A 141,366-nucleotide genomic window follows, 5' to 3' on the forward strand; every position below is an offset into this window, starting at 1 on the left:
AATTCTCAAAATTTTACACCATCAATTGGGCATGAGACGCGTGGCTGCTCAACTCGTTCCAAGAGAGTTGAATTTCTTTCGAAAAATTCATCGGAAGAAGGTGGCTGAAGACATGCTTGAGAGCAAGTGTAGTCGGACCCAGAGTGTATCCAGCGCATCACAACAGGTGATGAGACGTGGGTAGATGAGTTTAACATGCAAACCAGTCAACAGGCGGCTGAATGGAGCTATCCACATGAGCTGAAACCAGAAAACCACGTCAAAGTCGGCCAAAAGTTAAAGTCATCCTACTCGTTTTCTTTGATTATGAAGTTGTGCACTCTGAACTCGTTGCAAATGGCTCTACGGTGAATAAAGAATACTGTTTGGAAGTTAAGCGACGTTTGAGAGAGAATGTGCGTCGGAAACGGCCAATTTGTGAAAAGAAAACTCGTGGAACCTGCACCATGACAACGCACCGTCTCCCAAGGCTCATATTGTGAACATTTTTTTAATCAAAAACTCGACAAATATCATCAGACACCCACCGTATTCACCGGATTTAGCCCCCTGCGACTTTTCCCTTTCCTAACAACTTAAATTGCCACTCCGCGGACGCCGCTTTGCGTCGATAGAGGTCATTAAGGAGAATTCGGTGAAGGAGCTGAAGAAGATCTCTTCAAACGCGTTTAAAAGGTGCTTTAATGACTGGACTAATCGTTGGCATACATATGTATATGTATTGCTTTGAGTGAAGCCTATTTTGAAGGCGACAAAATAAATTTTGATGATTAAACAATTACAATTACATTCAATGGATGTAATGGCTGTTCTTGAATGAGTTGCTCTTCAGTCCAAATACGGAAATTCTGCATATTGGCGTAGCCATTAATCTTTATGTAATATAGTGAGACTTCCTGGAACATTTGTAGGTATCTTAGGGGCATTCAACATCAGTCCAAGGATGCTATACTGAATAGCATAGAAGCACTAAGTATAGAACCCGCTATTCACATGTGGATCAAAAATCTATTAGGTTGCAGAAAAATAAGAGCAGAGTGGATGGAAATGAGGTTAATCAGAGTAGTGAACAGGGGTTCCCCTTAAGTTGGCGTGCTATCACCGCTCCAATGGCTACTAGTAGTTAATGGGATACTAAAGAAATTTGATGGGAAAGCCCCCAAGCTAATAACATAGGTGGATGGCATTGCCATAGTAGTAACGGGAAAATGAATGATAGAGAAACAGATTGCGCCCTCCCAACTCACCGTGTCGTAAGAGCCCATAAATAAACAAGAATAAGGAAGGGGGATTACTTGTTTGAGAAGAAGAATAGTAGACGAAAACAATGGAAACAACCAAACACAAGAAATTATACGCATACACATATACTTTCTTGCCACGGCATGGCAATGAACATAGCTCAATAAACCGGATGTATATATAGTCAATATCAGAGAGTCAATATAGACGTGAACTGAATAATTTTATTTATTTCAATTTTTTTGCAAACAATTGTTCCGATTTGCTTATTAATATTTATATTAATTTGAAATTCAATAATATCACTCTGCTTTTTTTCTGAATGCAACCATGCGCTAGCTAAATGCAGTGTTGATTTTTCATTCGAGACTCGTTTGACATCAGGGCGCGGAATATTTCTAACGATTCCCAAATTCGATTCTACCTATGTTGGTAAACACAATTTGTAATAAAGAGAATTCGGTCGGGAATAGGATAAATATATTGTTTATTTTATTAGTGTAATATAGGAGACGTTACATACATCGAGATACAAGTAAATTAAATATTAAAAAGAAATACTACAAAAATATAATACTGTCCGGTCGGCATCAAAATGCAGTTTCCAAGACGTACCTCGGAATTCCAGGAGGTTGCAGATACCGCAACTAAACGTACCTCACGGTTGGTAAGAAATAGTTTTTGTAGATCAGTTTCTGATCTTTGAAATATGATTTCCTTTAGGAGTACCCAATTGCGGCAAAGTCGTGTCGCACGCCCACCTTCGATAGATCGTCATACTGTGGGTATACCGAATTCGGTTAATCGCGGCAGTCGTACAACGCCTCAGAAGCAAGCACCATTTTTAACGACTGCGGATGCTCCAGGAACTGCAAACAAATACAGCTCAAGGTAATTATAGTTCATACTCTCGATTCTATTTGCATATACAAATTTACGTCCTTTTATATTATGTTACGTAGAGCGAGTCGCATAGCGCATACCTCTTCTCTGGAACGCTTGGCGAACTCGGCGCTTCGAGGCAGTCGCCCTACCCCGCAAAAAACACCAACGTCAATAACTAAACCAACAACTCGAGTGCTTTTTACAGCTGAAAAGCAACGCAACGCGCATAATGACAAAAAGTGGGTGCAAGAGAGGGCGCAACAGATTACAGAACATTTGTTCGAAACCGCCCATACCGGGTCGGTGCACGGTTTGTCAAGCGATTTCTTCGCTCGTAGTGGTTGTCTGCGTCAAATATCAACAAAACAATTTGTAGGTATAGTCAATCATTTCCTACAGTACATTTGGGGTACACGTTTCACAGTTGGCAGCAATTATATCGACGATATCGTTAACATACTGCAAAAACTTAAATATCCCTATCAAATAAACAAATCATGGCTAAAAACACCTAATACTTCACACTCATTTGGCTACGTAATCCAACTGTTAGACTTCCTAATGGATTTTGTGCCACCACAAAATGAAGAAGAAGCCTCTGATATGAAATTTGAGTTCGAAGATCCGCAGGAACTAAGTCAAAGCTCGCTTATGCACGAGTCGCCCGACGCCGATTTTACGGCGCTCATACTACAAAACTCGGAAGAGGGATTCATGCTCTGGGATAAACAGATGGACGATGAGCTGCATAATCTACAGGAGCAAACATGTGATGTACTAATATACAAACGATGTGGCCTACAAGGTATCTCTTCACTAGATGCCCAATTGCATGAACTCAAACTAGAATTGCAGGAAGAGCAGAAAAAACGGCCACATATACGCAAAGAAGATGAGGAACATTGCCTTCGTTTGGAAAAAGAGCTTAAAGATACCCAACAGCAGGTACTGGCGGCACGTGAAACTCTCGAAATAACTACTAAGAAAATTAGCGAAATGCAAGCTGAGGAACAGCGATACAAAGCTGAGTTTATGGAACTCCTAGAGAAAGTCAATCAAATGAAGGGTGCACTTGCTAAACAAACGTTGAGTGTGGCGCAGCGCGATGCATATATTGAAGAGCTAGAACAGCGGAAGTATACACTGCAACGCATGGAACGCACGTTACGTGATCTTGAGGGCCGCCAGCACCATCAACAGGTATTAGTGTCACGACACAAAAAACAATTGACCGATAAAATAGCCAAATATAACGATCATATACGTGGTATTAGCTGCACTAAGCTACAATGCGATGCGGCCGCCTTACAGCTACCGCTCAATCCACAACTGGATGATGTTAAGAAACGTATAAAAATGTTGGAAGAAACACGCGAACGCGCGCAAAAACGTATGCAACAGATTAAGCAGAAACAGCAAGAGCTGGAAAAACAGGGGCATGAACTAAATCATGAGATAACTTCAAGTCTAAGACCAAAATGTGCTGAGCTGGAAACAGCTCTAAAACTCGCCGAACGAAATAGCAGAGAATTCGCAAAATACAAACAAAAACAAAGTGCTGCTTTCGATGCTCAGCTGCAGGAACTCGATGACCGTCTGCAAAAGTTACAAGTTGAATGTAAGATCCTGCAAGATACAAAGCGTGAAAAGCAAATAGAATTGGTAGAATTGGAGAAGCAAAATGAAGAATTGATTGTACGCACTGAACATGAATACAAAGTGGCCGCCGATGGACGCGAGGCATTTCTCAATGACTATGAACAGACACTTGACCGATCAAATAAGGTATTAGTGGAGTTTGCTGAAGTGATTCAACAGCGCGAAATTGAGTTACAGCGAATCGCGGAAGAGGAGGGGAAAAAATAATTTTTTTTTATCTATTAATTTTAATGAAATTAAATTCAGTGTTTTATGTTTTTTTTTTAATATTAAATACACAAAAATTTATTGCAACATACACATAATCATCATATAATTTAATTGCTATATCTAAGTATAATATTTTCAATAACTTGTCCAAATACAATATTCTGCGTGTAAATGCTTGAATTCTTACTTTGCTGTGGTTATGTGAAGCTTTCTTTGGGTTTAGTGATAATGTGTCGACCATTGGCTATGAAAATGCGTATTTAATTAAATCATGGTATGTGTGCAAATTTCATTGCAATCAAGTATCTGAAATTGCATTTTGTTTACCTTAACGCATCCACTTTTGTTACATTCTTGAAGACACGACCTCGCGAACTCCTTCCGAAATATGGAAAGGAACCTTCAACGTGTTTTAGTTAAACCAAAATTTCCATACAAAGAATGAATAGTCAAGCACAATTGGTCACGTTGGAGGTCACGCAATGTTTTAGGTGAAATAAACAGTCCCGAATGTTTTCCGCTAGATGTCTTTATGGAGCCATATCTCACGGTGCATACATAAATGGCGATTTAAAGGTAACATTACGCCTGAAGAAAGTTCTTTGAGAATTTTGGTTTGACTGAATACATTCGATGTATTTTTTAATAAAAGTCCTGGAGGCAAACGGCGATTTAATAATGTTATTTCTAAGAACTTCCGACAAAAAGTTTAAAAAGGGTCATTTGACCAGTTATGGCAGGTTTAGTATTAAATATATTTTTTAGTAATTAATCGAAGATAAATATTTTTTGTTTTTATAAACAATTTAATGCCGAAATTTTGGTCAAAATCGATTTTTTTTTTTTTTTTTTTGAGAAAGCGCCAATTTGTCGAAAAAATTTTATTTTGCTTATTCCTTCGATTAATTCTAGATTTAACATTACTTTAACGAAATCTGTTTGGCTTTTTAATTTCAGAGGATCCAGTTCAGAGATGTAGTGGTCACCGCAAAACGTCTTTTTTGAGAGGAGTTCCCGGAGTTCAGCTGTAGCCCCTTCCAAATAAATATTTTTACTAATACTAAGCCTTAAAATACAATTAAAAGATAACATTATGTGAGTACAAATTCTGGAAAATTCTTTTTTTTTTCGGCCTTATAACTATATACAACCCCATAAAAACTCTGTTAAAAGTTCATGATATTCTATTCATTAGTTAGTGAGTTATTTCAAAACAGTGGATCAAAAAGATTTTTGTGTTTTAAAATTAAACTGATTCTTGATGGAAAAATACCGTTCAAGCAAAGCAATGGCTTGAAAAGTGTTATGGGGACTCCGCTCCATCAGAAACAAAAATAAAACGATGGTTTGCTGACTTCACACATGGTCGTAGAGACACCGATGATACATTATATGGCCTCTGGTGACGGTCAAGCATTGTTTGACAAGAACTTTATATGTGTGCGTGTCGGCTGATTGACGCTAATATCTAAAATTTTTGATTTTCATCATTCAAAAGCCGACAACAAGTATGTGTGACACGACGACACCCGACTGCACTAACACACACAAAGTTCAGTCAAGCATGCTGTATCGTCTCCAGAGGCCATTAGTCGACGTCCAAAAGAAAACATCAAAAAAATCGTTTTCAATGATCGAAAAGTGAAGTTGCGTGAGTCAGCTGACATCGTGCAAATATCAAAAGAAGGTGTTGGCTTTATATTGCATGAGCAATTGACTATGAGAAAGTTCTGTTCACAGTGAGAGCCGCGTTTGCTAACTGTTGACCAAAAACAAGAACGTGTTCATGACAGCAACCTCGTCCAAAGTGCCCCAAAGCACAACAATCGGCTGGAAAGGTTATGACCTCGGTATTTTGTGGTGTGCGCGGTGTAATATTTATCGACTATATTGAGAAGGGAAATACCATCAACAGTGAATATTACATGGCATTATTATAGCGTTTGAATTCCGAAATTGCAAACAAAAACGTCCGTATACGGCAAAAAAAAAAAAACTGGAGCATTTGAAGGCTCCCAGAAACCAAAAAAATGCTCGCCGATAAGAAATTTCGCTCTAATGAAGAAGTTATCGCTGAAATTGAGGCCTATTTTAAGGCAAAAGGTAAATCGTTCTACAAAAAGTGGTATTGAAATGTTAAAGCGACGCTGGAATAATTGACGTTGTTCTTGATGGAAATTACGTTGATGCATAAAGCTTATTTTGAACTCGAAAAAAAAAACTTGTTTTCTTTGTTAAGCAGGGAACTTTTCAGTCCAATTAATTTCCTCACCGAAATACAACGAAAAACCGTTGAGAACTTTTTACTTCACCTATCACTGGTTTAATGATAATATTACAGTCAGATACATATGTATATCTCCATGGTATATTTCGTAGTTTCGTAATTGCTTCACATCAACTTGCATATTAATTTAAACACTTGTGTATGCTTCTGGCGCCCATGGGTCCTCAAGTCTATCGAATGTAAACAAAGTTTCAGCATACAGCTTTAGGCTCTCCACTTTACTGTTTTCTTATTATTTTTATTTATATATTTTATGTAATTTTATATGTAACAAGTACATAAAAAACCTTTACGAGTTTCTTATATTTTTTACTTTTGTTTTTAATTATTGCCACACAGTTTCGCGCATAACCTTTACTATATCTTCATTTTTCTTTGAAAGGTCATTGTTTGTCAATCTAAGTTTAAATTTAAATTGCACTTGAAACAGCTACAAAACTTTTTTGATTATTAGTTTTATATTACTAGTGAAGGACGATTGAGAGCTTATTATCGATGAAAATGTGTTGAAAGATACGTTCAAATTTTAAATGAAGCCGATTTTGTTGCTAAATATGAAAAATATTTTATAATTAAATGCCAAAGCGCACAATTGCCACTGCTGAAAGTAATGAAAAGTTGTATACTTTTGGGCGCAATACTAGATGAAAGCCTTGAAGTTAGTTTTTTCTCTGCCAGATGAAGCACTATTTGCCTGATAAACGAAAACTAAGTAGCTAACCGATTTCTTTGATTCATCTGAGGTCAACTGATGACCGGCCTTTAGAGTTAATGCAATTTGCAATTAGACAGCGAGTTGATGTTTACAAAGTAATCCTACCAATTTCGATTAATTCGAAAAGTACTTTGGCCCAGACATGCACTTGGCTTCTACAACTATACGAATTATTAAATGATAATAATTGTAATAAAATAAGGAGATGGATAGAATAGTTCGCTTTGCAGTCATTAACTCATTAACCCAAAGAGAAGGGCTTACTTGGACATGAATATGTCCATTGCGATACATTAACGTATGTATACAAAATAATAAATTCATTTCATTAATGGTAACTAAGACTTTTCACAAAAACTATAACAAGTAAAAAAATTATATAATTTTTAACGGATTCATACAATAAATACTTCACCGTTGCCTCTGGGTGTCTCATTTGCAACATCTGTACCGCAAGTAGGCGTTGGCAACGGTGCAGCTTTGGGTTTATCTAATATGTCGGCTTCTCGTCCAATCTCGACAATCCCTTGTTGCAGTTGTTGTTGTTGTGCACTCATGTTGTCTGCATCATTTGCGTTGTCTTCAGCCATCGTCTTATTGTTCAACACAATCTCATCTTCATCTAATTCTTCGGCGCTGTCAATAGGTTTCTCACTGCCACTACTACTGGTATTGCTACCAATGTCGGTCGTTGTTTTCTTTTCACCCTCAATATGTATATTGACACGTTCTGGGTCATCTACATTTTTCTGGAATGTTACAGATATTTCTTGTTGCTGTTGTTGCTCCTGAAGTTGTGCTGTTGCTGTGCTAGCCTCTGCATCTCCACCCCCACCAACGGCTGGTGTGACCGCTTGTGTAGGCGCTGTGGTGATGGATGACCACCAGGTTGAGAACGTCCCTTTCGCCTGTGAGAGCGCAACGCCTGTGAATTGATAAGAATAGTTAAGTGAGGGTGGTTCCATGTGTAGAAGTCCACGCAAGTGGGGAAAGTTACTGATCGCCATTCACTTGGGAGTGGCCAGGACGATTCTTCTACATATGGTTCAAGCAGCTCACAACGTCCGGGATTAGCCCACGTATCCTCTGGTTAGCTTCCGAACACCCGTTCGGGAGTGAGCTAAAGTGAGAAGGCGAAGCATCCCAGCATAGCTGGTTGTGCGCTGGGTTTGGGACCCGCCACTTAAAAAGCCCCCCCAATGAAAACAGCAACAAAGCCTCGGATGAGAACTTCCAACACTGATGACGACCCCTGCAAACGAAATAAGGAATACGATTTGAGGGCATGCACCTGGAATGTCCGGTCCCTTAATGGGGAAGGTGCCTCTGCCCGGCTGGTTGATGTCCTCGTGAGAGTAAAGGCTGACATCACTGCCATCCAAGAGATGCGATGGACGGGGCAAGGTAAGAAAAACATAGGACCTTGCGACGTCTACTACAGCTGCCACGTAAAGGAGCGCAAATTCGGTGTCGGATTTGTTGTGGGAGAGAGACTTCGTCGCCAAGTACTGTCGTTCACTCCGGTGGACGAGCGTCTCGCAACAATCCGCATCAAAGCAAGATTTTTTAACATCTCGCTAATTTGCGCCCACGCCCCGACGGAAGAGAAGGACGATGCGACCAAGGATTCTTTCTATGAGCGCTTGGAACGTTCCTATGAGCGCTGCCCCCGCCACGACATAAAAATCGTGCTTGGCGACTTCAACGCCAGGGTGGGCAAGGAGGGAATTTTTGGTCCCACAGTCGGAAAATTCAGCCTGCACAACGAAACATCCGGTAACGGACAGAGGCTGATCGACTTCGCCGGGGCCCGAAACATGGTAGTCTGCAGCACCAGATTCCAGCATAAGAAGATTCACCAAGCTACCTGGCTGTCTCCAGATCGAAAAACGCGAAACCAGATCGATCATGTTGTGATAGATGGAAGACACGCTTCTAGTGTATTAGATGTACGTACGATCCGAGGACCCAACATCGACTCGGATCATTACCTTGTTGCAGCCAAACTGCGCACACGCCTCTGTGCAGCAAAAAACGTACATCTACCTACGCAAAGAATGTTCGACACCGAAAAGCTGCAATCACAACAGACAGCCAGAAGATTCGCCACTCGACTCTCACTCCTGCTCTCGGAGAGCACTGCCCAACACACCGGCATGCATGAGCAATGGAGCAACATTTCTCGTTCCCTACGTACCGCCGCCGAAGAAGAAATCGGATTCCGGCGAGCCCGAAAAAACAACTGGTACGACGAGGAATGTCATGCTGCCGCCGAAAGAAAAGATGCCGCCTATAGAGCCACACTGCGATCGGGCGCAACGCGAGCCATGTGGGATCGCTACAGAGAGCTAAAAAAGGAAGAGAGACGTATTATCCGACAGAAGAAACGAGAGGCCGAAATACGTGAGTGCGAGGAGCTTGAGATGCTGGCCAATAGGAACAACGCCCGAAAATTTTACCAGAAAGTTCGGCGGCTTACAGAAGGTTTTAAGACCGGGGCGTTGTCCTGTAAGAACAAAGACGGCGATCTGGTGACTGACGTACAGAGCAATCTTAAATTATGGAGGGAACACTTCTCGAACCTGTTAAACGGTGACAGCTGCGCATGTCATAGAGAATGTGAAGATCCCGATACCCCAATCGTTGACGACGGAATTGTCGTTCCGTTACCCGACCATGACGAGGTGAGAATAGCAATATCACGGCTAAAGAACAACAAAGCCGCGGGCGCCGACGGACTGCCGGCTGAGCTATTCAAACATGGCGGCGAGGAGCTGGTAAGGTGCATGCATCAGCTCCTATGCAGAATATGGTCGGATGAAAGCATGCCTGCCGATTGGAATTTAAGTGTGCTCTGCCCAATCCATAAGAAGGGCGATCCTGCAATTTGTGCCAATTACCGCGGGATTAGTCTTCTAAATATCGCCTATAAGGTTCTAGCGAGCGTATTGTGTGAAAGGCTGAAGCCCACCGTCAACCAACTGATTGGACCTTATCAGTGTGGCTTCAGACCTGGAAAGTCTACCATCGACCAAATATTCACAATACGCCAAATCTTGGAAAAGACCCATGAAAGGAGAATCGACACACACCATCTTTTCGTCGACTTCAAAGCTGCATTCGACAGTACGGAAAGGAGTTACCTGTATGCCGCTATGTCTGAATTTGGTATCCCCGCAAAACTAATACGGCTATGTAAGATGACGTTGCTCAACACCAGCAGCGCCGTCAGAATTGGGAAGGACCTCTCCGAGCCGTTTGATACCAAACGAGGTTTCAGACAGGGTGACTCGCTGTCGTGTGACTTCTTTAACCTGATGTTGGAGAGCATCGTACGAGCCGCAGAACTTAATCGCTCAGGCACAATATTTTATAAGAGCGTACAATTGCTGGCGTATGCCGATGATATTGACATCATCGGGCTTAACAACCGCGCTGTTAGTTCTGCCTTCTCCAAACTGGATAAAGAGGCAAAGCGAATGGGTTTGGTGGTGAACGAGGACAAAACGAAGTACCTCCTGTCTTCAAACAAACAGTCGGCGCACTCGCGTATCGGCACCCACGTCACTGTTGACAGTTATAATTTTGAGGTCGTAAAAGACTTCGTGTATTTAGGAACCAGCATTAACACCGATAACAATGTCAGCCTTGAAATCCAACGTAGAATCTCTCTTGCCAACAAGTGCTACTTTGGACTAAGTAGGCAATTGAGCAGTAAAGTCCTCTCTCGACGAACAAAATTAACACTCTACAAGACTCTCATCATGCCCGTCCTATCGTATGGCGCAGAAGCTTGGACGATGACAACATCCGATGAAGCGACGCTTGGAGTGTTCGAGAGAAAGATTCTGCGTAAGATTTTTGGACCTTTGCACGTTGGCAACGGCGAATATCGCAGACGATGGAACGATGAGCTGTATGAGCTTTACGACGACATAGGCATAGCGCAGCGAATAAAGATCCAGCGGCTTCGTTGGCTGGGTCATGTCGTCCGAATGGATACAAACGCTCCGGCTTTGAAAGTATTCGATGCGGTACCAGCTGGTGGTAGCAGAGGAAGAGGAAGGCCTCCTCTGCGTTGGAAAGATCAGGTGGAGAAGGACTTGGCTTCACTTGGTGTGTCCAATTGGCGCCGGTTAGCACGAGAAAGAAACGACTGGCGCGCTTTGTTAATCTCGGCCAAAATCGCGTAAGCGGTTATCGCGCCAATTAAGAAGAAGAAGTTAAGTGATGATGTGGAACAACACTAGCTCTAAGCCCTACTGAACTCACCAACTACTCGACTTGTTGTATTTACGGCCTGATTGATTTTTCGTCCACTTTCACTGTTTTGCATTGTTCTTAAAAAGAAGTGTTTAGATATAAAAATTGTGAAAAATTGATAATTTTTAAACATGCATACTGTGCAATTTTTAGCTTCATATCGGCTACAGAAAGTGTCCCAGCAAAGGGATGACCGGCGGGCAAGGCATCGAAAAATTCAGCATCAGGACGCACATCGTACCATTCCTGAAAACATTGCGTGCACTTAAATGCCTGCATAAACTGTGCATTGAAGTGTTCATTATCTTTGGCAATAACATCTGAAAAACAAAAATACCAAGCAAACTGGTAAACCGCATATGTAGATATATTCTGCAAATTAGTCATACAAACCATTAGCTACGGCAGTACGCAATAAGGCTAATATATAACCTTGGAATTGATCACGTATCCAATGCTCACTGCCCTCAGCATCTTCTTTAGGCGATTGCACATGTTTTAGTATGTAGTCCATAAATCGCAAATCCTCTGTACTCAACACCAGTTGACGTCGTAGATCTGCATCAAGTGTATCTATGTTAGCATTCTCCACATCGACGAGCACATCGGCGAGTTGGCGCTTTTGTTGAAACAAAACATTCGAAGTGCCTATGACATAGCTCAGTACAGACGGATCACCTAAAAGATCCATATATGGCAACGAGAGATATGGCAAGAATAGATTTCCGCTGGCGAAAATCGAAATAGGCGCACGATACTCATCTGGATTTATTGAAGCCAGAGTGCAGAGTGTGGCTGAAAAGAAAAAGAGAGACTAGATACAAACATATTCATATGTACCCGACCACTCTATAAGATTTATCGTTCCCAAGACAATCGGTTCTACGTAACCGGAACGACCCGGATTTATATCCAGCCAAGGACTGTCACCTCGGCAGCATTCCCCGTATATGTATGAGACATGTTTATGCTGTTACAACAACAACAATTTCCAATTCATAAACTGAATTAAACAAATGCAAACGCAAATATGATTTACATGATTTTCTGACAAAGCCTCTCTTAGAATTAACTACATCTGCAGTAATAGTTATATACCACTGGGCTTAAATGGCATTATTTGATGTCTGGCATAACCTATTTATTGAAATGCTCTGCTTCTATAAAGAACTTAGTCGTGACTAACTACCCATTTTCATTAACTTCCCGACCATTGTGATATGGAACTGTATGTTTTCTATACTAAACGTGCAATTCATGAATATTACAGCGGGTTTTCATAGATGCAAAAGTTTTATAAAATGCATACAAAAACATAAATACGAAGTTTTTACTCACATGCCAAAGTGTCTACACTCCCTTCGCGAGTTAGTGAATCGCTGCGCACAAAACGTTTACTTCCCACTTCACACGCACCCTCTAACGAGTCCAGACGGTTTAACTCTCGTGTGGACTGCGATGATGTATTAGTTGAGGCTGCTGTCGATGTGTCATCACTCGCCGCTTGGCTCGCTGCCGACATGGCAGACGATACCAAAGTGCAATCGTCTACTATGTCAGTGACAGCAGCATGACCGTCGCCGATACTATTATCGGCTTCTTCACAAGCACATTCATTTAGTGTAGTTGCTTCTTCTTGTTGTGCACTTTTCACCGTATCCATTAGTGGTTCCTCGCATCGCTTCAATTCAGCTGCTTCCTGTTGTATGGAATCTGTAAAGTCCGGCATGGGCGATAAAGGTCGCGATGTACGCACACATGCCACTTCCTGAAAGCCTTTTTCCAGCAGACGTGGTATTAGTGATGCGATGCCCAGCACTAACACGCACATTCCACGTACTGGTGAACCAAAGCACACAACACGTCGTTGCAAGAGGAACAATTTGAAAAGTATAAGCATTTTGTGACGCCAATGCAGCACGATCTCTCGCAACGATAGGCCCACGTGAAAATTACGTAGTGGTCGCTGGCTTTCATCGTCCAATAAACAGGCATTGAGCTGTTCATATGCCTTTATTAGTAGCTCAGTGCATGAGAAATCGCCTTTCTCGAAGAACGCGTCTGTGATCAAAGACAATTTCACCTCTATATAACCGTAAATGGGCAGACGTGCAAGGATCACTATTGATTTTTGCACAGTACTGCGTGTCATATCGGCGGTACGTATTTTCAATTTCTGTACATGTGGAAATAGTGATTTCTGTAGTGATCGCTAGCATATTTAAAACATTATTACCTCAATTGGTATTTGCCGGTAGCACGAAACGCCATACACGCTCTCCGTTGGTTCTGTTAGACTGGGTAAATTGAAGAAAACCGTATCATCGGCGAAGTTATGTGAGCCATCGGGCAGCGCCAAAGTGGGTAAATATTTCCATCCTGATGGGCACTCATTCTTGCCAGTTGTTCCTGGTATAAGTGGTGGATGAGAGAACTCAACCTATTAGATGAGTTATAAAAAAGACGTATTTCATATATATGTATACATATGTACATATATTCTAAGGAACAAGGTAAGCTATACATGCCTGGCAACCTAATTTATGATGAAATCCTACGACCACTATATGAAGTATTGGTGGTTTATTTTCTCCTGCAGAAGCTAAAGCCATTGCGTGCCTTGCCGCTTATTTGCTCTACTTTCTTTGTTAGTTTTTTCGGCCTTTGACGCCACAATTCAGCACAACACCACCGATGCCGCAAATTGTTTGCTTTCACAACTTAGGAATAAAACACATTACTGCTATTTTTACTTAGCCGTAATTTAATATAAATTGTATCACTTTGTTTATACGCTCGGCTCGGATTCAGTATTTTCTTGTCGCTATTATAATTTTGCTATAAAAGTTTTGCAGCAGTCTGACAAATGATTTTTCGCGAATTGTTTGTTGCAATGCCAACAGTAAACCAACAACTCTTTGTACAACTATTGTGAATATGCCGTTGTTTACCGAGGGCCATTGTGAATTCCAAGTGTTAAAAAGCACCGAGAAAAATGATGTCAGTTTATATTATTGTGCAAGTATGTGCAAAGGGTTAATTGTTAAGAATTGTATAGTAGTTCGTAACATATATTTAGGCGCAATAAGAAATTTGTAAGAATTTGTTTAATATAATATAGATACGTAGAAATACATTAGCAAATACAAATATTGGTCGAATTAAGTTTAGGGAAAAACAAAACTAACTCACTTTTCAATTATACTTTTCTTACCGTTTAATGCCGTTATCATTTCATGCTTACAGTCACTCACAGCTTATTTGATACAGATGCGATTTATTTGTAAGGTGTTCTATATCACAATATTTTGCGAAATTGGAAAAAGAGAATATGCCAATATTTTATTCCATTTGCGTATTTATTTCACTTCTCAAAATAAAATACAAAAAAGAGTCCACTCATATCATTGTTATACAACGCTTAATGATATAGTTAAAAAAGAGCATTTATTTATTTCTAATTTTTTTAAATTTTAAGATATTTAGTACTTTGTTGGGTATCCTTTATTATCAATTTCAACTTAAAGTCTACGTTTTGTGTATTCTGGACTAATTTTTGGCTCCACTCTACAAGTATCGCCTTTTTAAGATCAGACTTGTTATGTACAGGGGCTAACAGCTCATTTCATGCAGGCGAGCTACTAAAACTTCGAATGCTGTATTTTGAAAGCTAAAACTTTTTTGAAAAAATTTAAATATCAAATAAGTTATACGCGGGGGTACTTTTTCCCCCGGGCCCGGAGTTTTCAGAGGAGCCCGGACTCGAGAGTAATTCCAAGATATTTCCTGCTTGAAAAAATATAGTAAATAATACTTCTACCAGAGTTCCGTCATAGACTTTTTTTGGTGTCACCATATCGAATGTTATGATCACGATTACGAAGAATAAATATATAATAATATGGTGATACAAAAGTGTATATTAGTGAGCTCTTATTAAAATGGAACATTTTATGCTACTTATTTATAAGGTTATTAATAATTATAGTGATGATTAGATTAAATTTAGACAGTTGTATTTTAAATGAAGACCAATTTTGAAACGTAGTTATTCTTTAAAGCAATTTGTCCTTACGTTGATAAAGAATTAAATGTAGAGATAGCAATAATACTTTTTATAGACTAGAAATTTTTGATTTTTAACTGGGTATGTTATTATAAAAATAATTTTTTACATTCGTTTCCCCAGTCAATTTCACACTTTCATTTTATTTTTTTATGTTTCGGCAACCAATGCGTGGCCCCTTTCAAGAAAAGTTTGCTATGTGAAATAACGTTACATTCTGGTAATCTTGTCAATTATTTTGAGTTTAAAACATATACGTTCTGAACAAGTGAACACTTTTCGCATTTTAGATACTTCATAAAACAAGTTATTTTGAATATTTATGACAATCCAGTGTACATAAATATTCAACATGACTAGTTTCAGCTGCGTTTTTTATTTCAGATCTGCTGAAGAGTTTTCTAAAATTCATTTTAATCAATATTTCATAATTAATTCTATCACAAATTTTATCAATGAGTTTTTCAATGTTTAAATGTTATATCAGTATAACATAATACGTATTTTGATAAATAAAAAAAATTTGAAGGGGCCCGCATCTCAAGTTTCCCCCGGGGCCCGAATACTCTCTCCACGGCCCTGTGCCCACTTTCTGCTGAATTTCGTTTAGCACTTTTGGAGCCGAAAGCATTGGGTTTTCTTTTATTTCTCGAACAATTCAACGCTCATCACGTTCGTCAAAAATTTTATTAGGGGCACATTACTCATTATGTTAGGCAATCATTTAACTAAATATTTAATTAATAATTTTTTTTTAATTGCGACAATTTTTCATTCTGCAATAATTTAAATTTATAAACTGAAACTGCATGAAATAAGCCGTGAGCCACTGTATGATTTTTTTTAGTCTTTTAAACACGACAATAAAACGAGTGGATACTGTTTTGCACTTTATGATGAGTAATGAAATAAAAAAAAATATCTGCATAGACTGTTTTGCCATTTTCGCGAAATATTATCAAATATAGGACACTTTACAAAAAAATCGTATCTGTATTAAATAACGTGGGAGTGACTGTACGTATATTATATTTTGATATGCGTAATTTTTTACAGCAAAATACTTAGGATTACGGAATTTTTTTTTTACAAAACTTTTCTTACTGCTATCGTTATTATTATTGGTAAGAGCTCATTCCGCTCACTAATCTATCTATCTATGCTGTAATAAAACTTTAGCACCGTCATATCTGTAAACACACTGAATGTATTACTAACAAAACAAATATGAATTAAGTAGGTAATGTGAAAGAATACTTACATATAAAAGCCAACTTAATAATTTTGTTTTTTCTTCAATTTTCAACAAATTGGATTTTTTTTCCATTTTCTTAAAGTATAGTATCTTTAAAGTATTGTGTGAAAATTTGAAGTTAATCCGACAAATACTTTTCGAGTTATTAAACAATTAACAAACGGCGTTCGGGTGCTCCAGAATCGTTAGCAAAACTTTAAATGCGTTTTTCTCATAATAATTTTTTTTTGAGCTGATGATCACTGTAACTTAAAAATCGCTTGGTAGATTTTAATAAAAGGATTTTTTTTTTAAATTTCGATTTTTTAAACTATTAATTGTCGGTTTTTCTCTCGAAAAATTGAAAAATATTTCCTGCGGCAGCCATATTGTTAATTTTATTAACAATATTATTTATTAATAGAACTAATTCCTCTTGTCCGATTGATTTTAGATGAATCTCCAGGACTTGTGATGATCACCGCAAAGGACTTCTGGAGAAACGGGCTCCACACAAACAGCGATAAGTCAAGTCGATATACATATGATGTACCATGTAAATTATTGAAAATCATCATTTTTTCGGTCCTCTGCCTACCCCGAGCCCTTTACACGCGCATATTTCATGAGCGCATAAATCCAAATTTATATGACTTCTACTAAGAGATGAAGGTGTTTCTGAGCAGATTAAAGACTAGTTTTTATTTTGAAAATATCACTCTTCACGTGGCTTATATTCAAAATATATATTGACCAGGTGAAAACAAATGTTTTCTGAAAAAAGCTGCGCTTGAATCTAGATATTTTCAAAAATCGAATTTTAGAAGCATTTAAGTTTAAGTCAGACTATTTGTATGCAAGTAACTGACGTATAAAAATATGTAGGCATCTCCTCTGTTAAAAATCAGCTTGAGTCGGGTCGAGATATTTCGTAAAATTTGCTTACATACATACATAGAAGAAAAAGTTCTCGTACAAGGCCAAAAAAAAGAAGGAGGTACAGTATGGAGTTAAAAGCTTTTATCCAGCGCCACATACAAACAATCCTTACAAAAATAATGCTGTCACAACCCATGAACGAATTATATAACAACTACCAGCCCAAGAAAAATAACTATTATTGCAGCTGCAGGCCAATTATTGCAATAATTCGATTGTTAAAAGCGCTGTATGGCAAGTTGCGCCGTCTTGTTGCAACCAAATGTCGTCTATATTTAACTGTTTAATTTTTGGAAACATAAATTCGGTCAGCATGGCTCGATAGCGCTCGCCATTTGACGCTGCCGTAGCTTCTTCCTCATTTCGAAAGAAATTAGGAGCGATAATAACGCCTGTGCCCTATCAACTTCGCGAACAAATTAATTTTTCGTCAAAGCAAATTTCCATAATTTGGAAGCGTTGCTCTGGCATTAAACAATTCCTCACGGCTTGCCAAACCTTACTAAACAGAAATTTCAGCACAGTTTGCCATTCTCAGTTGTCAATCCATAGCTATCAATATCTATAGTTCTTATGCAGCTAAAACAAACACCCTATAGTAACTAGTTCTAGCCACTCTTTTCGGTGTAGAATGACACACCAAAACCGGTGTGTAATTTATATGGTATACCGTACAATATTTGGTCTACGCAATCAAAGTTGCGGGGATAAAAGTGGTCGTGGCAATTTTTTCAAATGATTTACAGTATGACAGAGAAGATACATACAGGTTTGGCCAAAACTTAAGCACCCTCTTTCTCAAAAGAATGAGATCAGAAATAAAAATTTGTTGTATTTTATATTCACTTTCATATTCAATTTTTTTATTTCAAAAGCTTAACATAAAAAGTTTATAGTAGTCAAAAATTCAATGGACAAAACTAAGCACCTTCTATATTAGTGAAAACAAATACGTTCCTATGCTAATATTTTGTAGAAAATCCCTACGTCTTTCAGGCATTAAAGATTTTAAGTTATCAATAACATCTTGCGATATGCCTTCCCTTACTCCTCTTACAGCTTCAAACAGTTCGCCCTTTGTGAGTGGTATTGGAATAGTATATAAAAATAGCAAGAAAAACACAGTTTTTAAGGACAAAATATACAGCGATTGGAAAAACGGTTTATCTCGACACAAAATTAGTGTAAAATATTCGATCAACAGATCAATCGTATTGCGGCTTATAAGGAAATATCAACAAACTGGCAATGTTATAACTATACATAGTGGAAAAAGACCACGAAAAACTTCTCGGCAGGACGACTCTTTGATAGAAAAATTATATAAATTACTAATTATATTTTTATTTTATTATTTATATGGTAAATTTTCCAATAACAGGTGTTATTTAAATATATAAAAGGCTATCAAGAGATGATTAACGATTTTTTATGGCCGGAAATGGATGGTATTGATCTGGAGAACTTTTATTTTGAACAAGACGGCGCTACGTGCCACACAAGCAACGAAACCATTGATCTTTTACGGGAAAAGTTTCCGGACCGTGTTATCTCTCGAAGAGGTGATCAGAAGTGGCCACCAAGATCTTGTGATTTAACAGCTTGTGACTTTTTTTTGGGAGAGAGAAGGTCTACGTGAACAGCCCAGGCTCGATTCAAGACCTCAAAGATGGAATTCGTGAGGCTATCGAGGACATAGGGTAGACAATTCGGTTATGCGAAAATTTCATGAAAAGGATATTGTCCTGTAAGCGTGGTCGTGGTGGTCATTTGCCTGATGTTACTTTCCACTATTAACGGCATAACTTCCTCTTTATAATGAAATAAACATCCGATCATTTATATTATATTAAAAAATAGCATTTTTCTTTGAATATCAAAATAACACCTCTTATTGGAAAACCCTTTACATGCGAGTATGTGTCGCCTGTATTGTGCCCAAAGATCACAGGAAATTTCATAAATATCAGTTGAGTGCTTTGGACGCATATAAAATATACACACACGCATACACATTCATTTTTATTTATAAGGAAAAAGAAGTATTTTGCATTTAAAATATATTTTTTTATTTCAATATCTATCATTAGGACAAATTATAACAGAGTTTTTTGTTTTTAATTTGTTGCATTCGTTCTTAGTAATTATCTTTCTAAAAATGTCTGCTCCTTTTCATAAATGAAATTTATTTTCATACATATGTATACCCCTGTGTCATACACACAATTTTCCTCTTTTAGCAATGAAAACTGGCAAAAATCTATTTTCCGTTATTTATTGTTTTATCGTAGTTTTCAACCCGTTTGCATGGTGGCACTTTCACTTTTGCTAAAATTTCTTTTCAAAATCTTGAGTTCAGTTTTGCTTGGCAATCAAGTATTTCTATTTTATTAATCACGTATGAATATATAGTATGTATGTATGTATGAAAGATAAGCAGTTTTACTTGTTTTTCACATCAAAAATAATTCATTTCTTTGCATTTATTTTTGCAATCTACAATATTTTTCAGTTGTTTTTGTAATTTTAGTTGATTTGATATTAATTTCTTGATTTCAGTTTGTTTTCAAAATTGAAATTGGAAATGTTAAAACACTCCTGTTACAATTGTGTTGAATGTTTCGTGTTGCTATTTTTTTATTTTTATTCTGTTTTTTTTCTAATTCTCATCTCATCACTTATTAGTTAACAGTACTTTTTTCTTTCTCTGCTGCATAATTTGTGTCAATTTAGTGCTAAGGGGGCGTCCATAAATTACGTGAGGTGTTTTTTTCAATTTTCTGACCCTCCCTCCCCCCTTGGTGAGATGTCGTAAGATTTTATTCAACCCCCTCCCCCATCCTCCAATCTCACGTGAGATTTTTCAAAATGTGGGTTTCTTATGTAAACGCGTTGGATTGTTATTGTAAAAAGAAAAAAAAATTGTGATAGATGCGAAGTAAATACCGCATGTACTGCAGCATATTTTCTCTAAATCATCACGTATACTTGGGCAATAGAGATCAATAGGCGTGCTGATGAAGGCATTCAGCGGTTGAATCGGTACGCGTATTAGAAATGGAGCAAATGATTTTCCGTCATGTTCTTTAAAGTCCGGAATTGTCAAACGTCAACCTGAGTGATAGGGCGTTCGGCTCATAGTGGCGCGAAAACAACCGACGGGCTACACTGTACCGCAAATTCAGATTAAATTGAGCTATTTGGTATAAAACAAATATGGTGGTTTGACAGTAGTAATGTATAACGTCGAAGTATGAATGAAATTATTTTCTTTCGAACGAATTAGTGAATAATCTTAATCATACTACGATTACGCTTGAGATTAAATCTTAAGCATGTACAATTTTTTTGTTTCAATCAGAAAAAAAATTGCGTGATATTTGCCGAGACCCCCCCTCTCTCCAACGTAAGATTAGATGAGATTTGACTCGACCCCCTCCCCCCCCCTTAAACATCTTACGTAATTTATGGACGCCCCCTAATCGGACATGTTCCGACATTTAAACGAAGTATTTCCATGTTGACGAATTCGAAAAAAATGGTATCTGGGACTTAAATAAGTGAAATTTTAGCAAAATTAATAAATATTTATTTATGTGTAAGTACATTATATTATTCCTAGCTACTGAAAAATATACAGGTTAGTGCAAAAAAGTGACCAGGGAGTATATACATTAGGGGATAAATTCGCTTACGAAAAATATGAAATTACCAAGGGTGAAAACACAACCTTTTCCTATTTAAAATTTTTATTTTATATATTTACCAATTACTGGTAACTGTATTTCAAAATAACGGTGGTCAGACAACTGGATATCTAACACCGAATTGCAACGACGATGCCATCAAAAACCAATTGCAATTGAAATAAGAGAACGTAAATGGAGATGGCTTGGCCATACCCTAGGGAAAAGTGGCCCTGAAATCAGCAGACAAGCGCTGGATTGGAACCCGCAAGGACAGCGCAGAAGAGACAGTCCTAGGGGCTCTTGGTGACGCTGCATCGAAGAGAAATACAAAGCCGTGGACAAAATAATGACCTGGCAGCAAATGAAAAATATATCCGGGAATCACACAAAATGGAAAAATTTTACTTTGTCGCTATGCTCCGCAACGGAGACGATAGAATGATGATGACGATGATGAACAGTATCGAACGCAGTGTATATAAAATAATATTTTGTTTGTTATGTTGTAAACTAAAATGTTGTTGTAAGTAAAATCGTTTTTTGTTTTTGTTTTTTTTGTTGGTTGTACAGGCAAGTAAATGGCAAAACCGAAAGACTCTATTACCAAGAAAGCCACGTAAATGTAAAAAATTCTGGGTCTTATCATTTTATTACAGATATATAGAAAATTTCATTAAACCAAATAATTTTAATTTGGCGATTCCAATGCGATTAGTTATCATAGAAGTGAAATAAATGGAGTTTTGAATGGAAAGTTTGAAAAGGAAAGAACGTTTGGCCAGAACTAAGGCTTGAAAATCTTTTTTAAGCCAGAAGCACCGGAAGCAGCATTCGGAATTTGTCATAAAGATTTGAATTTCACAGTAGATGACTCTAAGGCGTTTATCGGGAAAGTATTCTGGAGGTTGCTTTGCAGCCGTGGGCAGACAAACATTTCAGTGGCAGACCATGGACGTTTCATCAGGACTCGGCACCGTCTCACAAAGCTCGAGTGAACCAAAAATGGCTAAAAAACAACGTTCCGAACTTCATAAGGTCCACACAATGGTTCTCAAATTCACCAGATGCCAAACCGATGGATTATTCTCTTTGGGCCATTTTGGAGAGCAAGGTCCGAACTAAAAGATTCACAGTCTCGAGGCGCTGAAAAAAGCCGCGAGCGGGCCAAAATACCTGCAAGTCATATTTGGGCAGCTTGCGATTCATTTCTGGATCGTCTCAAGGTCATAGCCAAGGTAAAAGGTGGTCATATCGAGCAAAAGTAAATTGATTCTTAATTTTGTATTATTTTCACACATTTCCTACCTTGAATTGAATAAAAGTAATTTTTCAAACTAAATTTATGGCCTTTTTAATTGGTTACACTTCAAGTGCCGGACCCTGTACTCACTTTAATATGTTATACTTAATAATTAAAAATTTTTTTTTTCTAGGTAAAACATATATAAGGTAATGGCTATTGGGCATTTTGCGCTACCACTAAATTGTACTGCCACTAATTTTTTATTGGTAGTTAAAATAAGGGTTTCATTATCATTAAATCTTCAGTTTTTCAGTGATTTAACCATCCGCTTATTACATTAATCATTTAATGCACTATGCCCAACCCAGTGGCTGATATTACACTGGACTTTGAAAACCTTTAATTTATAATAATTTAAATGTTCTAGCATAGGTTTATGTAGTGGTAGTGCAAAAATCGTTGAAAAGTTAGTTGCTAGTCTCACCCATATCCGCATCAGGGAAGAGTTTGCAAGATACGGTACTGTTCAAAATGTCCAAAAACAGCGTTCCGGGAGGCCACGGTTATCCCAAATTGCCACGAGAAAAGAAAAACAAATGGAAACTTATCGCAAATCTTCATGAAAATCTGTTCATAAAGCAACACGTGAGGTAAGTATTTCAAAATGGGCAGAAATTCGAACATATGCGCTGACTAAGACTACAACTGTCTTCTTTAACACTAAACCTAGTCAGAAGTTCTTAGAAATAACATTATTAAATCGCCGTTTGCCTTCGCGACTTTTATTAAAAAATACATCGAATGTATTTTTCAAGATTTGCTCCTCTCTTGCTAATTTTTTTACCGAGAAATATGTGTGGCCTTATATATATTACAATACAACATTTTAAAGATGGGTAATTTGACACACTTTGGTAGGAATAGGAATACGTAAAGTATCGGTAGGTTTAGTGTTAATTTTCTCTTTTAATACGAATATGTAACCCTTCTAATTATATACTGTTTTTCGAATAACGTAAAGTGTGTCGGTTTTTTTGGAATACTCTGTATTAGTAAAACCTAAAACCATATTAATTTCGATATTTTTCCTTTTATTCTGTTTGAGATTCTTTTTCGCACTATACTGTATATATTTACATACATATGTATGCATGTTTTTTCATTCCTACCGTTTTCCCGGTCAATATTTTTCATTAGGATATCAATAGCAGTTTTTAATATTGAACTTTTTGATTTTATAAAATTAATTAATTTTTTAATTTGAGTTTCAAATTTTTGCCACTATGCTACATTTGATTTTCTTTAGAAAAAACATTCAATGTACAAATTTTAATTATTAAGAATTTATTTTACATCTATTTACTTTTAACTCCTGTGCCTTTTTTAGTTATTCATTATTACATAAAATTTTGCATGCACCATAACTGCATTTAATATTTGAACATTTACATCTTTCACTTGTTTACATTTTTCTTTCATTATTTTTATGAAATGTAATTCCATGTTGTTTTTTTAGTTTTGTATTTCGATTTAATAAGCTTTGTAATCTTATAAAGGTTACTCATTGAGTAAATTGTTTTACTTATTTGCAATCAAAAAAGTGGCTTTGTCCCCGAGTACTTGTCGCATCTCCTCGTCCTAATACAAAATATATACAGCTGCAGTCAAAATAATAACCCAGAGAAAAAGAAAAACAGCAAATAGAAGTAGTATTCCGTTGGTTTGTATGATTTTTTTATTTATATTTTTTGCATGTTAGTTAAATTATAAACCAACTTGTGAAGCATCTTTTTACATCTTCTCACTTTAATATAAGCCAATTCAAAAAATCTAAAATCTCAAAAATGAACCATCGAAAAAAATTATAATGCATGCATTAATTTGGGTTATTTTAAGCCGTATTAAGTCGTATTAAATTCGTATATTTTGCACTAAATGCACTAAATTGTATTTGCCCTCATCAATGTTTCTCATCATTAGTATTTGATTGGAGGATGCAGATGGACAAAACGGATGTTACCTGTCATGTCCGACCGACCTTCGCAGTTACTCCTGTCTCTAAGCAGAGGGAACTGTAGGAGGCTGGTTGGACTGATGACGGGCCACTTTCGTGTGGAGAGGAGGATGAGACTGCGGACCATTTTCTGTGTGTCTGCCCCGCCTTCGCTCGCATCAGGCTTGAGGTATTTGACACTGATGTGTTAAGAAGCGACCACGTTGGCTCCTTGGCACTACTAAGATTTCTTCAGACGTCGAGTAGATTTAAAGAAAATTAAAAAGGGAATCGTGTAGTAGAATGGATTTAATTGTGTCTGAGTCCTGTACTTGCTAGTCTGTCCCGACAAAAAAAATTTATTGGTACGCTGGTATTTGAAATTATTGGAGCTCAGTGTCTTGCATTGAGATCAAACATTACTCATTTCTGTTGAAATGACGTTCGAATTGCTAATGATTTATTTATTCAAAAATTCTAATTGCCACATCGCAAATTCTTTCTCGAATTGCACTTAAAATACTATTGCGCGACTTTTTCCATTTGCTTGTGGTCATGGCTCTGTTGGAAGGTCAAAAACAATAGCGCAGCCTATCTGAGCGTAGTTTCCTCGTAGACATGTTCATTTAAATCATTGTAAAATATCTTTCATAATTGTTAGCTTTAATAGTAAATTTTGTGTTGAATCGAAATTTTGCTGGTCTTACCAATTGCTCTGTTGGAATAGACGTGGTAAATTTACAATGAGTCTCCTATTGCGATTATTTTGACCGCAACTGTACCTACATACAGCTCGTGTCACTGAAAAACGTCCAGCTGGTTTTTGCAACGTTTACAATCTGGTTCATACTACAACAACAGTCTGTTAAGACAAATTTTCTTAAAAAAAACTTACAAAAACACGACGAAGTTTCTAAAATTGCGATCCGTCTGTTTTCGTAATTTCTTAACTTTTCTAGAAACTTATTAAAAATTGCGCCATATGAAACTACCACTAAAATTAAGTAATTAAGTGAGCTAAAAAAATTTTTTTAAGTGAAACCAAATTTTTAATTAAGTGAACCAAAGACCCGAAAAAATTCTATATGTTTGTGTGGGACTATGATTCATACTGCTAGGAATATATGTACAAGGTGACGCAAAATTAGTGAATTTTGTTTTTGAATAAGTTATTTACTAAATAAAACCAAAAATCATTTTGAGTGTCGGAAACTTGCTTTTGACCTTTACGCTCCATTGCTTCTCTGTTTGTACACCGCAACTGCGTAGTACACAAGTGTCAAATATGATTAACATACGACGCCACTTGCAAAAATTATAAATCTACCGATAGGGTGATTAATTTTGCGCCCTCTTGTATATATTATGGAAAATCAACAAAAAAGTAAGTATTGCTAACATTGCGAAAAGTAGCTGTACGATTTGCAGTGTTACCCACTGTACGTACACGCATTTAGTGGCACCAGCAGTGAAGGGGTCAGAACAAATGTATTTAAAATAATGGCATTTAGTGTTTATAAATAATTTGCCACATATTCCTGCACACACAACCTTTTTAACGCCTTGCCGTGCCATTTAGCTCGACGAAACTCCGGCCCAGGTGTCAACGCGTGGTAAACAGATTAGACTGATGCGCGAGAAAGGTCACAACACGAGCCGAAATGTAAATGCCTCCGATATAGACTCTTTGCACAATACTGCTGTTTTTACTCTAATATCTTTTGTACTTATTACTTATTTGAAATCGATTCATTACGTTACAATCTATTCTCGAGCCTGGTGCGTCATATTCATGTTTGGGCCAACATTTTCATCGCGAGTCAGACTCGTTAAAGCACGTCAAGGGGTTAATCTGTCTAGCACGCTGTGCATTTTTTAATTTAGCAAACATTAGCCTTATTTAAAAACCAATTTCCTGATTACACTTTCTTGAAATTTGTTATATAAACTCAGATGTGCGATTTTTAAAACCGCAATCGCTTGAGCTCCAACGCGGATTCTTTAAAGTAATAGATAGTGACTTAACGGTTATGCAAAATGTAAGTAAACTCCTTGTTTACTCCACGCAGCTTCGATATTGAATACTTTTAGCATCTTGCTGTTACATTCATTAACTATTGCATTCTGAATTGCTTTAAATTGTACTCTGTTGTAAGGACATTTCATTCATTAAACATTTCTTTGGTATTCAAAACCACTGTTAGGTAATCCGGAAAAAAACTAAAACACACTTTATCGTGATTATCGATCTCGTCTAAAGTGTTTACCTCTTAATTTTTCCCTTATTGGATTTTTTGCCTAAACATTTCACCATTTCGAACAAAATTCTTTTTTATATTGAGCAGATCAAACCATAGCCACTTACTGCAGTATTTTCGTGAAGTTGACCTTTGTTTTCATTTAATAATTTTTTTTTAAATTTAATTTGTACGAAAGTCAATTAATACTTTCATTTAGATTGAATAAAAAAATCCGCGCCTTTTTTTTTTTGAAACTTTTGAGCTTCTCCTCATCATTTAAAATCTCCTTATATTTAACTTTTCAGTATTTTTGTGTTTAAATTTTACATCTGCCTACCTATTTAAAAATGTATTTCCCACAAACTCTTTTTCATTCAATCCAAGACGTACCCAATCAACCAATAAAGCTTTACTAAAATTGTTTAAAAAATGTACTACTCGTACAATGGAACTAAAGCAAATGGAATTTCTAGTGCGACTATAACTAAATCTTAAGAAGATTCAACGTTTTTGTGAACGAGTTATGAGTCCGATCATATCTATACATATGTAAAAGGAAAACCTAATATATATATAAATTACCACTCAACACAAAAACAAATAACTAAATCCAATTCCACGCCAAGCAAGTTGATATTTACAACAATTAGTTTAAGAAGTATTAGCCGTTTAATGATATGAGGCAGGCAGAAGTCGTAGTTGAGAAAGAGGGAGTTCACAAACAATGACAACTCAAAGAAGATTCTAGGAGTGAGAGTCGATTTACAGATAGATACCATTATTTTTGGAATTTTTTAAGCAGAACTTTGGAGTCGTGGCATCGATGACCTCGTTTCTGCGAAAATAATGCTGGAAATGCGGAGTCATTTTTACCGACTTTTTGGGGATTAAGTTGGTTATATGAACGATAGTGTTGACCATTGGTTTTTGTAAGATGGGATATCATGTCAAACAGTCAATCTTTTTGGGCACTATATATTTGGTAATCGTGCAGGAATTCAGGGTCAAAAAGCATCAACAGCGAGTTTGAAAGTTGTTTTTAAAATCATGAAATCATTGAAGAATTTGTATGGAGTCATTGATAAAAAGAAAATAGTGATTTGAAATTGATCTACCTATAAACTATATAAAAACATATATTCATTCTACACCAGATATCTATCATATAAATCAGAGTTTCAAACTTTGTACAAGATTTGTAAAAACTCTACTTTTTTCATGAAAATTCTCAACTTTTTAATCAGAATTAAAAAAAAAACTCAGTACTCAGTTTTATATCCCATACAATTTTAGTTTGCAAGCGTAAATTTGAAGTGGCTCAAAACGTATTTTCTCTACATTGGAATTTTGGTGAAAATTTATGGGATTTTCGTAAACCTTGCACATGAAAAATATTAGAGTCATTGTCAAAAGATAAAGAAACTAACTATGTAAGCACAAGTGTATGTATGTACACACATTTCGCCGTTCAGAGCAGAACGAAAAAATTATTATTCCTGAACGAAAAAATAAAAATCGAAATTGACACTAGATTTACGAGCTGTTTGAATATACCTATTTCTACCAAGCCCAGTCAAAATTACTGGTCTTCAATATAAGTGAGTGCTTAGCGAACTTTCTGACCTTTATTTCCCTTTATAAGTGACAAAATAAGATGAATAATATTCCTTGCAATACATAAATAGATTTATGGATATTATCAATTAATAATGACAAAATAATAATAATACATTCCATAGGTATGCAAATTCGATGTTCCAAATATGCAGAAGGTTTTATTCGTTTCATTCATTTTGTCATTTTGAGAGCCTGGTGATAACTATGAAAAAGAAGTTGAGGCAAAGAGCCGCCGAATGTTCTGCTTCAGAATCATGGTTTCCCCACATTCATACATTTTCTCTCGAAAAAATGTTGCAGTACTATCAATTGTTGAGCTGCCCAATGCATTTTCATCACATAGAAACTTGCAACAGTCATTTTGACTGGTACTGGCATAAGTGTCAATAACAAAAAGTATATTTGTTACAAATATTTATAAAATAATATAATATAATATAATATAATATAATATAAAACAAATTCTTTAGTTACAGATACAAAAGACATGATATCATTACGGGAAAAAAATTTTTATGCAGCAAGAATTTTGACTGGTCAGGTAAATCTGGTGTTAATCATTATGCTCCAACAAGAAAACAAAAACAAAAATCGAAAGCTGAGTATTATTCTTGAATGGAAAAATAAAAATCGAATCATAATCAATCCTTGAACAAAAATATTACAATCAGGACGGAGTCATTGGTCACAAATGAAAAAATAAAAGTAATTTCAAATTTGGGGAATGCTGCTAAAGTGACAGTTTTTTCCCCGGATACAAATCCTGAGCATCCCGTTAACGTAGAACTGCCAGTCGTGGGAACGAGTAGTACGGAGAATACTAAGTAACACAATAAACAACATTTTTATGTTAACGAAGACTTGAAATTCAGTATGATATTTTTTATACTCCCATAGCGCAAATTATTCGATAGTCTAAACTGTTATCAACCCTTAACGGCCGAGAGCTTTTTTGTAATACTCGCCGCCCATAAGACGACGGAAAATTAGGTGAAGTTCTAAAACGTTTATGAGGATGAAAACTTAAATTAAATTATTTGGATATGAATTCAATATATTTACTTGTTTTATAATTTCATATGATCAACAAACCAGAGATGTACAAAGTTGCAATATTTGTTAAAGAAAACTACAGCGATGATAAATAAATGAAATGAAAACTGAATTATTTTCATGTCTCCGTAGCGGGGTCTTTCGGCCGCTAAGGGTTAACATAAAAAATTTATAAACGCCCGAAATTTAAAAAAAGTAAAGCAGCATCTAATTAATAAACCTTGTAATAAAGCACGCGAACACATCATTCACCACCGAAGAAACGAATTGGTCTCCAAAGGAATCTTATGTAAAGAGTGATCAGATTGGAGCTATTTTTACCAATAGGGTTCGTTTTTTAACAGATCACGCGTGAATACTGTCAAACTAAATACATAATTTTTTTCATGCCCGTATTTAAAAGGGCTTGCCTTGAAACAATAAAAAATAATAAAGATTTCCCAATCAATTTGAGTTTTCGTTGTTTTATTTTAATTTAAAATCCGACACCTCTAAATTGATCACCCTTTAATTTGCGCAAAGCCCCCCTTTCTCTTGTTCAATGCGACCTATAAATTACACGATTTGCCCGCATTTTCACAAATATGCATACATATATTGTACAATAAAACACATCTATTTAAAAAAGAGTTTTCCAATTTTCTTTTGACTCTGATTCATGCCGCTTTTCGGCACATCTTTTTTATTTAAATTAATTAAACTAAAGACAGTAATAACAAAGAGCTTTTGTAATGAATTATGGTGTAGTGATTTACATTTGTAAACGAAATTAAATTAAAAAATAAGCATATAAATTACTGTTGACTTCAAAATATAATATAATATATCTTGCAAGCAACAAATAGATTTAGGATCAGTTTTTCAGTGCATGTTTCAACCTGATTTGCAGTTAAACTAAGTTTTCAAGTTGAATCTTATCGGGTTGAGCTTAGTTATAAACTCGCCACAGTTAAATTAGCACGAAAAAATGGTCCTTACTATTTTACCACATAAGCGAGGAAAATCGGAGGACTAACTACTGCGATTCTGCCTCGTTTGCTGGTGATGATTTCGGTTTCGTCCTTTGCGTTGTTTTTTTTTTCTAACTTTTACTCTCTTTTCTCACAAATATATAAATACACATAAAAATAAATGTGCACTATTAAACAATTTAAGTATAATTTACAACTTTTATTTGATATTTAAGTTTCGAAATGTTTTCGTCATTTAGTTTTTGTTTTAACCTTAACTTCAGTTTTATTTTCTATTACTTAACTTCCAATATGTTTTCTCATTTCATAATTTTCTACGGAGCCAAGGTATCAAAAGCATTTGCTACTCCTTTCCACACTCCTCATCATCGTCTATAGTACAGTAGCATACAAACTTAGAAACAAATTCATTTTAAATTTAAAATTGTATTTAAAACATTTGATGCAAATTATTTTTGCTTTCACTTTGCATTCACTTAAGGTTTTTGCGAAAATCACCACGACCTTTTACATTTTGACAGCCGTTTGCAATTTCCACAAATTCCATTACACATCATTACACATGAAGTTGAATAGCATTTACACAACTAAAATGCATCTATTCTTATCTTATATCTCATCTAATTTTAAATAGAAAGATATATAAATTTAATTACAAAAAAGTATTTTCTCCTTTTCACTTTTCCATGCTTGCATTTTTTGTTTGTTTTTGTTTTGTTTTTTTTTCTTCAAAAAATTAGTTCAGTCGAAAAATTAGTGCAATGCTAATTCTTCGCCGAATCAGGTTAACAATTTGTGGGAGGTCTAGCGGGCACAAAAACAACGGTGGCGGCGGTGGCATTCACGGCAGTGGCAGCGGCAGCGGCAGCATTCACATTTGCAACTACAAGGCGACGCACAATAGTTGTTGTTGTTGCTGTTGCCGCTGTAGACGAAGTGGTTTCCAGATGCACCACTTGCATTTCACAATTATTGGCTGGATCAATTTCTTCAACTTTAACACTTTCCGATGCAGCATCCTCCTCGTAAAGGTTGCTATCATCGTCGTCAACATAAGTTAACCCATCAATTAGCGTGGAATTCTCAGTAGTAAGTCCTTCCGTTTCAACTATTGGATTGAGATTAATAATTCCTCTGGCAACAACAGTTTCAAAGTTATCAGTTCCTATGGTCGCAGCAACAGCCAAATTCGCTGCACTTACTGCCTCAATTTTGTCGACATTGCCGTCGTCGTTGTCTTCATAATCAGCCGAAGCCGCCACCTTCGCCTCAACCGCATGGTCGTCCTCGTCGTCCTCCTGCCTTTCTCAATCGATCTTCGTTTGACAATAGAGCTCTTTGAGTGACTTCAATTCTTCAATGAGCGCTTTATTTTGGTTCTCAAGCACCGCCACACGATTTTCCAGGCACTTTATGTATTCCTTCTTTTTACGCCGACACTCGCGCGCTGCCTCACGATTTTTCTGTAAACGTATCTCTCGCTTTCGCGTTTGATCTTCAGCTATGCCACTATTATCTGTATAAAGCAAGAACAAGAAAAAATGTTTAATTTACTTTAAAAATATTCAATAAAGATCGTGCAACGATCATTACAAAAACAAACGATTGTATATTATACGAATAATTGGAAACGTTCTTTACTAGTATTATATGGAATCCTATGAGGTATGTAAAATGTTGGCGCGTTGTCCGGCGGCAATTGTATTAGTGTGCCACTTGTACTGCCCACCGTGCCCGGTAACGTAGGTAATCCACCAGTATCTGACATTTGCAAAGTCGCTCCACCTTTATTGTTCGTTATCACATACGATCAGATCAGTTCGGTTCAGTTCAGTTTATTTCAGATAAATAATCATTTTCAGCACAATCAATAAATGTAGTGAAAATCAATTAATTATACCGATTTCATCATCGCCAGTAATTCGTTTTATTTCAAATCACATTTTCGCATTCGACATTTTTATTTGTGTGTGTTTGGCAATCAAAGTGTGTCGGGAATTGTTGAAAATTAGCAACATGTCGCATAGTCATGATTGCAGAATTTGATTGTACAGGGTTGGATATTGCATCGAGAGTTGAGAAGAGGCGAAGTTGAAGTGTTGGAGTAGGATTTTTTGAAAAGGCGAGAATAAGATCAATAACAAATTATTAACTTACTGACTGACATAAAAAAAAAGGATTCTAACACTTTTTGTGCAAACCTATATACACGAATTTATGAATTGTATGTATTGCACATTACATATGAAGATTTTTATTGTTTTAGGTACGTTTATGAGAGTATGCAGTATGTTTAAAAAAGCCTTAAATTTAATGTTAGTGCTTTCCTATGAATATAGGTTGTTTGTTTAGAATTGGTTGAATTGAACATTTCCATATTTAGTGAATGGTTACATTCGATGCGGTGATGACAGCAAATTTATCGATTTCAGCAATAGGCAATAAGTTGAATTCATAAAGAATTTACAGAGCGCAAAACACACACATGACAGACAAAGACAGAGACAAAAATAGAGATATTACGGGAGACAAGCGAAAGAGGGAGAGAGAGAGAGAGTAGTAGTATGATAGGCGTGGCGATTAGAGAGACGTACATACAAACATAAATTTACTCATATATGAAGAAACAAGGACAGACATTTTTAACGCTTTTCATTTTCATTATCATTGAAACAGAGTTTAATTACAAAGAGTAATAGACCAACATTGACAAAATATGAGCGCATATCTAACAGTAATTGTGCTTCTTAGAGAAGAGAGAGTGTGAGACGAGAGCTGTATTAGGCAAAATATAGAGATGCAACGTGACGTAAAATGGTACAATGAAAATAATGTTAAATTTTGTTGTTATCACAAAATGCCATTTTAGTGACTTATTCAAAAAAACAAAAACGATATAAAAAAATGTGTTACAAATAGGAAGTATGCAATGCGTTGGCTTTCCAATAATCAAGATATGCCGATACTGTTTAATGTTAAAAAGAAGCAAGTACATTTGAAAAATTTAACAGTGCAGCGTTGACTGCACGCTCTCTCTTCTCTCTGCTCGCTACGCCTAAATATGCATATTAGGGCACTCTCGCTAGTAGTTGTGTTTAAGACTGTGTAGTAGGGCGGGTCGATTTAAAAATCGCTCATTGCTCTGTGAAAATCGTATTCTAGGGATCAAAATAAGAAACTTTGTCGAAGGAACCATACCTCTAAAACGAATTCTGATGTCCCCCAATTTCAAAATATCACCATTTTTGGCCTTTACATGAAAAAATCAGCTAAATGGCTTTGTTTTATCTTTATCTTATTTATTTATAATAATATTTATTATTTATTTATAATAATATCTATTTTTTCTCTTAAGAAATTTATTTAGTCAGAAAATATGTAAATGAAAAAATTAATTTAAGTGAGTTATAGAAAAGAAACTAAAAAGTTCGACCCAAATTGGGGGACATCAGAATTCGTTTTAGAGGTGTGGTTCCTTCGGCAAAGTTTCTTATTTTGATCCCTGGAATATGATTTTCACAGAGCAATGGGCGATTTTTTTTCCTCCCCACAAATCGACCAGGCCTACTGTGTAGATATATTCTATTAGCGATTAACCCTTCTGCATCACCGCTCGAAATGGGTGATGTACTCAAATAATACCTTGCGTTGGCAAGACTTTTACTGTTTGTTCTAATGAAAAATAATGTTATAGGATTACCAAAATTATCTATTTCGCTCAAACTTTAACCAAAAAAAATTTACTGCGGATTATTCCGTTCTTGGTGATAAGAGAGAGATTTTGTTCGCGCGGACTCTTCGCTCTTGGTGATAAGAGAAGCTCCTCTCTCTTCGCGGATTATTACGAATGATGCAAAAGGGTTAAAATTAAATATTTAACAAAATGTATTTATTAAATTACTTAATGTTTGACGGTACTTTTATTTATTTAAAATGATTAAAAAAACACACTATTACAAAATAATTTGAAAAAGATTAACTAAAAAAAGTTTTTTGTTTCAACAGGACGGGCACAATGAGAAGCTTATAAAGCGTAATTTGTTCGGCGGCAGAGAATTGCTTCTCAATTGCTTACGTAGTATAAAATTACGATGTACAGAATGCAGAGGTGTGACCCACAGCAGCCCGTTAACCGGCTCTCAGCGATTTGGAAGCAATCAGCTGATTGGCTGATCTAAGCGCGGTTATGACAGCGATTTGTTTACGAAAGAACTGAGATTGTGGTGGTGATATACGAAAAAATCAACGCAGCCACTACTTATGTTACTTGATTGCCCTCGGAACAACGACTGATTGGACGAGTGTGTAATTACTTGTTAAAGAAGCGGGCAGAACTCACTGTCGAGTACCCGGTGACGTGACAGCAGAAATTATTCTTACAATTTTGCTGCGACAGTCAAACCTGGTTTACAGTATAAACTTATTTTTATTGTATAAATTTAGATTTAAAAATTAGTAAGTAAATAGCCAAAATTTGTCGATAGTAAAAATTGTACAGACTCGCACGCAATATTAAGAAGACTGATTCCACAACAATCGGCGCATATTGCAGCATAACGGTTTCCATAGATTATTCTGAGCTGGCAAATACAAAACTGCACATCTTTCATCGAGATCAAATGGATCCGAATGAAATCACGAGTGCTCCCGTTACAGATATACTGAAATTTGTCTGCAAGGCGAAAATTATTGAAAAAATGTGACTTTCAACCAGGCCAACAACATCCCTGGGCTGGGAACATCTAGATAAAATATACATAAACTGATGTAATACATTTAATCAAGGAGTTTTCCGCAATATACACCTCTGTGAATAACCCCACCCCCATGCCATCTAAATGTATAATTTATCAAGGAATAATAAAAAAATACATTTCATGGTAATAGTTCCGGTCAATAGGACTAGTATTAACTATTTACACACAGAGTAGAAAGACACAAAAGATCTTTGAGGTCGAAGTGTCGGCAATTAGGCACACTACAGATGCTAAATTGATATAAACGTATTCCCAACCGAATTTTTGAAAAAGTTTCCCAATCCTGGAGGCTTGATTGGCGTTTTTCAGTTGAACGACCCGGGCGAACACCCATTGGTGTTGTATGTTCATTATGTACCGCACCAGTCGACTCAAATTTATCAACCAAATTCTTAATAGCGAACTGAGAAGGAGAATTATGGAGTTTACGTAATGTAACTTTTACGAACGTACAATTTTCTTTGCGTATTTTATTATTTTTGAGCAAAATTGAATTCATTATATCAATTGCCAAAGCTTCTATTTACTGAGTACCCTATGATCAGAAAGTACCGGGAATGTTTAATTTAAACGAACCGCGTAGGTAGGACTGTAAGACACACATTTGTTTCTTTTTAGCGCCATGGGGTCATTAGTGTCTGACTGGCCGGCCGGAAATGTGGGCAAACTATTCTTGGATTTTGCATGATGATAACGCACCATCGCACCGAGCCCAAATTGTGCTGGATTATTTGATCAAACACGAAGTAAATACCATCGTGCAAGCATCCTATTCATCAGATATGGCCCTGTGCGACTTCTTTTTGTTTCCCAAGTTGAAGTTACCACTTCGTGGAAGGAAATTTCAGTCGATAGAGGAGATCAAAGCTAATGCAACGAAGGAGCTGAAAGCTATCCCTCCGTCGGTGTGCATGGAGGACTGGATTAAGCGTTGGCACATGTGTGTTTTGCTTCCCACGGGTCATATTTTGAAGGAGATAAAATAAATTTGCCTGAAATTTAATTCTGTTTTGTTTTATTTAAACGTTCCCGGTACTTTCAGGACATAGGGTATATGTCAAAAAATCGAATTCTAAAAGTGTCAATGATATTAGAAAAACAAGTTCTAATTGAAAAACCCTGTGTTTCAGTCTCAATGAAAATTGCTTTATAATCTGAAAAATGAGGCTCAAGCTCTTTTTTTTTGTTGGAAATTCTTGGTTCAATAACTGTAAGGGGCTCGTTTCCGTACTAAAGCATCCAAAATAACTTGCAAACTGTTATTAAGTTTCTTGGTAAAAATAAAAAATTGTATAGAGGTATACTCGTTCCCAGAGGTTGTGGGTTCGCATCCCACGTAAAGCACGGTCCTCGCAGTTTCCCAAATTAACCTACTTCCCTGTTTCTAAAAAAAAACAATCTCATTCCTCAACCCCAAAAACTTATCCTTTCCATCCTTACTCCCGCACAATAATCAGCGCATTATTTGCATTGTGGCTGCTAAAACAAGCAAAAAACAAAAGAAAACGACACAGTTACACATTGCATCAGTGGCGCCAGCAAGAGGAAGCGGGCAACCGCGGTAATAGCGCAGACACACTAAATTTAGCGAAGTCCTCAACCATATGTGCGATCCTTCTGCCACAAAAATGTGAAACACAAATGGCGCTCCAAACAGTAAGAGAGCGTTGTTCCTAAGCAACGACAGGTGGGCATTCCCACTATTTAGGACTGGTAGCGGCAGGCTAATCACCTACCCTGTCAGAAATCAAAATAGATTAACGAAACCAACGCAAAGAGTCTTGTCGAGACTTATGCTCCCGAGAGGAGTAAACAAGGAAAAAAACCCGTTCACATGCATTTATGCACCAACGATAATGATTGAAAGGAATCAGCTAATTATTATTGCGAACTCTCGTTTTCAACGTAAAATTGAAAGGAATCGCGAGATCAGTTGAAGGAATTTATAATAAAGGATAAATGACATTCATGATTTTTTTCACCAAAATGCATCGTCATAAATTCCAATAAAAAGTTTTTTTATCTATATTGGAAAAAGTTTTAAAAAAACGCACGTATCATCTATCGACTTCCATCGTTTGTCTGTGTTGTGTTTGTTTATAATAGTTTACGCGTCTGGTAAAAATTTCGTTTACGTGAAAGAGACTTTGCAAAGTCAGCAGCATTAGGATTAGACCGACAATAAATTCGTATGTTTTTTCTGTTGTGTTTGACTACAATGAGCTGTCTTCTCTTCAGTTGTATGTACAATGAAATCACAAACATACATACAAACAAATAAACAAGCGCTAAAAGAATTTTTAAAGATGACTGACCCACTCAAAGTGGGATGAAAAATGCATAGCCATGATAACAGCCTATGATGATATGGTTACTAATATTTACTGTAATGTGTAATTAATAAGAAATATAATATTTAAAAGATACAAAAATAAATATTTAAAAAGAAAATTTTACTGCATAAATAATGGTGTATGATGACCCAGTGAGGTTGAGCAATGCAAATGCTTATATGAATAAGATTGTGGTGATAAAATGATGACGAGATGACACTAAAATACATTAACGCACACACATACAAATGCACAAGTATTTGTGAGAATGTATGTTTGTTACACGAATGCGAACATGATGATTATGGAATATGTTTTACTTTTTGCGAATTCGTAGTGATGTTGGCGATTGTGATGATCGTGACGTACGGTACGAGCAAAAAGGTAGGCAGCGCTGGTGGATTTAGCGATGACTAGGATGATGATGATGCAAGTCACGCAGTATACAAAGATAGTAACTCACTTATATTGCAATACAATATACATATGTAATACAATAATACATACACACACAAATGAATTTTGTGTTAATTTTATAATCATTATTTCATTTATTTATTTTAAATGTAAAAAAAATAAAACTAATTTGACAAAGTGTATAAAAAAAATTGTATGTAGTATTTTAATCAGAATGCAGAGTATTTCAAGTTCGAGTTTCTTTTTTAAATTCAATTGAAGCACATATTTTGAATGGGGAGGAGACTCATTATTTGACCACATCCTACAATTTATGAATGATAATCTCGTTAAGTATCCATCTAACAATTTGAAGTTTATGCCCATTGTCAAGGTAACATTTTACACTATAAAATTTCTTTTGCTGTTTGTTCCATTCAGTTGTGAGTTGCATTTGTTCCATTCAGTTGGAAGTCAACAAAGGGAATATTCCGTACATTTTACAGTTTTTCTTTGATAAAGATGACAATGCAAGCCAGACTGCTGAAATTGTGCAATTACGTGCAATTTTGGTTTCGTCGATTCCGTTCAGGCATTTTTGATGTTAAAGAAAATATCGATAATGTCGATAAAATCACAGAAATAATCGAAGTTGAACGGCGTATTAGCAGTCGTAGCATCGCCCAGGAGCTAAAGATCGACCATAAAACAGTTTAAAACCATTTGCGCAAAAATTGTACGCAAAAATAATGGATTTCTTTTTCCTCAAACTAATATTTTTGATGACATTTGGACTTTATCTCGACTGTTTCGGGCTCAATGTTATGTTATTTATACAAATCACGTTCATCAAACAAAGCGGTTAAAATGGATAATTCTGGACGTCTGGTTGAAACCACATTCGTACATACATAATTGGCGCGTACACCCTTTCTGGGTGTTGGGCCGAGCTCCTCCTTCTATTTGTGACGTGCGTCTTGATGTTGTTCCACAAATGGAGAGGCCTACAGTTTCAAGCCGACTCCGGACGGCAGATATTTTTTATGAGCAGTTTTTTCATGGCAGAAATACACTCGGAGGTTTGCCATTGCCTGCCGAGGAGCGATAAAAAAGAAACTTGAATTTAAAGGGCCCTGCACTACATTTTCATACGTGAACAATTAAACGATTCATGCTAAAAAAAAATTTTTAATTTCATCATGTTTTCAATTTAATTATATAAGGTCAAATATTATCTATTACAATAACTAGTTCCCTAATACTTTTTTAGCTTAGTAAATCTCAGACTGTATAAAAATCTGGCGCTTAAGTCTTCGGCAGGTGTTAAGGTGTTAAGCTTCTGCTCTTATTTGTCTGTGCATTTTAATATACTCCTACAAACTATCCTGAATATGCAACCTAAAAGGCGTAACTTTACTAAATAGCTGGACAACAATACATTTAAGTAGATATGACAAATGTTAAGTGTTTAGGTTGTCCTTCCAGCATCATTCCCTATATATTTGTGAGAACTTACTACGACAACAACTAGTGGCACCCGCTTCCAAATTGGCGCTGCATAGTTTAGCTATCTTCTTAAATGTTGCCAGCAACTGTCAAAAGTTACCTCTAGTGACTTAGAGTTATTTACAGTAGGAAATGTTCAGTCATCGGATTTCAAATTCTTTGTTTATGTCGGGAGTAAGACACCCGCAGATTGATGTAGGGCTTCTTGCTGTTGTTGTTTTAACAGTAATAGAAGCCCCGTCAGTGTAGGGTATACCACCGGTCGTCTTCGTCTGGTTCATCTAAAGGTAGGCCCAGGAAACATGCTGTTTCGACGGGTTGGGTCCAGAGGGAGAGGGGTGTTAGATGAGTAGGTTTTAAAGGGCATGTGAAAAGGTGGTTGGTGTCGGGCGGGGTACCTTCACATGCCGGACATATGTTTTGTATATCGGGGTCAATTCTGGATAAGTAGGAGCTTAACCTGCTATAGGTGGTGGTTGGATTCCGATTACGGCATTCACAGAACGGGAGCTTAAGAAGGTGGTGACGGTCTCCCGGTGAATGTCGTTTATTGACTGTCTAAACACTGTCTGGTCCAGTAGATGTCAGTCAGTTTTCCGGGCTTCTTGCTATTTTTAATTGCTCAGTAAAACTGATTCGTAGAACATTCTCAAAGAATTTGAGCCTCTAGCTAATAATCAACGTCTTTCAAAGAAGCGTCACATCTAAATTAAAGGAAGCTTAAGAGTGTTAATCGATTCTATGTATATATATGAAAAGAGACGAATACATGTGTATCCGAACAAAAATTCACTTCAGTATCATTCTCTAAAAAAAAAACAAAAACAAAAAAAAAATGGGAATGTTTTGTGCTGTTACAATTGTGTCTTTTCTATCTCCATTTTTCAACAGTTGAAACCGAAAGATGTTTGAAATCCACATTTTATTACATCTAAAATGCAGCTGCAACATTTGTATTAGGAGCCTGTTTTGTGTTGTATTATGAGTAGTGACGAAAACCTAGATGTATAAAATTTAAAAAAATTGTGTGGCTAACTTTCAAATGCGCTGCCATAAATTTTTCTTTATCCTACCGCATTACAACATTTCTATTTAAAATATTTAATTGTTTTCCTTATAACTATTTATAATAAGCCAAATCCGAGTTTAAACCATTCTTTTGGCCCTTGAAGAAAAAGTTTTCCTAATTGTAGTCGCCTCTCGTCAGGCAATGACAAGCCTCCGAGTATGACTCTGCCACGAAAAGGTTTCTCATAAAAACCACATGCCATTCGGAGGCTACAGGAAACTCTAAGCTCTGCAATTTTAAGATATCAAAACGCACCGAAATTGGAGCAGAAGCCCCACCAAACATCAAGCGAAAGGATATACGCGCCATATTTATAAGTATATTTCTATCTGTACGTTAAAACTGGCATTTTACAATTAATAACTGGATTTTGGATGGATGAGTTATTCAAAATTTACATTGACATTTATGTATGCATGTATGTATTGCAATATAAGTGTTAATGTATATATATGCCAATCGTGCAGGACACAATGTAATTTTATGAATTTACAATAGAACATCAATGTAAAAAATTATGCAAATACAAATGTTTTCGTATATGGTAGTTTCCGTATGATGATTTCGACTGAAATCGTTAGTATGGCATAAACTTGTTGTGTATGAACAAAGAAGTAAGTTAACATAGAGTACAATATAATAAATATGCGCATATCTATGTATATATGGAGAAATAATTGTGACTTGTACATAAATACATATACATTAGGTCTATTTTTCGTTGTTTACCTGTTATATCAGGTCCACTAATTTCGGTGAAAATTTTATGATACGATGGTCTTCGTGTGAGCTCTATTCGTCGCTGCGGTGAATCGTCATCTGTGAGACTGTCCTCACTATTGGTATCGAGGTGTTGTGTAATTGGTTCGGGTTTGATCTTACATTGAAAATTTGGAGGGAGCTGAGTCAGTAATAAGGTTGATATTATTTTGTCATAAGAGTCACGCCAATTCGTAAATATATACAATACATTAAAACAGAAGGAACAGAAAAAGTAATAGAATTTTAAGTAGTTTTTTTTTTTGGTATTCAATAATTAGTTTCATTTCCACATATTACACTCACTTGTACACCACTGCCTGATGTTGTGTGTATGACCGTTGTACTTGGCGGTTTATTCACATATAGTACACCCTTGGGCCCTGTCGCCGCCGGCGATACCACAGGCATCGCATTTGTGGCGGCTGTTTGAATGACTGACGACTGATTGGCTGCCTGAATTACAGACTGCATTTGCTGATGGTATGACACAAGGCAATTTTATGGAAATATAACAGCTTTTTAATGAAAGAAATACGTAAATTTAATGTGAATATATTCAAGGTACCTGTAGATTGTGCACTGGCGCTAATGGATATTGTGCATTCGCAGTTGTGGTCAACACTGTGGCCACATTCGCTGTTGACGATGTTGCTACACTATTGCCGGCGGTTGAATTCGAGGAGTTGTTGCTTTGGTGTTGCGTTGAGCTAGTCGTCAAATTGTGACCTTCCTCAATGTTGCTCGAGTTGCCGTTCTCCTCACCGATGCTGTTCATTTTTTTAATTTTCAACAGCACCGTCACGTCTTGCGACAACTGCTTCAGCTTGACAATTTTTTTTTGTTATGAGGGCAACCCAAAAAGATGCGAAATTGTAGTATTGACGCTACTACGAAAAGCAAAACTATTAATGGTTGCGGCTGACTAATATCGTCCTTTGGTGTGGTTTTAATTTCTTTGATTTGGATGTTCCCAATGTTCTATGGTATACGAGCAGGTATTTAAGCAAGCTAATAAGACAGTGGTGATGATGATATTGTATCCTAGAGCTGAAATAAAAAAAGAAAATACTTAGAGTTTGGGAAAAACTCAAACGCTTCAAAAAAATCGCAAGCAACAAAGTGTAATATGAGCAGATTCTTCTACTCGACTGTCAATAACTTTGTTTCGATTTTTTTATGAAATTCAAAATTTATCTTAAGACTGTCCTACAAAATGGAGGAAGCCGCTGTTCTTTTTCTCATGTGCCTCTACAAACTAGAGGTGGAAAACTATCGATGGCACTATCGACACTATCGATGGTTGGGCGCTATCGAGCCACAATCGATAGCAGCAGACACTTGCGATAGTGGGCCATCCACTATCGATGGTGCCATCGATAGCAGGCATCTCACATCGCCAAAAAAAATTGTTCGCGCTTGTTCTGTATCAGCAATTTCCAAGAAGAAAAAATAGATAGATATGGAGCGCTTTTTAAAAATAGGTATGTTTAATATATTATACATAAGTATTTTGATTGACAATGTGTGGAATTTAAGGTAAACGTCGAGTGTCCCCCTCAACTATCAACAAGCAGGACTGCGAGTGCAATAGCACTGACTCTGAACCAGATAGACAGAGTATTACAAAAAAAAGTAAAATTTTCTATGTCTGGAAGTATTTCAAGAGGTCCGACGACAAAAAATTTGCAAAATATCTTGACTGCGGCAAAGAATACAAGACAAGCGGCAATACGTCAAACCTGCACGACCACTTGAAAAGGTTTCATTCTGGCTTGGAAATTAAAAAACCAGACTCTAGCACACGAGCTGTAGGTGCTGAAAGGAACGACACTGCGTCTACAAGCAGCAGTTGCAGATCGAGTATGAACTCTGTAGAGTCCTACTTCAAAAGAGCCGTCTTGTACGATTCGAATTCTAAGCGAAAGACGGACATTGACAAAGCCTTAACTGAGATGGTTGCCAAAGATGTGCAGCCCTACAATATTGTAGAAAATGAAGGGTTTGTACAATACACTCAGGTATTGGATCCTAGATACAAACTACCGAGCAAGACACACTTACGAGATGTGCTTATGTTAAATTATTTCAAGGAAACCTCTGCCAAGTTATCAGTAATACTTCAAAATGTTTCGGATATAGTTATTACATGTGACTTGTGGACATCAAGTGCCAATGCTAGTTTTTTGACTGTGACGGGTCATTTTGTTTATAATCACGAATTAAAAACAGCATCATTGGCTACGAAAAAACTGTTAAGCACAACTAATCACTGTTCGCAAAACATTGCAGATACATTGCGAGAAATATTTATTGATTGGAACATCCTCAATAAAACGGTATGCATTGTAACAGATAATGCCAGCTCCATGCTTAAAGCATGTGAAATATTGCAAATTAGCAATTTGCCATGCTTTGCGCACACTATTAATCTGGTGGTGCAAGAAGCTTTAAAAGTTGATGACGTAGTACTTCAAGATTTATTTACTAAGTGTAAATCAATTGTTCGCTTCTTTAAAAAAAAGCACTATAGCGAATGAAAAATTTAAATTAGCTCAAGAAGTCTCGGCGTATACTTTGTTGCAAGAAACACCCACTAGATGGAATAGTTTCTATTTCATGATTGAGCGTATTTTAGAAACGAACGATGCCATTGCCAAAGTCTTATTATCAACGACAATGGCTGTTTTGCAAATACCTTTGCATTCCCGCTACGTCCGTAGAATCCGAAAGAACTTTCAGCAAGGCGGGCCAAATTATTTCAGAGAGGCGAACCCGACTCAAAGAAAAAAATGTTAACATTATTTTATTTTTGAACCGTAACTTTTGGTTAAAATAAACTATAATTTTCTTATTAAAATAAATTTGTTTGTCGGGCTATACTATCGATGGCGCTATCGAAACTATCGATGGTTCAAAATTAACTATCGTCGAATATCGATGGCGCCCACTATCGATAGTTCTCCACCTCTACTACGACTGTGCTTGGGTCGAGATCAAAATACTTCTGCAGTTGTCTCACTTCATTGCGAAGTTAAGCAGATTAATCACATCAAATACAGGCAGGTTCTACCGTTGTATTCACGGGCAACCTTTTTTTACTTATAATTTTGTTAAGGCAAACAAATATAAATTCGTTTTTAAGCAGCATAAAAAAAGTATATGGCTATATTATACTAAAAATTGTAGTCTTCGTATTCGTGTTGTGGGGTGAACAATATGAATAATAATAAAACTATTTAAAGCTTAAAAATAAGAAAAACAGTATAGTTGCAATATTTTACTATATAAACGTAGGAATAAAATATGGACCTCAGCTTCTAATTTGAAGGGCTTTGAATAAAGCAGACACATTTGAACATTTTTATGAAAAAAAAATTATGAAATAAGTTAAAATTTTGTGACCTTAACAGAACGAGGAAGAGAGTTGAAAAATTTGCTCGACACATACATCTGTGCTTAAAGTAATAGGAACACTTTTTATCAGAATCTCAACCCATTCGGCTACGACTACATACGTTCTTCTTCTTCTTGATTTGCACGATAACCACTCACGCGATTTTGGCCGAGTTTAACAAAGCGCGCCAGTCGCACCAAGTGAAGCCAAGTTCTTATCCACCTGATCGTTCCAACGCAGAGCATGCCTTCCTCTTCCTTTGCTACCACCAGCTAGTGCCGCATCGAATACTTTCAAAGCCGGATTGTATTCCATTCGGCCGACATGACCCAGCCAACAAAACGGCCATATCTCCAACGTGCAAAGGTCCAAAAACCTTCTACAGAATCTTTTTTCAAACACTTCAAGCGTCGCTTCATCGGATGTTGTCATTGTCCACGCTTCTGCGCCATACGTTAGGACGGGTATGATGAGAGCCTTGTAGGGTGTTAGTTTTGTTCGTCGAGAGAGGACTTTACTACTCAGTTGCCTACTTAGTCCAAAGTAGCACTTGTTGGCAAGAGAGATTCTACGTTGGATTTCAAGGCTGACATTGTTATCGGTGTTAATGCTGGTTCCTAAATAAAAGAAGTCTTTTACAACATTTATTGGGCTGTACTATCTGGAACAGGAGTGAGATTCAAGTGGCGAATCTTCTGGTTGTCTGTTGTGATTGCAGCTTTTCGATATCGAACATTCCTTGCGTAGTTAGATATACGTTTTTTGCTGCACAGAGGCGTGGACGTAATTTGGCTGCAACAAGGTAATGATCCGAGTCGATGTTGGGTCCTCGAATGGTACGTACATCTAAAACACTAGAAACGTGTTTTCCATCTATCACAACATGATCGATTTGGTTTCGAGTTTTCCGATCAGGAGACAGCCACGTTGCTTGGTGTATTTTCTTATGCTGGAATCTGGTGCTGCAGACTACCATGTTTCGGGCTCCGGCGAAGTCAATCAGCCTCTGTCCGTTTCCGGATGTTTCGTTGTGCAGGCTGAATTTTCCGACTGTGAGAAAAAAAAATGCCCTCCTTGCCCGCCCTGGCATTGAAGTCGCCAAGCACGATTTTTATGTCGTGGCGTGGGCAGCGCTCATAGGAACGCTCATTGAAGGAATCTTTGGTTTGCATCGTCCTTCTCTTCCGTCGGGGCGTGGGCGCAAATCAGCGAGATGTTAAAAACGGGCTCGCAGTACTAACTAATTAAAATTAAGCATTTAGGGGCGCATAATATATCAATCTGGTAGCAGTGCATAAAAGCCTTAGCCTAACCCGTACAACCATTCTCATTACCAAAAACCGGATATCTACATATGTATGTACATGCATACATATCTATAAAAAATACGAAATAGAAAATTTAAATATTATACTCAACTTGTGCAATTATTTCATTCAATCACAAATGCTTTTCAAATTCACGCATACTTTCATACAGATTCATTTCCTTCACTTGATATAAGTACGTACTTTTTAAGTTCACTAAGAACACAGTCAGGCACTGCGAAACCAACTGGCCAAATAGTAGTCCCTACGTAGCACTTAGTCGTATTAAAGCAGCCCACAATGCAGTCACTTGATAAAGATAAACTCGCTAGCAATAATAACTAATAACTACAATATGAAAACACATATGTTCCTAAACACATACATATGTAAGTACACATATTGCACATATGGAAAGGGCAAAAAATGAAAACACCAAAATGGCCAGAGATAAACAGAAAAACGAAAACAAAACATAGTAGTTGCCTGTCGCTGCATTGGAACGGAGATACTTGAACAAACCACTATATGAGTCACAGCGCGCCATTCTTACCGATCATCAGGCAGTAAAACCAGCCACACCGTCGCAGTCACCAAATAACGAAAACAACGTCATAATGGGCAGATACGACGAGTGCGAGTCAGACCGTCAGTTGTGCGAACAGCTACAGAGGCAGAGTGATTTCGAATTCATAACGAATATTCGTACGCGTAAAGTGGGTATGTATATGTACATATGAATGTAAGTAGTGATTAGTGGCAACCAAGTTGCGACTGCGACGCCAATCACAGTAGCAGAACTGGAAGTTCATCGCATTTCACCGAACAACCGAAAAAATATTGCGCCAAGAGTAACGAATGCCAAAGTATGCTTGAATGAATGAATATATTTATGTGCATATATATGTATGCATGTATATATATATGTACGTAAAGAGCGCCAAACTGCAACACATCACAACTTAAATGAAAACAATTATAAATTACAATGAAGCGAAATAAATGCGGTGACGATGTGGAGGCAGTGTGCATATGTATGTATGTATTGGATAAGTTGGTCGCGAACCTGAGCTGGTGTAAGATGCAAGTGGTATGAATGATGCCGGCTCGAAATATATGCGAGCGTATGTACATATCTACATGCATACGTGGTATGTACAGTGGCTCACAAAAGTATTTTGCATAAGACGATTAAGTTCACCCTTGAAGTTTTGTATTTTTTTTAAATTTATTTGTTTATTATTTTATAAGTACAAATCTTAATGCTACATAAATAATGTATTAAAACTTTAAAAAAACCAAAAGCAAATACAGGGTGCCCCATATAGCGTTTGCTTTTTGAACCATCTGTTATTTTGAGAATGGTAACACAAATGACATGTCAAATATATTCATAATTGACTTAAAGGTTTGACATTTACGAAATGGGACGCTATACGCTTGAACAAAATTGGGAATATTGAAAACCTATTTCCAAAGTGGTGAGTCTTCTTCTTCTTTTCTGATTTTCACATCGGTGGCTACGTCAATAAGCCAAATTGTCGGATTTGGGGCTCAGAAAATCCACACGTTACTGTAGAGAAGCAAATGCATCCACAACGAGTCACTGTTTGGTGCGGTTTTTGGTCTGGCGGCATCATCGGGCCATTTTTTTTCGAAAATGAGCAAGGAGCCGCGGCTACAGTAAATGGCGAGCGTTACCGTGACTTGCTCAACGAGTTTTTGTTTCCAAAAATTGAAGAGGATGACATGGACGACATTTGGTTACAACAGGACGGTGCAACTTGTCACACTGCCAAAGTTCCACTCGAACTCGATATCAATTGGCCGCCTCGGAGCTGTGATTTAAGCCCGTTGGACTATTTTTTGTGGGGAGCCGTTAAGGACAAATGCTATGCGAACCATCCAGAGGTGATTAATGCTTTAAAACACGAAATCGAAGTTGCCATTCATGAAATTGGAGCTCAAACAATCGAAAATGTGCTTAAAAATTGGGTTGATCGAATGGCCTGCTGTAAAGCCAGTCGTGGCAGTCATTTGAACGATATTATTTTTCATTCATAAGTGACAATGTTCAATCTTCAAAATAAAAAAAAAAGTTTGAAAAAATATTGATTAGTTTTCTTTTTATAGCCGATTCAAAAAGCAAATTTTACATGGCCCAACCTGATGTATAAATATACTAGTTTCAATAATTCAATATTTGGTATGATAACCATTATTTTTGGAAACAGCTTCCAAGCGTCTTGGCATGAATTCTATCAACCTTCGACAAAATTAAGTTGGTATTTTTCCCCATTCCTCGAGCATAACAGATTTTAGGTCACCTTTTGACGAAATTTTGTGTTCCCGCACTCTGTCTTCGAGATAGGCCCAAAGATTTTCTATGGGGTTGATATCGGAACTTTGAGGAGGTGTTGGCAAATGTTTTGTGTTAAAAAGTATTCACATTTTAACATCTTGAGCTGTATGTTTAGGATAATTGTCGTGTTGAAACAAAAGCTCGTTGGTTGACATACCCATTTTTTTTGCACTGGAAAGTAAGAATGTCTTTGAGAATGGACAAATAAAGATGTTTATCCATCGTTCCATCTATAAAGACTAGTTTTCAAACTCCCTGAGCCGACATACAACCCCACACCATAACGGAACCGCCACCGTGCTTAACAGTGGATTTAATATTTTTGCAGCTCTTGATTTGGCTTCCGCCATACTGTACGACGTCCGTCCGGTTCAATAATATTGTATTTGCTTTCATCATTAAAGATAACGGTTTTCCAAAACTCAATTTTTTTTGTTTTATATGTGTTGGCGAATAAAAGCCGCTTTTCCTTATTAACTTTTGAAATGAGTGGCTTTTTCCGTGCTGCACGACCGTGAATATTATTATTTCTGAGTACTCTGCGCACTGTCTCATCGGATACTTGAATGTGAAGGGTTGTCTTTACCTTGTCATTGATTTTTGGGGCTGATAAATGTAGGTTTTCGCGATTTTCTTTTAATATTTTACGCTCTTCTCTCACTGTTAGCAACTTTGGGCGACCAACACGCGTTATACTTTCTAAACTATCGCGTTCTTTACAGCGTTTTATTACGTTTGCGATCGTTTGGCGACATCGACTAAATATATTACAAATATATTTCGTAGACTTGCCTTCGTTGTGAAGATATAAAATAATTTTTTTTTTCAGCTGTCGCTAATTCCTTACCAATGTTCAATAATAAAACTACGCATTTAAATTAATATGTTCGAATACTTAGTGCATACAAAATTTTAAAAATGTACATACAAGTAACTTTGCAAAATACTTCTGTGAGCCACTGTATGTGTGCATAAAACTTCTCGGATTAATTTCGAAGTTATTGATCAATGCATACATACATATAATACTTATGTGTACATGCTATCTTTGTTCGCCATCGCAACAGACACGTCATCAACACTGCGTTTATGTAGCACAAACATTCACAACTTCATAGAAATGAATGTCGATCACCACACAGACGAAAACAAAACAAGCAAAAATCATAACTGACGTGTTTAACCTTTTTAGGTGTGTGAATACGTAAAATGTGGTATTTTATTAAGAATGTTTATTTTTGATTAAAAAAAATGCCTAAACAAAATACATAAATCCAATAGTCGGCGGATGTCGTCATCAGCAGCAATCAGGATTGCTTATCACGTTTGCTCTTGGGACAGCTCACTTATGTACGTACACATATATTTATGTGCATACACATATGGTCATTAAAATAGTTCAACGTTCATACGGAAAATACGTTAAAGTTTCTCAAGTTTAAGATATTCAATTGTATGTGGTTTTTATTTCACTGATTAATAGAACAAATATAAATAATAATTCAAGGACCTTTAAAACTTAAACTAGTGGCAATAGTAACAAAAAGGAAATACTGATCATTAAAATAGCTACGAAATAGAAATAGATACGATACAAAAGAACTCAGCGATTTCACTAAAAAAGCTGTTTAAACGATTGAAGTTTAATCAATAACCGATGTGTCCACGACGATTGTCAATGCATTTTTTTTAACGATTTGGCATGATTGGCAGAATTGGTAATCCCACGGCAGATTTCAGAGGGAGTGAATACCATAGTTCTTTAATTTGTTGCCAAAAATCCTCTTAGTTTTGAATGTTTCCTTCCTGTTTCGCCTCTTTAAACCCTCTCCAAATATTTTCAATGGGGTTTAGGTCGGTTGACTGGCTTGGGCAACCCATAACTTTATTATTATTTCTTAAAAATCATATAGGTGCAATACTAACTAATATTGAGGAGTGTTTTGGGTTAATATCCTGCATAGAAAGCAACCCAAGAGGCATATTCTCCTCAGCAAATGGTAGCATCACTTCTTGTAAATAAATTTGTGCATTTTAATGGTTAATATGGTCAGTAGGTCGCACTCCATGATTCATACCAAGAAAAGCATCCTCAAATCATTATATTACCGCCAACATTTTTTTTTTTGTTAGTCGCGGTAAGAATTCTTGTCCTTTAGGACGTCTGAAATTTCGCCCAGCATCATTTCCAAATAAATTTATTTTTGTTTCATCGCTCCAAAGTATTTTATACCATTTTTTTATACGCTCTGGTCCACACCATAACTTACTTGTGCCCTTGAGCAAAATTTTCCACTTTCTTAAATTTGCTTGTTTCAACAGAACAACTTTACGAGCCATTCTTCCTGGTGATTCATGTTGTACAATCGTCGCCGCACAGTTCTCGATGATCTACTTTGCTGATTTCAGCTGCAATGGCATTTGATTACTCAAAAGGATGCCTCTTGGCGAGAGTCACGATTATATTATCAGTAGTGCAAGTCGATGTCTTTCTGCCACCACGTCGCTCTGTGGATTTTTTGCACTTAAGGGCTCGTACAACAAAATTTTTGTACCGCCCAAGTGACTCAACGATAAATTTGTACGATTTCTTTGGTTTTCGAAAATTGACAACAAGCCACCGTTGTTCCACTGTGGAATGCTGCGCACTACGCATCTTTGAAAGAAATTCCTATTAATTATTAAATGAACCATCGATGCGCGACTTATGTTAGATTCAATACCTTTCACTTAAGTTACACTGCGAGTTATCCGCACCTTTTTTAGTGGCCACGCAAAATTACACTTTATGAAAATAATCGAATCTGTAGGCCTTTTCTATTCGCCATTTCCCCGCTCGCTATGGCTATAGCTCATTACACGTATTCTCTTGCCAATGAATGTTCATTTCTATCAGTTACTTCATCTATTCGCTACTTGCTAAGTCTTGGCGAAAAGAAGAGGCCCTGTGCAACAAATAACGCAACTTAATGTAACGGGTCTTTTAAATACACAACAAAGCAATGATGTAAAAAAATGATATGTAAACAAAAAACGAAATTTCAATATTAGCTTTATAGTTTTTCCGAGCTGCACAAGGAAATCGTTAAATAAAGGCAGCGTACCTATTTCAATGGCCATATGTGTATGTTCATATGAGCTTACATAAATTTTCTATGTATTAATTAGAGGATTGAATGTATCAAAGGCACCTCGTGACTTTCTATAATTTTCAATACAATGCTTTTTTTTCTCGCATTTATTCTGCGGGTTGAATTCCCTATATTATGTGGCTTATCGAACGTCGAAATGAATGAACCTAAATTAATGTTCCTCACATACACACGTTGCTAAACGTCCTCACTTTTGTATAAAAGTACTTTTATTGTTTTATATTAACTAATTTTACAAAAAATACCTCTACGAAAAGGAGTTCTGCGCACAAACACTATCGCCTATGGAGAAGAAAACTCTGCTCGAAAGTAACGTAGATAATGTTGCCGCAATAAATTTTACTATATTAGAATTGTCTGAAGCGCGTCCACAACGGCCATTGTAACGTTTAAACGATTTTAAATTCATTTAAGTATTTGGAATATTCGAGTTTTGTAAAAATATAAAAAAAAATATAATTATTTACCAAAATTAAATTATACATCTATAAAATTGTGATTTTTGGCCATTTTTCCTATGGAGCCCCTAGGGGTTCATAGGTCGCCTTGGTGGCTGAGAGGTTGCATTGCATTTTTGGATTATTGAAGCTGTAAAATTTGCTTCTTATACTTTTCTAATATTGGCTAGATTTTTGTCGAGGAAAAACTTAAAGAAAAGAGGATGCCAGAATCAATTATTCTGCTTCGGCAGTATTATGAGCGTTGAACGGTATCAAGGGATACAGACACTAAGAGACTAAAATAATATAAATATTAGGTGAGCTCCATCAGACGATGAAAAAGGATTAGAAGAAAATGTGTTATATTTCTTATTTGATTATAATCACCAACAGAAGAAAGAATACTTACAACAAAAACAAAGCGGACTCACAGCTTGTTTCGTGTGCGAACTTTTACCGTTATTGGCGCCAATGTTTCGATTTTTCAAATGCTTCTCTAAATCTCTTATGGTGCGAGGCCACAAATAATTTTTTTACAAAAGTGGACAACAGATGCATATTGAGGAAAATCAAGGAAGAAACAACCATAAGCGCACCATCGTTGACAAAAGAAGTTCAGCTGATGTTGGGAAAGTCTTGTAATCTTAGAACTATTAAAATATTTCTCCCTAATGCTCATTTTCAAGGGATAATAGATCGAAAGAAAGTATTTCTTAGTGCGCAATATACGAGGTTTGTTCAAAAAATAAGGTGAATTTTCAAATTTCGCGGGCTACTACTATGACTCGAAGATATGTTTACGGTTTTAGCAATATAGCATTTTTAGTTTACTTGTAAGAGGCATATAGGTATATGTAAATAAGACAAGTTATTTGTGTGTTCCGCGATTTTCTGCTATCGACTCTTGGTTCTCTTGGACTTTTCCATTGGCACGATTGGGCTTTGGCCCGTTGGATATCACATTATGGTCTGATGTTGTATGTGATCAGCACTTTGCTTTCTTAGAGGAAAATATGGATAAAACTATTTATTTAAATTTAATAAAAAATAATTTATTGCAAAGGGCAAAACAACTACTACAAACACAAATCAAATATTGTATCATTGTGGCTTAAGCTGCAATTAGTGGTGCCGTAGCCATAACGCCATAGCCGTAACCATAACCATATTCGCATCATTACAGCATTTGTCGATTAGTCAACCCGAAACCATAAACTGCTAATTTGAAGTAGGATTAAGGGGTAGGGGTGGTCAGAACTTTCAAAAAATTGAATTTTTTTTTTAATTTTCTTAAATATAATATCTTTAAAATATTGTGTGAGAAGTTAAAGTGAATCCGATAAATACTTTTCGAGTTATTCAATAATTAACAAAGCGCGCTCGGGCTCGGGTAAAAATGTAAATGCGTTTTTCGGAAAACTATGTTTTTTGAACTAGTGATCACTGTAACTTGGTAGATTTCAATCAAATTTATACTGCTTTTGAAAAACATAAAAAACTTGTGCCTGATCGAAAGATCTTTTTTTCAAAAATTTCGATTTTTTTAAACAATCAATTTTCGGTTTTTTCTCGAAATTTTGAAAAATATTTCCTGAGTCCGCCATATTGTTAATTTTGAAAAGAAGTTTCGATTATGCACAAGATTATCCCTTAATAAAACTAATTTCTTTTGTCCGCTTGATTTTAGATGAATCTCCAAGGACTTGTGATGATCACCGCAAGAGACTTCTGGAGAAACGAGCTCCACCCAAACAGCGATAACTTTTACGATTATTATTATTATTATTTTTTTTTTTTAATTTTGCTAAAGACATCATTATCATTTTGTCATAAAAACAAGAATCCAAGAAAACAAGAATCCACTAAAGCTGGGCACAGACGCAAAACATATCCAAACAATCGGTTGAAATTTCAACTGATTGCGTGTGTGGCGGATTTGACATACCGATCAAAAATTCGCAAACATTTTTGTCAATTTGCAATCTACGCTACTACGGAACGGAAGCGTGGTGTGAGTTCATTTACATGGGGCTCTCATTAGTTTCATCGTGTCAGCTGACACGGGAATGCGTTTACGTTGTTGACTATGAGCACCAAAAGCGGTCCTACACCCAAATTGATTGCATTTTTTGGTTGGTTGGTTGGTTAGAGTGCTGATTCATCCAGAATCCAACTAGCACTTTCGCGCCATTTTGTTGCCACATCCTCATTACCAACTTTTTTAACAGTTATTTACAGCAAGACTATATCCAGTCTGTGCGGTTTAGGAACCTTATTAGGCTGTTGACGTCTAAGCCAGACAGTTGCTCGAGACTCTCGAACAGCGGTTTGCACAGGGCTAACATTCTGTCCTTCCATAGGGCAGGGCATTCACAGAGGAAATACCATACATTATAAACATTTATTTTCCGCGTTCCATGTTTACTCATCGACGATAAGCGTGAATCTAAAGTTGTCAACAAATCCACACGTGTGTGGCAAAATGAGTTTCAACCGATTGTTTGGATTTGTTTCCCTCTGTGCTCAGCTTAAGTCAATTAATTTTTCCTGGCTCATTTTTAATATTCAACTTTTTATCGCAATTATCAAAACATATGTAAAGTATGCACAGCTGCTTGCGGATACGGGGAAAAACCAAAATTCCATAGATACATACGGTTACGGTTATAGTAGAAACCTATAATTGTTTACAGTGATGCCCATATGTTTGATCAGAACAGCTAATTGATATGATTATGGTTAGGGCTAAGGTACGGCATCACTACTTGCAGCTTATTTTCGGAAAATACATCATGTGCGTAGCGTGATACCTCGTGTATTTACTTTTCAAATTTCCTCAAGTCGGCAGGCTTCTTGAATTCTTGATTCGCCTGAGCAACTATAACCGCCGCAGCTTAAGAAACATTGTAACACTGTTCATCTTTATCGCATATGCCCTCTCAACGCCCCACACTTATCGCCCTTATGCTGTTTTCTTTGTGACGTCATGAACGCCAACATTGAAAATGAGAATTCAGCCATATGTATAACAAATATGTTGCTTAAGGCAGTAGTCTGCTTTAGAAGCCGAAAAAAAGCGTTTTTTTAGCAATTTTTTTTGAAAGGGAAGGAAATGATTGCGGTAAACGGAATTTTAAGACGATAGTGTACTATATTTAAGGTTTAAAAAACAATATTTATTTTTAAAAAATATTGAAATTTTTTAAAGTTGTAAGTATTTTTCTGGAGCGCCTGGAGTCTGCACTTGTAAATCGGTGCCGGTGATGGAGGTCGTGCGATGCATCTGAAACAGTCGAACCAAATTTTTTTTTAATTTTTATAAGTTTCTTTTCTTTATGAACTAAAAAAATACCGAAGAAGTTATAAAATTCCAAATTTTTTCGAAGTTTGAAAAAAAAATTCACTTTTTTAAGAAAAAAAATTGACTTTAAGTTGCAAAACAAGTAGTTTAAATAATACTTTTGTCCAACTTTTTTAGTTCAAATAGAAGATAATTTAATACTGAAGCTAGATCACTTTGGTTTTTTTCGATCGGACATATATTCTTTTTGCTATCGCCGGCACCGTTTTCTAACACTTGTGAAAATGAAAACTCGAGAAAACGCGCTTTAAAGTCTGCCTGAGCATTCGCACCTGCTCGACGCTCGGCCACCAAAACTGCTCTAGCTTCGAAAATATGTCGAATTGGCCTCTGGAATTTTAAAGACATATTCTTGGATAGTTTTGGAAGAGATTTAAAACAAAACAAAAAAATCGATTTTTTGAAGCCTGTAAAGCAGACTACTGCCTTAAATGGTCGTGCACATAGCCAACGAACAACAAGTAATGAATTGATTGAAGTTGCTTTCCATTTTCTCCATATCTTACATATATACATATGTATGTACAGTTGCGGTCAGAATCTTAGTAGTGCTTATGGCTCATTATATTTAAGTGGCCACGTTTTTTTATCACAAGAATTTTTCGCCATCCACTGTAAAATCCGTTAGATTGAGAAGTCGGCTTTAAGTTATGCAATCACTTGTTAAACTTAACCTGTTGGTTTCGTTAATTTTGCATGAAATTTTAGTTGCAACGGCGTTTTAGTCAGTCAAAATCTTAGTAGTGTGTGAAAAATTAATATTATCGCGACTATCTTTGTGAAAATTAAAAAAGTTTATTTAAGGGGTTATACGCAGTTATGAAGCAAATAAAAGACGGGTTGTCAAGGATTTATCCTGAAGAAACTTCAGAATATTTTAATTTGAAAATTTTTGGCGGTTATAAAAGCATCCTTCAAGAACGTAACAAAATTTTTTTATTTATGAAAATGTTGATTATAAAGCGCGCTGCAGGCGATTTCTGGAACCTCCTTTAAAAAAGACGATTTACGGTGTACATCGTAACTCAGGATTGGATTATCTGAAATCAGAAAACCAAACAAATTTTGTTATTGTAATATATTAGATTATCTAGTAATTAATCGTTCGGCTAATCAAAATAGTGAATTTTCACAAAATGGCAGCTTTTAAAAGAAATGATTTCGATTTTTACGTTAAAATTTGGCCGTAAATTGATTATAAAATGGAAAATAAGTATCAGATTTACAAAAGGAACGATTAATTACTAGAAAATGTATCTTTAAAGATTGAGTTAAAACGGTTGACCGATCAAACAAGCCGTTTTCGAGATATCGTGTACCCCGACTTGAAAAATGCCGTTTTGAAAAAAAAACGTTTAAAGTTTCAATACCTACCTTAAAACGTGCCGAGGCATCTCTACATATTTAGGTATAACTCCGAAAGTATTGCTTAGATCTACTTCAAATTTCGTGCGTATACTTTTGAATATACATATGTACATTACAAAAATGCAATAAAAAAAATCGATTTTTTTGAAAGTCATAACTGCGTATAACCCCTTAAGGGGTAACACCACTGTAGAAATTTCAAACAATTGATTTTTTTTTTATAAGCTTAAAAAATTCATTGAACCTTTTAAAATACAGAACAAAAAGTTTTATACGTTACCGAAGTTTATTTTATAAATATTTTAAGCTTTTAACCAAGCGTTAGTGACTGCTACCTAACGATTTCTCCAAATTTCCAAACTTTAAACGCGTTTTTCTCAAAACACGTTTTCTGAAATTGGCACGCAGCATAACTCAAACAATTTTAAATATTTTTAATCAGGTTTTTCACTACGTCTGTTTAATAACCTTCTTAAGAGAAGAGCGTAGGGGATTTTCGATAGATTAATTTAAACGATTGTTATAATTATTTAAGTGCCGTTTTTTTAGTCCAAAATAGAGTATTTTCCTTCAAATGCCTGCTAATTCCACAAAAATAAATATTTTTTAAATCCCCTACGTGTTTCTCTAGCTATTCTTATCTAGATTAAGAAAAAAAAATTTCCTTGTTCCAGATTAAAATTTGCACCCTCTGTGCTGCGTGCCGCGGAGCTCCTTCAAGAGAAACCACATTACAAAAATGTCTCCAATGCCGCCATTTTGTAAAATTTTTCGATCAAACTTTGTAGTTTTGTATTTTAGTATATAAGTAATAACTTCCCAAATCAGAGTGATTGTTTTCCTTTTCTTTCTACACAAAAAAATTCTTTAAAAATCGTGTTTATTTTACGCGTGTAGAGTGGTGTTACCCCTTAATTGACATTCTGTAGCTAATGGCCAAATTTTTATTATTCCCCATTCAGTAATGTCCAGAAGGAAAAATTGTACACCCGAGAAACTCGCCCTCATAAAAAAATTGATTACTGATGGAAAAATTGATGTGGAAGTGCAAAATATCATTGGTTGCTCACCAACAATGGCACGTAATGCCATCAAGTACAAACCAAGTGGCAAAAAGCGAGGGAGGAAGCTAGCAATGTCGGCAAGAGAAGTTAAGTATATCGTGTACACATGTAAAAAGAGGATTCGATTCGCCAAAGAACATATAAATTGGCCTTCGACCAAATGGCGCAACATTTTATGATCGCATGAGTCGAAGATTGTCTCGTATCGTGGAAAGGGATCGCGCCAATATGTAAGACGACCACCTAACACCGAATACCAGCCAAAATATACAACAAAAACAATAAAGCGTGGTGGTTCTAGCATTATGGTCTGGGCATGCTTTTCTCGGCTAGGCGTGGGACCCATTCATTGGGTTAAGGAAGTGATGATTGGCGAAAAAAATAAAATTGTTTATAAAAGCGACTACCTGCACTTTTTTAACCCATTCCATTTTACGTATGTGCAATACTAAGATTTTGACCTTAACTGTATATGCAGCATTATACAATATTCTAGCACTGGTAGGGGCAACTGAAAGTTGTTTAGCAAAGTGGTGCAGCTCAATCTGTCTCTCATCGCCAGTCACTCCCTTCGATCGCAAAAAGTTGGTGCTGTATGTTTGCCTTTGTGCTCTTTTTGTGTATCCATACACGTGCTATCTGCCCTAATCTAAATTTTTTTTTGCATATATAAATGGATGTAGATATACATACATATGAATGTGCGCTAAGCATTTGGTAGCTTATCGCCTAAATTTTCGATGCCGCAGAGTAAAAGTTGGCGCTAAGAAACGATAAAAATCGCAGCAGTGACGTAATTTTCTATTTTGCGGTGATATTTACTGCCATAGGGATTGTGCGATGACATACCCTACCTGAAAACTTGAATACTTATTGTGACTGCAATTTTATTTGTTTATTTTTGGTAAATAACAGTTTAATTGCATGAAAAGCTTTCAAACTAATAATCTAATGACTAAATCATTATGTTTCAGTTCTAATAAAATTTACATGATAAATGTGGCATTTCTCAAATTGCTTCATTTTGTATGCCTTATTTATTAATTAAGGTAGCCAATCACGTTTTTGCTGTTACACTGTAATTACAAAGCAGTAATGATAATGAGGTGCACAGTGGAACAAAAAAAATTTGCTTACATGAAATGAAGAATATTTACTTAAACTTTCAATGGAGATTTACAATTGCTTTGAACTTGAACATATGTACATATGTATGTATGTACAAAATACTATAATGTTAGCAATTAGGTTTGCCTTGTGGTTAACCCATTAACCTTGTGGTATATGTCCATGTTTGGAAAAAATATCACTTGTTAGTTATATTAACTAGGTCTAATAGCAGGAAATGTAAATAAAAATTTAATGTTTCTAACAGTTTGGGCCCAGTTCAAGCCTAGTTTTAATTTTTCAGCTATTGCAAAAACATACCACGAATTTTCGGAAAGTGCTACTAGAATATAAAATAATATTTGATCAGAGATACACAGCCCAAGGCGCTGTCATTAATAGAGATTAATATATTCGCGTTGGCACTGGCTAATCAAAACACAAACAGAACCAAGCCGGATCTATTAACCCTTAACGGCCGAAAGGCCCCGCTACGGGGACATGAAAAGAATTCAGTTTTCATTTCATTTATTTATCATCGCTGTAGTTTTCTTTAACAAATATTGCAAATTTGTACATCCCTGATTTGTTGATCATATATCAAGAAAATATATTGAATTTATATCTACAATAAATAAATTAGTTTAAATGTTTAGTTTAATTTTCGTCCTTATAAACGATTTAGAATTTGACCTCATTTTCCATCGTCTTATGGGCGAGTATTATAAAAAAAGGTATCGGCCGTTTAGGGTTAAAGGTGGCATCGGTAAATCAGCTGATTAGTTTTTTTTTCTTTCGCGTTGTCAGCCCAGAATGAAATATAGCGAACTCATTCTTTGTTTTCTATTTTACCAATACTTTGCTTTGACAATCAAACGTACAAAACATTGTTGTTGGTCTAGTGCCACCACCTTTAATGAATGCGGCTTGGACACAACAGGAAAATGGGAAAACTGTCCAATATATTTAAATATCATTTAATCAAAAAGCGAGGTAGGGGTAAAAGGCATTGCCAACATTTACCAGGTCTTTGTAGAAAATATAATTAAAAACGTGTAAATAAAAAGTGAAGTTTAACCCATTAATGTATTTAGTGATAGAAAAGAGCAACATTATAAAAGTGTTTTTGTTAATAACTTTTGAACGATGAAAAGAGTAAATTCGGTCCTTCAGTTTATTAATACTGAAAACTATACGCATTGATTGTTATCCCCTCAAATTTTCTATGTGCCCCACATAGACCTTATTATTTTAGGGATGTCTGAATTTTGGTCATCGTGGTCATCATTCAACTTAACCGAATGAAAACAGGCGTGTTAGTGAATTGCGGTTTGGGCCCCAGACTAGTCATATGTTAAGTATATCAGGTTTTATTTTGGATAGGTGAGAATTTAAATTGCTGTAGATCCAAGGAGCAAATCGATTCCTTCGACGACAATATATCGATCTTTATTGGTCCTGCTATATAGAACTGGTACCCATATTGTGTCCCTTTAAATATTAACCATTAAGAAAGAAACAACCGGCAAATATCAGTAAATTTACAGATGAAACGCATTTCCATGTATGAAACGTATTTCCATCTCTATGTGCCGGGGCCTTAGAAGTCTAGGTAGGTAGATGAAATGGTTGAAGTGCGAGTCTAACACTCCTCAAGTAGCACGAAATCGCCATTTTGATGCCATTATGAGACCTGCAACAGGCAGATATCTACAGCCAGCCAGAGCTGTTAATTAATGGAGAAGATTGATGGGATTTAGGTTGGCGCACTGCCCCAGGCTGTCGAAGATAGGAGCACCTACTGACCTAACTCGTCTAGCTGCCAAACCCAGACGTTTACAGAGAAAGTGCTCAACCGTCTCCTTCTCTGAAAGGTCCCCACAGCTTCTGCAAAAGGAGTTAAATTGTAACCCTAGCTTTTCCGCGTGTGTGCCGATCGTTCAGTGGCCGGCAAACACAGCACAAGTTTGGAAATTGAATGGCGAGGAGTCCAAAGGACTTTCTGAGTCCTCCGTATATTGTACTGCACAAATAGCACATGAAGAAATGGAGCTTCATCTTTTCTGCGCTTTCTTGAGAGATAATTTGTGCAGTTCCCCTTTAACAACTGTCAGGAGGATGCCGATGACCGGGGTAGGAGGTCTCTGAGGCCAATTCAGTCCCCTTCCTGGCAAGCTCATCAGCAATTTCATTTCTCTCTATGTTCCTATGTTCTGGAACCCAGATTAGAGAAATGTTACCTGCACACCTAAGAGGTTTGATCTCCTTAGAAGTCTAAAAGTATTTAAAATTCTAAATAACTTAAGAACTGAAATGACACTTCTGGAACCTAATAAATCAAATGTATACTTATAAAATTGGATTATCAGATTTTGTTTTTAGCTTTGTGTGAATCTGTTAGCGATGTTCTACCAGAGAATGTTTATGAAATGTGAATTCATTGTTGAATTTTATTAGCAATCCTTCGTTCTACGTAAATATTAGAGTCATTCTGTGTATTTGGTGTGTAGATAATTGGTCATCGAATGTCAAGCTCCTTACGCGAAGTGGTCAAACACCAATTGAAATTGATATTCGCGAACGAAAATGGAAATGGGGTTGGTGACACAAACCGTAACCCTGATACTAACATCAGTAGAATGTCGTTGGACTGGAACCCGCAAGGCTCTCGTCGTAGAGAATGACCAAAAGGAACATGGAGGCAAAGCCTATTTAATGAATTCACAGCTGTTGACGATTCGCTCACGTGGCCACGGATAAAGTTAAAAGCTACAAATCGACTCCAATGGTACTTATTTGTTTTGGCACTTAACGCCCCCCGGCCGGCGCTCTAGCAAATAATAATAATAATGTAAATATAGTATTTATGTTATAAGTAAATAAACAAAAAACTATGAAGTGCGTTTATCTATGGGCATATATCAAGGCGAACGCTTTGTTGCGGAGGATTTTAACAACGTGTCCTTCAAATTTAAACACAAAGAACTTGCGAAGAAATATCTTTCAATGAAGGACAATCACATACTTTCATTTCCAGTCACTCTCCATCTCCATCCAGTTTTTACATAACTTCACGTTATTTAAATATAATACTTGTATATGTCCTTTGACAGCAAATTTGTACCTCAATTATAATCTAAGCATTTTTCCACAAACGGCTGACAGTCGTTGAAAAATTCTATTCTGGATTTTGGCACCTTTTACAAAGTACTCAGTATAACTAACCACTCCAGAAACTGTTTTCACTTCGTCATCAATTCCTGTTTTTTTACAACTTATCGGTTAGTCGCGCGAGCACTAACAAGCACCACACAAAACCATTATCCCAAAAAGTCTATGAGTTGTGTTTTAGGTAAGTTACACGAATGCTTCACTTAATACTCATACTTATCAAAAATTTTCATATTCGATAGATAAAATAATCATACTGACAACATTAGATAGAGCAAATAAATTTCGCTTGGAAAATATTGGCAACAGAAATTTTCAAACTACGTCGACAACTACGACGACAACGACCACGAAACGAAACTTCTGATGACATCACTAAAAAATTACAGTAATGTTGTTGTTGCTGGCGATGCGCCTGCTTTTTCTTGCTTTTGTTGCTGTTGTTGTAGTAATTACTCAGTGCTCACGAAATTGTAAACAAACTATGAATTCGTCTTTTAGCAACCATGGGCGAGAGCAACTACACTATATTCACAATATTCGTAAAGTCGCACTGACGCACTCACTCTACACGATCCATTGCGATTTGCCGAGAAATGACGTTATACAAAAGTATATTTCTACTTTTTGCTTTTCTTTCGTCAACTTTGCAGCAGTGATTACCTGAGATTTCACTCGAATTTTACGCGATAATAATATTTTGCGCCACTGCACTTTAGTTGGAACAGTCAAACATCATTTTCACAAACCGCAAATTCACTTTTCCACAATTATTTCACTTTAAATCTGCACATAAATTAGAAAAATTTACTCCGCCAATTTAAAACCGAACCGATTGTACTACACTCTTTTTTTTCCGTACTGTATACACTTCCTTCGTATGCGTTTTACGTAGCTATTGGTTTCATTCAAACGCATGCGAATACAGACGTTGAATTGAAAGGTAGAAAAGTCCTAAAAAGTTGGTTTAATTGATTTTTTACCACGTGGGGAAATTGAATAATATATTCAGGGTTGCATCTCGAAATTTTAACATCAATTAAAGATTTGAATTTCAGAATCGGTAATGATTTTAATGTACCGTTCGTCCTCCTGGTAGCAGAAATAGAATTTTATAAACGCTTTCTAATAGTAATTCACGTAAAATACAATATTACAGAGTAAAACTTTGTTTAAAAACTCATTAAATTAAGACCGATTTCTTGGCGCCAATTTAGCTGGTGCGAATTTTTAAACTAATTAATAACAATAATAATTTAATTAATGCTGTATACTGATAACACAAAGAAGTAGATAATACAAAGGTGGCGCCATCCGCAAATCACTACTCAGTTCTGCGAATTTCCAAAAAATCAGCTGTTTTAAATGATGTCAGCACAGAGAATAAACAAACTTCTATATGCAATTTGTTTATAAACAATATTTTGATTTTTAAACTAAACTAAATAATAAAAATTAAGTGAAATCACGTATAGTAATAAAACCTTCAAAAGTGGTTTCGCAGTAGTCGTTTATTTATCATACTTTCTGTGTTGACAAAACACAAGGTGAATCTATTAAAGGTGGTATTGGTAAATCAGCTATTTTTTTTCTCTCGCTGCGTCCATGTAGCTGTCAGCACAGAATAAAACAAGGTTTGGTTTTCTACTTCGCCAATACCTTTCCGTGACAATCAAACGTACAAAACATTGTTGTTGGTCTAGTGCGCCTTGACAACACATTAGACGCAAACATTTCGTTTTATACATTTTTAAGCCATTTCGGTTGCGGTAGTTTGTAAACATAATAAATTTGCTGGAAATTCCTTTATTTCATCTCTATATATATATAATTGGCGCGTACACCCTTTTTGGGTGTTTGGCCGAGCTCTTCGTCCTATTTGTGGTGTGGGTCCTGATGTTGTTTCACAAATGGAGGGACCTATAGTTTCAAGCCGACTACGAACGGCAGATATTTTTATGAGGAGCTTTTTCATGGTAGAAATACACTCGGAGGTTTGCCATTGCCTGCCGAGGGGCGACCGCTATTAGAAAAATGTTTTTTTTTTAAATTTTGGTGTTTCACCGAGATTCGAACCAACGTTCTCTCTGTTCCGAATGGTAATCACGCATCAACCCATTCGGCTACGGTGGCCGCCTTATTTCATCTAGTTTAATTTATTATACGTTTTGGGCATTTTTCTGGGCATTGAAAGGAAAATCTGGTCTGCATAAAAGGAATATCCGGTCGTGAATTGTATTCACAGAGAAGTTTATTGCAAATTTGGAGAATTGACATAATTGATCCATTGCCTTTCCATTCGAAAATGATGTAAAATGATGGCTGACAGAATGCGTTTTTGGAGAAGAAAACTTCTAGGCGAAATAAATAGAATTTCATAAATGTTTTGCACGGAAAAGAGTTTAAATAATTTTTCTTCATTTTAAAAAATAAATTTTTATGTAATCGAAATGTACATTGTCAAATATGTATATATTAAATATAAAGAAATATAGAGGAATTCGAAAAATTTCCACAAAAAGCGCAAGAAAATACTAATGGCCCACTGTGTCTGATATTTTTATAGATTTATGATAAAAAATCTGAACGAAATTGCAAAAATACGGCTAGCGCCGTTGATAAGTTGGTTCATCAAAAGCCGTAATAGCTGAGTATTTACAATAGTAAACTTTTTCTCATAGTTGCCACTTTTCTATGCGAAAGCAACAATGATTTAGCGATGATCAAGTGCCTTTATTTTTAGCCGCTTATCTAACAAGCGATATGCTTATGCCAGTGCTTCCAAGTAAATTTTTTTTTATTGCATCCTTTAATATTGCAACTGTGTTGAGACAATAAGTAATTGTTATTGAGGTATATGCAAAATTACTACAAATTTAGGCCCATTGCCCTACAATTTTGGTATAACAAATTCGCACAGTAGTAATTAATAGCAATAAATATATATCAAAGGGTGCACCATTTCGACTATTGGAATTACAAAATATAAATTAAGTACATTAAACAGTTTTCTATAAAAACAATATTTAAATATTGATTTATTGCGGTGGAACTTTGAGTTTCAGCCTTCGTTGATTTGGTTTCCTCATCAAGGAGTTTATGTGACATTAGTCGATTGTCGCACAAAGGCGTTGCATTTCACTTCTTCAACAGTGCCAATGTTTAAGTCAGGACGTACAAGGTGAAGTCCAAAATAAACAAGACTAGCGTCATAAAAATGTTTTTGATGGCGCCATCTTTTTAATGAGTTAGTGCCTTGGAAGTCACATCTTCCAGTGAAAGACATTCGGTTCAGAGGAAGCGAAGTTATTGCATCTAAAGTGTCAGTATGTTTGTGTCATCGATACAAAAATAAGTTTCGAACAAAGATGATCCGAAATCATCGTTGAAATTCATGGAATCGGAGTTGAATACCACCAAGACATCGAGTTATAGCATTTTAACTGGGGATCAAAAATTGCTCAGAATTCAACATTCGAAAGACCCCATTAAAGAGGCGAGAAAATGCGAGAACTTGCTTTACAACATTGTAACTGGTGATGAAACGTGAACCTGAAACTAAGCGTCAAAGTGCCGAATGGAAGGCCCCAGATGAGCCACCATCCAAAAAATCGCGTTTGGAGAAGTCAAAAATCAAGTCAGTGCTCATTTCGCGACTGCGCACGGCCCTGTAATTGGCGCGTACACCCTTTTTGGGCGTTTAGCCGAGCTACTTCTCCTATTTGTGGCGTGCATCTTGATGTTGTTCCACAAACGGACGGACCTACAATTTTAAGCCGACTCCGAACGGCAGATATTTTTTATGAGCAACTTTTTCATGGCAGAAATGCAGTTGGAGGTTTGCCATTGCCTGCCGAGGGACGACCGCTATTCGAAAAAAAAATTTTCTTCATTTTGGTGTTTCACCAAGATTCGAACCTACATTCTATCTGAATTCCGAATGGTAGTCACGCACCAACCTATACGGCTACCATGGCCGCCTGTTATGAGCCATTGTTTTTTTGGTTTCTCGAGTAGTTTATAAAAGGTGGCGCAAAATTAATCACCCTATCAGAAAATTTATAATTTTTGCAAATTAACGCTTTTCCAATAACGGGTGCTATTGGTGAATGGAATGCGCTATCGAGAGATGATTAACGATTTTTTATGGCCGGAATTGGATGGTATTGATCTGGACAACGTTTATTTTCAACAAGACGGCGCTACGTGCCACACAAGCAACGAAACCATTGATCTTTTACGGAAAAGTTTTCGGACCGTGTCATCTCTCGAAGAGATGATCACAATTGGCTCCCGATATCTCGTGATTGAACACCTTGTGTCTTTTTTCTTTGGAGCCACGTGAAAGAGAAGATCTATGCTAAGAAACTGAAAAAAACCCCGATTTTTAGAGTGCCAAATTCAAAACCGCGCCATTTTATCAATTTTTTTTATTCTAGTAGCGGGACATAGCTACAGTCATACTGATTAATAATTTTTTTTCGTTTTTATGTTTCAGATAAATAGAAGAGCCAAAATGGACAACACCGTCCAGGTCTAATTTTTCGAGGAGATAAAAATTGGTTTTTTCATTTTTGTTTGTAAAAGAAGTTAAATAAAAAGCCTGAAAAATTTAAATATCGTTTTTCAATTTTTTATTGTAAAAAAAATTCTGAAAATATCCTAAGTACCACCGGGGAGCATCGGGACCCCTTAACAATACATCTTTTTAGGAATTATGTTTTGTTTAGAAACAAAATCTTTTGATATTCGTGCAAGAACGACAATTACGTGTACAAATTTTTATTAGTAAACCCTGTTATTTGAAGATTGTTAAAATAAGGCGGTGCAAGAAGTAAAGGTAGCACAAAATTTAATCTTATATCGATTAATTAAATAAATATTATCACCTCCCAATCTGCCAGCCATACAGTCAGTAGTTGTGTAGTAACACCTACATACATACTTACTCGTGTATAGAGCATTAATCTTCCTCATTCCAGTTCTCCCACTTTCCCTTTTTAACAAAAATAGTTTGATGTAATAAATATCAACTGTAGTTTCTTATCAGCATAAACGATAGTGAACTTAGTTATCGCAATGACGATATTCATGCTTCGTTTTTTTCTCGCTTTGGTACCTTTTTAAATATTCGTAACACCAACTCATGTTGGTACTTATTCTTATGTTTCTAGCGTTGCTTGCTTTACTTTGGTGCAAACACTTTTGGCGCGCATTTATGGCTTGCTCATGTGTGCGAATGCACATACATACGTATGTATGTGTGTAAACAGATTCAGAAACAGCTGGTGAAGTATGTGTAGAGTTTTTATTGCAATTATTTTACGCAAACTCTTTAAATAGTTTCGATGATGTAGTCTATGAAATCTCATACATACAAACGAAATTTTATCTGTTTGTACGTATTTTGAAAGCTGCCAAACCAATCGTCGGATTGCAATGAAACTTAGTAAATTAAACATAATAAAATTAATCTAAAATAAGGGGTGGTGGTATCTCCTGTGAAAACCATTTTTTTTAATATTACATATTTCCGGAGTCATTCGTGCCTGAATACTGAAATTCGATACACGGGCATACAATATTAATATGTATCTTAACAGTTCAGCAAAGTGGGCGGCATTGGTAAAGGAGGCGTCCGCTCACACGTGTATCAGCTTCCAAGTCACTGTTGACAGCTATGATTTCGAGATAGAAGTCTCTTCGTTCATCTAGGAACCAGCATTAACACCGATAACAATGTCAGCCTGGAAATCCAACGTAGAATCTCTCTTGCCAACAAATGCTACTTTGGGCTAAATAGGCAATTGAGTAGTAAAATCCTCTCTCGACGAACAAAACTAACACTCCACAAAACTCTCATCATGCCCGTTCGGAAAGATGTGAAGGAAAACGATAGGACGAAAAGGAGAAGGGTGAATTGAGTCGTTGTGGACTATGAACGGAGACTAATTTGCGGCTGTGTTAGCCGTTTTATGCTCCTGATGAAGTTCATCTGTGATATCAAGACCTGATATGTCATCAGGGGCAGAAAAGAAGTGAGAACCAAGATACTTAAATCTTAGTCCTGCGAGAGCGGGGCAGCGAAGGAGCTGGTGCTGAGATGATTCCACCTCATCCTCCATACAGCTGACGCAGCACTCGAAGTAGTTCCGAGTCTCACGGTATATATGCCCCTCGGATATTGCCCCGTGAGGATCCCCACAAAATTTTATCGTCTTCAGAATATCCCTCGAACGCCTCTGATCCAAACGTGACCAGAAGCATTTCACGACCTTACACGTTCGTGTACTTGCCCAGCGTTCGCTGAGTTGGTACACAACCCATCCTTCAAGGAGTAGAGCGCAAGTTGTCGAGGGGATCCCGATTCTCCCCTTTTGCACACTACCTCACAGGTCTCTTGTCTGGCGAGCTCGTGGACTTCGCACTTTTCAGCCATGTCACTATGACCAGGTACCCAGATTATCCTTATGTCGAAGAATTCTGATGCAATCGAAAGTGAGACCAGGCATTCCCTGACCAGTTTCGAGTGTACCATAATAGAGCCTAGGGCGCTAATTGCCGCTTGGCTATCGGAGTAAAAATTTGCCTTCTTAACAGTTATTACGTAAGTAAACAGCCAGTCAGCTACTTCTTTGATTACGGCCCCCGTTCTTCTGTTGACTCAAGGAAAAAAAATTCTAAGCGTTCGTTAGTTCAAGAAGCCTCTGGGCAGACCCATATGAATCTACTAGCGAAATATGATGCCTTTAATTTCTACTTGCAACGGGTTTTTGTAGAAACACCAGACACTATTCAGGCAGCGTATATATATACATACATACATACATATGTACCTACTTAGAGTGTTCGTGTCCCAAACGCCACAGTTGACAGTTATAAATTCCAAGTTGTCTAGGACTTTGTTCATTTAGCACCCACGTTAGGCATAATATCAGTCTGCTTATCAAGCAAATAAGCTCTCTTTTTAATGTGCAGAGATATGTATGCCCATATGTGTGATGTCGAATAAAGATGGGTAACCATTAAAGTATGTGAAAGAGTTATTTTACGTAATTTGTCATTTTGTTAAATTTTTTTTTAGTTTTTGGACGGAATGCAACAGAGACTTATTACATACATATGTGTCTGTGTATGGTGGTACATAAAAATTGAAGCCATTTAACCTCTCTAGAAATCAACGAAATGTAAATCGTCATTTGTCGAATTGAGTCATCATGCGACTGATAGGCAACAGCTGCCGGCATACACAGACGGTTGAAATAATATTTGTAAGGCTAGTAAGTAAAACAAATACATATGTATATATGTATGTATGCCTGTACAGGGTGTTGGGTGGCTAAATTAAAAAAAAACAATCACTAACGATAAAAGTGCTGATTTATTTGTTTAAAAATAATTTCTTTTAAATTTTGACCGTTAATTGGGATACACTTTTGGAGGCTGGTCTCCGTACTCCGTGCCACTCACTGGAGAAGTGTTGTCGGGATGCCATTAACCTGAGAACGATATTTTATTTTAGTGTTTAGATGGTCGCTAGGTTTGTTTCATATCTTTGCTTTGAGGTACTCCAGCAGAAGAAAGTCCATAAGAGTAAGATCGGGCGACCTGGGCTTAACAGTTTGTTAGGGAAGGTAGGTAGGTACATAGGTAGGTGAAACGGCTGAAGCTGGCTCTCCCCAAGTAGCACCAAAGCGCCGTTTTGCTACCATTGTGAGCCCTCCAACAGGAAGATATCTACAGCCACCCAGAGTGGTTGATGTAATGGAGAAGATTGACGGCATTTAAGTTGGCGCACTACCCTAGGCTGTCGAAGAAAGGAGCACCCAGTGACCTAAATCGTCTAGCTGCCACACCCGAACATTTACAGAGAACGTGCTCAACAGTCTCCTTCTCTGAAAGGTCCCCACAAGTTCTGCAATGGGGGTTAAATGGTAACCCTAGCTTTTCCGCTTATGTGCTGATCGTCCAGTGACCGGTAAACACAGCTACGAGTTTGGAAATTTAATGGCGAGGAGTCCAAAGGACTTTCTGAGGCCTCCGTATATTGTAATGGGGCCAAAGGGCCGAAATAGCACATAAAGAAGTGGAGCTCCATCTTTTTTGCGCTTTCCTGAGAAATAATTTGTGTAGCTTCCCTTTAACAACTGTCAGGAGGATGCCGATGCCCGAGTAGGAGGTCTCTGAGGCCAATTCAGTCCCCTTCCTGGCAAAGTCATCAGCAATTTCATTTCCCTCTATGTTCCTATGTCCTGGAAGCCAGATTAGAGAAATGCCACCTGCACACCCAAGAGATTTGATCTCCTCCGTACAGGAGTTTACTAGTTTGGTTCTGCACCATGGCGTCGTTTAACATCGCTCGATCCCACGTTTCCTAAGCATTTTGCATGCCTGCAGGATTGCAAAGTCTTCTGCCTTAAAAACACTAGCAGTGTTCGGCAGTTTAAAGGTGTTAGATAAATTAAAGCTCTGACTCTCGATTCCATCTTAGAGCCGTCAGTGAAGACAGAGGTGCAAGCTTCGGCGCAGATTCTCTCCTCGATCCAATCCTGCCTATTTGCAAATATTGCCCTAACACGACCCTCAAACTCCAGTTTGCGGATCGAGAGATCTGTCCGAAGATCGGAGAAATACAGTATTAACTGCCCAAAAATGCTGCCATGTCCATGTTAGTGAAGAAATCATACAATATCGTCATGTATCACTGTATGCGACGTGTGTGTACTGAAGGATAATTAATAGCAGAAAATAATCGTTTAGCCTACGGCGATAAGACATACCATCCACAGAAATTACTTGCGCTCGACAATTTTCGCGATTGTTCGTGAGCTCGAGCACCTTAAAGTAAATAAAGTTTTTGTTTATCGCACCATTACTCGTTACAATAAATCTGGTAGCACCGCGAAAAGTTATGGAGGTGGTCATCAAAAGACTGCAACGTCACGTGAAATGGTTCAAAAAGTGGAAAAGCGACTTAAGCGAAATCCCCGACGAAATCAAATGGCGAAAGAAAATAAGAAAGAAAATACCTTACCGTAGCATTCATCGCATACTGAAAAATGATCTCAAAGTTAAACTTTCCAAGATCCAGAAAGCGGATGATCTCACGAAAGCGGTCAATTTCCGAACATCGTGTATTTTGACGAGAAAATTTTTCCCAAAACGATAGGGTTTATTTGACAAACCGTTTATACGAGAATTTGAGTCATCGATTGGCCACCAGGAGGTAGCACCCGCCAAAGGTAATGGCTTGGGCGGCTGTAACCGCAGATGGGCTCTTTCCAATTAATTTCATCGAGCCTGGCGTCAAGGGAAATGCGAAATATTTTCGGAAAAGTATTCTGGAGGTTGCTTTGAAGTCGTGGACAGACAAACATTTCGGTGGCAGACCAAGGACGTTTCAACCGGAATCGACACCGTCTCACAAAGCTCGAGTGAACCAGGAACGGCTAAAGAAAAACGTTCCGAACTTCATAACGTCCACAGAATGGCTCTCAAATTCACCAGACCCGAATACGATGGATTATTCTCTTTGGGCCATTTTGGAGAGCGAGGTCCGAACTAAAAGATTCACCAGTCTCGAGGCGCTGAAAAAAGACATTGCCCGCGAGTGGGCCAAAATACTTGCGAGTCACATTCTGGCAGCTTGCGGTTCGTTTCTGGACATTTTCAAGGCCACAGTCAAGGTAAAAGGTGATCATATCGAGCAAAAGTAAATTGATTCTTAATTTTGTATTATTTTTACACATTTTTTACTTCGAATTGAATAAAAGTAATTTTCCAAACTAAATATATGGCCTTTTTAATTGGTTACACTTCCAGTTCTGGACCTTGTATATTAATTTTTACTCGAGTTCTCGTACGTACGGACGAGTGGACGGACGGGCGCACGGGCATAGCGGAATCGAAGCTAAATCGATCCAAAATCAAGATTTTTTTAGCCATTTTCTTTTATTGTGGTCCACTTCGAATTCCTATCATCAGATTAAGCAATACTGAAGCGTCTGTGGGAATGCTCGTCGCAACACACTGGATTTGTAGAGAAACAAATCCTGGCTACTTCACCACCGCAATGGACCGGCTCACACAATTCATTTTGTATTCAACTATTTGACCACAAAAAACGTTTTAACCCTTTACCGCATATGAGCAAATTAAGTATTATGAAATAATTTAAACTATTTAATTCAATTACATATATATTTAGCAATAATAAGACGCAAAACTATTTTCTATGCTTTTATGACATTTCGAAATAACCTCACTTTTGCGCAAGTTGGTAAAAAAGCAGAATTGAAGTGCGAGAGATTTATTTTCAAAAAACGATGACAGAGTATAACGTAAGTACTTTTCGACAAAAATCAAATATTTGCATGGAGTCGATATACTCATCTTTCTCGACGGATACAAATTTTTCCGCTTTCCAAATGTTTTCTATACTTAACAACTTGTTTTTATATATATAAAAATTTTTCATTATTTTTCTTTTAATATGTCTATGTGTAAATAGTTAAAAATCAGTCACATCATGCATCAGTGGTCTGGATGAGTAGACTCCCTCTCGTGGGAGTCAGGAGGACCTTATCGAAACTACAACGCACTGTGGCCATCAGTTGCGTCGAAGCTTTTCCGACTATATACTTCAGTCCCGGCATTAGATTCTCTGATTAGTCTACGACCACTTGATGTTTTCATCCAAGGAGTGGCCTGGAAGGCCATGTGCAGGCTGAAACACAATGGGAATTGGTACGGCCCCTTTCCGGCATTCGACAACAGAGTCGGCATGGACTTCGATCCAACGATCCTCGCCATGCCACTTTACTCTATACCATCTATGATAAATGAGTCCAGAGTCGTGCTTGACAAGAGATACAGTGTGGTGTGGCCAGAGGCTCAACAGTGGTCAACCTCAGACAATGAGCACGGCAAACACTGTTTTCGCATTTTCACGGATGGCTCCAGGAACGAACACGGCTCCGACTCTGAGGTCTACGTGGAATACTGCGGGACACAACTGCACTTTGCTTTTGGAATACATGAGGTGTATATTGTTCAAGAAGCGATGAACTTTGTTGTGGAAAACAGATGGAGAGGCAGATCTATACTCGTACGTGTCTGCAGCGACAGCCAAGCTGCGCTCATGGCCTTTACAGCCCCCCAACCACTTCAAGGGTAGTCGAGTCCTGTAAATCCAATCTGAACTATGTCGGTAGACAAAATAGCCTGATTTTAACATGGGTCCCGGGACACGTGGGTATCGCGGATAACGAGATCTCTGACTCTTTAGCAAGAATGAGATCAACTTCCTTGGTCCGGAGCCCGTTCTGCCACTCCCTTCTGCAAAACTGATGTTACTTGTCATGTCCGACTGACTGTCGCAGTTCCTCCTGTCACTAGGAAGAGAGGACTGTAGGAGGCTAGTTGGGCTGATGGCGGCCACTTTCTATGAGCAAAGTTCCTGGAAAAGGTGGGCATCTCAGACAGTGTACTCTGCCGCCCAGCATGTGAAGAGGAGGATGAGACGGGGACCACTTGCTGTGCGTCTGTCCCGCCTCAGGCTTTATGTGTTTAGAAGCCACCACCTTGGCTCCTTGGCACCACAAAATTTACTCAGATTTCTTCGGAGGTCGAGTAGATTTAAAGAAAATTAAAAAGGGAATCCGAGTGCGGTACAATGGACTTAATTGTGTCTGAGTGCTGTACTTGCTAGTCTGTCCCGACAAAAAACAAAAAAAAACCAAAAAAACAAAGGGTTAAAAGCTCCGTTGTAACCACGCGAGTTTCTGTCTAGCGAAAAGCATTATGGGACAATTGAGATGATAAATGAGTTCAAGGTGATTGAAGGCGATTCGAAAATTCGCTAATAAAAGTTAAGATTTGATCTACTGTTGCAGGAGACTATTTTGAAGAGAATTAAATAAATATTATAAATTAAAAGTCGAACCGTTTTCGTTTTATTCGCGAATTCCGAGTACTTTTTGAACAGAAGGTGCATACATGCAAAAACCCAAAGAAATTCCGTCATCAAAATCCAATCAAAAACTCATCTAAACAACCGTCAACACGTGTTTTGTGCATAAAGCCCAAACCGTCGCTCTTGAGTAAATACAAAAATACGCAAAGCACACATCCAATGGTTTTAAAGCGACAAATGCAATAGCGTTTAGTTTAGTGGGTATACATTTCAGTAGTACCACCAGCGATGCGTTGAATTTTGAATGGGGGTGACAGCAATAAACCGCTGACTAAACGAACTTTGTATTTGCAAACATGTGAATGCACATGCGAACATACATATGCACCTACATGCAAAGATTGCAGCGCATTGTGTATAAAACGAAAGCTTACTTGCAAGTGCAACTGTAAGTGATTACGAAAGCAACGCAGAGACAGCAACAGCGGCTAAACTCGTAGCAGCAATGACATTTACAGTAACAGAGAGAAAGAGGAGCACCAGCAACGTGAATGAGATTAATACGTATGTTCATATGTACACAAATGTAAATACGCATATAAACACACACATTTGCATACTCGCACAAATGTCAATCACTTATAAGCACCGTGAAGAAATAAGGAAGAAATATTCAATGAAACGATGCAATGGTGCCTGCCCATTTCACGCAATTTGCACTTGAAACGCAAACAGCAATCATAGCACGACGATGGTATTGGCAAAAACAACCGAAGCAACAACAAATTCAACAAATTTTTTCGCTCCTCTTCGTAGGTGTGTATAAAAATAAATTATTCACAGAGGCACAAATGCCAAAAAAAAAAAAACTAATTAGTAGAAAAAGAAACGACACAATCAGCCATCGACCAGCCGACCAACTGACCAACTTAAGCGGACAGTAGGCCAAAGCAACAATTATAAGCAACAGCCCAAAGGACCGCTGGCAACAGACACGGACGACTTGTGTAAAAGCGATTAATTGAGGCTAAGCAATTGCAAAGTATTTCTGTATGAAAATAGTCGATATTTGAAAATCTTCTCTGAGATTACGTCAAGATTTCTTTCTATACATGATTGAATTGATGGTCTAGCAAAATTGCTGATTATTGCGGCTTAGCCCCTTCGTACATTCTACATGTCTGAGGAATCGCTTCCAATAGAGGCAGCAATACATAAGTATGTACATACATATGTGTACGCAAACAGAGACACACTGTGTGTCAGATTTGTTTTGTATTCTAACCTTTTTATATACTATACATATATATAAATAAATATGTATTAACGTTTTCGAATTACATATTTTTTATCAGGTCTAACTGGCTGCTGAATTGAACTGGCATGGAGTGGCGACTGTGTCAGCACTATCAGTAGTCATTCGTACGAGTATCCGTGTCCGTGCAAACATTCGCATAATTATTGCACACGTACGTGTATGTGTACGTTGACATATATACATACATACATAAACTTGTATATGCATACAAATGCGCGCACACTGTTCAAGTGTATGGTTATGTATCTCATAAGTAAACATTTTGTATTACTAGAAGCCCATTTTTCTGTTTATACCAACGAAATTTAATTGTTTGAGCCATATTTTTAAGGCAGCTTGATTTATTACGTTATTTCCGTTCTTCTGTTATTTTTTATTATTTTTTTTGTTTTCGTTTTGCCATTTTCAAAAGTTATTTCGGGAATTTTTAAACCGTTCATACATTTGTACATACTGTCACATACATACATACATACATAGAAATGTATGTATGCAAATAAATGTGCTGTGTGTTTTTATTTATATTTTTTGCACCAAAACTCACTCACACGAAATATGATTACCGCCTCTATCTCCGACACAGTCCCCGTCACCGTCACTGTAGCTGTTGGAACAGCCGTCCTCCACGTTTCAGTTTCACGTTCAAAGAGGCTGTATATTTGTGCAGCTACAATACAAAACCACCGCCGCGTACGTATTTCACACTCGTCACTCGTTCGTTCACTCATTCGCTCCGAATGCCTTACGTCGAAGACTGTGACTGACGAAAGCATTCAACAGCAACGCAGAGACGGCCAAGCAACGAAAGCGACTACGACAACGATTCACAGTGGGTAATTTGGCAAAAAATCGCATGTTTGTCGATATAGGCGTTGCCCCATAATGATAGAATACAAAAATTACGTCATCCTAGGTCCCTGATGTCAGCACAGAAAGCAAACAAACGAAAAGAAGAGGAAGAGGAAGAATTACCGAAAGCACGTGGAAAGTCGCCGTTGCCGAAAGGGTTGGTGCGTGACTACCATTCGGGAGTGTGTAGGTTCGAATATCCGTGCGTGAAACAGCAAAACGAAAAAGTTTTTTTAATAGTGGTCGCCCCTCGGCATGCAATGGCAAGCCTCCGGGTGTATTTCTATCATGAAAAAGCTACTCATAAAAAAAGCATTTGCCGATCGGAGTCGACTTAAAACTGCAGGTCCCTCCATTTGTGGAACAACATCAAGACGCACGCCACAAATGGGAGCAGTCGCTTGGACACATGGTGAAAAGATGTTTAGAGGTTAGTACCTAGCAGGCCGTTATTCGGCTCTGAGCGATTTTGACAGATATGCCGACATCATTCGTTTTGTGTTTCACAAAATTTAACTTTAACTTAGTGCTCCAAAGTTCCCTTCAATCATCTATCATCCTTGGCTCGGACAAACACCTAACAAAAGTGTACGCGCCAATTATTTATTTAATTTTAAGTGGAAAGAGGAATACATCGTGGTGGAAAGCAAAGAAAAATACTGTATTATTGTCATTCGCGGAACACACGGAACTTAATTTGTATTATTTCGTTCACTTTAAAAAGCAAAATATTCACTGATTGATTCACAAGCAAGTAATTTTGGATCTAAAGTTTTATTTTCTGTGCTGACTTTACTAAAATATCAAATTCGCCACAAACAAATTACGTATTTCTGATGGTTTTCTCATATGGAATATAATATTTATACAATATAATGGTGAAATAAACTAACACTCTACAAGACTCTCATCATGCCCGTCCTAACGTATGGCGCAGAAACTTGGACGATGACAACATCCGATGAAGCGACGGTTGGAGTGTTCGAGAGAAAGATTCTGCGTAAGATTTTTGGACCTTTGCACGTTGGCAACGGCGAATATCGCAGACGATGGAACGATGAGCTGTATGAGCTTTACGACGACATAGACATAGCGCAGCGAATAAAGATCCAGCGGCTTCGTTGGCTGGGTCATGTCGTCCGAATGGATACAAACGCTCCGGCTTTGAAAGTATTCGATGCGGTACCAGCTGGTGGTAGTAGAGGAAGAGGAAGGCCTCCTCTGCGTTGGAAAGATCAGGTGGAGAAGGACTTGGCTTCACTTGGTGTGTCCAATTGGCGCCGGTTAGCACGAGAAAGAAACGACTGGCGCGCTTTGTTAAACTCGGCCAAAATCGCGTAAGCGGTTATCGCGCCAATTAAGAAGAAGAATGGTGAAAGGTGAACGGAATTAACAACATAATAATTTCTTATCTGAAAATCCTTTAGAGAGGATAGTGCAAAGAAAGTCGTCACAGAATCTGTGCTGTAAAGGATTTGATAATTTTTCGTTTTATCCTGAACGCAATACGCAACGGTAGCACCAAGGAAAAATCAGGGTTGTTGGTTCCATATGCTCTCGTACTTACTTTCCGCTTTTCGCTCCCACCGGAACAGTTTGGCAGTAGTAACTAAATGAGAAAGAGTGTCACGTAGCAGTGGATATTGAGTCGCACTACCTATGTGCACTTTCTCCATAAAGACACACTGTGCAAAGTCGACAATGACGACAACAACACTAATGGTACAGAACGAACGCGCAAGAGGAAGCAACAAATATAAAAACAAAACAAATTTGGTTGGGAAAAGAATTTTTTTCGTTTTTTCTCGTATATTTTGTATATAAATAGATGAATACACATGTTTGTATAAGTGTGTGTATGTATGTACATATACATGCACTTGTATTTATATGTATTCATAGGTATGCACTTACATATGTATGTATTTTTCATATACAATATTTATTAAATACAAATATATATTATTTATTTATATATGTCCATACATACATCCTTTTTTTTAATCAATAAGTCGAGTACCGCCTTTAACGGCACGTGTACTGAACTAAAGTAAAATAACAATAAGCCAAAAATACAATAATAAAATTTAAAGTGTATCATAACAACAATCAACCAATAAAACCACAATGAGCAGAAACACCTGAATTCAGAGCTACCGATAAATATTCACACCAATTATTTTGTCACATTTTTGTATGCTCATACAAATATACATACATATGTATGTATGTATATTATATATTACTAGGCATCAACCATTTTCGTAAAAAACGCGCAATGACGACGTCGCCAACAACGACAAGAATTCACACATATGTACATATGTACATATACATATATATACATACATATATATGTATATCTACGTCGGCATTATCTAGCCACTAGTTAGGTGATCATGCCGTTACCCGTCCTTCTCCAAGCTCGCAATCATCACCCATATCACATACATTTCACATACACATGCATAAGCACTGAAGAAAAAACGCTATACGTATTGTCATACGACACAACATTCTCATTCGTTACAGTAACTCCATAGCAGCTGTTTTGTATTTATTTATTTATTAATTTTTTTCGTAAAAGGATGTTCTCAAGTGGTTTTCAAGAAGAGAGCAAAAGCTTTATTACGTACTACCTCATCCAAAAGTTATATACATATGTACATACAAACTCGTATGCATTAGCCGATTGTGTTCTCATGGTTTCGTAGAGATACGATACCTGTTGTATTGTTGTTTTTGTGGGATGTTGCTGGGTGCTTGCGTCTTCGAAATTGTCGCTGTCGCAATTGTTGACTTTGCAGTTAATCCCGTTGTTAGCTTTTGTTGTCACTATAATCAACCCGACAGACTAACTAACTGGTCGACACTGTCACCCTCGCTGAACTGGCATGGTTCGTTGCTGCATATAAACAACAGCTATGTACACACATACATACTATTTATGTACATATTTATACTCACTACATCACTCTTCTTTCGGCTTTGTGTGTGTATCGAACATATCGTGTCGTATTGGTAGAGAGTATTCGTCAGATACAAAAACAAATCGAAAACGACATTGAATTGTTAAAAAAAGTAAAAAATTAAATTTAATTTTATGGGAGACTAATTGGGAGCTTATAAATACCTACATACATATAATACATTCATACATATAATGTGCAAGAAACAAGCGTATCTGAGTAGGGCGAGGTAAAAGTTCGTGATTCCACAGTTTCAATCATTCCATACTACCGTTTCTCCCATCATTGCGGATGTGTGTTCAAATATGTAGGGTAAAATAATATGGGGCTGTTGGTTCAATAACTTGCAGCGCGAAAATTGGGTAGCTGGAAATTCAATATAACAACCTGGCATTACCACTTCTACACCGGTACCTTCAAGGTAGATTGTGAGATTAGGCAGGTATTTGCGCTGACCCCCTGGCGTTAAGAAGAACCTTCCATCTGACTGATTTTGCGATTGTTTTCCAGGCGAAACTATTTGCTATTGCCAAAGACTGTCTTTTTCTGGAGCGTGTAAATTAAACAATGCAGAACTCTTTAGAAAAGTGTCTGAGATAAGCTCTTGATAGACTTAATTTGTATTCATGGTCATGGAAGCTAACCAGGCCTCCGTCATTTTTAGCAATCGTCAAATATGTAGCGTAAAGTATCTAACTACAGAGCTTCCAAACTGTTACCACACTCTTATGGCCTGCATATAACCATTAGAGAATATCTTTTCTGAAATCGAAACCCAGGCCTGATGTTGCGGACCTCTTGGTCCCACAATGATTCCTGCAGCAGCTGCAAATGCAAGGATGATAGATTACCAAGTTTGGCCATCCGCAGCAAAATTCTGAGAGTAACTTCGGTTGCCACGACACCAGGTGCTCAGAAACAGAATTCGACCCGCTCATTTCACACATGAGCGAAGGCTGTGGTAATTTTTTTCGTATATCACCAACACAATCCCAGTTTCTTCGTAAACAAACCGCTATCATGACCACGCTTATGCCCAAGAATGATAGAAAGAAGATTGCGCCCATCAGAGAGTACGTGACGTCACGTTTTTCCAAGTTGTGCAGTATTACCAACCATTTACTCTTCGCAATTAATTTAATGCTTTTTTATACCGAAAATGCGAAAATTTTGAAGATCCGTGTTTTTTTTTTTTTTGTAATTTAAAGCTACCGAAACCTTAAGTCAAAGAAAACTGTATTATTATACAAAAGAAGGTTAAAAAAGGCCACTCTGAGAAGATTTTGGTGCTAATGAAAATTAGTTGGTTTCTTATAAAATTTGATATTTTGAAAGTGTGAATTTAATTTTTTGCTCCTTTTAAGGTTATGCAAGAATATTAAATGTCCCTCTCTCAACTCTTCTTAAGATTGAAAACCTTTTTACACATTTTAAAAGGCGTTTGAATTTACTGAATGCGGATTAAAACCATAGAGGTATAATCGTTTCTTCCCGTGATCAATCCTTAGTGGGACATAGGGCATCAAGAGGTGTATTCATTGTAAAAATAAGCCTCAAAATATCAGAAAATACTAAAGAAACCGTACTGACGTTTTTACAAAAAGAGTACCTTTTCTAGTTACATAACCTCAAATTTAGCAAATAAGTCGTTCTCTTAACAAAATAGTCTCGCTTAACAAAAAAAACTCATAAATTAAATTGTACATAAGCATAACACATTGATTTAAAAAAAAAACACATTCTAAAGACAATTTGTCACGCATACAAAGTTCTTTAAGTGATTCAATACAAATTTGGTGTTTTATTTTCTTTAAATGGGCATTTTAGTGCGTTTTTATATCCAAAGCTAGGCAACACTGCAGTAGCGAGAGAGAGATGTGACTGCCGAAAGCAGAAGAACACCAACAACACCTGCAATCGCGGGCAAAGCCACCAGATGTTAAAAAAATAGTAAAGCTAAGTAAAACTGAGTGAATTATTTAACTAATTATTCAAAAATGTATATTTTACAAAATTAAAAACATTACATTTATATTAGAACAGGTTAGAAAAATGTCATGAAGAAAGAACTAAAACTCCGAGACTAAATAACAAAAAAGCTAAATCAAGTTACGAAAATGGTAATCTGGCCATACTGGGGCTAAAATCACGTAACTCGTTGTCAAATTCGCTGAGATCAAAGTAACGGGACCACGATAGGCGCCATCTCATTATTCTTTCCATCATGGCTTATGTCAGCCAATCAGCTCTTTCCTTCAAAATCGCTGAGAGACTAATGGTCTGATGGCCGTATACGACACTGAGAATACCATTATCTCCAAAATGTGTTCAACTATAGCCTTCACTATGACTTCAAAGATGTACTTACTCTCTACCACCTCGGCGTTGTGTCTTATGGTGCTCACACTCACCAATATGACACTGCCAAAATTCTTGCGAGACATATATTTGTGCTTCCATGGTATGGTGTACTCGTATTAAATCTAATCTAATTAAAATCTTCAGTAAAATGTTGAGATTAAGCTGATGATAAGAAGAAATGAAGTAAAGTTAAAAATGTTGTATGTATGTATGTAAATATGTATACTCCTTCTAGCTAGTATATGAGTGATATATAATTCTTCTCACTGTAACTACCATGTATAATGTTAAGAAACAGTCTTTCGAAAATAATAAAAAATAAAATAAAAAAGCATCCAAATTAATGCGAGTCGAATTTATATAAAATATTGCGTTTAATAGGTCTGTTCATGAAGCAAATAATTTGTAACAATTGTAACCAAAAAGCTTGCAAAGTAGGGGAAAGTGAGAGAGCAAAATGACATTTCATTTTGAGGGAAAGTTGCAAGTTTTTACTGGATAATTTTTTACTTGTAAGAATTTGCAAGTGAGAAATACAGCAAATCGCAAACTAAAAATAAGCATAAATTCAAATTTGCGTACTGAGTCCAAGCTTTAAATTTAAATAAAAATTGTGATTAAAATTGGGAACGTATAAATATGTATATAAAGGGTGGTTAAGTTTCAAGGGCCGGTGTTGATTTTGAATAAATACAATTTTTTTAGAAAATTATTGTCATTTCTCTTTATTATGATAATATTGGTATGGCTCAAAAAAATATTGGCGAAATGACCGCCGCGGCCTCGGCGGCTCACCTCCAAAGACCACCAAATGCAAATAGTTCCTTATCTAAAGTGTGGTTAAGTTTCAAGGGCCGGTGGTGATTTTGAATAAAATACAATTTTTTAGGAAATTATTGTCATTTCTCTTTATTATGATAATATTGGTATGGCTCTATTACGTATGGATCAAAATATCGGTCAAATGGCTGCCGCAGTCTCAGCGGCACACCTCCATCCGATGGTCCGAATTTTCGATGACGCTGAGGCATAATTGAGGTGTTATGCCGTTAATGTGCCGAATTGTGTCATCCTTTAGCTCTTGAATTGTTGCTGGCTTATTGACGTACACCTTTTCTTTCAAATAACCCCAAAGAAAGAAGTCCAACGGTGTCGTTGACGTGTAGGTGTGGGTCACATTCAACATCGGTCCTTGAAATTTAACCACCCTTTATATAAATATGATATATTAATATATTTTAGTTGAAATTTAAATAATTTTTTTTTTTTTCAGATAAAATTTGAGGTATTGGCCCATGATATAGAGGTATGTACTTCTGAACCACTGCCTCCAGTCACCGTTCCTGCAGTTTCCGAAACACAAATCGAAAGCATTGAAGGTTTCTTTTGTGTTTTATGATTGTATTTCATGGTTATTAACTAATTTGACAATATATGCAAATACATAGATTCATGCATAGACGGAAGCGAGGAAAATATGAAGAAAACTGTGATTGCCACAGCAATACAATTGGAAATGGGATGTTCTTCTCTGACAGCGTTGATGAAGTGGAACAAATCCTTGTGGACAAAATAAAATCGTGTGATGCTTAGCACGTGATTTTGCATTTTATTTCCTTTATTTTTAATTTTTTTAATACGAGCTAGGTCAATTGAAAAAAAATGTAACTTTTTGTGACTTTTACCGCCAACAATTTAATCAACTGATCGTAAAACTTGCAAATTGTTACAGGTTTGGCGTTCGTGTTAATTTTTTGATATTTTTCTCTTTACAAGCAAATTCTCGGAAATGAAGTTACTGGCAAGTTGCTGGATAATTTTTACACTAACATATCCAATATTAATCTTAATATTTTGAGAATAAAGTGTTGTTAAAATACCAGATGATTTCAATTGTGGGTTGTCTTGATATTGACATTTCGTTTTGCTCAAATATTGAATTTCATTCGGTATTATACCACGAAATGAATTGCAACACTTCACACTCTCAAACGCATTTTCATAGTGAGTGCTGTGTTGTACGAGAAAAAACATATTTTCTAAGCGAGCCAGCTTATAGCTTCAAGAAACTAGAAGCGTTCACTTTTGTGAATAAAGAGCTAATATTTGGCACATATTGCCACTCCCTTATAGGTAATGTTTATAATATTCTACTTAAATTTGAATAATATTGTTTGAATTCTCAATGCCCACTCAACCGTTAAAGCGTGGTTTAATTAATATATTCAACAAGAATACTAGCTTTGCTATTTTCAATATATGCATTCACGCTTTGTCTCTCTGAGCTAACAGAGGGAGAAGCTTCGGATCTCCACCATTTCATCTGACATAGCAAATATTTCAATAAGACTAAGAAACTCGATTAATATAACGCATCCCGATTAGAGAGATTTGCCTCCTGCCGGTGATCATACCACCGGATGAGATTATGAGATTTTCTCACATAAGTTCTCTCAATCTAACCTTACCTTATAATGCCACAATCGTGTTTCACAACCAGCTACGATGCGATAGTATGAAAAAAATTCACGTCTGTAGCGAGTTTCTCTTTATGCTCGAAATCAGTAATGTTATTTTGTTTTTTCGATATTAAAGAACACGAAATCAAAGTGTTGCACTAAAAAGCTTTGCACTGCGTTATTTCGCTCTATTCCTTGAAGGGTTTTTCTTTCCCGCCAATTTGTATAGCAACAAATAAAAACAAAAATCAAATAATAGTTACGTAAAATCAACAGCTTAAGCTGTTTGCAAACGCGTGCACACCTCGAAGCTAACAACAAAGAAGTAACAAACAGAAGCCGGCACCTGTTATGACAGAGAAACAGGAGCTCCTAAGCAAAAATATAATTGTCGATATCTGAAAGTGAAAATCTAGCAGCTAAAGACTTATGTATGCATGCAATTATGCGAGTGTAAATTGTAAGTGAAATCCATAAAGTGATTTTTTACTTCATCCAACTACCATACATACTTCTTTCATTTATTTTTGTTGTTGTACGTAAGTGTTTTACGTAATCTCGTATACTTTGCTACTTCCTTTATAAGATTTATAGCCCCATGGCCTTTCAGAAAGTGACGCGGTCGGAGCCAAGTGTAGTATATGCATATACATATGTACGTATGTATTCATGTGTATGTATATAACTGGCGTATATATTCTTTGTTAGGTGGTTGGCCGAGTTTGTCCTTCAATTTTTGGTTTGTGTCTTGATGTTGGCCGCTTTTGTACCACCTCCGAGTGGCAAATAGTTGTTTGTAAGAACCATGTAACATGTTTCCATAGCAGAAATGCCTTCGCAGGTTTGCCATTGCCTGCCAAGAGGCGACCAGCATTAGAAAAACCTCTCCTATAATTTGAAATTTCCCCTCCATTAATTTAGTGCCTAACACTGACAATCGATATTTTCTGATTAACAGCTGAACTTACGTGAACAACGCGGCATTCCATTGAGGAGCTGATCACTCACTACTAACAACCTCAATCAATTGAGCAATCTTCTAACTTTCCGGCAGTGAGTTGAGAAAGAGGAATAGCCCGGAATTGCACCTCCGGTTTTTATACGTTCTTTGCCCGTAATAAAAAAGCATATGAAACTGAAGTAGAATATTATAAAGCCTTAGTGGTGGGTTCATGTTTAGTAAAAAAACATTTTTTTTCAAAGCATAAGTTATGTTATTAAAGAAACGGCGACCATCAATGTCAGTGCTCAAGCAAGTAAATTCTCATTTGAATGGCAAAAATCCACTAAAAATCCAACTGTGAACTAGAAACTGAAAAATAAGTTTCGGATCTTTTAGACTTTAGATTTTTTCTACAGGGTTCTTTTGTAATCCTATTCACAATACTATGCAAATTTTAATTTAAATTGACCTTTACGTCACTCGCATCTGATACATTTTAATAAATATGACCGAGTCCGAGTAATACCGAATAGGTAACATAAGAACGTACATGCGGAACGTACGTACAGTTACGGGCATATAATTATCGACGCCATATAAACACTCATTTCCAAATGACTTAATCCAGGTTAAGTTTTACAAATAATTAGTACCATATTAAAAAGAAAATCACTTATGGAAATTGTACTAAAGGGGTTTTTTTAAATGCGAGACGTATCTCTCTTGCCCACAGTGCTACTTTGGACTAAGCAAACAAAACAAAACTAACACTCTACAAGGCTAAAAAATTAAACTCTAAATACGTGGTCGAGCACTGGAAGTGTAATCAACTAAATGATAGTCCAGAGTATTGTTTACAAGCGCGCTGAAGCGTTTTACCGAGAGCAAACGCGAAAAAAGAAAATTAAAAGGTTGATTGCATTATATTTGGCTGGAAAATCACAACCAGCGATTGTTCGTGAGCTCGAACACCTTAAAGTAAATAAAGTTTTTGTTTATCGCACCATTACTTGCTACAATGATTCTGGTAGCACCGCGAAAAGTCATGGAGGTGGTCATCAAAAGGCTGCAACGTCACGTGAAATGGTTCAAAAAGTGAAGAAGCGACTTGAGCGAAATCCCCGACGAATTGTTAATCAACTGGCGAAAGAACTGAAAATATCTGACCGTAGCATCCGCCGCATACTGAAAAATAATCTCAAAGTCAACCTTTAAAAGCTCCAAAGGAGGACTTGAGAGAGCGAAGGAGTTGCTTCGCTTGGCCAAAGCGGTAAATTTCGGAACATTTTGTTTTCGACGAAAACATTTTTCAACTTGAGCAATTCGTAAACTCCCAAAAGGATAGGGTTTATTTGACCGACCGTTCATACAAGAATTTGAGTCAACGATTGGCCACCAGGAGGCAGCACCCGCCACAGGTACTGGTTTTGGCCGAAAAAAGCCATTGACCGCGAGTGGGCCAAAAGTCACATTCGGGCAGCTTGCGATTAGTTTCTGGACCGTCTCAAGGCCATAGTCAAGCAAAAGGTGGTCATATCTAGCTAAAGTAAAAAGTGATTCTGAATTTTGTTTTATTTTTACAATTTTTTTTTTTTTGAATTGAATAAAAGTAATTTTCCAGTGCCGGACCTTGTATGAGACTAACGGACATGCTATTGGCTTTATTTCAAAATTCCTTTAATGCCATAAATGTTGGCATAAATGGCCCGATTGAGGCACAATCTGCAAATACAATTCGCACCCGCTCTTTGGACAGCAAGTCTGAATTCTAAATGGCCCAATGTCGTTGGTTGCTTTTTTCGCACAGACTAGCGACGATGGAGATCGTTAAGGAGTCAAATAGCCTTCATTAAAGAAGATGAACTAATGCTTCAACATTTGGGAGAATCCTCTGCTTCCGGAACGAAATCGTAACTAAATAACTGCAGGAGCTGGTAGTTATGACACTTGTCTATAATATATTGGAAAAATATAATTTTCCGGATGAAACGAAAGCAAATCGGTTGACCGAGCTCCTCCTCCTATTTGTGGTGTGCGTCTTGATGTTGTTCCACAAATGGAGGGACCTACAGTTTCAAGCCGACTCCGAACGGCAGATATTTTTATGAGGACTTTTTTCATGGCAGAAATACACTCGGAGGTTTGCCATTGCCTACCGAGGGGCGACCGTTATTAGAAAAATGTTTTTCTTAATTTGGTGTTTCACCGAGATTCGAACCTACCTTCTCTCTGTGAATTCCGAATGGTAGTCACGCACCAACCCATTCGGCTACGGCGGCCGCCATCTATCGAGTTCGCGTCTGGTGAATTTGACAGCCATTGTGTGGATGTTATGAAGTTCGGAACGTTGTTTTTTAGCCATTCTTGGTTCACTCGAGCTTTGTGAGATGGTGCCGAGTCCTGTTGAAACGTCCATGGTCTGCCACCGAAATGGTTGTCTGCCAACGTCTTCAAAGCAACCTCCAGAATACTTTCCCGATAGTATTTCGCATTTATCTTGTCGCCAGGCTCGATGAAAACGATTGGAGAGCGCCCATCTGCGGTTACAGCGGCCCAAACCAAACCTGTGACGGGTGCTGTCTCCTGGTGGCCAATCGTTGACTCAAATTGTTGTATGAATGGTCGGCCAAGTAAATCCTATCGTTTTAGGAGTTTACGAATTGCTCGATTTGAAAAAAATTGTTCGTCACAAAACACAATGTTCGGAAATTGACCGTTTTGGCCAAGCGAAACAACTCCTTCGCTCTCTCAAGTCTGACTTGGTGCTGCTTTGGTGTGAGATCATGCGCCTTTTGGATCAGTTCTTTCGCCATTTGATTAACACTTCCTCGGGGATTTCGCTCAAGTCGCTTCGTCACTTTTTGAACCATTTCACGTGACGTTGCAGTCTTCTAATGACCACCTCCATGACGTTTCGCGATGCTACCAGTACCATTGTAAGGAGTAATGGTGCGATAAACAAAAACTTTATTTACTTTGAGGTGCTCGAGCTCTCGAACAATTGGTGGTTGTGATTTTCCAGCCAAATATAATGCAATCAACCTTTAACGTTTGAAATCCATTACTTTTTTTTTTGCAAAATGCTTCCGCGCGCTTGTAAACAATACTCTGGACCGTCATTCAGTCAACTAACAGACATCTGATGCCCGTGCATCAGTTGCGCGAGCGGTCTGAAGTTGGTTACATTTCGAGTGCCGGACCCTGTAGAAGAACTAAGCGTTGTATGACAGAGATGTTAAAGTACTCCCCACTAATTACTACTAAAAATTAAAGCATGAGCAACTAATTGTATGTTGGATTTAATTTACAATTACTAATACATCGTTTATAAACATAATGCCAGCTAAAATTAATAGTAAAACAAGTGTTTTAACCGATGTGTTCTAATTATTTGAAGGGCAGCTGTACATTTGCATGAATATTTTTATTTATTTTTGCTTGTTATGCTTCAACTTCAAGAGAACGTATTTCCCGCCTCTTCCACAACAAATACTCATTTCACTCGCTGCCTTCTCCCTTGTGACAATTGGCTCATGTTGCTGATACACGTGCGCGCGGCAATCAATCTTGTATCTACGCAACGGCAACAAATGCAGCTACATACCCCAGTTATGATACATGTATGTATGTGTATGTGTATGTATGTCTTTTAATACGTAACCATCGCACGCGTGCAGGCTGTCTACTTGCTGTATTCTTCATTATTACCTCGCTTCTTGGCATTTTCTGTTTGTTTTTTTGTGTTTTTATTTTGCGAAGCAGTCAGCCAGCCACCTTGCCACGCGACAACTTGTTGCGTTGCCGCTTCTGTTGCATTGATAGCACATGCAAACACTCGTCCATGGCACTATGTACATACACACACACGCAGATATGCAGTTGTGTATATGGAAATGTTGGTGACAGAATTGTGTCTCAGTTGAATTAATTTGAATTGAATTGCGTCAAATTGTTGCGGCGGGCTGCTCAGCGTGAGACTAAATTCATGATGATACGTCGGCAGAATTTCTCTTGTTGACGTCAGTTCAATAATTTATCCGTTCGTCTTTCAGTTGAATTCAATTTTGTTGTTTATTTTATGTAAATTGGCTTATATTGTAGAAAAAGTGCTGATATTCTCCAAACATATAAACATAAAATCTTGGCAGCAAACTTGTATTTAAATGGTTAAATCATGGCAAGTATTCTATTTTTTAGCATCGATATGTACACGCAAAAAATCGCCTAGTCTGGTGTCAAAGAAGTTGTTGAGCCAGTTTTTAAGGAGCTCTTTGTTATCGAGCGTAACGCCCTTCATGTGGTTTGACAGCGAATAGAAAAGATAGTCGGTGCAAGGTGCAGAGAATACGGCGGATGCTGAACGGCCTCCCATTCTAGCTCTTGGAGTGTGGCTTTGACGACTTGTGCAACATGGGGCCTGGCGTTGACGGGAAGGAGTATGGCTTGACCATGTCGATCAGGTCTTTTCAGTTGAATAGCCTCATTCACGCGGTGTAGTTGGGCTCTGTAGAGCTCCTCGTTGACTGTGGTATTCTTTTCGAGCATTACCCAGTGCACCATGCCCTCCCAGCCCCTCTAAACACATATCATGATCTTCTTTGGACGAAGATCCGACTTGATTCTCGGCTTTAGCGTATCTCCTGGAGCCACCCACTCCTTTCTTTGCCTCATATTGATGTATATGTAGGTACCATTTCCCATCTCCCGTGACGATTCGGTACAAAAAGCGCTGTTTGTGACCGCGTGTTGCTTGATGACGGGCGAGATGCTGAGAAGCTATTTGAAGGCGTCTTTCTTTGTTTTTTTTTTCGTTGAGCTCGTGAGACACCCAGGCTCCTAATTTTGCGGTAAATCTCATTGAATGAAGGTGATTGGGAATCGTTTTTTGATCGCAGCTCATTTTTTTCGCCAATTCAAGACTGGTTTAGCGACCGTTCTCCTTCAAAAGTGATTTGAGACATTCTTCATCGAATTCAGCAGGCCTTCCGCTGCGGGGCGTGTCATCGATGTCGAAGTGGATATTATTGGAGCTTTGCAAACCATTTCCGTGTTGAGACTCGCCTATGACACGTTCTCCGTAAGCGTCATAAATGTCCCGAGCTGCTTCGGGAAAGCAAAGAAGAGAGAATGTTGAAAGTGATGATTTTCGCCTCCTGGGTACTCCATTTATAAGCCGCAAAACTAATAAAAAATCAAATAACTCAAAAATACAATTAACATAGCTTTGTAGAGCAGAAAGAGTTCTATCGAATGAATACCTACCCCTTGCCAAACAGCAAACGAATCGTTGTCAAATTAAAGGAAATATAAAAACGCTATGAATTTATTCCCCAACCCAATATATTCTTCTTTTTGATTGGCGCGATAACCACTTACGCGATTTTGGCCGATTTTAACGAAGCGTGCCAGTCGGGCACACACCAGTTGGATACACCAAATGAAGTCAAGTCCTTCTCCACCTGATCTTTTCAACGCAGAGGAGGACTTCCCTTCCTCTGCTATAACCAGCTGGTTACGCATCGAATTTTTTCAGAGCCAGAGCGTTTGTATCCATTCGGACGACATGACCCAACCATGAGACAACGTAGCCGCTGGATCTTTATTCGCTGCGCTATGTCTATGTCGTCGCCAACGTGCAAAGGTTCAAAAATCTCCCGCAGAGTATTTTACTTCTCAATTTCCTACTTAGTCCAAAGTAGCACTTGTTGACGAGAGAGATTGTCCGTTGGATTTCAAGGCTGACATTATTATCGGTGTTAATGCTGGTTCCTAGGTAAACGAAGTATACCAAAACCCTCGAAAAAGTGAACTAGGGTCCGTTCTGTCACGTTCTATGCGTTCTGCCGCGAAAATTACAACTGTTTAAAGAAGAACAATTTTGTGTCGCGCAAATTTTTACCGATGGTGTTTGTTATTATATCAAATTAAATGCAGAAAATAAATCGAATTTAAAATAATTGTGTCAATTCAAATTCACTTTTATCTTTTCGATTAAAGCTTGAAAGAATAGAGAAAAGACTATTCTTAACTAAGTTGCCCCTGAAAAGTGAATTTGAGAGAAGTTATGGTCGCAGCCACCGTCTACGACTACCACAAATTCTAATAAAACTCTCCTTCGCTTCATTAAGCATTTGCTTTATAATATATTTCACTACCAACAAAAACCTGTTATACACAACGAAATATAATATTTTGCTTTCACGACAAGAACATCGGCTTTTTTTTTGTATGCGGCAGCTCGTTGCCGCATCAGACGCAAAACGGAGGCATTGTGACCGCCCTATAAGCTATTTTAAAATTATGAATTTAATTGTATATTTGTCTCCCTGTGAATTAAGGCGCGCTGCCATCTGAAACGAAGTTCTTTCAGAATTATAGTAATCAAATATTGAACGAACTTTGCTAAAGTAATGCCTTATTTTTAATTATATTCCGTTATGAAATTATTTCTTAGATATTCCCAATCACTCAATGTGGCCACACAGGCACAAGAAGAGTATTTTTAATTCAAAACGCATTCAAACTGTGCTAAACCAAGTGAAATAAGGGCATTGGCACGTGGGTGTTTCTTTGTACCTGAGGTATCAAAAGCCACTTATTTTAAGTATGTATGTATATTGGTGGTACGAAGAATTCACTAATAATTACCTTGAAATATGAAATATATCCACAAATATTAAGGCTGATGCTTTCCATTTCAATTCAAAAGGGCTATTCGGGACATGTTCTTCGATTTCGATGTAACTCAAATATGTTGTTCTCTGGTCAAAATAATGAGACACGTATTTTTTTGTTCGCCCGAAAATAATTTTTTTCAAGCTTTATCGGCAATTTTGTTTTTCGGCTCAAACTCGATTTTTTTTTAATAATATAAGATTTTTTTTTTTTTAAATGCTCATAACTTAGTCAAAAATGAACCGATTTTTATAATTTTGGGTTCAAAATGATCGTCATTACCTACACGAGCGATTTCATGTAGAAATAGTTGCAAAAAAGTAGTTGAAAAGCTTTTATTTTGCAAAAAACAAAAAGTGCGAAACAGGGTGTTTACTCAAAAATTCATTACTCAAAAACAACTCATTTTGGCTACTAGGCATGCAGCTCAATCAAAGTTTGAGATGTTTTTTTGATTTGGAAAAAGTTATAAAAAAAAAAAAAATACACGTTTTGAAATATTGAATTTTGAAAAAATTTCAATTTTTTTTCTTTTTTGCTAAATAAAAAATTGTCAACTACTTTTTTGCAATTGTTTCTACATGAAGTCGCTTGTGTAAGTAATTACGATCATTTTGAACCCAGAATTATTAAAATCGGTTCATTTTTGACTATGTTATGGGAATTTAAAAAAAAAATTTTCTTATATTGTATAATTAAAAAAAATCGAGTTTGAGGCGAAAAACAAAATTGCCGATAACGCTTGAAAAAAATTTTTTTCGGGCGAACAAAAAAATACGTGTCTCATTATTTTGACCAGAGAGCAACATATTTAAGTTACATCGGAATCGAAGAACATGACCCGAATAGCCCGGTTGAATTGAAATGGAAAGCATCGGCTACAATTTTATCGGATGGAGCAGAAAACATTAACAAGTTGTTTCCTTGAGTTGTCCTACCCGAAAAACGAGTGCTTGGCATTAATTAATTAATTTTTTATTTTTATTCAATTGTTTTCCAAGATCGCATTAATTAATTTGTTTTTGTTTTCAAATAATTTTTTTATTCAATTGTTTTTCAACTTCAAGATCACAAATTTATATTAAAAAAAAGAGGTAAAAAAGTTGTAAGCAATAACAACCTACTACATGGCAAATAAGCGTATGGAAAGAGTAAATTTCATATACTTATCTTATAAAATGTTCACACATGTATATGTAAGTGGATATCTACTTTTTCGTGCTTAACTTCCAATGCGCAATAAAAATGCGAGATTACCCATACGAAATTCCTCTCCACAAATCAGAGATTGTAAAATAATCCTGGATAATAACCATACTTTTTTATATACAAGCGTATGTTTTCTGTGTAATAGATCGTTATTTTTATGAATATAAAGAGAAACATCAAAGTAGAAACTAAATAAAATGGATGCCGGCAAAGAAAACAGATTTGTAGTCATAATTCCAATAAAATGTTAATTAGGTATTATGTATTAACTATGCATTTATATAACCGAAAAAAGCTTGTGTCTTCTTATTACTTATTATAAAATGTAATATGGAATTTCGAATACGTATTTTTTGAAACCTCAGTAAATGTCGTTTAAAGATTTCCTCCAACTGTTTATTATTAGCAGCCAATTATGCAATTAAACTTCTAAGTTAGCTACGTTAATAATAGTTAAACAAACCAAATACATCGAAATATTCTACCAAAATAATTTCTATTAAGAAAAACCTTTCACAACAGTATTGAGAGCTGATTGTCAATTTTGCAGGTAATCTGCCATATGTGAACGGGTAAATTAATTTTGTGGATTTGTTGGAAATTAATGCATATGTGAACGTACTTTTATTTAATACACCATGTTCGAACCTAGTAGAGCACAACAGCTGATTGCCCATCTGGTCATAGAAATTATTTTAGTCCGGCAACTTTGTTATTGCCAAGTGTCACTGTCACTTGGCGAATTTTATCAGTCTTCTAAGAATTTGTTGTTATTTGGTTGTAATAATTTATCGCGGGTGTTCTGCTTAGTTGATGAAAAAAAAGAAAAACTTTCTACGCTGCAAAATTGCAGCTAGAAAAAGTAGGACTCGCGAAAAACACCCAAAAGAGTTATAAAATGCCGAGTGTAGAAAATTAATTTGGAAATTAAAATTACTTACAGTGCAAGTGATTATGCCACTACCGTACACACGATTCTACTCGTACAAAAGTGAAAAAATACATATTGCAGACCTTTCAAAGCAGGCACGAATAAACATAAATATAATATTTTATAATTTAAGAAAGGCTTATATGTGTGTTGCTAGTGCAACTTGCTTACCTAAAGCGAAATTATACTCAACACTTGCAACAATAAAAATTTAGTAATACGTATGTATTGAGTTTCCAACCCACATGGTGCTGGTATATACGTAAGTTCTTCACATAGATAGAAATTCCTACATAATTTCTTCCAGGTGTTACCTTCTACGCATTATCTGATTACCTCTTACCTTTGCAAAGTAAATCAATTAAGCCCAAGCAAGTATTTGCGGTGATTTCATTTCAAAGTCAAGTTGCTTGGAGATATCAGACAACGGTTACCCTCAGCTACAAGCTAGCAATAAACCAGATACAAAAGCGACCCACTCACGAAAATATTAAATTTGCCTATGCACTTATATTGCTCTATGATGGGCAATCCATTTGAAAGTACGCTTCTCATATCGGTTGATGTGCTTGATGTTCGTTTCCATCACCTGAATAGGTTGTAAACGCATATCCACTGACCAGTGAAATCAATCATACGTTTTGTTTACATACATATACATATAAGTAAATTATTTGGTATTACCGCTTTCTGTCTTCCATAAAATACACAATCGTAATCTAATTTGACATCGTTGGCCATAAAAATGAAATATTAATATTCGTTGAATACACCTTAGCCACAGCGATTATCGTTGACCTTTTTAGGCGTTTACTGAATGTTTGTGCTGTTATTTCCCGGTCGTGTATGTGGTTGTGTACTTATTTATGCATGATATAAGTAAATAAGTATTTATAAGCGGCCGCGAACGCCCTGTGCCTTACCGGCTCTATGTCTTGTCATCTCAACCTACTACTAGCATATTATACACAATCAAATAAATTTCCCTAACATTAGTCGACTCTCGAAAGGCAATGACAAATTCTGAGTGTATTTTAGAAATAAAAAAGACTCATTATAAACCATCTGACATTCAAAGACCATAGGACATCAACACTCGTACCACAAAATAGAGCACGAAAGCGGAATATGAAACTTTATGGTGATGGAGGTGTTGTCTGAGTGACACAGCCCAAACCCAATTAGCACAAAATATGCCATCTTTTATACACCACTTCTAGAACCACTACTTTTTATTAGTCGGACCTTCTTGATTTGACTCAGAATCAGCCGATGTCGTCTATTTTCTTTTCTGCAATTTCTTTCAATTTGAACATCGTGAACTCCCTCAGCATTCTACAATATGTCGTCGAGCAATCCGACTTGGGCACTCACACAGATAGTGAAAGACTGTTTCCTTAGATTATTCTTGATTGCAACTGCTACATCTATTGTTGTACGACCACCCTATCTTCCTGGCATGGTCTCCCAAAAGCCAGTGGCCGGTTATTGTTAATGTACTTGTGAATTTATTTATTTTTGATCTTACTGCCACTTCGATATACTTAATAAGGTCGAAAATATCTTTGTCAAAGGTAAAATCTTAAATATTTACAGAACTAAAATTTTCCGAATCCCAAAAATATAAAAATATTCTGAATCTTAATAAATTCTTGTAAATACATAAATGTATGCACTTACGTCTCAACAGATTATCACTTTGGTGTAAAAGTCGAGAACTAGAAGTAAATCCGAAAAAACGGATCAGATACTGTTTACCAAGAAACATAAAACACCTGCTCTTAAACGAATATTCCTAGGGGAAAACAATATAGAGTAACAGAAAGGGCAAAATATCTAGGACTTGTACGAGATAGGAAGCTAAACCCAGAATGATACATTGGCTCTACACAGCAGTGGTTAGGCCACTTCTCTACTATAGTATTGTAATAGAGTGGAATGCCCTTCAGAAGGATGTGAACATCAAAAGAAGTGACAAGGTTCATAGACTGGCATCTGTTCTTATAACTGGCGTGATGTCAACCACACCATCGAAAGCATTATAAGCGACATTAAACATTAAACGCACGCAGTGCGGCAATAAGGCTGAACACTCTAAGTAAGTGGTCAAACACGGATTACGGTCACGGTAAAGTCTTGGGGGTTCCCAGATTGGTGGACTATGCACTCCCGCCTACACTTACCACTACATCGTTCTCGACCCTCCTACCCTCAAGGGAAGAGTAGGAACGGGACGATGTAAGACAGGGTGAGTTCATCCATGTATACACAGATGGCTTAAAGCTCGAGGAGGTGTATACTCCAAACATCTGGGGATCTCCTTCAGTATTCGGCTCCCCGACTACTGTAGTGTCTTTCAGGTTGAACTGATGGCAATAAATACCGCGACACTGGAGCAGTGTGATGCGATATCTAGAAATGATATTTACATTTTTGCTGACAGCCAAGCAGTCGACAACCTCCAAGATAACCATGAAATGCCGCGCATCTCTTAACGAGATGGCTGAGTCATTTCACCTAAAGGTAACACGGGTTCCCGGCCATCGCGACATTGAGGGTAACTGTAGAGCCGATGAACTAGCGAGACTGGGCACCAAATTGACCGATGAGTACATAGACAATGAGCAACGAATGAAAGATGGAGTAATGAAACCACCTGCAAAATCGCCCTTCAACTGTGACCGACTCTCAATGCTAAACGCACGGAATCTCTGCTAAGCCAAAATAAGCACAGTCTTAGCATACTGATTTCAGTTATAACGTGGCACTACGTAATAGGTAGACACGCCCAAGGGATGCTCTCATTAGGCAATGACACACCTACCTAGTGTGTTGTCATAAAGATCTCAAAGTCCTTCTGAGGCGGTGCGCACCACAGATCGGGGGAGAAGCTTTGTCACTTATTTAAAGCGGGGTGAATGCGCCAACTATATATATATGTAAAAGTATACACACATATTCACATATGTATAAATATAAATATGTATATATAATATATGTGCATACATAAAGTGCATTAAATAATAGCAATATTCAAATTTGTGCATATTTACTTATGGGCTTATACTAATAAGTACATTGTGAGTGAAGGCTACTGATAAGCTTTTGTGAAGTGTTGCTGATAAGCAGGGTGGCGTTATCTCTCGGGAAAATAAGTTAATTACCGTAAAATCGATTGATTTGAATAAAATAGTAGAGTTATACTTCACCAACTGCGCATAAAACTGTCCTGTTTTCAAGGCAAAAGGTTGATTCAGGGGATGGTAACATTTTGTCAATAGAAAAATTATTAAAATTATTGCATTTACATTTTTGAAAATACCAGATTCTTTAATAAGCTTCACTTTTTCTCATACAATAGTCGAAGTCCATGCGAGAGTATTAAACAGCTGTATTTTTTGCTTCAAACATCTGTGGCAAACGCTTGCGGAAAAATATCTCACCTGCTATAAATGCAGTAACAAATATTACCATATGGATAGGTATTACAGTTGTAATCAACTGTGCAAAATTACATATACATATATACAGCATCTCATTTTGAAGTTGAGTGAGCGACTTACATATCTACATTCCCACACCAGCTGTGTTAAGAGACATAGAGAGAGATCGAGGAAATTCAAGGCTAGATGAGGGCGCCTTTGAACTAATTTACATAGTCCAGATACTGCCTTTCTCTCTATTCGCTTTAAGCGCAATAATCGATCTTGGTTCTGCGCAAATGAGGAATGCAGTGAGCTAGGCAATAAGATGAACACTAGGTTTTTATCCTTATCAGACCTTCTCATGTTCAGCGTTTTCTTGTAGGTAGGTAGGTGAAATGGCCGGTCTGACACTCCTCAAGTAGCATTAAAACTCCGTTTTGATACCATTATGAGACCTCCAACAGGCAGATATCTACAGCCAGCCAGAGCTGTTGATTTAATGGAGGAGATTGATTGGATTTAGGGTGGTTTATTGTTACTTGGAAGGGAATCAGCGAACGGAAGTTTTCCAGTAAACAAAACAATCTATACTATAAAGGTGAATGTCTGTACGTTGTCCGCGCATCACTACGAAACGACAACACCAAATGACGTAAAAATTTTTATACATTCATATTTTCACCCAATGAAGGTTATAGGCATGTTTTTATGATGGAACTCCCTTCCCACAGCCCCAAGCCCGCGCCGCCCTCTTTCGTCACTAATAATCGAATATTTGCTTAAATTTAATCGAATATTTGCTTAAATTTTTCCTATTTCCCACTATTTATAGCACACTCTAGACTTCATAATCCGCATAAGCTGTTCAACTATGACCGAAATGCATTTTTCTGATTGGTTGTTTTGATTTTATTCAACGAGGCATAGCAACGGATGCCGGGTATTGTAATATTATAGTTATTAATAAAAAAATATTTTCTATGAAATAATAGTTTGTAATTCTTTTATATACATATCCTAAATCCCTCAAAACTACTCCTGCGCGAGCGGGGCCGCGGGTTAAAGCTAGTAACTTAAATTACAACTCACACATATTTTGTGCAGTATCCCCTTGCACTTATTACTGCTTGTAGACGTCGTTGCATGGGGTGGTTTTGGTGACATCTCTTGGAATATTTCCCCATATCTTTTCAATGGCTGATTTTAGGTAATTTTTACTACTAATCTGCCGTTTGCGGAACTCTCTTTCAATGTGGACCCACAAGTGCTCTGTGGCATTGATATCTCTGAGGAGAATGGGGCAATTCCTTTTTCACATCGTAAAGCAACCATTTCTTTGCAATCAGCGCAGTTTGCCTTGGGTCGTTGTCGTGCATGAAGGTGAACGTTGCTGGTAACTGTAATTTTTCGACAGTTTTGCTCCTTTAATATTTCTAGATAATTTATTTCAGTCATAGTACCTTGAATAAAACAATATGAAGCCATCATTTCTCCCTAAATCATAACATGCCTGCCGTCATGCTTCACGGTACCAACCACACTAACGGATTGGGCGCTGTACCTTCCCTTCTCCAGATAAAATTGCGGCCATTCGACCCAAATAAGTTGAATGTCGACTCGTCGGTGAAAGTAACGTTGCTTCAAAATTCATTCGGATTCCTAAGGTATTTTTTAGCAGAGTTCAACTTTTTACTCGCATTAATCCTTGAAGGCAGGGAACTTTTTCTAGGAATTTACGCTCTGTATTCGTTACTGTGCAGAAAATTTCTGATAGTTCGTAAGCGTACGTTCACAATTGACGGATTTTAAAGTGATTTGGCAATATTAGCTGCCGAAATTTTCGGGTTCTCGTTTATTAAATTTAATAACTCTTCCAGCACCACTTTCTCTAAGAAAAGAATGGTTTTCATCATATTTTTCCAATATATTAAATACTGTCGACCTGAGTTTTTTTTTTTTCAAAGTTTCCGCGTTTTGACGCACACTTTTCCCTCCGGAATGAGATTTCGCCATTAGTTCTTTTAAATCACTCGATGTTTGCTTATTCCTCTTCACTCTTAAAAACTTGCAACGTGAATGACAAAATATGAGAAATAAAACTAAACAGTTCCGTTATGAAAAAATAGCGGTATATATATAGTTTATTTAAATAGGGTGTCCCACTTATTGACTTTGAAAAATTATGCTATTGCGTTATTACTTAAATAAACGGAGTTACCGTTAATATTAAAACAAGAATTGTGCCAAGGCGAATCTATTAAAGGTGGTGTTGGTAAATCAGCTGAGTTGTTTTTTCTTTCGCCGTGTCCATGTGGCTGTCAGCTCAGAATGAAACAAGGCGAATTCATTGTTTGTTTTCTAGTTTCTCAATACTTTGCTTTGACAATCAAACGTACAGAACATTGTTGTTGGTCTAGTGCCCTTTAATGAATGTGCCTTGAATTATCCATATAGAATAGTTAAAATTGAAATATATTCAACGCAAATGATTTCTTAAAAGTCTGTGAATAATTTCTTTTATATAAATTTAATTTCTTTTATGTATATTATATAAATTTAATTTTTTGAATATTGCTGTCCCAGTTTCTTTTGATTCACTGTACATTATTGTCCACATTAAAAACCACCAATTAATGACGTCCATACGATGCCACAAAGCTCGTGTAGTCATTTTGATTAATCTGTTGTTTATTTTTGTATAGAATTTTCGCAAATCTACTTTAATTTTTACATCGTCTTTGTAGCAACAACAACCATACTTAGTGCAATAGACTGGCGAGTGACAAGTGACAAATTTTAAAATATGCGCTTCAATAGGTCGAGTTTAATGACATTAGCCTCAAACCCAGCAACGAAATTTGAGAAGGAAGGACTATTGATTATCACCGAACGTCAAGAAGGATTCTTTCGTCGTGTTGATGGTAAGAGGACAAAGAAAAAATACAGATCAAATTTGAAATGTTATTAATAGCTGTAGGCGGCCTAGTTATTGCAAGTTGTAAAAAGCAAATTGGGAATCTTCTTTTGTAAAATATTTCCTGTGCATTATGCAATTTTTAGCAAAAACATGTGCCGAAATTATGTTGGGCTCATCCAGCTTAGCTCGTCAGGTCCTCAATTACTTAAGGAGTTAGGGGTAGTCAGAGGCCCGAAAAAATGATGATTTTCAATAATTTTTTTTGCTAGTCTGTTGCTTTATTTTATAAAAATAAAAATATAGCAATAATACATCATGTTTCAACTTGACTTTAGCAAAATTTCAAAAAAAAAATAATTATAATAATTGTAAAAGTCGTCCCCTTTAGTGTGGAGCCCGTTTCTCCAGCCGTCCCTTGCGGTGATCATCACAAGTCCTTGTAGATTCATCTAAAATCAATCGGACAAGAGAAATTAGTTTTATTAGTAGATATTCTTGTCCCTGATCGAAGCTTTTTTTGTTTTTCAAAATTAACAATATGGCGGTCTCAGGAAATATTTTCCAGATTTTCGAGAAAAAAACCAACAATTAATTGTTTAAAAAAAATCGAAATTAAAAAAAACAAATCCTTCGATCAGCCACGAGTTTTTTCTACCAAGCGGTTTTTAAGCTACAGTGATCACCAGTTCAAAAAACATAGTTTTGAGAAAAACGCATTTAAAGTTTTGCTATCGATTCCGGAGCGCCCGAGCGCCCTTCGTTAATTGTTGAATAGCTCCAAAAGTATTTGTCGGATTCACTTCAAATTTTCACACAAGGTTTTTAAAACCTTATACTTTAAGAAAATGCAACAAAATCCAAATTTTTTGAAAACTCTGACCACCCCTACGCCTTAATAACACATGCTTGTGATAGATTATATGTTAAATTATTATTTTTAGAAATAATATCTGAATAATGAAATGACTTTTGTTAAGTAAGATTAAATGTTTTTTTTCATTATTTTTATTTTACTGTCATTGGTATCCAACAACGTCTTAAAAGCATGATGAAAAATCCTTTCAATATTTAGAGCATTTTTTTATTGCAAAAATACATACATATATTAAAAATCTCTCATTATTTTAACCGTTATATTTTTTTCTCATATTTAACAGGACTACAAATACCATACTTAAACGAACTCTTTTACACAAAACCATGATATATCTTTTGTAACAATTATAAATATAGGTAAAGAATTTATTTTTGTTCCACCTATCGCACCACAGCATTCTAATACAATAGTAAAACACGCATAACATTCATATAAAAATGTATTCTAGCGCTGCACTCTATAATCGGCATATTTACTTCTGTATTCTATGAAAATCTACACTACTCAGATTTACACATTTTTAGGGAGATTTCGGTGTCGGTTTCTAAAAACGCGCTTCTTTAGTGTAATTTACTTCAATTGTCAATCTTTGCGTTTATTTTCACTTTCCGAATTACTATAAAACCACTATTTAGAAAAAAATCAGTTGCTTCTACACTTACATTTACGCGTATTCTGAAATAAACTTTCCTTATTATATATTTTTGTTTATTTTTTCAGTGAATTACCCACGTTGGTGTAAACTACGTGGCAATTTGTTATTTTATTTAAAGGATCGCGATCCGCAATCACCTCCCTCTGGATTGCTGGTGCTTGAAAACTGTCGACCATTGATACGTAACGAGGAGCGTGAATTCGATGGTTTCGCTTTCATTTTAGGTGAATATCGAGTATTAATTAAATTAAAATTTTTTTTATAATGGCTTAATTTATTTTAGAATTCGAAGGCAGTCAACCACAGCGCATTTCCACACGCACAGCTAAAGAGCGCCTCGAGTGGGTAAAGTGCATCCAGTTGGCTTCCTCTGCATATTTAGATCGTCAAATTAAATATCTACAAGATCAGATCTTCATTAAAATGGGCAATCGCATCGCAGGGGGTGTATCACCTGTGGGGACGCTAACAACGGCCAGTGATGCGCTTTTATTAAATGCTGCACGCATTGGTAGCGGTGCGTCTGCAACGACAATACAAAGCGCTATAACCACCAAAGTGGAAGAAGGTGATCTTATACAATTTTGAGAATTCTCGAATTACCATAACTCAGTTTAAAACTAATGTATGTAAATATTTAGCTATAGTTAAGATCTCGTAGAAAAATAATTTATCAAATCTCAATGAAGTTAAGAGTAATTTCATTAAAAAAAGAATACTTTTTTACCTCATGAATTAGTTGTGTGAATACTTTTTTAAACATCCTTTGATAGAAAAATCGCTGAATGTATGTAGAAAGACTTGCCAAGAAGACAGTATATGATCCAAAATTAGAGTTAAATTGAAGTATATAAATAGGGGAAATTTCAATTAAAATATGAATTATTGCAATCTATATATGTAATAGATGCTCTGCAGAAGTATTTAACACGTTCACGCCGTGGTCCATTTTCATGTTTTTCGCTACGAAGCGGCGTGCGAATTCATGCTGCGCGTTGATATTCAAAAAAAAAAATTTTATGAATATACAGGGTGCGTCATCTTTTATGTCGGTATGAAAACATTGAATAGCTTTGAAAAAAAAAAACAACTGATTTGTATAAGTGAGGTATTTTTATTTGGTTTGGTTATTTACAATTTATTAAAACTATTTTTTTAGCAATCACAAACTGCGATCTTTTTTCTGCGTTTGTCATCGCCTTGTCAAGCATTTCGGCTTTAATAGCGTCGATTTCGGCACGAATGTTTGCCTTAAGCTGGTCAATAGTCTGCGGCTTGTTGGCGTAAACCTTACTTTTCAGATAACCCAACAAAAAGAAGTCCGCGGGGGGTTAAGTCAGGTTATCTGGGGGGCCAGTCGATGTCGCCTCTTTTTTACACTAGACGTCCCGGGAATTTTCGTTGCAGAAATTCAATTGCTGCATTCGCAGAGTGGCATGGCGCACCGTCTTCTTGATACCAGTAACCGTCTAAACCTTTTTCACGCATTTGCGGGCACACATAATGAGCCAACATCCATCAATATAGGTTTCCATCGACCGTTTCGTTTTCTCGGTAAAAATATGGCCCAATGATGGTTTTCGGCCCAAACAGTTACTTTCCGGTCAGGCAATGGCGTTTCATAAATCTCGTGTGGATTCTCAGTTCCCCAAATGCGGCAATTTTGTTTATTCACGCTGCCAGAGAGGTTAAATGTGCCTCGTCAGTCATTGAAATTTGCTTCCAAAAATTGGGTTCGGTTTCAATCATTCGAGCGATTGTTTGGCAGTATTCCAAGCGACGTGAATGGTCTGTCGGCAATATTCTTTGTGTCAATTGCATTTTATATGAAAACAAATTTAAATCATCCTTCGAAATGCGCCGCATTGTGGTTTCACTGACGCCAAAATGCTGAGCGTGACGACGATACGACACTGTTGGCTCCTGGGCAACGCTCTCTCTTACTGCTTCAACAAAATCATTGGAACGTCTTGGTCGTTGATGACCGGCATGTTGACGATCTCCTACTGTCCCGTGCTCAAAAAATTCGACACCAAATAGTATTGTCAGACGGTGCCTGTTTGCCGCGATACTTTTTGCCATATGCGCGTTGAATTAGAACTATAGAACGACTATTTTCGATGTATAGCGCCACTATTTCAGCTCGTTGTTTCGGTGTAAAGCAATCCATGGTTGAAATTGTACTGAATTTACATATTGAAAACATGTATGTATGTTGAAGTCGATCGGTTGGTAAATGACAAAGTTGTTCAGCGTTTACATACCGACATAAAAGATGGCGCACCCTGTACGTTAAATTTTCATGATTTTCTTTTTTCTAATAGGACAATCGGATGCCTACCATCGCTAATCCGATGAGGCAGTCTAGTGCGGACCACCGTGGTACGCGCCGACATGGACGAGTTAAATACCAGATACGGTTTTTTATTTCAGTGACTGAGTTGCTTTATTTTTGGATCAGAGTAAACATGATACTATTAATTTTTAACACATACCCTAGTTCGAAATTATGGTAAACCTAAATTGAGTAGAAAATTTAGAAACTATATTTAGTAAGAAAGTTTGTTTTTGCATGCAAAAATCGTAAGAAATCCAAATTAAAAAATTTTGATTTGTGTTAAGATTTAGAATAGATAAATTTCGATAAAAAAGTATAAAAAGGGTTAGGATAATAGATCAAGGAGCTCAAATCTCATTTTATTAATATGTTATTGAAATTAAAAAGAATACTCACCTAGCTTTCAATAATCACATGATAATTCAATTGTCGATACTCTATAAGAGTCCTTATTAGATATTTTAAGTCATTCTAAGTATACATTCTTTGAAGAGCAGTTTTAAACTAGACCCTTAAAAAGATCGTTGTTGTTGAAACTCGAACGAAAATTTGTGCTATAATTTTTAGCAATGCGACATGACTAGGCTTGGTCGGATATAAACACGGGTTGTTCCGGTAACTTAGGCCCGTCTGTGGAGGGAACGTTGACGTTACGGTTTACCATTTGGCTTTATCTATCGATTTAACTTCGTTCGCATTGCGTTTACCACAAGGCAGAGAACTGGATTAAAATATTATATTTTATTGAGAAAATGGAGAATATATGTTTGTATTTATTATTGATGTGCAAATTATTTATGCAGTGCATACGTTTTATTTGTTTTTTTTTTTTTGTAATGCGCAAGATGTTTATGTGGTTTTTTCAACCTCCTAATCTCGATCCACATAAAGAAGTGCCAAACAAAGCAATATTTCTTGTGAAATGCTGCTCCGGAAATAAGTTTTCAGCCGATGCAAGGTTATTTTATTTATTAATATCCCACATTATTACAAAAACTATATGACCAACACGCCGTAGCCGAATGGGTTGGTGCATAACTACCATTCGGAATTCAGAGAGAACGTAGGTTCGAATCTCCGTGAAACACCAAAATGAAGAAAACGTTTTTTCTAATAAGGCTCGCCCCTCGGCAGGCAACGGCAAACCACCGAGTGTATTTCTGCCATGAAAAAGCTCCTCATAAAAAATATCTGCCGTTTGGAGTCGGCTTGAAACTGTAAGTCCCTCCATTTGTAGAACAACATCAAGACGCACGCCACAAATAGGAGGAGGAGCTCGGCCAAACACCCAAAAAGGGTATACGCGCCAATTATATATATACATACATATATATATAATCAGTTCTGGCACTAAATTGTCAATATATTACATAATAATATATGTTGTAAACTCATTTGGTTGGTTTTTTTCTTACAACTGTGTCGTTTGCCGGTTGTCATTGCTTTCCAAATCAAATTCTTAGCTGGGTAATATATTCTGCATTTTATTTACATAAAAAAATTCTGTGTTTTATAAAATGTAAATTGATTTCATCGGAATAATGATTAAGAAGGGGAATATAGATGGTTCAACAAAAATAGTCCTCTGACTCTCCCACATGTCGTGACGGACTTAAGTCTACATGCAGCAGTCTTCTTCTTAAGTCTTCTTATTTCCGAAAAGGTATACGAGGACAATAATTGAAAAAACTCTTGATGTAGTTTTTTTTTCAAAAATCATAATTATTCATAAATTTACAAAAATTAAATTATTTCACTTGCTTTATAAAAAAAAAATTACCAAAGAATATAAATATAAAGACATGTTGGAACAACATTCGAAGCCATCAATAGAATACTAGGGTCTTGGGCAATGTCGGTTTTTCCAACAAGCCAATGACCCTAAACATATCGTACTAATTGTCAAAGAATAGTTCTTATATTACAAATATTAATATTGAAAAATTCGACGGCGTCTAGTAACTGACACAAAATCGACAAAGATGAAGAGCTTACCCAACTAGTTGGATCAGTGCCACAACGTCTTCAAGCTATGATTGATAACGGTAGAGGACCTACTGAATACTAAAAGTATTCAAAAAAGCCAATTTTAAAATGAATAAATTTATTTTTCAATCTAATTGCAAGTAAAACAATTTAATTTTTGAAAAATATAGGCATGTGTTAAAAAAAGTTGAGAATTATCTTTTCCCTATGTTATTTATAACAAGTTTTAAGACATAAAATAAAAGGTTATTATGCAGTTGGACCTGTCTCGCATCTAATCAATTTATTTCGTTATTCGATCGGGGCACTAAAATTTTCATAATGATATTTCAAATTTTAAATTTTAAATGTTACTAATATATTAATATAGTTGTAGGCGACCTAGTGATTGCAAGTTGTAAAAAGCAAATTATTGGATATGGGGATAAGTTTCCGTCCTTTCTTAGCCAACGTTACAAATTATTTAAACATTTAAATAATAAATGATATTATGTGAAGTATGTGCCATTGGAAGCAACAACTTTACTCCATCTTTCAGGCAGCACACAGATTCCTCTGACGAAAAATTCGAGTTCTTTTGACTCCATCCATTCATTGAGCCAATTTGCGATGCTCTCGTAAGAAGTGAACCGCTCTCCAATAAGGGCTGACTGCATTGATCGGAACAGATGGTAATTCGAAGATGTAATGTCGGGGGAATACGCTGGGTGAGGCAAGATTTCCCAATTCAGTCCCTCTAAATATTTCTGGACCGATTTAGCAACGTCTACGGTCCCATTCCGGCCGCTTTTCTTTGAGAGCTCGAACGGCCAGCAGATGCACAACATAACCATTGAAGCATGAATAGTGTTTTTCGCTGTCAATGGATCTGGTTCACCTGGCAGGCTCCAACATTTTCGATGCTTAGGGTTATCATAATAGATCCATTTTTCATCGAAAGTGACGATGCGATGCAGAAAACCTTTTATTTTCAGCCGTTCAAGAAGCATCTCACACGTCACCAAACGTCTCTCGATACTCCTCTCCTTCAATTGATGTGGCACCCAGTTACCTGCTTTCTGGACCATTCCCATCGCGTGCAAACGTTTACCGACGGTTGATCTGCCAACATCCAACTCTTTAGACATATCATCGAGGGTTCGACATGCGTCTTCATCCAATAATTGTTGTAGTTGAGTATCTTAGAATTATTTCAGTGCCCTTTCGCGATCTTTATCACTCACGTCGAAATTGCCGAAAGCGTCGAAACCACTATTTACAAGTTATATTTGATGGAGCGTGATTAACGTAAATATTGACCAATATACGACACGTTTCAGCTGCACTTTTTTTTAAAAGGTAATAATGAAGCATGACTTCCCGCAAATACTGTTTTTTCGGGACGAGCGTAGACATTTTTGCCGTCGGATAAAAAGGATCTTTACGCTCCAAACGAATGTCAACTACTGCGATCGAGAGCTCACATATACACCTTCAAATCACCAGTATATTACTAAAGCGAACACAAAAATATGTAGTATCAGCAGCAACGCCTCTTTTACGAGGGGCGGAAACTTATTCCCATACTCAATAGAAATCTTCTATTGTAAAATATTTCATTCATTGGACAGATATTGTACGTGTCAGTACCATAGAAATGTGTAACAGTTGTATAGCAAAGATATGACCCAATGACCCAATATGACTCCAGAACTTACTTTACTGTAGGGTTACTTACATAACACCTTAAACGCATTTGATAATAATTCTCATAGTGCCTATCATAAAAAAGATTCCCATAAAAATTACCTATCTTAGGTGGCAAAAAGCAGGAGTTTTTAATTTGTGAGAGAAAATCGATTCTAACCTCACAAATGGAGGTATTCTTTTTGCCGTAAGACTTCGTTTTATCTTCGATGACTTCTAGTAAAATATTCTATTGAAAAAAAAATTTTTTTTTGAAAAAACTTCTTTAGAAAAATAGTCAAAAAGACACATTCGAGCAGAGACTCTAAATTTTACTATAGGTCCTAAAGATATCAAACATGACTTGCCTGCTAATGTGTAAAATAAATATACCCTATGATCTGAAAGTACCGGGAATGTTTAAATAAAACAAAACAGAGTTAAATTTCAGGCAAATTTATTTTATCACCTTCAAAATATGTCCCGTCTGAAGCAACACACATGTGCCAATGTTTAACCCAGTCCTCCATGCACCCCTGGTAGGCCGACGAAGAGATTACCTTCAGCTGCTTCGTCGCATTCTCTTTGATCTCCTCTATCGACTGAAATCTCCTTGCACGAAGTGGTAACTTCAACTTGAGAAACAAAAAAAGTCACACGGGTCCATATCAGGTGAATACGGTGCTTGCTCGATCCAAATCCAAGAATTGTTTGCCCACATTTCTGGCCGTTTACGACGTACAGCGTCTCTCAAACGCTTCAAAACGGATAAATAATATTATTTATTGACTCTCTGCTCCGATGGAAGGTACTCATGGTACCTTTTGATCATAGCAGTCCAATATTTTTAGGTCTAAAAATTTCGTTTCATAACCGTAAATGTAGGAATTCGTAATGTATCTATGCCAAATGTGTCAGCATATCCTTGAACTAAGCTTTTTTACATTATTTTAATCAACACGAGTTTTTCAGCTTCAGCGACCCCCGTTGTTGTTGTAGCAGCATAAACATTCCCCATACATATACTGGGAATGCTGCTGAAGTGACAGTCCTTGGTCGGATATAAATCCGGGTCGTTCCGGTTACGTAGAACCGACTGTCTTGGGAACGTAAAACTGTCTGCTTAAAATTTTCTTGGAACATTTTAACCCTCTAATTGCTTTTTTAACGTCCTTTCATTATAGCTATATTGAGAACGGTTGAAGGTTAAAATCTACTACAAATCCTCGTTGAATTCGACTGTATAAGTCTGAAGTCATTTATAATCATGATATTTTCCATAAATTAATTGCACTTTCGGCCCAATGTTAATATACAATTTTAGCACTCCATGAAAAAAAATCCAACACTGGGCGAGTGCTATATTCGGCGAAGTTGGTCTAAGTCTAAGTTTCCGGAACGAATCGAATTTGTATTCAGCCAAGAACTTCTACTAACAGCATACTAATCATTTACGATTTAAGAACTTTTTATTTGGTTTCAACACGACTTCTCATGTAGTTTTGTTAACAAAACAAAAAAACTTTGCACGAATTTTCTTTATCTATTTTATTGTAAACCCTATTTTTTCTGCTATATAACAAAGTTCAATAAATAAAACAAAAAACGATGCACTAATAAAACAATTAAAGCAAATATATTTGTGTTGTGCCTTATTTTTGAAATAAAAATGCCATTTGCAAATACTAATTTCCACCAAACGCCAGTTTCAATCCCTTTCCGCTCTGAACGTGTGGGCTGTACTCGTAACTTATGTTGTTTTCTCACACTCTATTTCTATTTCTTCCTTTCTATGTCTCCCTCTTCGACTTATGCCTCGCTTATTATTCCCATTAGACCTCGCCGAGATACCGATCTGTGAGTCTGCCTTATCCTGTGATAGCTTGCCGTGTGGCGATCACGGACGACTGCCCAATACCCGCGTGGTTTGCTCGTCGCTCTCCCCAGGTGATACGATGCTGTGGCGCGATTTTGCAGGTACTGAAATCGTCGAGCGCTCTGCAAATCCGCAATTCTTGTGCACCATCCGATTTAAGCGAAGTGATGGTTTTACGGCAAATACATTGTTGCGTTTTACTGTGTACGATGTACGCGAACGGTTGTCGCACACCGCCGTGCCACTCGCCTTTGCTGAGGTGGCATTAGGTGTCATACAAGTGGGTTTTGCAATTTTGAATAGCTCTAATTTATTTTTTACACCATTTTTTGATTTTCTAATTCCGAAGGATGCAACGCGTTTTCGCATTCCTCTACGTGCAATGGATGGCGAATGCGGCTTTATAACGATTGCATCATGGGCTCCAGAGACAGATCGACAATCGCCACCACGTTCCACGACGCAAGTGTTTGAGGAGCAAACGAAAGGTAAGTAACGATACTTTCATTAATTTTCGTATGTTTAAATTTTCGCTTTCGTTCTTTTCTCTTTAGGCCATCGACGCTCACAGTCTTTACCTCCCAAACTAGGCGTTAAGTTATTTGTACCTTTTCAAGGACTTTTGCAAGCAGTATTCGCAAATCCATTGGTGAGTTGTCTGAGCTTAAAAATGTATTTTATAATGTCTGCATGTACTAGGTTGTTCAATAAGTTCTGCGGTTCGATAAGAGAGGATGTCGGCCTCGGTAGTTTAGCGTAAGTGCACTAGCCTGCCATCCCAGAGGTTGTGGGTTCGAATCCCACGTAAAGCACGGTCCTCGTACTTTTCCAAATTTACCTACTTTCCCTATTTCCAAAAAAAAAAAAAATATCACTCCCAAAACCCAAAAACTTATACTTTGCATCCTTACTCCCGCACAATAGTCAGCGCATTATTTGCATTGTGGCTGTTAAAACAAACAAAAACACACATTGCATCAGAAGAAAGCGTTGTTCCTAAGCAACGACAGGTGAGCATTCCCACTATTTAGAACTGGTAGCGGCAGGCTAATCAGCTACCCTGCCAGTCTTGTCGAGGCCCTATGCTCCCGAGTGGAGTGAACAAGGAAAAAAAAGAGAGGGTGTTGCTACTAGCCTAATGTTTTTTTGTTATGTTGGTACCTTCTTTATATGCACGTATGTGAAGTTTCATTTCAATCTCTCAATTCATTTTTCTTTACAAGCGATTTAGTATCGATGTGTCACAGTACTTTCTACAATGGAAACAATCAAGTATCGTACACCGTGCACAGTAGAAAGATGGGTTGCTGAATTTAAATGTTTTCGTGCAAGCCTTGAAGACAATCCACGTCAAGACCGTTAAAAATCAGCAATAACACCAGAAATCTAGAAAAGATACTGGATATCGTATTGAAAAATCGTCGAGTGACTAAAAGAGTTTTAGTAGTAGCCCTAGGCATCTCATTGGGTAGTGTAAACAATGTTTTGACTGAAGTATTAGGTTTCAGAAAGCTGTGTGCACACAATGAAACAAAAACACATTCGAATGTGACTTTTTCAGCAACATTTAGAGCGTTTTCGAAAGGATAGAGTGGATTTTGTGCATCGATTGATCACGGATGATGGATGAGACTTGGGTATATCTCCATGACCCTAAATCAAAACAAGAGGTTAAAGAATAGTGTGAACTGTGACCGAAACGAGTCCGTATCCAGAAATCGGCCAAAAAGGTGTTAGTATCAGTTTTTTGAGATGCGAAAGGCAGAGAATCACTTGCAAACTGGTAAAACAATAAATTCTGAATATTATTGTAACCGCATAGACAAGTTGAAGGAAAAATTCGTGAAAAAATACCTAGTTTGCAAAGGAAAAAAAATTATTTTCCATCAGGACAATGCACACAAGACCATTTTGAAAATGGCTAAAATCCATGAATTTAAGTTCAAATTGTTGGAGTATCCACCGTATTCACTACATTTGGCCCCTAGCGACGTCTATCTGTTTCCAGACCTACAAAAATTCATGTGTGGAAAGCGTTTTTCATCATAACGCCTCCACGGTATTTCGCAGCCCTTACAGTTTCTCACTTCAGGGATGGAATTCATAAATTGGAAACTCGTTCGAACAAGTGTATTGATGTTCAGAGAGACTATGTTATATTGAAAGATAAAGTGTATTTCAGAGAATAAAATTGTGTTTTTCTTATCGAACCGTAAAACTTATTGAACAACCTAGTATATATGTTTTAAAGTTTTTTTTCAATTGTAACTTGCCTTGCAGATTCACACATATCGTTTACACTCGAGCATGGGAGGCGACATTAGTGTTCATGAAACGCTGCTTGAGAGCAAATACAGCTTCTCAATACCTCAGCAATTGCTGTAAGTGAAAAAATTTCTCATAGTTTGTCAAACGAAAAAAATGTGCGTATATCTAAAACTCATCGTGATGGTTATAGCGAAAAAAATGTACAAATCAAATGCAAAGTCAATAATGAATGAGCACATCTGAGGCTGTAGTTTGTATTTATTTATTGTGAACATACCATTAATTATTATTATTTTTTTTTTTTTCAAAGAAATGCAGTATATTTGCAACTTTGACTCACTGATTGAAGGTTAACTTCTCAAGTAAACTTCCTTAATGATGTCAGTAACATTTTATTCTTAACACTTTGCCGCCCGTGAAGGTTTTGTTGAAATTTACTATAAGACCAATGATTTTAGACCTGAAAATTATTTTGGGAGAGGTGCAATAAAACTTCGATAATTTTTTTTAAATTAATATATATACTAATATATATATGCATTTTTCCAAATATCGGGGCTTCAATTAATCTGTTGACCAATAACTACGTAATGTAGCTTTTTTCCCTGACCTATTAAAATTGTAATACCAAGAAATCGCTTCAATTCAGGAATAATACCATCAACCCACTTCAATGTGTTTTTTTCAATTGTTTACCTATGTTATTGTAGATGATACTAACTATTTGTTTCACGGTACAAATTTGCAAAAAAATCTTCATTAAAGGAAAAGTTAATTATGTCAGTAATGTTTTCCAAATTTCCAAGTTTTTTTAACCATTCCTGGTGTGCCCTCAAATGTTTCTAGTTGCGCCGGTGCATCAACTTCATTCTACACAAAATTATTCTCATTTTCATTTATGTTACCAATGTTTTGGTTTATATAGGAATCGCTGTCTTAATAAGATGGAATACGTATACACCTTTTTCTAAAAGAAAATATGTCGCTATCTGAACATTCTTCTATATCACCATTCGAATCACCCCAATCACAGAAATCTCGTTTCCGGGCGTCAATGTGTTAAGATTCCATTTCACCCATTAACTAGTCACGCGGTCGTATATTCTCTTTCAGAAATATTGAATGGCTATTGTTTTCAAATCGAAAATTCAAAATTGGTATACACAGTGGCTCAAAGTTATAATGGAACAGCATCAAATCATATAATTCCTCATTAATATATATATAAATAATAATAATTTTTATTAACCAAGATATTTATTTTAAGAAATATATTTGATGCACATTAATTATTTACAAACAAAAAACTTAAATAAGATTTATGTTGAATAGGTAGGTGAAATGGTTGAAGTACCACACTGGCACTCCCCAAGTAGCCCTAAAGTGCCGTTTTGATACCATTATGAAACCTCCAATTGGCAGATATCTACAACCAGCCAGAGCTGTTAATATAATGGAGAACATTGATGGGATATTGGTTGGCGCACTGCCCCAAGCTGTCGAAGAAAGGAGCGCCCCGTGACCTTAGTCGTCTAGCTGCCAAACCCAGACATTTACAGAGGAAATGCTCTACAGTCTCTCAGTTCTCTGAAAGGTCCCCACAGCTTCTGCAATAGGGATTAAATGGTAACCCTAGCTTTTCCGCGTGTGTACCGATCGTCCAGTTACCGGTAAACACAGCTACGAGTTTGGAAATTGAACGATGAGGAGTCCAAAGGGGGGCCAAAGAGTTTTCGAAATAGCACATAAAGAAATGGAGCTCCATCTTTTCTGCGTTTTCCTGAGAAATAATTTTTGCAGCTCCCCTTTTACAAGTGTCAGGGGGATGCCGATGACCGGGTAGGAGGTCTCTGAAGCCAATTTAGTTCCCATCCTGGCAAATTCATCATCAATTTCATTTCCCTCTATGTTCCTATGTCCTGGAAGCCAGGTTGGAGAAATGCCACCTGCACACCCAAGAGATTTGATCTCCTTCTTACAGGAGTTTACTAGTTTCGTTCTGCATTCGTTTCGTTCTAAGCATTTTGCATGCCTGCAGGATCGCAAAGACTTCTCCTTGAAAAACACTAGCAGTATTTGGCAGTTTAAAGAAGATGGATAAATTGGCTGATACAGAGAAAACCCTGCTCCAACTCTCGACTCCATTTTCGAACCGTCAGTGAAGACAGAGGTGTAAGCTTCGGTGAAGATTTTCTCCTCCATCCAATCCTGCCTATTTGGAAAGATTGCCCTAGCACAACCCTCAAATTCTAGGTTGCGTATAGAGAGAGATGTGTTCGAAGTTCGGAGAAATACGGTGTTAACTGCCCGAAAATAGTACCATGCACCTTGTAAGATTGCCTCCAGAGACCAACCTCCTTTAACCTGATGATTGCACTTTGAGCTACGTATGTTGCGTAAAGAACAAAAAAAAAAAATAATAATAATATTTTTACAACAGAGTCAAAGTTATCACAGAACACAAAATAAATGCATAAAAAATTCCATTTTTGATGATGATAATATTTAGTTGGGTGTCCTTTTTGTTGTATGACAGCTCTGACCCTGTGTTCCATTATTACTTCGGAGCTGAAAGCATATATTTTTTAAAAGTCGAGCATTATACTACTTATTACAACTATTTACAGTTCTTGTGTCATTACTAAATGTGCATAAATGTTACTTTGTAAATTATAAATTATATTACAATAGTTAAATATACTTTAGTTATTTTATTAATATGTTATAATTTTAGAAATTCATACTGTTCGATTATAACTTTGGGCCAGTGTACATATATTTCATATTTGGTTTTGTTTCGATATTTAAAGCTCTATATGGATACTGCGTGAAAAGGAGTTATTACAAGAAATCTCTGGAATGGGCGAGTTAGGTGGCGAGTGGCGACGGCGTCAAATGGACTTACTTGATAAACATCTTAAATTACTGAAAGACTATTCGCAAGCGAAACAAAATCTGCAGCAAATTACAAAGGAGGAAGGTAGGCTAATGTTAGATATTTAAGAAAATAATTCAAAATATGTGAATTAACCCGAAAGCTTATTTACTGTTTATTGATGGTCACTATGTGCTTCAAAGGTTGAAATGCTTCTTAAACAAAATTTTTGATTTGTAAAAATACGGTCTTATAGAAAACAATGTTTTTTGCCCTTAAAATGTAGCACATTGACAAGCTTTTGAAATATTTAAAAAATAATAAATTCATAAATTCCTAATAATCGTGTACACCATCCTGAAAAATATGGCTTTAGATAAACGGAGCGATCATGGCTATATTTGAGGCACTTTCAGACTGAGTTGCAGTGCAATTGAGTTCAATTAAATAGCTGATTTTTGTTTACATATGAGGTTTCGGACAACAGATGTATTTGTGCTAAAAGTAAAGTAAAAAGTAGTAGTCGCTAGTTCCCGATCTTCAGCTTCGGCCACAAAATTTCAGTTCAGTTTGGTTCAGCTTCGGCTAAAAATACCGAACTTTGTCCAAATAAATCTTTAAGATTTTTGGTTTTTTTTTTCAAAAAATAACATTAAAAATGTTTGTAACATTTTTTGAATACTAATATCAAAACCGCTGCCGAAGAAGAAATCGGTTTCCGAAAAAAAATTGGTTCCGCGAGGAATATCATGGAATGCCGCAGAAAGAAAAGATGCTGCCTATAGAGCCACGCTGCGATTGGGCGCAACGCGTGACATGATGTTGGAAAGGATCGTACGAGGCACAGAACTTAATTTTATAAGAGCATACAATTGTTGGCGTATGCCGATGATATTCACATCATCGGCCTTAACAACCAAACTGGATAAAAAAGTAAAGCGAATGGGTCTGGTGGTGAACGAAGACATAACAAAGTATCTCCTGTCTTCAAGCAAACAGTCGGCGCACTCGCGTATCGGCACCCACGTCACTGTTGACAGCTATGATTTCGAGGCTATGCTTAACTGTAGTTAAGGGTTAAAGTTTGTGGAAATTACTGTTCTGGAGCTGGTTTACTCTATGATAATCCTCTTTATAACATGTGTAGCTCATTTTTCGCTTATCCTCATTGTATTAAATATTTCTTTATTTCGTAGGTCCGCACTTCAAACGTTCCTCCGTAAAGACTGATGAGTCGCTCGAGTTTGTTCCAGTCAATTTGCACTTGCAACGAATGTGGGCACAGAATGATACGCTGAATCGGTCTGGTGTGCTAGACATTATAACAGTTGGTGCGTTTACTCGCCATGCAACCAATGGACGCACTGGAGGCCTTATAAAGTAATTTTATTCGAAATTTATGCTTGAAAAAGTATTTTAAATTTATTCAATTATTCTTAGCTTAAAATTAAGTTTGCATATTTTTTGTCGCATTTTTTGCGGAATATCACTTTTTTTAAATAGAAATATCGTAGTTACGAACTCTACTGCAGGGAAAAAAGTTTTATTATGCATTCAGCAACTTTTTTTTAATGGAATTTTTCAGACTTCTGCAAGAAACCAAAGATTCGCCATCGAAATTTGAACAGGGCAACGCATGCAAAGTGCAAGCCGCCAATGACGCCGTACAGGCCATTAAGCAGCTACGCAAAGAGATCGTCGAAATAATGTCCCAATTGCTTTTACTCGCAAAAAGTAAAAACCCGAAAGGTATGATGCCTTTATGTAATGAAATGATCACAAAAACCAAAACGCTGTTGAATATTTGGGAACCCAACCTGGTCGAAGAGGCTTTCGCATTTGTGGAGCAACATCGCATCATTGACGAACCAGATAATGTGTTGATGGTAAATCGTATTCTATGAATATTTTAAATTAAGTACTTAACTAATAAATCGAATAATCACTTCCGCAGCCAATGTCACCGTTTCGCAAAATCACGCAACAACTCTGCGCTTTGGATTTGAAATCACCAGAGCTGGAAGATTTTGCCACACCCATTGTGGCGCCCCCTGATCTCTGGCCTCGCACAAAAACATCTACGGGCTTTGCTGGTTGTACAGGCCGTCCATTGGTTCGTTCCAATAGCCTCTGCCTGCGTCCGTCACCCTCAACAATGGACATAAACGCCATACATGCGCTTCATCGCACTGTAAAAACATACAACGAACAACTACGTAATCGTGCTGTCATTGCCAACACTGTAGCTGCAGCTGAAAATGATTCTGAGATGGAAGCTACATTCCAATCCCTACCCGTACACTTAAATGATACCATATCTGACATGGCATTTAACGACGGGCACTTTAGTGTTGCTGATGGCGAGAATGTCAGCAATCGTTGTGCAGGCTCAACGCTTCAATTGATTGACCTAGATGATGTTGATGTTGCGCAACCTGCCTTCGTAGGCAACATGCCCACTTCGCATGCGTTTACTCCGGGTGAGAGTAATCCGAACTTCTATACGCACATGGATCCGGAATCGGATGTAGATCATAATTCTACCACAATACACCACCATGGTAGTTTCCTCGATACAAAAATTATGAGTTCTTCTCCTTCGGCAAACTACTATCGGCCGACCGAGGAACCAGAGCCGCTCGATCTTACGCAATTGAACATCGAGGCGAGCGTAATGTGTTTGGTGAGCAAAATAAAGTTTCTCTGTGGCCGTTGTGGTAGCCCAGCAATACGTCTGCGCCATCCAAAAACCAATATGAAGCGCGCAGGATTCACGCATTCGCCTGTGCCTCCGGATCTTGTGGCTAGCCAAAATAAAGTTGCCGAAACCCTAGAAACTGATACGGTCGCAGATGAAGGGCAGACGAATGACAACGGCAATGGTCTTAATTTGGATTTAACGCAAGATGTTAATGCGCAAACACATCAGTCGACAGCAGATATGGAAACAATCCTGGCGCCCAAAAAAGGCAACAAATTCACGGACGGTGAGGAATACCTATATTCTCATTTTTATTCTTGAGTTCTTTCATTACAAAGACCGACTCAAATATATTTCAGTTATTTAGCAGATCCATACCGAATTTCGCGCCCTGTGTAGCAATTATTGTAAAACATTACCCATTCTACTAGGGAATGCTGCTGTGGTACAGATCTCGGCTGTATATAAATAAAGCATTGTTTAGGCAGCATGAACCGGGCTGTACTGTGTATACTGTAGCTAGTATGCTTGTGCGGCATGGAAACTTTTTTTATAATAGCGACACCCAGTGATGAAACCATAAAAAATCTCAATAACGGTATTACGCCACATAGGTGTTCAGATCCAGATTCGGTTCCAATTCTTGCGTAAGATTTTTGGATCTTTGCACGTTGGCGACGGCGAATATCGCAGACGATCGTAGAATGAGCTGGAAGGTGGAGTCTCCATTCGCCATTCACCTAGGAGTGACCAGGACGATCCTTTTGCATACAGTTTCAGTAACTCACAGCTTCCGCGCTTATCCAAAGTATATTCTAGGTTGCTTCCGAACACCCGTTTGGAATCGAGGCAATGTGAAAAGGCGAAATAACCCATGATTATACGCTGAGATTGAGATCCCCACGTAAAAATCCTTTTCAATGAAAACACAAGGAACGCCTCAGATGAGAACTCCACACTCTGATGGCGATATAGACATATTGCAGCGAATGAATATCCAGTGGCTCCGCTGACTAAATCAAGCTGTCCGAATGGATGCGGTACCTGCTGATGGTAGTGGAGGAAAAGGAAGCCAAAAACTTATCTTAAACGCGGCCAAAATCGTTTTGGCGGTTAAGACGCCAATCAAAAAGAAGATCACAAAGATGACTCAAAGAAGTTTATTCAATCTTAATGCGTCCGATGTGAAATCAAGTCTTAAAATCTGTAAAACATTATTTTTGCGAAGTATCTCAAATAGATAAAAGAAAAAAATGGTTGGATTGGTTTGTGAAAAGTGTAGAGATTCGATAATTCTACGGGGTACAATAAGTTTTTTACCTTGGTGGTTTGCATATCTCAGCCGGGCCTGGACCTTTTATCTGGCTGTTGTTGTTGTTGTTGTATCAGCATAAACATTACCCATACTTACATATGGGGAATGCTGCTGGAGGGACAGTCCTTGGCCGGATATAAATCCGGGTCGTTTCGGTAACGTAGGACCGACTGTCGTGGAAACGGTATTTCATTCCCCTCACTATTGCTATGGCCGGATTCCAGCAGAAACTGACATTGTTGTGTTCTAGTTTAATTTTTTAACTCATTTCAGTTTACTTCATCGTATATTTGGTATTATAAATTCCAAGGAACATTTCCTTATTTACTTTATTTTATTTTAGTTATTTTATTGTGGGTTGTTTTATTAGTGTTTAGTATTAGTATTTAAAGCCCACAACTTATCTAACGTTTTGCAATAAGGTAAATTCATATAGATTTAAGGAGACAACTATGACAAGGAGGTACTATGACAAGTTTTTTTACATGATTTCTTCTATTTCAGGTCTCGACTTATCGCTTACGACTGACTGGGCTTCCGAGCTGCGCCCCTCAATGCGCAAACTACGCCATGCTATGGACGGTCTGCTGAAAACGGCGCGCCTGATGCACTCTGTGCAGCGCCTACAACAGGACATGAAGCGCAACAGCATCAATTTAGAAATCATGTATCGACGGGATGTGTGCTTTTCACAAGCTGTGAGTAGTTCGCTGCAAAAGACACTCATACTCTTAAATATATTTATGGAATTTTTGTACTTTTACATTTCTACAGTTAACAGCACTAATTAGCGCACTGATGGCCAAACTGTGGGGCAGTGAAATAACCGAAAACTTTATAAAGATTCTCAGGGATTTAGGACCATTAGCATACTTTGAAGGATTGCTGTCGCTGTATGGCAACGAGACGGATATGTGGGGTGATATGTGCATCGCCATCGAAGATCTTTCAGCGGTGAATTTCACGCTTACGCGAAGTAGCACACAAAAGTAATTGATTTTCAAGAAAGTAGCGCTCTAAATACGATTAACTAATGCATTTCTTCTATTTCTCTCTCTTCACCTACAGCAGCGATGAACGCACACTAGTGCCTCTGCCACGTGTTGTCGGTTCACGACAATCACTAAACGTCTTGCTGCCGGTTCCGGAACACGTGTATGCCATTATGCCAACGCAGGAGACGCTTACTTTCAAGCTTACTCCGGTTTTCTTCAATATCGGCATTAACGAGAAGGCAACACTCGCCGAGACGTTGGGGCAAACACGCGAGCAACATCGTTCCAATTGGGATAACTTTGTGCGTCTGAAACAGTATTACAGTCGATATCGTAAACTGCAACTAGTTACACCAGATACGCCCAGCAAGCAGGAACCACATCCGCCAGCAACACAAGCGCTTGCCAATATACTCAGACTCATGGAGGAGCAGCTGCGTTCTAATGTATCGAAAAATGTGAAAATTTTACACTTGGCCGAGGATGCGTGTCGTCTGATGTCGGGTTTGCGTTTTACCTCATGTAAAAGTGCCAAAGACCGTACGGGTATGTCGGTAACATTGGAGCAATGTCGCGTGCTGGTGCAAGAATTTCATCTGCCTGCCAAAAGCGTACCACACGTGCTAAGCACAATGCGGAGGTAGGATGATGGACTTAAATGGTCACTTGAGTAACTCTTTTTTGTTTAAATATTTTCCGTATTTTCTATTTGTAGCGAGGGTACCCGCATGGATAATGTATTTAAGAATATCGATAAGCGTAAGTACGCGTTCAATCTGCCACAGATGCTCTCACTGCCGGCTATGTACCGGCCACCAGCAGGTTCCTATCGCAAGGTAGAGACTTAAAAGCGAGGAATATGTGCAAGATAAAGCAAAAAACAAGCGGCAAGACTTAAGCCATTCAAATAGGCAGTAGAAAGTAATTACATATATCACAATAAGTAATGGAATGAAAATTTTTAAGTAGGAACCTTTATTAACCTCATAAGTTAGTTGGAAAATGGATAAAACCAAAAACAGAACCTCAAGTATAAAATTAAAATTAACTGATTATATTAATAGTTAAAAAAAAATGTAACAATAGGAATGACTTACAGAGTTTGAGTGCTCACAGTTCGCTTCTAGAATTTCCATATTCTGATTTTAGAAGCATATCAAAGGGATTATGTGTACATCTTATTTGGTATTTCCGGCTAAAATTATGAAGTTATTAGCCTTTACAACGCAAAGAAATGAACAATTAAATCGGCATGTGGCAAAATGTCACAAACTAAGTAGATGCTAAAATTGATGCAACAAATATCACCAATTGTGAGTGCTCTAACCTAAAAATAAAAAATAAATAATTGGCGCGTACAGTTGTGGAAGGTGTTTGGTCGAGCTCCTCCTCCCAGTTGTGGTGTGCGTCTTGATGTTGTTCTACATATGGACCTTACACCTACACTTGTGAAAATAATCTCACTTTAGCACAAAATAAGAGCAGATGAAGTAAGCAGTGCAGTGACATTTAATTCATTTGCCCAAAAATCGCACATCTGCAATAAGCATTTTGTCTTAAAAAATACTTGCAATTGCGAAAATTCTAGGTTTTAAAATCTATCTCTATAGTCAATCAGGCTACTATTTCTGAAAACTACATCAGCCAGTAATTAGAGGTATAGAGAAAAGTGCTACTTATAACTTTTGGTTTATCATTCTAATTACCCAAAAAAAGCTTCAAGTATTCTCGAAAAACAAGGTGAGGTCCAAAATAAACAATACTGGCGTCATAAAAATGTTTTTGATGGCGCCATCTTTTTAATGAGTTAGTGCGTTGAAAGATACATCCCTAGCTGACTTCCAGTGAAAGCTTAGTGCCATTCGGTTCAGTGGAAGCGAAGTTATTGCGTCTAAAGTTTCAGTATGTTTGTGTCATCGGTACCAAAATGAGTTTCGATTAAAGGGCTAATATCAAATTTTGTTTTAAAATCGGTAAAACGTTTACTGAAACATTTGAATTGGTGAAAAAAGTTTATGGCGATGATTGGCTATCTCGTGCCAGAGTTCATGAGTGGCTTACACGTTTCAGAGATGGTTGTGAGGACATATAGTAAATGACATAAACATACGGGTCGCCCGAAATCAGTAATCACCAAGTAATCAAAACTCCATCGAAATTGTTCGTAAATTTGTCAAAAATGAACCGAAATCATCGTTGAAATTCATGGAATCGGAGTTGAATATCTCCAAAACATCGATTCATCGTATTTTAACTGATCATTTGGGCTTACGAAAGGTCTGTGCACATTTCATTCCGCACAAGTTATCTGAGGACCAAAAATTGCTCAGAATTCAACATTCAAAATACCTCACTAAAGAGGCGAGAAAAGACGAGAACTTCCTTTACAACATTGTAACTGGTGATGAAACGTGGTGTTGCCAACATGAACCTCAAACTAAGCGTAAAAGTGCCGAATGGAAGGCCCCAGATGAGCCACCACCCAAAACATCACGTTTGGAGAAGTCAAAAATCAAGTCGATGCTCATTTGTTTTTACGATTCCAAGGGAATTGTTCAGAAGGAGTTCGTGCCAACGGGCCAAACTTGGCGTTTTGAAGTGTTTGTTTCATCGCATATATACGCCCTGAATACCGCGAAGGAGGAAGCTGGCGCTTATTGCATGATAATGCAACATCTAATTGGTCCACTCTTGTGACTGATTTTTTGACTAGAAATCGTATTTTAACCATCATTCAAATAGCATTCAGCCATTTTCCTATTTGGGAAATTGTATTTGTCCATGAAAGGAAAACTTTTTGCGTCTGTAGATCCTATACAAAGCGCTTGTACCTCCTGAAGGACATTCCGGTTAACGACCTGAAACACTCTCTCGAAAAGCTTTTAGATCGCGTAAAACAGAGCGGACTATTTTGAATAAATAAACTAGAAGCTATCAGAACAAAATTCCTATCGTTTCTATTTTAGCTCAGTCTTGTTTATTTTGGACTTCACCTTGTAGAAGTAGTCTCTTGCGTGTATACAGCTTGGCATACGCTTATTATACTTATATTGTATACTTCCAAAGTAAAGGATATCCTATAAGAGTGGGTAATAAAAAAACGCCATTTTACCTCTTAAACCAGTAATGGCATTAATGAGAGTTTTGTTCCAGAATAATATTCCTGCGAACATCTTACATCGATTGATAAGGGCTTACATATTTAGATAAATACTTTTATTAAATTAATTAATCTTCTCAATTTATGTTTTCTCTTTTTTTTTTAACGAGATATTTTTCTCATGCAAAGCAGTTCTTAAGTACTTCATAACCTTCAAAACTATTAGCATTTCAAAGTAGGTATATTTTGTCGGTGGGGACTACTCGAAAGGGGATGGAATATAGTTGGGAAAATAATATAGATTGCGAAATTTATAAACAAAGTCACCTTTCAATTTTATTAGATTAGATTTAGCTGTGCAGCGCAAAAATTTTAAAAGCTTTAAAGTTGAAAAATGCATTTACTAAATCATAAAATACTTACCAAAGGCCCAAGATGATCAATTCGAGGCAATATGAAGCTTAAGGTCCACGACTCCCACTTTTTTTCTGTTTTTTTCGTTTTTTTTTTTTGTTTTGACTACGGGCAAAACAGTCTGCATCAGAAATCGCATGAATATTTTTTTAACTTTAGTTTTAAAGTTTGTTTATTGGGAAAAACAAAATGGTTTACTGCTAAAAATGCGTAAACTACTTAATTACTTTTTTTTCGAAATGTGTCTTTATATAAACGCTATTTATTGTCTTTAATACAAACAAGAATTTATTACAATTAACGATTGTGCCAAATATTTGTTAACGAGTATACATACATACAATATGTATTTGTTTTTACAGGGACCGTAAATAAAAGTTATAGAAAGAAATTTGTATACAAGCAATCAGGCTGAAGGAAGGGTCGAAAATATACACATGATATGTTCTTTGTTTAAAGATTCATTAAAATGTGCTATAAAACTATTATTAGCAATTTTAATTTTAATTTTTTCATTTATTTTCCTATTCAATAAATTTTACTATTTCTTTGCAATATAATTATTTTATCATATGAGCTTTATTTTCCAATCAAAAAATATAACTTATGCCACATAGTAAACTTAAGCACGGCCCAAGTAAGGCTTAAGGGGTTATATACAGTTAGAAGGCCAAAAAAAACGAATTTTCCAGAATTTTTTCTGAGAAAACTTTTAAATTTATTGATCTAAAAATTTGTACACATAATATGTTATCTTTAAACTGTATTTTAAGACTTAATATTTGTAAAAATATTTATTTGGAAGGGAGCTACAGCTGATCTCCGGGAGCTCCTCTCAAAAAAGACGTTTTGCGCGACCACTATATCTCTGAACTGGATCCTCTGAAATTAAAAAAACCAAACAGATTTCGTTAAAGTAATGTTAAATCTAGTAATTAATCGAAGCAATAAATAAAATGGCGGTTTCTGAACAAAAAATAGATTTTTGAGCGAAATTGTTTATAAAAAAATATTTATCGGTGAGAAAAAATCTTCGATTAATTACTAAAAAATATATTTAAGAAGCTCGTGTTAGTTTAGCCGTTTTGGAGTAATGTTGATCACCGACTTTAAAAACACCATTTTGAGAAAAACGCGTTTAAAGCTTGAAAAGCACTGAGTCTATGCCTGAAACGTCTTTTCAAATTTACGTGTAACTTCGAAAATATTCACCGGAGCGATATTAAATGTTATGTGTGTATTCTCAAATATATGTACATTAAGAAAATAGAATTAACAAAAATCGATTTTTTAAAAATTCTAATTGTATATAACCCCTTAAGAATTAAGTAATATTTGTAAAAATGTCTGAAACAGAAGGGTAGCTACGCTACCACCGGCATCCCTATTTAATTGAATCGATTACCCAAGTGATAGGTATATAAGTTAGCTTTATTTAATGAAAGAAACATAAAACTCATCATTTAAGTCGTACTATATTTCGAACAAATAATAAATACTATTAAATATGTATTTTCAGTTGAGCGTAAAGCAAAAATTAGCACTTAAGGATGAAATTTTACTTCTTCAACGTTACTTACAATCGTTACGGTCCCTGTTTTTTTACCAGTGCTAATATAGCCATGAACTTATCATACTTAAGTATCAAATCTTTAACCTTACACATACACTGAAACATGTCTGTTGTGCAAATGAGTTTTTACTAAAAAACGGACCCTATTGAAGTTTTCTAATTTTAAGCAATTTCTTTGTTAATATTTTAATAAAATCATTAGGAATTCATAACTATTTATAAAAAGCATCAAAGATTATCCGAAGAATGAGCTGTATGAACGGTTGTAACGTTTGTGGTGGTGTATCCACACACGCTTGGATTTTATGCATTAAAAGAAATCGAAAAGTTTAAAAAGAAATTTTCTTTGTATTTGGATTATTTATATAACAATGACTTCAATAAACTTGTAACTATTGTGCATTTAGCGTACAATAAAGGTTGCTGAGGAGTCCGTTATCTGAAAATTTAGAAAGGTGAAATATTTGCGCCAAAAGTACCAAAACAACAGAAATTCTCACTAAACAATTTCGACACCGCAGTTGTTGTACCAGCAAAAACATTCCCCATACATGTACGGGAAGTGCTGCTGGAGTGACTGTCCAGGGCCGAATATATAGTAAATTCGGGCCGTTCCGGTAACGTAGAACCAAATGTCGGGGGAACGAACCGACAACGCAGTCTATGCACATGGCTCTAAATGGTATGTAGTGTTAGAGCAGATATACTTATACCTATATTCTCATAGACTTAAAATTGAAAACTCTGTATGGCTTCCTAATGCCTGCAGTCTCTTCTAGGCGGAAGTACTGGCGATTGGGAAAGCTTATAGGTTACTAATCGAAGATTTCTCTTCTAAGGACGATTCTTTCATATAGCCAAGCTGAAATCCAGGTACTGGATTCGACTACAACAACCTCTAAACTGGTGGAACAAAGTAGGAATAGCCTAACCACCTTGAGTAAACACTATAACATTGCCATAACCTGGGTCCTGGACCATCGGAACATTGAAAGAAACGAAAAGTCAGATGAACTGGCAAGAAGGGGCTCTGCCATGCAGAATCGGTACTCACACCACTGGATGCAATCAAGAATACAATTTCTTCAAAATACTTCCGAAACGCGGATTGTAGATGGAAAGACCAGACAGCATGCAAAGTCAGCAGAAAGTTATGGCCTATCTACAACCTGAAAAAAACGTCAACATTGATAAACATGAAACGACGGGACGCCTGGAGACACGGCAGTCATAATGGGCTTTTGGTCTGTCAGAGGACAAGCAGCCAATATGGGCATTCCTTACAACATACACTGACACAGTTGCAAACGACCGAAGAAAAAAGGAACGATTTTCTCTTTCCTCAGTGAATGCCAAAGATCGTGATGCGCATTAAAGTCAACCTACTACCAATCGGTTTTCACTTCTGGTGAGCTGTGGGTTCCGCAGTCGTAGTTGCGGCCTGATGTTGACGGGCGTCCGCGTCACAGCGACAGTTGCGGGTGCAGAGCTCTGCAGCAGGGGGCAACGAAGTCGCGTGCCCTGTCATGGGTCGTGCGCAGGCCAGAGCACCTCCACTAGCCATTGCAAGAATTGCACTTGACTGATGTCAGGTTCCGAGGAACCCTGGTCTGACACACTAGACAGACTGTACAGGGGACCAAGAGGAGATGGTTTATCCCCGCACTGGGATTGGAGCAGGAGTGTTGTGGGTCAGAGAGGGAGCTGTGTTGCAACGGTGGGCTGCAGCCGTTGATGTTTGATTAGTGACGGCAGTTTGAAGTGCCGGCACATTCGACGATGAAGCCGTTGAGGCAGGGGCCGCCTGATGGCGGGAGCAACACGTGGCCACAAACCGTGTGGACCACTCTCTATGTATTTTATGACCTTATCAGGTCTTAAGATGGCACCACCCGTTGCACTCATTGTACCTAACCAAGGTGGAGTTCGGGTGGAGCCGTTGGTGGCATATGCAACAGTAGAATACTTTTGGTCCAGGGTTGGATTTAATACCAGCCCTGAAGAGAAGTATTTGGAGCAAACATGCTGCGTAGGATTGCTCCTGTGACGATAGATTCGGGGTGGGGTGTGGTACAGTAAACAAGGCTAGTTTACTGGGGCGGCGGCCCTTGGTCGGGAAAAACCCGGATCATATCGGTAATGTAGAATCGGGTGCCTTGGGAATGAGTCGAAGGCGCCACATACGTGCCGTACGCCATACCGGAATGCGCAAAAACTGAAAATTTTCTGCTTTTGCCATTCGGTAAGAGAAAGGGAAAATGACAACTGATTGAAGAACAATTTAGTATCGCGCAAATTTTTATAGATGGTGTTTCTTTATTATAACCGCAACGGACCCATTGTGACAGCGCATTAGTTTTGATTTTTGGACGCAAACCTTCCGCAGTGTTCTCCCGAAAACTCCAATGTAATTGAGAATTCAAAAGCTATAGTTTTATGTTGCGTAAAATGTAGATTTCAGCGCATATATTTTATAACTTGTTCCTATATTTTGCATTTCTTTACTATAGTTCTACTAATTTGGTAAAGCCGCATAATTTGATACATCATTTCTTTATCATGCACCAATTAGAGATGAACGATTATTTATAATCATTAATACGGCCAATGCCGAGCCGATGTTTGCGTATTTCGGTTTTTAACCATGACGGCACGCCACGTATAGGATGCGCATTTGGGAAACGTAATGGTTTTTCCGGACCTTCAAATGGATGTGTTTTCGCTAATTTACGTTCCAAAAATTGTTTATTGATTTCTTTGGGGTCACGATAACGATCCAAATACAAGTTAAACGCTTGCTTCAATGGGAAGAATTTCTGATCGGCAACGTATGGCTTGGGGAAGTCGTATTCGAAAATTGGTTCCTTCATATCTACAAAAAACGAAAAAGCCAAACTTTAATATTAACTCAAATACGTACCCTGAAATATATCAATCATACTTAAAACATTGTGATAGAACTTAGCAAGAGAACTGTCCCAATCACTTTGGAAAAAGGCAAGTCCTGCCGGTGTAATATTATCCTGTTGTTCACGATAGAAATCGAGTGTCTTAAAGGTACGCTTTTCTAAATTATTTTTCTCGCTCGATGGCAGCTTATATTTACTGAAATCTAGTTTGCCATTTTGTTTGTATAGCACAAAGACTATGCGTTGGTAGCCAACGCCTTTTGGCGGAAAAGGTGGTAAGTACTCTACCATAACTTCTCCCTGTTTAACGTCGCCATTTGGAATATTTGAGCTGAAAAATAGAAACATATTTTCTTTAAAAAAAAACACTGCCTTCAACAAATTAATAGATTAAACTTACATAAACCAGTGCACATATTCGGACGAACTGTCGGTGAAGTGGGCATCTGGATTAGTAGCAATAAGCGTCCAGAAGGATTCGCCATCAGATTTCTGTAAAACCGGAAAAATTTAGCATATTAATGGCCTATACTGGTTCTAATCCAACTAAACTTTATACGAGAAAATCGATTATGGATGTTACTTTTGTACTTTCAACTCTTTAAACATCCACATACCTTTCCGGTTATTGGATCGATCGTGCCATCAAAAACAACCTCGGGCGCATTAAAGGCCTCTGCTGGCTTTATAACGTTACCATTGTAAACTGGGCTGAGCGTATTATCATCCAATTGGTACTAAAAATATCAACCATTAGTTCTAAAATATTTTCATAGACGTTATAAGAAATTAAATTTTATTTATAGTACCTGCACGTTCAACGCAATGCGCGGCACAAAGTATGCCAGACCAAATAAGTCATCAAAAATACCATAATGGTCGGCAATTACACGCAAATCATATTGGCCAGTTGTTGCCCTATATTCCGACTGCACTGCATCCAGATCAATAAGCACTGAAATTTCACTTATTATTAGAATAATTTTATTTCATTTAATTGCCATTCATACATTTGTTAGCACGGGCCAACTTCTCCACTTGTGCGTTAGAACGTTGTGCTTTCAAGTGCGCCAGACGTTGCTTCAGCTGTTCGGAACGCGAGGGTTTTAAATGTGGAAAGCCAATGTTTACGCGTGCAGTTAATTCAGGATCTTTGGCATTTTCCTCTGAAATATATCGGAAGAAAAAAGTACATTTTATTTAACTTGGTTAATACGTAACATTTGATTAGAAGGGGCAACTGGCACGCGACAATGACAACCTACCCTGCAAGCGTTGTTCTAAAGACTTCGCGACACCCGGCCGTTTGCCGCGTATTCTATGTCCCAGTCGCACAGAAACCAACAAAGGATTGTTATTGCGTATAAGAGCGGCTATACTGTTTTTCCCTAATAAATTAGTTAATGCCATTTTACCACTCAGATTTACAATAAACACAACCTAACATTTCTAACGTAGTGAACTCCAAACAGCTGTTTACCCGTTCACAATAGGCGAAAGAATACAACCATTCAGATTTGAAAATGTTAAGCTGCATTTAGGCTGCACAAATGCCTTGCGATATATATTTGAAAGATATCAGGAAATTGAAGATAAGCTTTGTTTATTTATCAGGGAAAAGTTATTAATTCATTAAAATTTATAATTTGGAGCTGAGTCCGTAATTTAGTTTTCCCAGTTTCCGGTAAACAGGTTTAAACACATTAGGAAAAACCCTTTCTGAAGAGTAATATTTTCTCTTAGCCAAGACTCACCTGATTTGATTGTTCGAAGCGAAACCTTTGTAAAGCTAGTTCTCCATAAAAAGCGTTCCATAAAAAGCGGCCCTATGAGCTTTCAGAGCTTTACGCAACTGTAATATTCATTTGCTTTGGATATATATTCTGCAGAGCTCATACTAAATACCATAGCTCTAATACATTGGCACTTCTCAACTCAGTGCTTAAATACATACTGAAATCCCAGTCTTTCCTAATATTTCAAAAGTTATCTCTAACGGCTGAATGGTTAAGTCTAATACACAATTTGATTCCGATAGGCTATCGACACAACTTCAGGCACGCAACAAATTTCATAAGCTCCAGTGTCATGAGTGCCATTTTCGGAAAAAAGCACGAGTTGTCTTGTAAGATTTATATATAGATATATATAATTGGTGCGTACACCTTTTTTGAGTGTTTGGTCGAGCTCCTCCTCCTGTTTGTGGTGTGCGTCTTGATATTGTTCCGCAAATAGAGGTGCGTACAGTTTCAAGCCGACTCTGAACGACAGATATTTTTTATGAGAAGCTTTTTCAAGGCAGAAATACACTCGGAGGCTTACCATCGCCTGCCGAGGGGCGACCGTTATTAGAAAAATCATTTTCATGAGATTCCAGTTCTTACAATAAATAACGCCCGCCTCAAAATCGTTGATAGTTCTAAATGCTTGGGCTCGCATGCCAGCAAAGATGGCACCTTTGAACGAGAAGTTGCTCACCGAGTTCAATGTGGTTGGCAAGGCTGCAGAGCAACCTCCCGTGTCCTGTGTGACAAGAAAATTCCACAAAAATTAAAAGGTGAAATCTACAAAATTATGATCAGGCCGGCAATTACATATGAATACGAGCGTTGGGCTGTACCACGTGAGCTAGAGCTGAAACTGCACGCGGCAGAAAGGCGAATGCTGAGGTGGGTCAGCGGCGTTAAACTGCTGGACAAAACACCTTTATTCTTGGTAGTAATAAAGTTGCTGCAATTAGCACTAATCTCCAGGAAAATCGCCTACGCCGGCACGGTCATGCAATGTGAAGGTAGCGAGGAGGTAGCGCAAAGAGGGCCAGGTAGAACACCAAAAACCTGGAAACACCATTGTAAACGACATGCGATGCAGAAACGTCAGCGAAGAGATGACTCAGGACCGCGTGACCTAGACACTTCGCAGAGGGAGAGCCGACTGAAAATAACATAAGGCTGGGTTAAAGTAGAAGATCTAGCCATTACTGCTCTGCGTAGAATTCGACCTCAAGAAGAAAATAAAGCTCTACAGACCTGTTTTTCAAATTTAATGTTTAGTTCTTATAAGTCGCTTTAATTTTTGACCACTTTCTTTCGGCAATCATTAGTGTTTCATCTCCATAATCGGTAACGCGTTCAAATCGGGTTTAGTTAAGGGTAGTTAGAAGCCCGAGAAAATTATGATTTTCAATAATTTGTTTTTGCTAGTCAATTGCTTTATTTTACAAAAATAAAAACAAAGCATTCATACACCGTTTTAGACTTGACTTTAGCAAAATTTCAAAAAAAAAAAAAAAAATTATAATTGTAAAAGTTATCGCTGTTTGTGTGGAGCCCGTTTCTCCAGAAGTTCCTTGCGGTGATCGTCACAAGTCCTAGGAGATTCATTTAAAATCAATCGGACAAGAGAAATTTGTTTTATTAATAGATAATCTTGTGCCTGATCGAAGCTTTGTTTTATAAAATAAACAATATGGCGGCCTCAGGAAATATTTTTCAGATTTTCGAGAAGAAAACTGACAATTGTTTAAAAAAAATTCTTCGACCGTGCAAGAGTTTTTAGGTTTTTCAAAGCAGTATAAATTTTATTAAAATCTACCACGCGGCTTTTAAGTTACAGTGATCACCAGTTCGAAAAACATAATATAGTTTTGAGAAAAACGCATTTAAAGTTTTGCGAAGACTCCGGTGCGCCCGAGTGCACTTTGTTAATTGTTGAATAAGTCGAAAAGTATTTGTCGGATTCACTTCAAATTTACACAAAATATTGTAAAGATATTATATTTAAGAAGATACAAAAAAAATCTTATTTTTAAAATTCTGACTACCTCTAACCGCTTAAACTGGGGCTATATAAGTTATTTAGAACTGGGTTTATTTTCTTTATTACCATGGCAGTTTAGCACAATATTTTAGAAAAAAATCAGCTTTGACTTGTGTGTGCCTACTTTTTTTTGCTTTTTATTTAATTTTGTGTTTATTTTTTTGTAAAAATATAGTTCATATGGCAACAAAAACCATATAAATAAAAATTTTACATTTTGTGCAAATTAGAAAAAAAATGTATAAAAATTTCAGACTTTTAGCGCAGAATTTTGGGAAAATGGAACTTTGTCATTGTATTTTGGTACAATAAAGTGTCAGTTCAAAGTGACTAAAAATTCGCGCTGATTTTTAAAAACTTTTTTTGTTGATAAAAAACAGATACCTATTCATCTACGATTAAAATAAACTCTGGTTTTTCTTAAACCGCTGCTTAACAAATACAGAACCGGCTTAATTTAGACTAGGATTATGCACCAAGTGCTAGTTTAATTATGCTTCCCAGTTCCCAGGCTCAAACTCAGTTCAAATATTCACCACAATTAAACTTGCACTGAACAACCGCCCCTAAGATATCAACTTTAATAAGTTCTACTAAACACATTCAGACCACGTTAATAAGTAAATATGTGTATACACACCTCTCTTATGCACATATGTATTTTATGTACATACTTATTGTTCGCAATCAAAAAATCAATAGCTCCTGAGCCGATTTCCCTTACCAAATGTACACAGAAATAAGAAAGCCGGGAAATCATACGGCTATAAATTACCGCATGGACGAAGGCAAACCCTTAGACAGTACATCTCTCAAAGCAAAAAAAAAATAAAATAAAATATTGAATCGGCGCACATTTTATTTCTGACGCATGCGCTCAGCACACCAGCCCAACCCGGCATGCACAGCATACAGTGTAGTGTCCGTACCGGTCGTCAAGTGACCCAGCCCAAGGCTGAGCAACCCGGCCGGTACTAATATGTACACATGCAAAAATGAGACCGATGCATACCTACAGACGCACCACGTATATAAAGAAGCGCAATGCGATGTTGCCAAATTTCACTAAAGTTTGCACAAAATTTGCACAAAACTCAAGCATTGAAATGGACGTGTGGTAGTTTGCCTATACATAGTAGCTTTGAATGCGAGTGAATTTGTGTGTGAGTGAAAAAGTGCCGCATTCTGTGAGCAAGCAACAACAACGACAAAACAATGTACGCTTCATTTTATTTTTATTTTCTAACCTGCAGTTTGGCGTACTTTTAGGCGCAATGGCTTTGTACAGCGCACTTGTTAAAGTGCACCAACCGCATTGCCTGCAAGTTTTCACTTTTTATGAAGTGTGCTGCTGCGATGGCGGTGGCGTTCAAATAAATATCTCGAGGCTAAACTGGTCTCAAGTGCTGTGGTGCATTCGCAGCAGTGTTATAATATTTTATGCAAATAAATAAACGTTCGGCTGGCCGTACTAGCTGGATTGTGGGTGAAGTGTAGAAGACCTCAAACTTTAGTGCTTTAGCATTCAGCGTTTGCTTCCGCTCATTGCTTGAGCTTACAAAAATATGTATTCAATTCAACGTTAAAATAGACTATAGCGCCACTCTTTGCTTGCTCCTTTTACCATTCTCCATTTATGGGAAATTCTATGCACATAGGCATGTATGTATGTATGTGTATGCAGCTATAAATAAATAATGCACGCAATTTCATCTATCAGTAGATGTGCAAACATAAGTAGGTACGTACATATATATGCATAAATATGTGTGCAAATATAATTTTGAACTTGAACTTACTCTCTTCTTTCGCACTCCTTTACCTGTGTACGGCACTCCTATTCAACATTCTGTCTGTTTCACATTTTCATTGGAACTCGGCTCAGGGCACACGCCCAATTACTAAAAACAAATAAAGTGTAGTTTCGTACGTTATAATCAAATAAGTAGTTATCTATAAACGGATATGTGCATACCGGCTACCTACGTCCGGCCGTTGGCCTTTTACACACACATATAAATATTATATTTGTGTACTTTTCATGCACGAATGTATGTTTTTAGTTTCTTTTCACAGCTATGAAAAATAAAATAGCAGTATCTACGTAATTTTATAAAGCTAGCGTCGATTGATGAGCTTCAAGACGCTCAGACGCTCATCATACCCGTGTTGCTTTATGGCGCAGAGGCATGGGTAGTGTCACAAATCGATGCAGCCGCTCTTGGGGTGTTCGAGAGAAAAGTTCTTCGTAAGATCTTCGGTCCTGTGCGCGTTGGCGAAGACTACCGTTCAAGAATGAACCACGAGCTGTATGAGCTCTACGCCGACATTGACGTAGTTCAACGCATCGCCATCTAACGCCTGCGTTGGCTAGGGCATGTCGTGCGTATGGATGAAGAAGCTCCAGCAAAGAAGGTGTTCGAGGGCGAAGTCCAAGGGAGCCGACGCAGAGGAAGACCATTGCTCCGGTGGAAAGACCAGGTGGAAGAAACCCTATGCTTGCTGGGTGTACAGAATTGGAGGAGGCGCGCGCGGAGCAGAGGCGCCTGAAGAGAGCTAGTGAGGTCGGCCGTAACTCGGTAACGGGTTGTTATGGCCACCTAAGTAAGTAAGTAAGCGTCGATTGACCTTAAATGATTCACTGTTCCTGGTATGCATAAATCACATTATAAGATTACATTTATAGAACTCAGGAAAATGCTGAACAACACACGAGTTTTTTCACTATAAACCTTTATCACCTTTTGCGTTATCACACCACCACCACCTAAACGTTATTACATCTCCTTTTGAAAATCCGTCTTCAATGCATGAAGCGCCTACAAAAATACTAAAGATTATGATATCCGAAATCGTTTTTCTGAGCAAATCTCATATATGCCTTGATTCATTGAAACAAAAACAGAATAAATATTAACGAAGACCTTGGCGAATTCTTTGAAATTTTATAGACACGTTCACTAGTGCCCAAGTGCCAAGGGCGATAGATTACCAGGATTGGCCTTCAGCTATGGTGAAAAAGGAAATTGACTGAGTAACTTCACGTCACTGGGGACTTGGCAGCAGAATTCTGAACGCTCATTTCACACGCATTCACAAACTTGACCAATCAGTAGTTGTTCAAATCATAGATAATAAGATGCGAAACTCCTTCATTTTGTGAGAGAGCGCGCCCAGGAACTCGTTTCAATACCTGGCACCATTGACAATCCTTGGACTGATAAACAGCTGATAGTCGAAATGGCGGGCTGCCAGAAGTAAGGCTCAAAAAATAACTCACGAAAACAGTTAGTTTTTCGAATCCAATAAAGGAAAGCTGAATGAAAACCGAGACATGCCAATTTAGCTACTAAAATCGTATGGGAGATTTTATCAAAGGCTTTAGAGAAATCCGTGCATATCCCGTCAGTTTGGAAACCATTCTGGAAGATTGCCACGCAATCTTAAGAAAAAACGGATAAGTTAGATAACGTAGATCGGGCAACTACAAAACCATGCTGTCTAGGACTAATGTAAAGTTTAACGCTAAAAGATAACTTGCCTTTTACAACAGCAGATAATTTGGAATTTGGCCTGTAATTTGCAATATTTGTATGATATATATTTATATCTTTATGCTTTTATTAACGCTTTTGAAAATTGGAGTGATTGAAGTCAGCTTCCAATCATCGATAACTATTCCTTCAGCCAAGGATTTGTTAAAAATTATTGTGGTTTAAGAGGTTGCACCAAAGGGCGACAATTTTTAAATAAAGTTACAGAAAGCTCGTCTACATCCGAATGCGAAGAGCTTTTAATGTTTAACAAACTCTCAATGACATCATCATCTGATAGAACAAGTGAACCGAAGTCAACTGAAGAAGACAATTTCCTCAAGAAATTTTGGCGAATGGAAACGAAATGGAAAAAAATCAGCAAATAAATTCGCTGCATCACTCACAGAGCCAGCAGTTTCGTTCCTATAAAAAACAGTATTAGGAATACAAGAGTCCTTTTTAACCGATTTAAATTATCGCCAATTCTTCGGATTACTTTTTATATTAAGCTCAAATTTGTGAATGTATTCTTTATACAAAGATTTATTTAAAGTGCAAAACTTATTCCTGTGGAAGATAAAAAAATCATAAAAGCGGGTTTCTTTAGTTAATTTGAACTTCTTAAAAAACTTATTTTTCAAATTTATACGACTACATTTTAGATATATGTAAATTTATTGAAAACTGGGTGTTGGTTTATATATGTAAATTTGTATATATGTAAATATTTTATGGCTGAAAAGCCTAGGTAAGGGAATTGAGTTTGAGATATTTTACAAACATATTTTTGTTAAGGGGTTAGGTGTAGTAAGAATTGAAAAAAAATTGGATTGTTTACATTTTCTTAAAAATATTGTGTGAAAATTTTAAGTGAATCCGACAAATATTTTTCGAATTATTCAACAACAAAGGGCGCTCGGGCTCTACATAAATCGATAGCAAAACTTTAAATGCGTTTTTTTCAAAGCTATGTCTTTTGAATTGGTGATCACTGTAACTTAAAGACCGCTTAGTAGATTTCAATAAAATTTGTACTGCTTTTGAAAAACATAAAAAACTCGTACTAGATAGAAGGATTTTTCGATTTTTTTAAACAATTAATTGTCGGTTTTTTCTTGAAAATCTGGAAAATATTTCCTGAGGCTGCTATATTGTTAATTTTGAAAAAAAAAAGTTTCGATAAGGGACAAGATTAACTATTAATAAAACTAATTTTTCTTGTCCGATTGATTTTAGATGAATCTCTAATGACTTGTGATGATCACGGCAAGGGACTTCTGGAGAAACGGGCTCCACACAAACAGCGATAACTTTTACAATTATTAATTTTTTCCTTTTTTAAATTTTGCTAAAGTCAAGCCGAAAACGGTGTATTAATGCTATGTTTTTATTTTTGTTAAATAAAGTAATTGACTAGCAAAACAAAAATTATTGAAAATCATAATTTTTTCTGGTCTCCGACTTCCCCTAACTCCTTAACTATTTGTAAGTTATAAAAGATGAAAGGTTTTCCGCTTTAACTTATTTTGTTCGTTGTTTCACATTTTATTTTTTGCTCTAATTATGTTTTTCTTGTTCATTACTTTATTACTATTTTATTACTTTCGTATTTCAATTTTGAAAAATTTAATTGAAATACAAATTTTTTGCTTATTTACTTATTTAATACTGAATGTGCTTATTTTTATTATATGTTGGTGTATACGGGGGATATAAGCCTATTGGTCAACTGCGCACTAAATACTAACTTCAATGCGGGTGGGAAAACTGAAAATTTCCCATTTTTGTTTAAAAAAGTTGGCATTACTGTCGAATGTTACAAAAAAAGTACATTTTGACAGCTATCTCACGTAAATTTTCTCGTAATCAAACCGCTGTCATAACCCGGGTTATGTCAGCCAATCAGCTGATTGTTTCAAATTCGCTGAGAGCCAGTTAACGGTCCACACACATTCTGAAAATTTTCACCAAGCACAATCGCACTATAACTTTGTACATATAACGGCTGTTTGTAAAAGGCTGACGGAATCGAAACAGATGGAGAGATATGTATGTAGGTGTACCAAACTGGTGAGAGAAAATGATTAACTCATGTCTATCTTTCCGTCACTATGTACAAGATAACTCAAGTGAAAATTGAATTGCATTGAATTAAAAATGAGAAAAACTAAAAAAACTCTTAAAAACTAAAAAAATACGATATTTCAGTAAATTGAAAATTATTGAATTCGGAGAAAATCCACACCCACCTCCCAGAAACAGATATTTTGATATTCGTCCGTTCAATGAATAACTCAATTAAAAATTTAGATCCCTCAACGAAATTCAACTTCTTACATGCCCCCCTTCTGTTATATGCTTCTCATTGAAAAACTACTATTTCAAATTCTATAAACTCATTCCCTTTGATATGATTTAAAAATTTATGAATAGCAACCAAACCCTTGCTCAATATAGCACGCATTGCGATATTCGCCCATTCATTCGTCTGAACATACAAATAGCCGAATAATAATTTATTTGTTTTGAACTAAATTATTTTTTAAAGTTCTTTCCTGAATAAATCGTTTAGTTTTCTCATAAAAATATCCATCATTCACGAAGAAAAAAAAAATTGTACCTAAATAATCTGTGTAGGTCCCTTCTTGCTTCTTTAGAGATTTCCATTTTAATTATAAATTTAACTCCTTTAAACTATAAAGACATTTTATATAATTTTTCTTCTAAGTAGTTTTCGAGTTATGTCGACAGCCAAATTAAAAATAAAAAAATAAATAATTGGCGCGTACACTTCTGTTAGGTGTTTGGCCGAGCTCCTCCTCCTATTTGTGGTGTGCGTCTTGATGTTGTTCCACAAATGGAGGGACCTACAGTTTCAAGCCGCCTCCGAACGGCAGATATTTTTATGAGGAGCTTTTTCATGGCAGAAATACACTCGGAGGTTTGCCATTGCCTGCCGAGGGGCGACCGCTATTAGAAAAATGTTTTTATTAATTTTGCTTTCACCGAGATTCGAACCAACGACCTCTCTATGAATTCCGAATGGTGATCACGCACCAACCCATTCGGCTACGGCGGCCGGCCAAATTATTTGGAGAAAAAAAGGGTTTAGAATTTAAAACACGCTAGCGAGTATCTCAGGCACCTAGCCTATTGTGCTCTTTCTAAGGAATTCGTATATCGAAAAAGGTTTATGGAATATTTACATATCATGAATTGAAGATGCACTAAGCAATGGATTCCCGTACTTTCAAAATAGTTTGACAAAATTCAAATTGAAGTGTATGGATGATTTTTAAATACCAATGAAAGTTGTGTATAAATATAGTATGCACAGTTACTTATAACTAAATTATTCGATATATGTATTTTTAATATAATTCCAATTTTTTTTTTTTCAAATTTTATTGGTTATGAAGATTAAGACTAATTTTGTCGTGACTATTTATTTCATTAGCCGATGCAACGTAAAGTGGAAGTACTGTCGCAAGACCTCTTCCACAGATGACCGTCGTATGCAAGTGTGCAGCAGATGGCATCAGACAAGGCGTACCTATGGAAGGTGGTGTGATTAGAGTAGTTCTCCAAATCGTCTTTAATTTTGTAATGTCAGTAAAGCGGATTGACGGAAAGTTGTTGTTGTGTTGTGAATGTTCCACAAAATAATTTTATCTGTTTGCCATTCATTTCATTCTTCTATTCTCTTTCCCTTGACAGTTCTAAGTTAAAAAATGTTGTTTTTGCTCGCCTTCGCTACAGAGATTTGATAGATGAACTGAACAGGAAAATCTCCTCTCCGCTAGCATATGGCTATCTTTCTGCAAAGTTTGTCTTAAAGCTTACTTTCTAGGATAGACAAATAGAAGATGGACTGTTTAAGGTGGCACAACATTAATCATCCTATTTTGTTTTTGAATAATTTTTTCACTAAATAAAAAAAATGATTTTGATTTAAGGAAGTATTTATTTTGACCATTAATTGCGTTTATATACTGCAGCTGCCTAGTTCATAACTGTCAAATCTGACGTATGACGACGCCATTTGCAAAACTAATAAATCTTTTGCTTGGATGATTAATTTTGTGCCACCTTATATCGGGTGGCTGCATGACTATGGTTTGACAGCTGAGAATGACGAACGGTATTCACATTTCTGATCAGTAAGGTTGAGCAAGTCATCATGAATCGTTAATGCTTCCAAATTGTGGAAATGTACTTTGAAAATCTATTCTCTCGGTCCTTATTTCTTTCGAAATAAGAAAGGATCAGCCGTTGCGGTGAATGGCGAGTGCTATTTTTGTTTCTAAAAATCAATCAGCTAAACACCGACGACATTGGGTTCCAACAAGACGGTGCCAAACACCACGCTTAACAATTGATTTATTGTAATATTCAAGCCACCATTGACGCTATACGGCCAGATTTATTGGAAAAAGTAAACAAAAATTGAACTGATCGAGTCAATCATGTAACTCGTAGCCGCGGCAGAAATACAGTCTGTGTCAGAAGAAAATAACCGGTTTTTTCTTGTATTTTCAAGATATATTTCGTTCTGCTTTTTGCTACATAATAGTCCCACTCAAGGACTACGACCCCAGTGATAGCTCAGGTTAGTGTCGTTCGGAACTTTCCCGTAAACGCAACCAAAAAAAAAAAAGATTGAGAAGTACGCGAAGCATTTTGAGGCGGTATTTTTATGCACGCATTCGAAAGGGACGAAATTATCTTACGCCGCTACTGCAAAAATGATTAAAAAATCAAAAAAGGTTGATGTGATGTGGATTCAGCGGTATAATGTATACAAAAATGTTGATGACTTTTCCGAGCGCAGCTTGAAGCGAGTGACGGCCAAAAAGCAGGATAAAGTGATCGTCCAACTTTTTAGCCCTTCTTTGCGACTATGCCAAGCACGATCAGTTCTTGCTAAAAAGAGAATAGATGTGAGTATCAACACCATCGAACGTCGACTGAAGGAGGCGAACATATCCTACGGTCCCACATCATCAAAACCACTGCTCTCAGAAAAACACATTGAGAAACAACTAAACAAGAGAATGGCGTCACAGTATTGGACTGATCTTCCCAGTCCCCAGTCCATGATTTAAAGCAAAATCTAGTCCTGTTTGTTGACAAGCTATGCAGAACAGCTGGTTCAAAGTATGAAGAAGATGCCAGGTTATACTCGACAACGAAGAAGATTCCACGGCTTATTGAGTAATTGCGACTCGTAGTTTTGTACCTACTTTCATGTAAAAAAATTTTTTAATGTATTATCTTTTATACTACATGAATAAGCATGGTTCTTTTTTGACACAGGCCGGATATCGTATTCGAAAAAAAATGTCATGAAATTATCTACCAGATTATAATAAAAAAAAATCATTCCAACAATATTTCTGTTTGGTGTTTTTTTTAGAGGTTAGGTTTTCAAGATGAAATAAAACGTATATAATTTCATGTTATGGCCAAGAATTTGGCTTTATTTTAAAGATAAGGGTTTGCCATTATGTTTTAAAAATGATTTCGGGCAAGTGGCCGCCGCGGCTGGCTCGAATAAATTCCAGCCGAGAGGCCCAATTTTCGACCTCTTTTTGCAGCAATTTGCTTCCAAGACGTCAATCGTCTCGGGCTTATCTGCGTAGACAAGCGACTTCACATAGCTTCACAAGAAATAGTCCAGCGGTGTTATATCGCACGATCTTGGAGGCCACGCCACAGGTCCACGGCGCGAGATAATGCGCTCACCAAAAGTTTCCTTCAATAAATCGATTGTTGCGTTGGCTGTATGGCATGTAACGCCGTCTTGTTGGAACCAAAGGTCGTCCACATCAACATCGACCAATTCAGGCACGAAAAAGTCATTAATCATGGCTCTATAGCGCTCTCCATTGACTGTAACATTATGGCCGGCTTCATTTTTAAAGAAATATGGACCAATGATTCCCTCTGCACATAGAGCACACCAAACAGTGACTTTTTGAGGATGAAACGGCGTCTCAGCAATGGCTTGTGGATTATGTTCACTCCAAATGCGACAATTTTGCTTATTGACATATCCATTCAACCAAAAGTGAGCTTCATCGCTGAACAAAATTTTCTTGTGAAAATCGGGATCGGTGGCCATCTCGTTTTGGACCCAAATTTGCACAATTTGCAAACGTTGTTCAGGTGTAAGTCTATTCATTATGAAATGGCAAACCAAACTGAGCATAAATCAAGTGACAGCTGTCAAAAAGACCATCTCCGAAAAAAGTAGTGCCAACTTGAAAACCTAACCTCTAAAAAAAACACCCTATATTAACATTTTAAGCTCTCAAGCTCATAAAAAACACCATATCTATTGGATGAGAGACATTTTATACTGTCTGTTAAACAGGTTCACACTTTCGTGAACTGATCAGGATTACCAGTAATTTCCCAAGGAGACCTCAAGCAGTAACGATCGGCGATCCCTCACTCTCTCTCTCTCAACTACCTTCTTTGAAAGATACATTATTTTTCTTCAATACTCAATTTTTATTTTCTGTCAAATGTCAAGCAATGATGTAAGCGAAGAAAATCAAGCCTCATATAAACTTAGTATATTTTTTAAAACAAAAAGCACAATTTAAAATTCCTCTCCTTGATTGTCATGGGGCA

General features: G+C 37.0%; 5 protein-coding genes and 2 long non-coding RNA genes across 23 annotated transcripts; 4 read left to right on the forward strand and 3 right to left on the reverse strand.

Moving 5' to 3' along the window:
• The first annotated feature begins 1,609 nt into the window (after positions 1 to 1,609).
• LOC128857304 (uncharacterized) lies at positions 1,610 to 4,176 on the forward strand. Its single transcript, XM_054093004.1, has 3 exons — positions 1,610 to 1,905; positions 1,966 to 2,133; positions 2,205 to 4,176. Exons 1-3 carry the CDS (start codon positions 1,838 to 1,840, stop codon positions 3,991 to 3,993), a joined length of 2,025 nt encoding a protein of 674 aa, XP_053948979.1. The 5' UTR covers positions 1,610 to 1,837; the 3' UTR covers positions 3,994 to 4,176.
• On the reverse strand, positions 4,151 to 14,172 carry LOC128857303 (late secretory pathway protein AVL9 homolog). Of its 2 annotated transcripts, XR_008453917.1 has the most exons (8): positions 13,790 to 14,172; positions 13,498 to 13,701; positions 12,600 to 13,437; positions 11,655 to 12,056; positions 11,401 to 11,581; positions 11,271 to 11,338; positions 4,324 to 7,923; positions 4,151 to 4,240 (listed from the first exon to the last, which is right to left on the reverse strand). XR_008453917.1 is itself a non-coding variant. In XM_054093002.1 (7 exons), exons 1-7 carry the CDS (start codon positions 13,871 to 13,873, stop codon positions 7,394 to 7,396), a joined length of 2,307 nt encoding a protein of 768 aa, XP_053948977.1. In that variant the 5' UTR covers positions 13,874 to 14,172; the 3' UTR covers positions 4,277 to 7,393. The 2 variants fall into 2 exon arrangements, 1 of the variants encoding a protein (XP_053948977.1); XM_054093002.1 differs by lacking the exon at positions 4,151 to 4,240 and having other exon boundaries at positions 4,277 to 7,923.
• A 5,550-nt stretch (positions 14,173 to 19,722) lies between these two features.
• Positions 19,723 to 29,447, forward strand: LOC128857307 (uncharacterized). 5 transcript variants are annotated; one of them, XR_008453919.1, is made up of 5 exons: positions 20,985 to 21,098; positions 22,860 to 23,082; positions 28,472 to 28,678; positions 28,753 to 29,106; positions 29,180 to 29,447. It is a non-coding gene; the product is annotated as an uncharacterized LOC128857307 (long non-coding RNA). The 5 variants fall into 5 exon arrangements; XR_008453922.1 differs by lacking the exons at positions 20,985 to 21,098; positions 22,860 to 23,082 and adding an exon at positions 19,723 to 19,911; XR_008453920.1 differs by lacking the exon at positions 22,860 to 23,082 and having other exon boundaries at positions 28,405 to 28,678.
• A 2,069-nt stretch (positions 29,448 to 31,516) lies between these two features.
• On the reverse strand, positions 31,517 to 78,797 carry LOC128857305 (cyclic AMP response element-binding protein B). Of its 10 annotated transcripts, none has more exons than XM_054093008.1 (6): positions 78,662 to 78,797; positions 41,695 to 42,176; positions 41,433 to 41,603; positions 41,097 to 41,268; positions 31,948 to 32,091; positions 31,517 to 31,822 (listed from the first exon to the last, which is right to left on the reverse strand). In XM_054093008.1, the coding sequence occupies exons 2-6, from the start codon at positions 41,902 to 41,904 to the stop codon at positions 31,614 to 31,616; spliced, it is 906 nt and encodes a 301-aa protein (XP_053948983.1). In that variant the 5' UTR covers positions 41,905 to 42,176; positions 78,662 to 78,797; the 3' UTR covers positions 31,517 to 31,613. The 10 variants fall into 10 exon arrangements, with proteins under 10 accessions (XP_053948983.1, XP_053948988.1, XP_053948980.1 ...); XM_054093013.1 differs by lacking the exon at positions 78,662 to 78,797 and adding an exon at positions 75,636 to 75,728 and having other exon boundaries at positions 41,097 to 41,244; XM_054093005.1 differs by lacking the exon at positions 78,662 to 78,797 and adding an exon at positions 75,636 to 75,728.
• On the forward strand, positions 74,642 to 81,593 carry LOC128857308 (uncharacterized). Of its 2 annotated transcripts, XR_008453924.1 has the most exons (4): positions 74,642 to 74,987; positions 75,125 to 75,920; positions 76,001 to 76,366; positions 80,733 to 81,593. It is a non-coding gene; the product is annotated as an uncharacterized LOC128857308 (long non-coding RNA). The 2 variants fall into 2 exon arrangements; XR_008453923.1 differs by lacking the exon at positions 80,733 to 81,593 and having other exon boundaries at positions 74,673 to 74,987; positions 76,001 to 78,668.
• An 11,718-nt stretch (positions 81,594 to 93,311) lies between these two features.
• On the forward strand, positions 93,312 to 121,880 carry LOC128857309 (inositol polyphosphate-4-phosphatase type I A). 2 transcript variants are annotated; one of them, XM_054093016.1, is made up of 16 exons: positions 93,312 to 93,578; positions 99,653 to 99,829; positions 101,423 to 101,581; positions 101,641 to 101,925; positions 109,183 to 109,502; positions 109,572 to 109,710; positions 109,777 to 109,871; positions 111,503 to 111,603; positions 114,301 to 114,470; positions 115,562 to 115,745; positions 115,951 to 116,251; positions 116,320 to 117,352; positions 118,886 to 119,079; positions 119,156 to 119,370; positions 119,450 to 120,016; positions 120,092 to 121,880. In XM_054093016.1, the coding sequence occupies exons 2-16, from the start codon at positions 99,712 to 99,714 to the stop codon at positions 120,222 to 120,224; spliced, it is 4,014 nt and encodes a 1,337-aa protein (XP_053948991.1). In that variant the 5' UTR covers positions 93,312 to 93,578; positions 99,653 to 99,711; the 3' UTR covers positions 120,225 to 121,880. The 2 variants fall into 2 exon arrangements, with proteins under 2 accessions (XP_053948991.1, XP_053948992.1); XM_054093017.1 differs by having other exon boundaries at positions 119,453 to 120,016.
• A 5,010-nt stretch (positions 121,881 to 126,890) lies between these two features.
• LOC128856336 (39S ribosomal protein L38, mitochondrial) lies at positions 126,891 to 128,848 on the reverse strand. The gene is made up of 7 exons (XM_054091634.1): positions 128,638 to 128,848; positions 128,383 to 128,538; positions 128,182 to 128,327; positions 127,990 to 128,109; positions 127,773 to 127,864; positions 127,405 to 127,703; positions 126,891 to 127,335 (listed from the first exon to the last, which is right to left on the reverse strand). Exons 1-7 carry the CDS (start codon positions 128,780 to 128,782, stop codon positions 127,046 to 127,048), a joined length of 1,248 nt encoding a protein of 415 aa, XP_053947609.1. The 5' UTR covers positions 128,783 to 128,848; the 3' UTR covers positions 126,891 to 127,045.
• Between the last annotated feature and the right edge of the window lie 12,518 nt (positions 128,849 to 141,366).

The sequence above is a fragment of the Anastrepha ludens genome, chromosome 3 (assembly GCF_028408465.1).
Source record: "Anastrepha ludens isolate Willacy chromosome 3, idAnaLude1.1, whole genome shotgun sequence".
Taxonomy (NCBI): Eukaryota; Metazoa; Arthropoda; class Insecta; order Diptera; family Tephritidae; genus Anastrepha; species Anastrepha ludens.

Excerpts from the sequence above, each read along its gene's own strand:
- LOC128857304 (XM_054093004.1), top strand. The coding sequence starts at position 1,838 with ATGCAGTTTCCAAGACGTACCTCGGAATTCCAGGAGGTTGCAGATACC. Across the intron at positions 1,906-1,965 it reads GCAACTAAACGTACCTCACG|GAGTACCCAATTGCGGCAAA; the intron begins GTTGGTAAGAAA and ends GATTTCCTTTAG. Across the intron at positions 2,134-2,204 it reads GCAAACAAATACAGCTCAAG|AGCGAGTCGCATAGCGCATA; the intron begins GTAATTATAGTT and ends TATGTTACGTAG.
- LOC128857303 (XM_054093002.1), bottom strand. The coding sequence starts at position 13,873 with ATGGCTTTAGCTTCTGCAGGAGAAAATAAACCACCAATACTTCATATA. Across the intron at positions 13,702-13,789 it reads ATCATAAATTAGGTTGCCAG|GTTGAGTTCTCTCATCCACC; the intron begins GCATGTATAGCT and ends CTCATCTAATAG. Across the intron at positions 11,582-11,654 it reads GCGTACTGCCGTAGCTAATG|ATGTTATTGCCAAAGATAAT; the intron begins GTTTGTATGACT and ends TTTGTTTTTCAG.
- LOC128857305 (XM_054093008.1), bottom strand. The coding sequence starts at position 41,904 with ATGAACAGCATCGGTGAGGAGAACGGCAACTCGAGCAACATTGAGGAA. Across the intron at positions 41,604-41,694 it reads CGCCAGTGCACAATCTACAG|CAAATGCAGTCTGTAATTCA; the intron begins GTACCTTGAATA and ends TCATACCATCAG. Across the intron at positions 32,092-41,096 it reads TAGTGGACCTGATATAACAG|GTGGAGCGACTTTGCAAATG; the intron begins GTAAACAACGAA and ends CGAACAATAAAG.
- LOC128857309 (XM_054093016.1), top strand. The coding sequence starts at position 99,712 with ATGCGCTTCAATAGGTCGAGTTTAATGACATTAGCCTCAAACCCAGCA. Across the intron at positions 101,582-101,640 it reads TGGTTTCGCTTTCATTTTAG|AATTCGAAGGCAGTCAACCA; the intron begins GTGAATATCGAG and ends AATTTATTTTAG. Across the intron at positions 117,353-118,885 it reads AGGCAACAAATTCACGGACG|GTCTCGACTTATCGCTTACG; the intron begins GTGAGGAATACC and ends CTTCTATTTCAG.
- LOC128856336 (XM_054091634.1), bottom strand. The coding sequence starts at position 128,782 with ATGGCATTAACTAATTTATTAGGGAAAAACAGTATAGCCGCTCTTATA. Across the intron at positions 128,110-128,181 it reads GCATTGCGTTGAACGTGCAG|TACCAATTGGATGATAATAC; the intron begins GTACTATAAATA and ends TGATATTTTTAG. Across the intron at positions 127,704-127,772 it reads GAATATGTGCACTGGTTTAT|CTCAAATATTCCAAATGGCG; the intron begins GTAAGTTTAATC and ends TCTATTTTTCAG.